This window comes from Sceloporus occidentalis, unplaced genomic scaffold, assembly GCF_023333645.1.
Source record: "Sceloporus occidentalis isolate IW3139 unplaced genomic scaffold, rSceOcc1.0.p SCAF_222, whole genome shotgun sequence".
In the NCBI taxonomy this organism is placed as follows: domain Eukaryota; kingdom Metazoa; phylum Chordata; class Lepidosauria; order Squamata; family Phrynosomatidae; genus Sceloporus; species Sceloporus occidentalis.
Window position 1 is genome coordinate 287,705 of NW_028317202.1, and position 144,179 is coordinate 431,883.

Sequence of the window (144,179 nt, forward strand, 5' to 3'; positions counted from 1 at the left end):
CATCGTGTAGCCTTCCCTTTATTAATATTATGAAATTTTGTTTATAAGGAGTATACAAATTAAAAATATAATTAAACTGAAAGTGACCCTGTTCATCTGATCTTATGATGTATTAAGGGGTTGAGGGGGGATAAGACAAGAGTTGAGGGGTATAAAGATCACCCAACTGATCTGCCACCCATTGCCTTGCTGACCTAAACCAGAATACACTAATGTATAGTGTGATAACAAGCATTATCGCAACATATAGGGAGTTTGTTATGCTGTAATGATTACTATCAGTTTTCGTTTTAGCTGACCAAGCCACGTTAAAAATAGCTAATTATATGCAAATAACAGACTTCAAAAGACAAAAAAGGCAAAACTGTTCTTAATCAGTCCTGATATGACAAAAGCATGATTCTTTCTTCCATAGCCTTCTCCTGTAGTGCAGGGGAGTTCCTTGATATGACTGAGCAGAAATGCACCCCCTGTTTAGAGGGAACTTACTCTTTGGGGACTGGTGTGCGTTTTGACGATTGGACCAAAATTCCCGATGGCTTCACTAGCGTTTCCAACAAACCATTTGGGGAAGAGGAGGGAGTGATGGGCAACTGCAGCTTGTGAGTAATGCTATACTATTAAGCTTGCTCACCTCTTTGCTTTCTTTTTTGTGGATATATGTCTAGTAGAATTATGTATCTACTTTACATCTTTACATTTACCTTTGCTTCCTGTTAAGGTCACAATGGAAACCCTCTGGCGAGTATGTGGCATCAAACACGGATGAATGTTCAGCCACCCTAATGTACTCTATCAACTTGAAGAAAGAGGGAGTAGTTAGATTTGATTATTTATACCCCGACCCCAACATTGGGTTTGAGTTCTTTGTAAGTATTCTGCTCCAGAGCCTCATATTTCTAACAATGATATACTCTCTCGTAACTGCCAGCATATTGTATGGAACTCACAGGGGTTTATTTACTAAACTGTAGAGTACATGTGAGGTGAAGCATCACTAAGTTTGTCCTGCAGGTAGGACTGAGTTTGCCCTACATGATACTTTGTGAAATTTATTAGAGGGCTTTTAACAATGTCAAACCAATTTAACTGGATGTTATACATAGCCTAAACTGCTCTTCTTGCAGAGTAGTAGGCTCGTCATAGTCTTAGAGTATTACGTTGGTGAAGTAAAGTTTTTCAGCTCACCGCAACTCACATGAACTATTCCAGTTTAGTGAACTGTAACCAATGTTCCTCCAGATTTGTTGAGGAACATTGAGGAGTAGAGTACTCAGTAAATGTATATTTACATTTAATAAGCATGATTTAATTTGAGGGTTACTGACTAGTGATTTAAATTGACCTGATTTAAATCAAATCCACCCTGGTGTCAAACCTTCAATGTACTGTATAAAAAAGAAAAATGGTGGAAAACTTTTCAACTGACAGATGAAGGGGCTTAATTGGTGTTCAGATCCCGTTTACATGGTGAGACGACATACATTTTTAAAACTAACACGTCTACTAATATCTGCAGGTTCATAATGATCAGTGCCAACCAAGCGAAGAAGAATCCAGATGGATGAGAGGCACAGAGAAAGGCTGGAGCTCTCATGAAGTTTGTAACATGACTTACTTTATTTGTTTCCATGTTTAATTGTGCTGTATATGAATGGAAAGAACAGGAATTACAATGAGAAAAGAATATACTAAGTATTGTATTTGTGGAACAATATATAGGATGCTGTATGGGGCAAAACATGTGGTATATACAAATAATACTATAAAAAACATTTTAAAAGTAATCATGTAATGTTTGACAATGTTTCAGTCTGCATCTGTGTGATATCCAAGGTGTCTGAATGGGTTATATGAATGAGAATAAAAATGATGTAGAGTTGCCTTTTGTTAAGTGTTTTAGTTGCACAGTGGAACATAGGCAGGGATCACGAAATTTGTGGTGGGGATTGTAGCACAATAAAGTAAACCAAAAAAAAATGCCATACATTTAAGATTTTTTATGTTTCCAGGGGAACGGAAGGTAGTATGTATAAAGTGTTAATACTATTCTTTGCATTAAACTCAGGTTAGATGCTAGGGATTTTAAGTGGTAGCAATGAAAAAAATTTTCTAGAACTAAACTGTCTACCCTCAATCACAGCTTCATTGACGACATAATTAATTGTATGTCATCCCAACTGGCAATGTTGCAGTTATATTATTTAATATAAATAATTTTGTATTGTATATTGTTGTTGCTTGGTAGACCAAACCGGCCAAGTGGGACACCAAGCAAATGCTTAGAGAGCTCTACATTCACTCGATCTGCTGCTCCAGCTGCGTGATGAATGAGCAAATCATATGTAACGTGCCAGGGCTGCCTCATCATTCCAAGTCCAGCCCTGGTCGTTTGTGTGTAACACAATAGACAGACAAACATGTTTACTTTGATTGTATTTCAAATATATTTTCTTTCCAGATGAAGCTTACTCAAGGTAATAATGTTCTCTACTGGAGGACTACGGGTTTCTACATAGGCGTTATTGTTCCTAAACCAGTGCTATTAAGAAACATACTAATTACAGGTATGTATTATAGCAAGAAATGTTTGCCATAATGTGCAGTATTTAAAGGGAAGCTACTATGATTTTTTTCTTATTACTATCATGGGATTAAAAATAAATTTTCCCTGTTTTTTGAATATTATAATGTCTTGATGCAACTACATAGTAGCCATTTGTGTGTGCATTAGCTCTGTTATCATAGTCCAATAATAAACACCCTGATTCTTTTCATATTGCCTTGTGGCAAACAATACAATGGCTCATTGTTAATTGCTCAGCAGGATACTCTGACTAATAAAAGATTATGGAGAAACAGACTTCAGTAGCTCTGCCAAAAAGAATCAGCTCAGTGTGGTGTTTGAGCAGTTTACAAAAATATAAATGACTGACAACATTGGCAAGCTCCACGCCTGGAGGTGTCAATGTTTGTTTACTGGGGAAAAATGAGATAAAATATGTTTTTTTTATATTGGCCTACTGTACACCACACTGCATTTAATGCTCAAGGAGAAAACTATTTTTTTCCCCTTTATAATATATAGGCATGACATCACTATTATATATGTGACATTGCTGGGGATTTTTGGTTTGTTAATCTGCATGTATGGTGGATTTGACAGCATAACTAGTCCATGAAATGAAACATTTACTAAACAATCTTGATCTAGAAAGGAGACCAGTTAATAATATTATCTACTATCTAACTGTCTGCCATCGATGTGTTCCTCTAGGCGTCGCTAGTATATCAAAATAATTGTGTATGCAGTAGAGTGCATAGTTATATACCAATATATATTTTTTTTACATCTTGCGTAACTCACCAATACAAACAATTGCACTTTACAATGCCGCGCTTGCATCGCCACTTAAAACACGCTTCATTTTTGTCAGCACAGTCATGCATATTAAAAATAACCAACGCATTGAACTGAATTCCCATAAGGCTCAGCCAGACATACTACTCCCATGATGCTGGCTGAACATCATGGGAAGTGCAGTTAACAGTAGATAAAGCTGCAGATGTTAGCTGTGAATTACAATTCCCATGAGGCTCAGCCAGCCAGGTTTCCACCATGACTAGGCATCATGGGAGATGTAATTCACAACTAACACCTGTCACATCATCTGCTGTTAACTACAGTTCACATGAGGCTCAGCCAGAGATACTGCTTCCATGATGCTGGCTGAGCATCATGGTAAGTACAGTCAACAGTAAAGCTGCAGATGCTAGCTGCGAACTCCAATTCCCATGATTCTCAGCCAGCCAGGTGTCGACCATAATGCTGGCTAAGTATCATCTCAGCAGCAGAGATTTTTTTTTTTAAAAAGGATAGGCGGGACAGAGTCCCAAACTCGGGACTGTCCCGCTCAAATCAGGACAGTTGGGGGGGATGATGTATTAAGGTGAAAAACTTTTAATTTATCCAACATATGCCTAGCCACCTTGTTCCAGATGATACATACAACTGAGACTCCACCACACACATATACAATACAATACAATATATAATATAAAAATGTCAACACTTAACAAATTAATAACAAAAATTATTTTACTGTGTTTATCATTTTGTTTTATTGTATCATATTTATTGCATATAAAATTGTAATTTTACAACCAGTCTATGACGCAGATACCTACTGTACCAATAGCTGTATTGTTATCTTGGGGGCATCTGGGAACAGCAGTGCTATACATGTTACCTCTTACCAATCATGTGACTATGTGAAAGAATGTTGTGTAGCATAGTGTAGGAGGACTTTCTTGCAAAGTTATCTGGCACTTTCATTCGGGACTCTATGTGTTGTGTTACAGGCAAGTGATGGTGAAGTCTGATAATGTACTCCCCCACCACTGGGTTATGATATTGATGGTAAATTGCACATTTTTTCTTTGTGTTTCACACAGGTGCTGCATACACCTCAGAATGTTTTCTCTGTAAGGCGGGCACATTCGCCGCAACCAAAGGGACAGCGTCCTGTCAGTTATGTCCCCAAAATACTTTCTCCAATCGGGGGGCAACTGCTTGTACTCCCTGTGATCCTGATAAGTATTCAGGTAAATTTGACATGAGTACCCTTCAATCTTAGTTATAAGCCAGTTGTATTTGATACAGGCTAAAGACCCTGAAGATTCTGTTGCTTTGAATGTCAGCTCCTAGTATGTGATACAAACTCTCTAGCAATGAAAGTGTAACTATATGGAAAATACACATTTACAATTAAATTTTTAACGGCTTTACCATGTCATAAACATGTGAATTATTTTTTTTAGATCCTGGATCTGCATCATGTATTCCTCGGCCTCCCTGCACAGACAAGGATTATTTCTACACACATACACCATGTGATTCAACTGGAGAGGTAGATAGAGATTTTCCACTAAATCATGAAGTATGAAATGTCTGGCAGCTTTTGTCACCTATAATTTATCTAAATGGACACTTTTTGTTTTTCTAAACAGGACAGCAGTTGGTAGATTAAGGTGCTATTAAATCTCCCTGCTGTGTTAGCAGGGCCGGCCCAAGGCAAAATGCCGCCTGGGGCGAATTTTAAAATGCCGCCCCCCCCCCATCTACCCTTCCTCTCCCTCCGTCCCTGCCGCCCCCCCATTATCTACCCTTCCTCTCCCTCCGCCCCCCCCCCCTTTTACTTAGCTTTCAGCAGTCCTGCGGCGAGTCTCCCTGTTCGGTCTCGGTGCCGGCTTGTAATGCTGAGCGCCGGAAATCTTCCGGCACTCAGCATTACAAGCCGGCACCGAGACCGAACAGGGAGACTTGCCGCAGAGGAGGGAGAGAGGGGCGCCGAGCGGGTACTGACAGCGTGGTAAGCGAAAACCACTCGGCGCCCCTTTCTCTCTCTTTCGCTTTTTTTAAAAAAAAAAAGGGGCTTGGGGCGGCGAAGTGCCGCCCCTTCAAAAGTGCCGCCTGGAGCGGTTGCCCCACTCGGCTCCATTGTCGGGCCGGCCCTGTGTGTTAGGTTCTGCCACCTGTATTAAGACATTATTGAATGTATGCACCAGTCTGTAAAAAAAACAAAAAAACACCAAGTAATAATGCTTGTTTCCAGTGAAAAATCTTAATTTTGTATCATCAGTAAAACAAAAACTATAGAAAATGTGAATCGTTCTGCTTGTTTCCCCTTTTTTAATAATAATGGATGTTTGAAATAACTCATACTTCACCTTTTATTCTTTTTATTTGACAAATGCATAAGTCTGCGTTTCTTGTCATTTCAGTTTTGAGTCTACATTGTTTCATATACCACTAATTTCTCATTATTTGCTTATTTTGTGATAAAGTACCCCTTAAACATTTTTCAAGGTTGCACTTTGAACTCAATTGAACCTATGTGATGTAGTGTATATGAGCAATCGCATCAGTTACTTGTATTGCTTAATTTTTTTTTATCTACACATGCTTTATTTCTCATGGCCATATGATTATAAATTTCAAAGGACTAGTTCTAGTAACAGAACAAGTTCCTGTAATTTATTTTAGAAGGTTTCATATGTAAGACAATGTGAACCATTTACTGGATGATAGATACGCCCCAACCACCATAACTTCTTTGGTAGAACAATAAAAAACACAGAACCACATTTGCTTGGCATATTTCATATTTTCTTTATCTTTGTATTAGCAAGGGTGCATGTCCTCCCTTCCTGTCAATACATTACAGTTTGAAGAGGTCCTTTTTCACTCTTTGTCTCTTAGACTCAGCTGATGTATAAATGGATTGAGCCCAAGATATGCAGTAACAATGTGAAGGGTGCTGTTCAGTTGCCCCCCTCGGGTGTGAAGACCAAGTGTTCTCCCTGTAACCCTGGCTTCTTCAAGACAAACTCAAGTTCATGTGAACCCTGTCCCAATAATACCTTCTCTAATGGCACTAGTAAGTCCACAAGCAGACAAATGTTGTTCAATGTTTGCTCGGTACTGCCTGGTGTTGCTCGTCCCTTACTTGTGTGCAGACAAATGTGTATTTGTAGCAACACGGAGTAGCAATAAAAACAAATGTTTAGTGGTCAGTGATTAACCATTACTTCCAAAAAGTAATTGCCCCACAGATGTTCCCAATCTTTAACGCTTGCCTGTTCTTTTCAGCTTGCAATCAATGCCCAGTGGGTACAGAGGCAGTTTTGGGCTTTGAGTACAAGTGGTGGAATTATTTTCCAACAAACATGCAGACGAGAGTGTTGAGCGGGTTCAGCTTTGAGTATCTTGGTGGTACAGGTACGTGAGATAGCTCTTAACAATGGAATGATTTAATTGCAAATACTTGGGTATGCACCATCAGGGCCGCCACCAGTGGGTACTACTATAAAAGTTTTAAGGGTCTCAGCAGTCATGGGGGGCCCCACGGAGGTAGACATGTTTTTTATGCTTGTGTGTGGTAATGACTGTACATATATTATAATATAAATATATTATTAAATCTGAAATCAACATGGTTCCCAAGGCATCCTGATAATGTGTATAATATAAAATGTAAACAGCTTGTCTGTGTCATCTGTGCCCCCAAATAGTTTGGCTGAGCCATTTGTGCCCCCAAAAAACTTGCCTATAGCATCTTTGTCCCCAACCAGCTTGCCAGTGCCCCCCAAAAGTCTGTGCCACCTTTACAGGGCCGGCCCAAGGCAAAATGCTGCCTGGGGCGAATTTTAAAATGCCGCCCCCACTTATCTACCCTTCCTCTCCCTCCGTCCCTATTATCTACCTTTACTCCCCCCCCTGTACTTACCTTTCAGCAGCGACTCTCCCTGTTCGGTCTCGGTGCCGGCTTGTAATGCTGAGCGCCGGAAATGAGGTAATCTTCCGGCACTCAGCATTACAAGCCGACGCCAAGCAGGTACTGACAGCTTGGTAAGCGAAAACCACTCGGCGCCACTTTCTCTCTCTTTCGCTTTAAAAAAAAAGGGCTTGGAGCGGCAAAGTGCCGCCCCTTCAAAAGTGCCACCTGGAGCAGTTGCCCCACTCGGCTCCATTGTCGGGCCGGCCCTGCACCTTTATCCCAAACAGCTTGTCAGTGTCTCCAAATATATTGTCCGTGCCATAGTTGCCACCAAACAGCTTGTCAATGCCCCAATCAGCTTGGCTGTGCCCTCTTTGCCACCAAAAGAGACGAGTAGACAAGTAGTAGAGAATATCAGAGGATGGGGGGGCAAACCATTTGTTCCAATTTTTTTGCTGGAGGCCCTGGGCACCCTAAGAGTGTATGGCCTCATGAGCAAAACGTAAAATATTTTGACATCATATAAGAGTCACATTATAATAAGCACAATTTACACTCTTTTTAAAGAAACAAGGTAATACTATACCCATGTACTTAACAGTAAAAAATAAAGCTTACCTTTAAACCATGGCTACAATGCTGCCTGCATCTGGTCTCCTCCCTCTCAGTCCTCACATGTTGCCTGCATCTGAATGTCAGTGGTCCCTCCTGGCACTCATACTCATACGGGAGGGACCACTGATGGAGAGGGCTTTGTTGGCTGCTGTGCTCACCACTATGTGAGTGAGTATATGTCAGGGTCCGCAGCCTAGAGCCCGATGGAGTGACTCACCTGAGTACCCGCTGACTGCGAGTACCAGCTCCTACGCCACTGCTGTCACTGCCATCTCCGCTCCTGCTTTGTCAGCTGTCCTCGCGGCAGTGTTCCCCACCTTCTCCATTCCTGAATGCAGAAGGCGGGGAACGCACGCCGATGATGCCACGCACGGGGGGCGGGTGACCTCTGGCGGTATCACTCAGTGCTCAGTTATTGTGCCTGACAGAGCGCTATATTGCGTTGCCTATTGCTACCACTTGATTCCTGTTACTGACCCTCGACTATTGATTATTGACTACGCTGCTCTCTCCGATCCTGACCCTTGACTATTGATTATTGACGACGCTGCTCTCTCCGATCCTGACCTTTGGCTATCGTCACCAGACATTGCTGTGTTTAGCTGATCTGCCCCTGCCTGTTGTGATTTATCCTGCATACCGGGTTTCTCATCCCGATCCCGACAGTATATGTAAATGTGTGTATGTGAACACACTTGTGAAGCTGGAATCATACTTTAGAAAGTACATTTTGTACAAACAAATACAACAGGAACGGGATACAGTGGCTAATGTTACAAGGTTGTATTTTAAGTCTCTGAAGTAATTTCTCACAATGATCATTGCTTTCTATGTGTGTGTTTTAGGATGGGAGGTGGCAGGGGATCACATTTACACTTCAGCAAGTACCGCAGATAATGACTTCATGCTTCTCAGCCTGATTATTCCGGGTTTCAGGTAAATATAGCATCTTGTTTACAACCAACCCTGATGTCTAACGCTCCTCTCTGACATTACTTTGACGCTTCCCCTTTTTTGCTTTTCTTGTATTCAGTGGTTCTGGGACAGCGTCAGATGATATTGAGAGTAAAGAGGCTTCCACAATTACATTTGTGTTTGAGACGAAATGTTCCGTGAAATGTCAGTTTTTCTTCATGAAGGTATGTAGCTGTGAGTTACATAGTTGTTCAGATGTCCGTAAGACACACAGGAGTTAAGTGGCTATCAATTATGCCTTCTATTTTGCAGGCTGTGAATTCTGAGTTAAGTTCAGTGGTTGAAAGCTGGACAAGCACAAATGAGAAGCAGTCATATACATACCATGTAGATAAGAATGTCAATACCACTTTTTCCTGGGCATTTCAGAGAACCACTGAAAATCAGGTGGTAGGTATTTTCCACATATTTCATGTCGTCTGGTCCGCAGTAAATAGTTAAGTTGCCCCATTTCTCATTTATGTTGGGCATTTCTCTTTTGTGGTAATATCCATTCTTGTTCTGCAGTCCAGTGGCTCCAATCAGTGTTCCCTCTAAGCTGTGCGCTTGTGCGCGCGCACATAACTTTTTTAGAGAGCGCACACGTCCAAAAATTGCGCGCACAACAGTTTTTCCCACAAAAAAGAAAAAAATAATAATTTTTTTGAAACTTAATGCGGCGCGGATATTGTGCGCACAAAATTTTTGCTCTTTAAAAATTTTTGCACAAGAGAAATGTTCTGCGCACGCCAACTAAGAAAAATTAGATGGAACATTGGCTCCAACCATCCTGTTTTTTTAAATCCTCCTGTCACTCATTTTTACTCTGAACATGTGTCATATGGAGCCGTAGAAAACTTATTTCTGTGTACCAGCTTCTAATTTTTTATAACTATTTTCTTATCTCTGTCCGTCAGCACACATATGCATTTCTCCTGTTCACCTTCTGTCATTTTTTTTGTTTCTCTTTTATTTCTTGTAATATTCAGGGCCGAAAATACACTTCTGATGTGGCTAAAATATACTCTATTAATGTTACTAACACGCAAGATGGTGTGGCATCTTGGTGCCGTCCTTGTGCCCTTGGCACATACTCCCTCTGTGTTTCCTGCCCTCCTGGGAACTACATTGACAAGAAGACTAGCAGCTGCAGTGCATGCCCACCTAACACTTACCTGATAGCACAACAACCCTATGGAGTGGAAAGTTGCATGACATGTGGTCCAGGCACACGGAACAATGATGTAAGCAATGTATCAAATGAAAATCATTTATAAATTATGGGAAATTATAACGTTGAACAACAGGTCATTTATAAGGTGAGAGCATGGGGCACTTTTGTAAGGTAATAACGTGTTCACTACACAATGTTTTCTAGTGAGTTGGACTGTAAATGTATTTTTTGCAGCATAAAATTTTATTTTATGTAACTGTTAATTGAAGTCTAGAGTGTACTGTATATCCTGATCCCCACTTTCTTTGCAAATTTTCCATAGGCCCACACCGTATGTTTTAGTGATTGCCAAGTCTCTGTCCCACTTGGATCAGGCAAGCTGCAATATGACTTTTCCTCGCTCCCAAATGTCACATCTTTTTCCACATCGCCAAGTTTTACTAACAAAGGCCTGAGATATCATCATCACTTTAGCATCAGCCTCTGTGGGAACCAGGTTTGTGAAGGCTTATTACAAATGGCTGTATGTTAATGTGTTTCCTGTTCAAGTGTGCATATGTGTGCAGACCCAGACTAAGGATCTAATGTACCTATAGCTAAAACTCTGTGATGGGCCTAGGCTGCTTACATCTAAGGTCCAGTCACTAGCTAGCTGTCTGTCTGTCTGTCTGTCTCTCTCTCTCTATCTATCTTAGAGAATCTTGATCATTGAACGCTCAACTGAAGGAGCTAAAGGCCCTGGTGCAGACCTAACTGAGTATTACAAAGCAAGAAAGAAAAGGAGCACTTGTAAAAAATGCTAACGATTAAAGATTTATTTCACAAATCAATGTTTCAGCCCCTTTACAAAAGTAAAAGTCTCCAGTGCATGGCTGAAAAGAGTGCTCTTAGAGTGCTAGAGTGCTCATTTTCTTTGTTTATATAATAAATGATATATGAATGACAAGTGACATACCTTAGTTCTTAAAGTGCATTGAAAATGTAGCACAATTTGAATATAAAGCAGTGATGTTTCACATATTGTAACTATGTGTACGTATAGGCTCTTTATATATATATATATATATATATATATATATACACATATACATATATATATACCGTATTTGCTCGATTATAAGACGACCCTGATTATAAGATCAATCTGAATATTAATTTAGGAAAAAAAGTAAAAGCCTGAATATAAGACGACCCTATAGGAAAAAAGTTTTGCCAGTAAATGTTAATTCATCTAAACTATTTTTTTTTAATAAAAGCTATGATTAAGAAAAATATTTTGGTTTTATTTCCTTCTATTTTCCAACCTGCCCCTCAGTTATGCACATCTGCCCCAGAAATGCCTTATACCCCCTATATGCCACTGTGCCCCATGATATGCCTTTTAACCCTCTAAATGCCACTGTGCCCCATGATATGCCTTTTAACCCTATATGCCACTGTGCCCCATGATATGCCTTTTGACCCCCTATGTGCCACTCTGCCTCCAGAAATGCCTTATACCCCTATATGCCACTCTGGCATTTAGAGGGTTAAAAGGCATATTATGGGGAAGAGTGGCATATAGGGAGGTTTAAGGCATTCAGGAGGCGTATTGAGGATTAAAGGCATTTCTGGAGGCAGAGTGGCATTAAGGGGGTTAAAAGGCATTTCACAGAGCACTCTGCCTCAGAAATGCCTTATGCCCCCCATTTAACACTCCCCCGCCCTCCACCCCAAATTTACCGGTGCTTCTGACTTCCCTGTCATGTAGCCGGGGCAGCGTGTAGATCCCACGCACTTACGCTGCAGCCGGAAGGAGGCGTGGCTAGCAGCGGGGGTTGTCTGCGTCCATCGCGCAGACCTTTCCCGACTGTCAGAGATCAGAGTTCCCCGCGCCGGTGCGGAACTCTGATCTCTGACAGCCGGGGAAGGTCTGCGCGATGGACGCAGACAACCCCCGCTGCTAGCCACGCCTCCTTCCTGCTGCAGCGGAAGTTGTCTACGCGAATCGCGTAGACATCTACACGCTGCCCCAGCTACACACCGGGGACTCAGAAGTACCGGTAAGTGGGGCCGGGGGGGGGGGGGACAGGAGGATCCAGGTCCCCTGCAGCTGCGGGGGATCTGGATCTTAGTCGTCTCATAGTCAGACCTATTTGAGGTCTGATTATAAGACGACCCCGATTATAAGACGAGGGGTATTTTTCAGAGCATTTGCTCTGAAAAAAACCTCGTCTTATAATCGAGCCAATACGGTAATATTTTTGAGGGCCATAATAGAGGCCGCACTTTTTCCCCCCACTTTAAGTCTTTAAAGTGGGGGTGCGGCCTATATTTGAGGTCTAGCGCCCGACGCCCGGGACATGCAGTCACGGGCGCCGGGCAGGCAGCAGGGTTAGGATGCAGATCCCCCGCAGCAGTGCAGGGGACCTGCATCCTACTCTCTGATGCGCTCTGACAGCCTCCCCTGCCAGCACTCCCCACGGGGGAAGTACCGGCACGGGAGGTTGTGCCCCCCCCTGGGATATGCTGCTACTCTACCCCCTGCTGAGATATGCTGCCACTCTGCCCCAAGAGGCCCCCCCCCTAGACTTACCGGTGCAGACTCCCCGGGGTCTTGCAGGGCCGGCGGGGGACAGCTACGCAGTACGCGTACTCAACTTCCGGTGCTGGCACTTCCGCCATGGCAAGTGCCGGCAAGGAAGATTGTTAGTGTACATCGCGCAGACGTTCACCGGCAGCGGCGATGCGAGCGTAAATAGCCTCCGCTGCCGGCACATCTGCACGATGTGCTTTAACAATCTCCCTTGCCGGGAATTCCCACAGGGGGAGTCCCGGCAAGGGAGATTGTTAAAGCACATCGTGCAGACGTGCCGGCAGCGGAGGTTGTTAACGCTTGCATCGCTTGCATCGTCTGCGCAATGTACACTAACAATCTTCCTTGCCGGCACTTGCCATGGCGGAAGTGCCAGCACCGGAAGTTGAGTACGCGTACTGCGTAGCTGTCCCCCGCCGGCCCTGCAAGACCCCGGGGAGTCTGCACCGGTAAGTCCAGGGGGGGGGCCTCTTGGGGCAGAGTGGCAGCATATCTCAGCAGGGGGTAGAGTAGCAGCATATCCCAGGGGGGGCACATCTCAGGGGCAGAGTGCATATCTCAGGGGGGGATAGAGTGGCAACATATCTCGGGGGGGCAGAGTGGCAGCATGTCTGGGAAGGGCAGAGAAGCAGCATATCTCGCGGGGGCAGAGTGGCAGCATATGTAAGTGGTTTTTTTTTTTACCAAGACATTTTTTTCTTTAAAAAAGCACCTAACTTTTAGGGTGCGGCCTATATTCGGGTGCGGCCTATATCCGAGCAAATACGGTGTGTATATATATATATATATATATATATGTATAGTGTGTGTGTGTATATACATGTACATACATACATATACAGTATATACTGTTTCAGTAATGGTTCTGAAGTAATTATAATCATATTACTTGTCCCAGGGTCGAAAACTGGCATCATGTGTGGACAATGTGACAGATCCGAGAGGGGCTGAGAGGGAGTCGTGGAATTCTGTTGCTTCCTATGCTTGTCAGTCCATTATTGTCCCATCAGACACAAGTGGTCGCAAGACATTACTGTCATCTCAGCCAATCAGTATTGCGGACCACTTAATTGGTGAGCAAAGAAAACACCCAGACACACATGTTAACACCATACACTTACACAATCTAACACCATACCATGTTAACGTTGTATGCTCACAAACGTTAACATATTACGGTAACACACACACATTGCTTCATGCAAACACCACACACTCATGTACAGGAATGCTAACCTCATACAGCTATCATACACACACACCAACACCATACACTTATATACATGCACATGTCAGACTCAAACAGCCCAACATACGTCTATGTCTATGTAATATCTTTGCTTGCAACAATGTACAAATCTGAAGGTACAAAAGTAAATTTATAGAAGTGGTTTGCAGAATATAAAAATTTCTAATGTTTTCTTCTCATTTCTGTAACAGGTGTGACAACAAAGACTTCTCTGGATGGCATATCTTCTCCTGTAGATCTGTTCCCTGGAGAACAGCCAGGGATACAGGACATCATATTCTATTATAGGTATAATCCAGGTTGTTTGTCTCTGTCTGTATAATTATTATTAACATTATTATTTTCTTCATAGTTAGCATAGAGTCTGTACTATGTGAATGATGAATGATCGGTTTTAATTGGTATCACAAACCCAAGATTGAGCAGTAAATTTAGATTGTAAAAGTCGCATTCCTGGGTCAAGTTTTAACCATGTGAGACACACTTATTCATACTGTGAATGACGGGGCTGGGTTGGGATGCAGGAGGCTGTTTACAGTGAAGGAAAAAATGTATTTCATCCCCTGCTGATTTTGTACATTTGACCACTGACAAGACGTAATCAGGCTATAATTTTAATAGTAGGTTTATTTGAACAATGAGAGACAGAATAACAACAAAAAACTCCAGAATAACGCATTATAAATTGATTTGCATTTTACTCAGTGAAACAAGTATTTGATCCCCTATCAATCAGCAAGATGCCTGGCTCCTAGGTGTCTTTTATACAGGTAATGAGCTGAGAATAGGAGCACTCTCTTAAAGGGAGTGCTCCTAATCTCAGTTTGTTACCTGTATCAAAGACACCTGTCCACAGAAGCAATCAATCAGATTCCAAACTTTCCACCATGGCCAAGACCAAAGAGCTGTCCAAGGATGACCTACACAAGGCTGGAATGGGCTACAAGACCATCACCAAGCAGCTTGGTAAGAAGGTGACAAATAGTTGGGGCGATTATTCACAAATGGAAGAAACACAAAATAACCGTCAATCTCCCTCGGTCTGGGGCTCCATGCAAGATCTCACCTCATGGAGTTTTAATGATCATGAGAACTATGAGGAATCAGCCCAGAACTACACGGCAGGATCTTGTCAATGATCTTAAGGCAGCTGGGACCGTAGTCACCAAGAAAACGATTGGTAACACACTATGCCGTGAAGGACTGAAATCCTGCAGCGCCTGCAAGGTCCCCCTGCTCAAGAAAGCACATGCACAGGCCCGTCTGAAGTTTGCCAATGAACATCTGAATGATTCAGAGGAGAACTGGGTGAAAGTGTTGTGGTCAGATGAGACCAAAATTGAGCTATTTGGCATCAACTCAACTTGCCGTGTTTGGAGGAGTAGGAATGCTGCCTATGACCCCAAGGACACCATCCCCACTGTCAAACATGGAGCAAAATTATGCTTTGGGGGTGTGCGAAGGGGACAGCACAACTTCACCGCATCAAAGGGACGATGGATGGCAAGAAAGGAGTGGCCAAGGCAAGAAAGGAGTGGCTCAAGAAGCACATTAAGGTCCTCGAGTGGCCTAGCCAGTTACCAGACCTTAATCCCATAGAAAATCTGTGGAGGGAGCTGAAGGTTCGATTTGTGTGTTACTTTTAATAAAAGTGTGGTTAACACACCAAAATTGGACCAAAAAAAATCAACAATAGCAATTATATATATATATATATATATATATATATATATATATATAATTGCTAACAGCAATCACACTCCTACCATGCCCAGGCAGCCAGTACATGCTAGAACCTGGGCAGGATAGGAGTTTGATTACAGGCTCCCTATGCCATGCTATCCCCCCCCACACTTACACATCCATGCTATCACACACTCATTCACAAACATTCATTCATATACTCATTCACTCCCTAAATCACGCATACTTGCTCATACACCCTCCCCTTACCTGAACTGCAGATCTCTCACTTGCAGACTCCTGTAGGGGCCCGGCTGTGCAAGCAACTTCTCTTGTCCCACCCCCAGGGGAAGAAGGAAGGGAGTAGAGTCACGTGACGTGCATTCACGCGACTCCGCTGGGTTTCTGCTTTTCCTGGCCGGTACAAGAGACGCTGCTTTCACACTGTGAGCACAAGTGAGCACAAGTAAGCAGCCTGGCCCCTGCAGACGATTATTTTGGCTGTTTATTTTATTATCGACATTTTGCCGATAATGCCCTTTTCGGCTGTTTGCTCATTCATCCAGTAGAGTATTTGTGAGGCAAATTTTCAATCAAGACAGATTTGAGAATAATTGTAGACAGTGGCAATAGCGTGCAATGTTGGTTGGAAGGGCCATGCATAAAGAGGTATGGTTAAAAGATCACTCAGTTAAACTACCGTAAATATATAGTCTGTTGAAGACAAGTACTGTTAATGCACTACGGAAAATTATGTTAAAGGTTTTTGTTTTTGTTACAGATCCAAAGAAGTCACTCAGTCGTGCAGCTCTGGCCGTGCCACCACTGTCCGTCTACGTTGTAATCCCCAGCTGAGAGGCGAAGGTGCTTTATCTGTGTCAAGGTAATAAAATCAATTTAAAAGAGTCTTTATAAAATTGCCTTTATTGTATACTTGAACCTATGTTAACAGCCCACCCTAATCAAATCAACCTGACATGTGTATATGTAATATATATATATATATATATATATATATATATATATATATATATATATATATATAGTGACATTCATGTAGGATTGGTGGTGGAAGGGAGGTATGTTTCTCCTAGATTCCTTTCCTATGTGAAGTAACACCAGAGTCTTCCACCTGCTAGGTGATTAATTTAGGTGAATGAGAGGGCGGATATAAAAGGGAAGCCAGGAGGGCAGGTAGCTCTCTTGCTGAGGACACAGAAAGCCTGTCTGTGGGAGATACATGTGGGTAAAGGTTGCTGGACATATTATGTTAAGTTGGCAGAGAGAAGCTCTTCAGCTGGTAGTGAGGGACATCCCTTGTATAATAAGTGCTGGACAGGCAAGGTATTTCTTTTGTTGCTGTATTGTTATATTTCTTTTGTCTTTGCAACCTTTCTAATAAACCTGACCCTGTGTCAGATTGCACAAACTTACTGCTGTTTGCCTGGTTTGAATGAAGACGGGCACTTGTCCCTTGACCTCAGCGAGGGGCGATCCCTGACCTATCTCACAATATATATATATATATATATATATATATATATTGTGACAGGCCTCCCCTTTCCTTGGGATTTTTGTCAAGGATCTTGGCTGTAACCACGGTCTTCTAGGATAAATGAAGTCCAGGACACATCCATCTCAGCTTCAATGTTTATTTTAAAGGAATAAACAGCAGCAGTTCTAAGTAGAATAACAGTCTTTGCTTTAGCACTTGCTTAGGACAAAACAAGTTACCATCAATATGGCTTTGCAGAGAGAAACCACCCCTCAGTTTATCAGCTCTCCTATCTGGCATAACAGTGGCCTCCTCCTCTGACTCAGGCTCAAACCCTTTAACCTTCTGCCTGCTAATTAATCAGCCACAGGTGAGCTGTTACTTAGTCCACACCTGTGGAGCTCCTGTCCAGAATGCAGGCTCTGGACTGGATCAAAACAGCAATTAGTGCTGTTGGAGCACTGTCCCACCGTGCTCTTCCAGATGCTCCGCCCCAGGGACCCTTACCATGTTTTGCAAACTGCCAGTAGTGCAGTTTGTAAACAAACATATTTCCCTGGGACATATTTTAACCCCTTCGTGACAAAGGCTGATTTTACTTTTTGTACCCTTCGTGACAATGGCCGTTTTAACATTTCTGCGCTGCTCGTGTTTAGCTGTAATTTTCTTCTTTCCCGTTTACTGAACCCACACACATTAGATATTTTTTTCAGGACAAGAAGGGCTTTCTTTAGATGACATTGTTTTGATTGTATCATATTATTTACTATTAAAAAAAAAAAAGTATAAAATATGGTGAAAAATTTAGAAAAAAGACTGTTTCTAACTTTTAGTTGAAAAATCTTTTACTCATCTATAAAAGGTAATAAAAAAACCTGCTAAATAGATTCTACTATTTGTCCTGAGTTTAGAAATACCCAATGTTTTTATGTTTTTTTGCTTTTTACGGCACGTTATGGAGCAATAAGTACAGGTAGTGTTTTGCTATTTCAAAGCCATTTTTTCCAAATCTGGTAATTCTTCCCCCCATGTGCCATTTCGGGTATCTTTGAAGCCGGCCAATGCAATTTACCCCATCAAATCATATATTTTTGAAAACTAGACAGCCCAGGGTATTCCAAATGCTGATATTTTAACCCTTTCCAAGCACTTATTCTACCATTAGCCTTTGTCAAACTTTATGGTATGAATGATTTTGCCTGGCTGTTTGGGGGCAAAAGGGCCACATTTGGGGCATGCACATTTTTCAATATTGAACTTTGGCATTTGGGGATCCACTGCCCATGCCCTATTTGGTACATCTTTGAGCCGGGCCATTTTAGTGTGCCCAATAAAGCTATATATTTTTGAAAACTAGACACCCCAGGGTATTTCAAATGCTAGTATTTTAACTCTTTCCATGCACCATATCTACCACCAGTCTTTGTCAAACTTTGTGGTAGTCATTTTTTTGCATTTGTTTTTTCACACACATTTTACTTAGGTATGGATAAACAGGTTCTCGTATATGTCACTATCACAAAACACCCCAATATGTGTTCAGCAACATCTCCTGAGCGCAGTGATACCCCACATGAATGATTTTGCCTGGCTGTTCGGGGGCAAAAGGGCCACATTTGGGGCATGCACATTTTTCAGTGTTGAACTTTGGCATTTGGGGATCAAATAGGCCCATGCCCTATTTGGTACATCTTTGAGCCTGGTCATTTCAGTGTGCCCAACAAAACCATATATTTTTGAAAACTAGACACCCCAGGGTATTTTAACTCTTTGCATGCACACATTTTACCACCAGCATTTTTTCAAAGTTTGCAGTAGTATTTTTGTGTGTGTATTTTTCCCACACACACCTACTTTATGTATGAATTTACAGCTCCTGGTATATGCCGCTGTCACACGACACCCCATTATGTGTTCAGCAACATCTCCTGAGTACAGTGATACCCCACATGCATGGGTTTGTCATTTTTGGGGGGAACTAAAAGGCCACATTTGGTACGTGTGCATTTTTCTAATTGGAAATTAGATGTGTGGCCATCCTTCCCCCCGTGTTAATTGGGACCTTGTTGAACCCGGCCAATTCAATTTACCCCATCAAATCATATATTTTTTAAAAGTAGACACCCCATGGGCATTTAATATGCCAGTATTTTAACTCTTTCCATGCGAGAATTGTTTTAAGCTAATATGCTAATTTTAGGACTTGCTCACAAAAATATATATTTTTTTATTTTTTTTTGCCTTTTTAATTTTTTTAACATTTTTTTTCAACTTGAAGGTTCCCCTGATAGTGACATCAGTGGGAAATTATTTTTACATTTTACTGTTTTTTTACTATTTTTTTCTAATTATTCATTTTATTTTATCTTTAATTTATTTTTTCTAATCACACTGTGATTAGAAAGCTGAGCTCCATTGACTTGCATGGTTGGATGCAGTACCTATATTCAACCTGCAAGTGGAGCCAGAGTTCTCTAGAGGGTCTGGAGACCATCTAGCAAACTTTTTAGACTTTATTGTTTTTCTTTATTGAATTTTCCCGGACCGCCGCCATCTTGCTGATGGCGAAGATCACCGGCAGCTGCGGCTGTGACCGCTCTCCGGAGCGGTCACAGTCCATCCCCAGGTAAGTGTTTGGTGTCGCTGGATGCCTCCTGATCGAGGCATTCCAGCGACACCATTTAAGTTTAGGAGGCGATCGTTGATCGCCTCCTAAACGCTTTTAAAACGGGCGTCCGCCGCCATACAAAGTATGGCGGATGTCGACGCCCCGGGGAGGGGCCAGAGATGGCCCCTTTGTGCCGATAATGGCGTTGCTGAATGCCTCGAGGTCGAGGCATTACAGCAACGCCGTTTCGGTGCAGAACGCGAAAATAGATCACTTTCTGCACCTGTTTAATGACGTGCCGGTCCTGGCACGTTATTTGTCGTTATCGACTTGAATTTCCGTGACGTGCCCGGACCGGCAATTGTCATCAAGGGGTTAAAGCAGGCTACTATTGACCAAGGCTGGTCTAAAATACCTGCCATCTATCACTTTACCACACCTTTTGTCACATATCCTCCCCCCCAGCTCAGACCTAAGGGGTTGAGCGACCATGGATATCAGAGCATGTACTCTGGAAAGGCCATCAGCATTTCCCTGTTTGAGGCCTGCCCTGTGTTCCACTGTGAAATTAAAGGATTGCAAACTCAAAAACCACCTGGTAATTCTGGAGTTTTTCTCTTTGTTTTGACACATCCAAGTCAAAGGTGCGTGATCTGTTATTAATCGGAATTTCCGACCTAGCAGGTAGTATTTAAGAGACTCTAATGCCCATTTAAGGCTAGGTTTCCACTTGGGTTTTTGTCCTGCGTTTTTTTTCTTGATGAAAAACGCCAAGAAAACTGCCACTGCATTTTTCTGCGTTTTGGCCTTTCTGTGGAAATTGCTTTTTTTGACCTTAGGCAGTTTTTCCAGCCTTTACAAGTTAGAAGTTTCACCCAGCTAAAAGGGATTAGGATAAATGGCAAGTATCTGCCCCCTGCTGTCATTTACTTGGTAGAGTTCTACTTAAACGCCCCGGCGGACCCTTTTGTCACTTTTCTGTGGTTTGTAAGGCGTGCTTTATTCCGAATGTCTGCTCCTCTAGGAAGATTGGCCCCAAATGATGGTGCAAATTGTTTGCTGTTGCTTTTGGCACGCAGGATCCAGTTGATGTGTCGCGTATGTTTGTTTGTAATGGCATGTTTGTTCCAAATGGTGTAGAATTCAATATGAACTTTGTTTTGTGTGAAACTGTTTGTTTCCAGCCTATTTCTCGTAGGACACACAGATACTGGGTCCATCCTCTGCATTGTAACTGTGGAAAAAACGCCATAAAAAACGCCAAGGCAATAAACCCACATGGCTTTTTCATGGCGTTTTTTCTCTCCCATAGACTTCTATTGGAGAAAATCGCCAAGATTTCCTTGCAAAAAACGCCAGAGTGTCAACATGCTGCGATTTTGAAAAACTGCCACAGAGCCCAAAAAAGCAGAAAAACGCCAAAGAGGACTGAAAAAACGCCAAACAAAAAAACGCCAAGTGGATATGGCATTCTGCGATTTCCTATTGAAGAACAGCTAACATCTGGCTGCTGCGTTTTTTCACTAAAAAAACGCCAGGTGGCGCTATTGGCGTTTTTATGGGCGTTTTTAGCTAAAAAAAACCAAGTGGAAACCTAGCATAATAGCGAGACACTCCTTTTCTACAATAGAGTAGTTTTTCTCTTGTGGGTTTAGTTTCCGGCTCAAAAAGAACACAGGATGTTCTTCACCCTGATATTCCTGGGAAAGGACAGCTCCTAAGCCCACATCAGAAGCATCCGTCTGAACTATGAAGCTTCTGGAGAAGTCCGGAGTTACTAAGACTGGTCGGGCACAGATAGCCTCCTTCACTCTTTTAAAAGCTTTGTCTGCTTCAGGGCTCCATTTAACCATAACTGGGTACCTTGCCTTAGTGAGGTCAGTTAGAGGAGCAGCAAATGGTAGCAAAATCTGGAATAAACCTCCTATAGCAGTGATGGCGAACCCGTGGCACGCGTGCCGCTGTTGGCACGCCGAGCCGTCTCTGTGGGCACGCCGTGACTACAGTAATATACTATAGTCACGGCGTCCCCCGGACTACATCTCCCACAGTTCTCAGTGCTGAGCGCCGGGCGACTGGATATGACGCTTATATCCAGCCCCGGCGCCCAGCATAAACAGCTGTGCGCGGCTGCACTGCACGGAAGAAGCAGAAAGGAAAAAGCAGAAAGGAGGAAAAGGAAGCAGAAAGGAGGAAAAGGAAGCAGAAAGGAGGAAGAAAAAGCAGAAAGGAGGAAGAAAAAGCAGAAAGGATTAAGAAAAGGTAAGATTTGTGGAGAACCAAGGTGGGTGGGTGGTTGATTATTGGGGGGGTCTGATGTGGAGAACGAAGGTGGGTTAGGGGGGTCTGATGTGGAGAATGAAGGTGGGTGGGGGCATCTGATGTGGAGAATGAAGGTGGGTTAGGGGGGTCTGATGTGGAGAATGAAGGTGGGTTAGGGGGGTCTGATGTGGAGAATGAAGGTGGGTGGGAGGGGGTCTGATGTGGAGAACAAAGGTTGTGGGGGGGTCTGATGTGGAGAACAAAGGTGGGTTGGGGGGGTCTGATGTGGAGAATGAAGGTGGGTGGGGGGGTCTGATGGTGGAGAATGATGTGTGTGCATATACATATGGTAAGGCATATGTATGGGCACTTGGGCAGGCATATGTGTGTGTGTATAGGGCAGCTGTGTATATGTGCGTGTATGTGCATACGTTTATGGGCAGTGTATATGTGCCCACAAAAGGTGTCTTTAAAAAAATACATGCACGTGTACAGTTGTTTTTTTTTGTTTTTTTTCAATACAAAAAATGTTTAATGGAAAGCTCTGTTATTGTGTTTTTCTTTTTAAACAAAAGCTGTTAATTAGTTTGAAAAACTGTACGAATTGTTTTTTCTAAACTAAAACCTCGTTATTCAGGTTTAATGGCAGTGTTGGCACTTTGAAAAAAATAAGTCGTTTTGGTTTGCAGTTTGGGCACTTGGGCTCAAAAAGGTTCGCCATCACTGTCCTATAGTAACCAGTCAAACCCAAAAATGCCCTTACTTGTTTTTTCGTAAGTGGCTGTGGCCATTTTTGTATGGCTTCCACTTTTGCAGTTTGTGGTTTAACCAATCCTCTCCCAATTGAATATCCTAAGTACTTAGCCTCTTCTAAGCCAATAGTACATTTGGAAGGATTGGCAGTTAAACCTGCCGAGCGGATAGAATCAAGCACTGCTTGAACTTTTGGAAGATGGGATTCCCAGTCTGTACTGTGAATGACAACATCATCCAAATAAGCAGCGGCATAGCGAGTATGGGGTTTAGGAATTCTGTCCATCATTCGTTGGAATGTGGCAGGTGCACCATGTAACCCAAATGGCAATACAGTGTACTGAAACAGTCCACTGGGTGTTGAAAAGGCTGTTATTTCCTTGGCCCGGTCTGTGAGAGGGACTTGCCAGTAACCTTTTGTCAGGTCTAGAGTTGTCAAATAGCGTGGTTTACCCAGTCTTTCTATTAACTCATCAACTCTTGGCATTGGGTACGCGTCAAATTTTGAGATGCCATTCAACTTCCGATAGTCATTACAGAATCTCCATGTGCCATCGGGTTTTGGCACCAATACAATAGGACTGCTCCAGTCACTCTGAGATTCCTCAATGACTCCAAGTTTTAGCATATTTTGTCGACCTCTACGTTTATAGCCTCCCGCCGGGCCTCAGGTATTCTATAGGGTTTGAGATTAACCCTTTTCCCTGGTTCCGTGACTATGTCATGTTTGATAACATTAGTCTTTCCTGGGACTACAGAGAAAACATCCTTATTTCTTCTGATAAAATCCCTGACCTCTTGCTTCTGATGTATAGCTAGTGTCTCGGCTATATTTACCTCTGGCTCGGCCTTAGGAGGTTCTGAAGGCTTTAAAGCCACCAAGACCTCTCTGTCTTTCCAAGGTTTCAGCAGATTTACATGATACAACTGCTCAGGCTTTCTTCTACCTGGTTGCCTAACTTTATAATTGACGTCACTCACTTTCTCGATTATCTCGTATGGTCCATGCCAAGTTGCCAGGAACTTATTCTCTACTGTAGGAACCAGCACCAACACCCTGTCTCCAGGCTGAAACACTCTGATTCGAGCATTACGATTATAACTGTTTTTCTGAGCCTGCTGAGCTTTCTGCATGTGTTCCCTGACAATAGGCAAAATAGTAGCCATTCTATCCTGCATTTGAGTTATGTGCTCAATTACACTCCGGTGGGGTGTGCTCTCCTGCTCCCAGGTCTCTTTAGCTATATCCAGCATTCCACGGGGATGCCTCCCATACAACAATTCAAAGGGAGAGAAGCCTGTGGAGGCCTGCGGAACCTCCCTAATGGAGAACATTAGATATGGCAATAAACAATCCCAGTTTTTCCCATCAGTGTCAATTACTTTACGTAACATACTCTTAAGGGTTTTATTAAACCTTTCTACTAAACCATCAGTCTGTGGGTGATATACTGAGGTCTTAAGGTGTTTAACCTGCAGGAGTCTGCATAGCTCTTTGGTGACCCTGGACATAAAAGGGGTCCCCTGGTCCGTCAGGATTTCCTTGGGGATACCCACTCTGCTAAACATCAGCATTAGCTCCTTTGCTATTGACTTTGCAGAGGAATTACGTAAGGGTATGGCTTCAGGGTATCGTGTTGCATAGTCCAGAACGACTAGTATATACTGATGCCCTCTAGCGGATTTTATCAGTGGCCCTACTAAGTCCATAGCGATCCTTTCAAAGGGTACATCTATGATAGGTAGGGGAACTAGCGGACTACGGAAAGCCTTGAACGGGGCCCTGTGCTGGCATTCAGGGCACGAAGAGCAATAGTTTGTTATAGCAGCAAGCACTCCAGGCCAGTAAAAACATTTAAGGACTCTCTCTCTGGTTTTATCAACTCCAAGGTGTCCTCCTAGTATGTGGCTGTGAGCCAACCTCAATACTATATTACGGAAAGCCTGTGGAACCAACAGCTGCTTAACAGTATCTGCAGCTTTCTTTTGTACACGGTAGATTAAGTCATTTAACGTTTCAAAATAAGGGAATGACAGTGCTTCTCTAGGCTGAGCAGCAACCCCATTTACAACCTTTATATTGTTTCGGGCTGCAATTAAAGTGGGATCTTCCCACTGGGCGCTTTTAAAGTTACCAGGACTGATCCCTATGTCCAATAAGTCATCATTCTCTGCAGTATTAGCTGGCTCCCCACTAGTTTGTTCTGGGTTATCCCCCACTAGTACTGGTTTAGGGTAGTAAGATTTTCCCGGGTGTCTCTCCCGATGGTCAAAATCCAATTCGGTATTGGCAAAAAGAAACACATAATCCTCATCAGCTTGGTTAATTTCTGACAAGCGTTGGCCTGTCTTTTCTGCAGAGGCCCATAATTCTATAAAATGGGGAAAATCTCTACCTATTACCACCTGCTGGGATAGTCTAGGTACTACACCCACTCTGTACTTTAGAGAACCATTATATATTGGGGTTCCAATATTTACTTCTGCTGTGGGATACTCTCTCTTATCCCCATGAACACAGATAATTCCCACTTTTTGTACATGATCAGACTTCACATAGGGTATTACAGATTCTGCTACTAATGTGACCATACTTCCTGAATCAAGTAATGCTTTAGACATTTTTCCATTCACATTAACATAGCACCAATAAGAGTTATTATCATAAGTCATTGTTAATAGACGCAACACAATTAAACAAAAATGAATGCATTCCCTCATTTTCACCCATATTGCACTCCATAGGTTCATCCTTCAAGGGGCATTCCTTAGCCATATGACCAGCCTCATTGCACCTAAAGCACTTCACAACATAGTCTGACCCCCAATTCCTCTCCCAGGCCTATTACGTCTGGTTAACCCTCTGAGTCCTGGAGTATTGTCCCTGGTGTCCTGAGAATATAGCTGCAGTTCTTCAGCCCCCCTTAAACCCAGAACAGTCTTACCAAGTCTTGCAGAATCCTTGACCTTAGAATTGCCGGGTTTATCTGGTGAAGCAGGGCTTAACAGTTCTCCTGCAGCCACATATCTTTCCACCAAGGCAATTAGCTGGTCTGCTGTGTGTGGATCACTCTGGCTGACCCATCGACGCAGGGTCACTGGTAAACCACGCAAAAATCGATCCATCACTAGGATTTCCACAATGTGGCTAGCTGAATTAACTTGGGGTTGTAACCATTTCCAGGCCAGATGTATGAGGTCAAACATTTGGGATCTTGCAGCTTTGTCCTGGGAAAATGCCCATGAGTGGAATCTTTGGGCACGTACCGCAGAGGTTACCCCTAGACGTGCCAGGATCTCAGCTTTCAATTTTCTGTAGTCGCTTGCTTCTGCAGGCTCTAGGTCATAGTACGCCTTCTGCGGCTCTCCGCTCAGGAACGGTGCCAGTATGCTTGCCCACTCGGTAGCCGGCCATTTCTCTCTCTCTGCTGTGCGTTCAAATGCCAGAAGGTAGGCTTCAACATCATCTGATGCAGTCATCTTTTGGAGGTAGTGGCTTGCCCGAATCATCTTTGGTCCTGGGGATCTCGCCTCAGGGTCCAAGTTCAGCTTTTCAGAAATAGCTTGGATCTCCTGCTGTAGCACACGGGTAGCATTTTGCTGCTCTTCGCGGGTTACTTTAAATGCCTCAACTTGTGCCACTGCAATCTGTTGCACTAGGGATTCAGTGCTTTCTATTTGTGCTTTGGCCAGGAGTTTAACATTCTCTGCCTGGGTCAGTACCAATTGCTGCAGAACTGCACTGTTTTCTGTAGCTCTCCTGTTGCACAGTGGTGGATTGGATCAAAGCCTTGATAATATCCTCCATGTTGAGCTCTAACTGACTTCTACCCACAGACTTACGTGGGTGCCCACATACTCCACCATATGTGACAGGCCTCCCTTTTCCTTGGGATTTTTGTCAAGGATCTTGGCTGTAACCACAGTCTTCTAGAGTAAATGAAGTCCAGGACACATCCAGCTCAGCTTCAATGTTTATTTTAAAGGAATAAACAGCAGCAGTTATAAGTAGAATAACAGTCTTTGCTTTAGCACTTGCTTAGGACAAAACAAGTCACAAGTTACCATCAATATGGCTTTGCAGAGAGAAACCACCCCTCAGTTTATCAGCTCTCCTAGCTGGCATAACAGTGGCCTCCTCCTCTGAATCAGGCTCAAACCCTTTAACCTTCTGCCTGCTAATTAATCAGCCACAGGTGAGCTGTTACTTAGTCCACACCTGTGGAGCTCCTGTCCAGAATGCAGGCTCTGGACTGGATCAAAACAGCAATTAGTGCTGTTAGAGCACTGGCCCACCCTGCTCTTCCAGATGCTCCGCCCCAGGGGCCCTTACCATGTTTTGCAAACTACCAGTAGTGCAGTTTGTAAACAAACAACATATTTCCCTGGGACATATTTAACCCCTTCAGTACAGGGACGTACCTGGTACTTCCGGGTTAACAGTCACCGGTAGACCGGGACGTACCAGGTACGTCTCCTCCAAAAAACGCCCCCACATCACCACATCGCGGTGATCGTGGGGGCGCTGCTGTCTGCCCAGGACTCCTGGGCAGACATCACAGCCTGTCTAAGCATGCCCCCAAGCCTGCGATCACTTCCACGGAGTGATTTTGTAGGCAGAAACAGCGATTGCAGAAAAATCTGCAATCGCAGTTTCAGCTGCCACAGGCAGCTTCAGGGAAGGGGGGGTGTTGAATGGGTCCCCACACAAGTGTGGGGACCTGATCCAACACCCCCCTGCTGCCTGATCGCTCCATGAGAGCGTCAGTGCAGCGTTAACCCCTTCAATGCCGCGATCGCGGTATTGAAGGGGTTAATTCCCGTTTTGTAGGGGGCTCTGCTGCTGGTGGTCTGCCTGGAAGCCCAGGCAGACCAGCAACAGCAAAAACGACCCCCCAGAAGTCCTCTGATCAGTCGTGTAGGACTGATCAGAGAGACTCCTCCCCTACAATCTCCAGTCTATTGGAGATTGTGTCCCAGCTGCCAGAGGCAGCTTCAGGGACAGGGAGACAGGGCTCTTTGGTCTCCACATGAGTGTGGAGACCAGACCCCCCCACCCTTCCTCAGTTAACCCCTACCCCCCCTCTTCCTCAATTAACCCCTTCAATGCTGCGATTGTGTATGACCCCCATTGCAGCATTGCAGGGGTTAATATTAGTCCCCACAAGCTTGTGAGGACTAAATATCAGTCAATGCTGTGCTTCAATGGAGCATCAGCATTGAAAGAGTTAAAAAAAATTGTAAAAAATAATAATAATAAAAAAAAAATCAAATAAATTTTAAAAAATTAATAAAATAATAATAATAATAATAAAAAAACAGCACTGACCTGAAAGTCCAGGGTGCTTCCAGGTCAAATGCTGGGCTGGGCTGATCAGATCGCTCCTGGCCAATAGGAGTGATCGGATCATTATGGCAGCCCACGGATGACCCTGCTCTACAAAGAGAGAGGGGTCATCTAGGGTAATTATGAAAAAACACAAATTATTAATAAATGAAATAATCATAATTATTACCTGATCACTTGTCGGTGACATTTTAAGTCGCTGATTATTGATCGGTCTCCCTGATTGATGTCAGCGGCCTAAACCTGTCACTTACAAGTAATCTGATGAAAAAAAATATTTTAAAAAAATGTAAATGCACATGTTCCAGTTTTGCCCTCATAGCTTCCTCAAAAAATGCATGAACCATGCATGTGAGGTCTTGTTGGAATCAGGGGATCTTGGTGAACAAAATGTGCTTTTCTTCCACTGTTGCACTTATGGTGTGCAAGAAATTCAGTGCAACATTGAAATGTATGCGTTAAAAAAGCAGTAAAAGAATTTCCCTGTGAAGTTTGGCAGACATCAGTGAAGAAATGGCTAGCTGAAAACTGTCAAAACTACCCTAGTTGAACACCTTGACTTGTCTACTGTTCATAAATATATACTTTTATGGGGTAATTTACAGCGGGGGGCTTCCAAAATGTCCCAAATGGGATATGGGCCCAGGAAACCAATTTCTGAAAATTCCAAATGTGAAAACGAAAATGCGCATGTTCCAGTTTTGCCCTCATAGCTTCCTCAAAAAATGCATGAACCATGCATGTGAGGCCTTGCTGGAACCGGGGGATGTTGGTGAACACAATTTGTTTCACATATTCTATACAAAATATAATATAAAATCTAAAGCAACATTGCAACATATGCAAAAAAAAACAAAAAAATATAAAAATACCTCAATTTGGCAGCAATTGGCGATAAAATCCCTGTTTGAAAAGTGTCAAAATGACCCTAGTTGTACACCTTGACTTATCTACTTTTCATAAACATATAATTTTGGGGGGATAATCAGTATCTGTGACAACTATTGCAGTTATTAGACTACCATGCCAAATTTTAAAAAAATTACATTTCAAAAACGTGATGCATGCCTTGCAATATTTGCCCTATACTGGTCAAAATAGATAAAAATCCTGGCCATGTTGGGTGGTTTCCAAATCAGGACAACTTAATGAATATATTTGGGATAATTTTTTCCCATTGGTTCAATGTGTGTACAATTTGTATGTATACAAAACTGTAAAAACAATGTACTACCCAGCTTAATATGGTTTTAAATGAAAGCCCTACTTGTGCTGAAAAAAACAATATATGATTTGTGTGGGTGCACCAATTGAAATTGAATAGAAATTACAGTTGAAGACAGACATGACAAAAACACATAAACGGCTCCGGTCCTTTAGCGACACGTTAGTATCAAAATCCCGGACCTGAAGGGGTTAAAGCAGGCTACTATTGACCAAGGCTGGTCTAATATACCTGCCATCTATCACTTTACCACACCTTTTGTCACAATATATATATATATATTGCTTAGGAAATGCAGCACACTCAACATACATACTGTACATATGCATGTAAATAAGTACATACATATATAAAGTCATATGCCACTGTGCACTTCAAAGATATCAGAGATTTAAATAATATTATTAAGAAATAGAAAGTGAACTATGAATGGTAACTAATGCTTCTTGTTTCATGTAGTAAATGCCCAGAAGGAACTTGTGATGGCTGTACCTTTCATTTCTTATGGGAGACAGAAGAGGCATGTCCCCTGTGCACTGTCCAGGACTACCACATTATCACTAGTGTGTGTCATCATGGGCTTCAGGTATTTTGAGGATCAAAAGTAATATTTGTTTTGGCCCCTTCTACATCAAAAATAAATCAGTGACATACTAATCTGCATGTAGATACATATGCCTCTTTATTTAGCAACACATTTTGCAAGTGCATCCCTGGAGTTATAATTATTAGATACAGGACTTTATAAGACACAAGATCTTATATATATATATATAGGAAATCTCAGTGACAGCTGCAGGAGGGCTTAGTAGTGATATGTTCTCCACAAGTTCAGCACCAGTGCAAGTGTCCACTAAATACACAAAACAAAGTTCATTACACCAAATACAGACTAAAATGTATCACAAGCGAAGGGCATATGTGTCAGTAAAGAATCACCAGAAAGAAGAAAAAATTAATGGAAGGAAGATAGTGTTGTTGTGTCATTGAATTAACATTGGTATATTATATCAAAGTACAGACTTTGTCCTTGTTGGATTAGCATTTCGAAGTGTCTTATTAGTAGAAATATAGTTTGGATTTTTGCATGGAAATGACAGATCTCCACAGGAAAAATTGGTTATGCATTTTCATCACTCTCTTCCAGAGGACAACCCCAGTGTGGAGGACACCCCGGATGTGTAAGGGTGGTGTAGATCTGCCAGCTCAAACAGTCACCATATGCAAGACCTCAGACTTTTGGCTGAAAGTTGGAATTTCTAGTGGAATTTGTTCTGCTTTGTTGCTCACTGCACTCACTGGTTACTTTTGGAGGAAAAATCGAAAGTAAGTAGTGACATTTTAAATTCTTATATATCTCCCCTTTGCCACTGATACTCTGTATGGAATCCTGAGTCAATGACACACAAAACCCCAATAAATATACTGTCTATATTTTTAATGTGTGATTTCTGATGTCTGTCATTTGTGACTTTAGTAACCACAAAATAGATATCTGCATACCATTTGCTTTGTTTCCCACCTTTTCTCTTTATAAATTTCTAGTCTGGAATACAAGTACTCACGCCTAATGATGAACGCCCCATCCAAAGAGAGTGAGCTTCCCGCTGCTGACAGCTGTGCCATCATGGAGGGAGAGGACGGAGAGGATGAGATGATTTTCCACAACCAGCACTCCCTATTGCGAAAGTTCATGTCTCTATCAGGAAAGGTGCTGTCATCCTCTCACATTTCTTCTATCAACCACACACCTCTATGATTGGTCCCATTTTCTTACAATTCAAATGCTGAACATTACTCATACTAAATGTATTTCTTTGTTCACAGAGGACTTCGGATGGATTTGACTCTGTGCCACTAAAGTCATCAGAAGGTGCAGATATGGAAATGTAACTAAACCTACCAACTTATATTGATGTGCGCCAGTTGTACATGGTCACCTGGACCATGGCGGCCACAAATTTATCATCATGAGCCCCAGTGGCCAGTTTATAGCACTACTAAAATAAAATCGTTATGGGAAGCGCTTTCTGCGAAATGCCAAATACATGCACTGCAACAGTCTTCAGCCAAACACTATTTTAGAAATAGTCGTAGAAATGAATCAGAAATTATGTCAGGCACGCCAAAAAATGCTAGTTCTTAGTTCTAAGAGCAATTGACAATTGCAGTGCACTGCCGGTTACAATGTGGATAACCAACACTGTGTTTGTACATGCAACCCTGAAATCCTTCTGCGAAAGGAGAATTTTGTTTCTGTTTTTTTTATTATATTTTTTTGGTTGAAGTGACCTTTTCTTTGTCAAATAACAAGTTCTCTTGAAACCTAAACACTTAACATATGTTTTCATTGTTGTTTATTTTTCATTAAATAAAAGGACATTTTCAAATGCTCAAAAATGTGTTTTCTCAAGCCAAACAAAATATAATACAACTCTCAACATTGACTATCCATTATTAAAGCCCAATCCAGATGACTTTCTCCCGGAAAGAAGGGCTGAGCCGTCATTTCATAAGGCATGGTTAATCTCGCCACAATTAACTTTTTGTTGAAAGAATACCTCTGACACATGGAACATGGAAATATTTACAAAGAACACACGGATACACAAACCTTTGAACCGAAATTAGTTCATTGTCTCTTTCCAAACAACATACCTCGTCACTAGTTGAAACTTGCTAAATATATTGTATTGGGCAGTAAAGTAGCTATTGCTCAAAAATGGAAAAATGAGGAGCCACAATGTCTTAAAGATGGTGTAATTTACACAATGGAATGAAGATGTAATTTGTTATGTATTCTTTTGACAAAATGTGGGTAAATTGTTCCCAGTGTGCTGCTGACAGACCAGCCTAAATAGAAATAGAAAGTGAATTGTAAAGACATATGAGAACTTGAGATAAGGATGTATATGGAAAGTGTCTGCAGCTATAGTAAAAAGCCAAAGTGGCACATTGTGTTGGCTCAAAGGGAGGTGTAGTCAATTGAGTGGGAATCCGATTCGTATGTCAGAACTGGGCAAATTATCTTTTCTTAGGACAAATCCTACAGACAGACAGCTGTAGAATCTGTGCCTAAGGCACTCAAATCCTAGATGCGAACCTTAAGAACAGGCAAATGAAGATATATGGGGGGACAAAGTAGCATATTAGGGGTTATAAAGCATATTAGGGGGGCAGAGTGGCATATCAGGGGTTATAAAGCATTTTAGGGGCAGAGTGGCATATCTGGGGCAGAGTGACATATCAGGGGTTGTAAAACATATCTGCAGCTCGCTTTCAGGGTCTTGGCCTAGGCCATCTTTATGTAGCGCAACAATTCTTTTTTCAGATCCTCAGAGAGTTCTTTGTCATGAGGTGCCATGTTGAACTTCCAGTGACCAGTATGAGAGAGTGTGAGAGCCATAACACCAAATTTAACACACCTGGTCCCCATTCACACCTGAGACCTTGTAACACTAACGAGTCACATGACACTGGGGAGGGGAAATGGCTAACTTTGGACATTTCCACTTAGGGGTGTATTCACTTTTGTTGCCAAGGTTTAGACATTAATGGCTGTGTGTTGAGTTATTTTGAGAAGACAGCAAATTTACACTGTTATACAGGCTGTACACTCACTACTTTACATTGTAGCAGAGTGTCATATATTCATGAAAAGATATAATAAAATCTTTACAAAATGTGAGGAGATGTATACTAGTACACATCACCACACTTACCACTAGGGTGAAAACATTTTATTTCTACCATTCAGGGACACACTATGAAGCGCATGAGATCACACACACAGGTGTATATATATAATTATATATATATATATATATATATATACCGTATTGGCTCGAATATAGGCCGCACCCTTAAAGTATTTTATCTAATGAACTGGAATACATGTATTTTAAAAAAATGTAAATATTTATTATACAGTTTGTCAGCATATGTTATATGTTACGGTTCCCCCCTCAATTCATAATGCACCTTACTTATAGATATGCCACTCGTCCCCCAGATATGCTACTCTGTGCCCCAGATATGCTTTATAACCACTGATATGCCACTCTGCCCCCCCCAGATATGCCACTCTGCCCCTAATATGCTTTATAACCCCTGATGTTTTATGCCCCCTAGATATGCCACTCTGACCCCCCAGATATGCTTTATGCCCCCTAGAAGTGCCACTCCGCTTCTTAGAAGTGCCCCCCCCCCCCGACTTACCAATGCACCACCAGACTCCCTGGTGTCTAGCGGGGCTGGCCGGTGGACGTCTGTGTGATGTGCGTAGAAAACAGTCTGTTGCTACCTGGGGATGGAGGTCTAGACGAAACCCCCCAAAAGTGGAAGTAGAAGGTTAGTAACCCAATTTATTTTTGTACAAGCTATATATTTTTTTTGTATTCGTTAAAAACAAAAAAATAGGTATGTGTGTGTGTGTATGTATGTAAGTGTGTCCCCAGTGTCACTTCTGTCCCCAATCAGCCCCCCCATGTCATTGCTGTCCCCATTCAGCTCCCCAGTGTCGCCTCTGTCCCCAATCAGCCCCTCCCAGTGTCACCTCTGTCCCCTTTCGACCCCCCATGTCATTGCTGTCCCCATTCAGCTCCCCAGTGTAATCTCTATTCCCAATCAGCCCCTCCCAGTGTCATCTCTGTCCCCAATCAGACCCTCCCAGTGTCACCTCTGTCCCCCTTCAGCCCCCGTGTCATTGCTGTCCCCATTCAGCTCTTCAGCGTCAGCTCTGTCCCCAGTCAGCCCACTTTAAGGTATGATCCTGGTAGGGTACTCATATTAGCCTTTACAATTTTCCTGCTGCTGTGTACTATACTTCCCATAATCCTCAGCCAGTATCATGGGGGGGCATTTAACTGGCTAAGCATCGGGGGGACATTAGCTTTTGCTTTTTTTTTTTTACCATCCTTTGTTGCTATTAAATTTACTTATGTTGAACCACATTTGAATCATATTTGTATTTTTCTAATGAATATGCGTTCAGGAAAAGATGGGCATGTATGGTGGGCTGATTCATGGCACAACGGGCCACTTCACTTGACTTGCCCCCCCAGGCCTTAGGCTGCCAGCCCTCCCCTGAATGCCGGCAACGCAAACGAGCTAGAGGACTCGTGGAGGAGACTGAGGGGTGCAAGCGTTTGCTGAAAACGTATTCATGAGCGACCGATTGGCGCCCCTCTCTCTCCTCCGCGTCCAAAAAAAAAAAAGGTGATTAACGGATATCTAATCCCCAAAATTATATATATTTTTAGGACTATTCCCCTTAGAGTACCTGCCTACAATCTATACCAATTTCAAAGGATCTTTACTCCCTATTTTGGGTTAATTTAAGACCAACTAAAAAACTATCTAAATCTAATTCTATGATTTACAATACTCTCATTACTTTAAATAAATGAAAACAAAAATTCAATAATAAATATTCATATATTATACCTTCCTCCCCTGCCATACAATATGCTATCAGAGACATCAACCTAAGTAGATGGCAGGATTGCGGAATTAGTTGCTGCGAAGATATTTCAGAATATAATAAACTGATGACTTTCCAGCAACTCAGAGATCGCTTTTCTCTTCCAACCATTGAGATCTTTTCAAAGAAAATTTAGACAAATTGTGAAAAACACAAATCTCAAGGTTACTTAAACTTCTAAAAACACTTAATAAAGATGAGAAAGATACTCCACTGTTAAAATCGGAACAAGATCTAACTATAGATTACACTATTGACGAATGGCATCGAGCCTTCCTCTTAACAAAACTTCATGTACATTCTATAAATTTATTAGAACTTTATTACAAAATTAAATCTCGTTGGTATCTGGTTCCAAGCATCCTTCATAAACGGGATCCATCAAATCCAGATACATGCTGGCGATGCCTACACGCGATTGGATCTATTGCCCATGTATGGTGGGAATGCCCAGCTCTGAAGATGATGAAGAACCATGTCCAGCAACTGTTAGAATTCCTTTTCCAGTGCCAGCTCTATCTACTTACAGAAATGTTTTTATTTCACCTAAATCTTGACATATCTGATGAGAATCAAAGACCTCTGGCTATTCATGTATTTTAGCAACAAAAATATGCATCACTAGACAGTGGAAACATAAAGAGCCAATTAACTGGAACGAAATTCTCAATCGGATAGAATGCCAGTCTTCAATGGAGAAAGGATTCTCTTAAAAAAAAAGGGAAAATTGAAAATCCCTGATGATATCCTCGAGAACTCCCCATAAGATGAATGAACGTAGAATGTATTTTTTTAGAATGCACTATATGATTTATTAAAATGTGACATACTCTTAGCCACCGAATTTGCAGCTGCAACCCAGCAGAATAGCTAGCATTGGGGCAACATGTCACCCAACATGCAGGGAATCCAGTCTCAGAGGAGGAGACAGGTAGCCCTCCGACAGCGAGGAAAGGGAACCCAACGGAAGAACTGGTAGCATGGCACCTTGGTGGCCTCTGGCTTCAGCTACAGCCTCTTAACATTTTCACCTTTATCATACGATTGCCTTAAACAAAAAAAAATTTCAAATGGTTAAACGGCTGATACAGGTACCCTACACCAATGACGAGCTGTTAAGCGAAATCAATCCACAGAAGGGGTCAGCTACCGAACATTGTCACTGCGCATGCGGGCTAGCAAGGGAGGGGGATATTCTACTGCGGCCTCTGCGCATGTGTGAGAACCTTAGTCACCGGCACCGCACAGCGTAAAGCCGGTCTTGCTGCGGGAAGGACCAGTCCGACCGATCTCATCGTAACTTGCTGCGCTCTCCTTTACCACCGGCAAGATGGTCCTGGACTTAGATTTATTTCGTGAGGATAAGGGAGGGAGCCCTGAACTGGTGAGAGAAACTCAAAGGAAGAGATTCAAGGACCCGGGGTTGGTGGAGGCCTTGCTGAAGTCGGACACAGCCTGGAGGAAATGTGAGTATGTGTACAGGGAGGCCAGACACAGCCTGGGTGTGTGGAACAGGCCTAGCAAATCATATATATATATATATATGTAGCGCCAACACATTCCGCGGCGCCGTCCATTGATGGTATTGTGGACTCTTTTAACGCATCTCTATGGTTGAGTGTTTGACGTCTGTAAATAGACATATTGCGGTTTAATCTGCTGCCTCTTTGTCTTTGCTTTAGGGCTGTGCGCGCACAAACCGCTCCACAAGTCAAAGATAAGGCTGGCCCCGAGGACCCTTACTAGCTGTGGGTCTTTGTGTTACTTTGTATACACAGAGGGGGGCTAATAGACCCTGCCTGTCATCTGTCACTCCACACCCAGCGTTGTGTGTGTGCATAGAGCTGCAGGGAGCTGGTGGCATGTCTAGGGGAGAGCCGGGTCTATATTTGGGTTAATTAAATAGAGAAATGGGTTCGGTTAGCCCCTGGTTACATGGCAGCGCGCGATCCATGTGCTGTCACAGCTGATGCAATACTGCAGCAAGCCTGGAGAGGAGGTGGAGTCGGTGCGCTTCATTCACAGGGACAGCTCATCTCTTATTGGCTTATGAGCTGTCCTATATACTTTTTAAATGAACTCAACCAAATACATATTTATATATTTTGACAGCTTTTTATTTATTGTTTTGTTTCCAAAGCGTTAAAATTGCTTAATACAATAATAAAAATGCTACAGAGGAATTTGCTTATACTGTTATTGTAATGTAACAATTCAGTGCATATTACACAAGGGGGGGGGGGTCCCCACCCAGCACTTAAAAATGTAGGCTATGCAAAATATCTCCTGGGCTTTTAACTTAAATGCAAACTTAAGGATAACTTGGTTAATAACAGCCTGCTATATAGCTGTCATTTGTGTCGTCATAGCTTGTATAGCTCTCAAATTTTCTGTTTTCTGATCTAATTACTGTTGTGCTTCTCTGAAATAACCAGGGCATAAGTTAAATGCTAGTTTACCTAGTCTTTTTTTAATGTACCACCAATATATCAAACACAATGAAAATCACAAAGTATTGCTCAATTTGCAGTATATATACACTTCGTTACTGATAAATTAGGCAAATTTGACAGCCCATGTAAATTAATAGTTATTTCAATAGCTTGCTTGAAATAAATTGTGAAATCTACATTCACCTTTTTTTTTTTTTTTTTTTACCATGGGCCATAAATGGGAAATGTAGTTTTTGTTACGTTATGCTAAGCCCATCTTTTGTAGAATATTTTTTCCTGGCACATTGGATGAATACGATAGTAGTTTGGATTAGTAATGTCTCCACAAAGCATGATGATATTGTTGTTGGTTATTCTCACTACTTTTATCTTCCCTGCATGTGATTACAGGCAGGTTTCAAGCAGATAACCTGAACAAACAGAAAAATTTATGCAGCAAGACAATTGGTGAGAAAATGAAGGTAAGAGAGATTTCTTTTGTTCCTGTCCTCCATTGCGCTTGGTCTTGTTTCTCCTTTCTGACCCATCCTGGAATTACCATTACCAAATTAAGTTATTTTTATATGCAATGTGATAGGCATGTATTACATGTAACTATACCCCTTGGTACACAATTAGTAGTTGGTGGTGTTCTGAATATGTAAATGACCTCATTAATGTTCTTATTACATTAGTTTATAGAGCTCCGGCAGATTCCACATCGCAATTACGATAGGGTGGGGGGCAGCAGCTTAAAAAAGAAACGGGGGGGGGGGGGGGGAAGTAACTTTTTCAAGTTTACTATAAGGCTTGCAAATGTTACAGTGTACAGAAGAAGGGCTCTACTCTTGTATGCGTACAGTCAATTAGAAGGTTGAAATATTAATATCTATTTACAAGAATAAGCACAAAACAATGTATAAATTACAATTTGTGCGTTTTGAAGAATTGTATTTTGTTTGACGTTGTCATGTGGCACACAAGTTATATGAAGGTGTATAGTAACACATACCAGGTACATCCTTTATAGATGTGAGCCTGATTCATCACTATTTTCTTTTCTTCTTCATTTATTTATTTTTTTCTTTAGCTTCTGTTAATTCTCACAATTCTTTGTTATTAAAAACATGAATTATTGTTGAAATTATCTTGTGTACAATTTTTTTTCTTTTGCCCTGATCTCACTGCTTCTGCTGTTACAGAAAAAAGAACCCGTGGGTGACAATGATGCCCTACCGGAAAATGCCCAGGATCTGGAACAACTGACAGCAGAAACCCTGAGTGTAAGCAATTTAGGGATGTCATTATTACTCATTTTTACAGCTTAACCTTTGTCCTGTGCAAATGAACGGTGGGATTAATTTTACAGGAACTGTGTCTTGAACATGCATGTAAACCCACTGCCAAACAGCTCTGGACTTGCAATGTTCTTTATAATTTTTTTAATTTATTTTTCTCTGGGTAAATAAGGTATACTATAGTATGTACAAATTACTTTAATTTGCATTCTTTGTTGGCCTGGCTTTAAGGAACATTATATTGTCCTTTTAATAACAGTGCATTGTCCATATATTGATGGTGATGATAATAAATCATATACAGAGGAGTTGGATATATATAATGTTTTTTTGTCTATTAATTTCTTAAAAAAATTGAAGCCTCCTTTTTGTTATAGAAACTGACAGTAACACAGATCAAACGACTTCGGGTCCTGATAGATGAGGCCATAGCTGCAACAGATGCCGAGCGAATTAGATTGGAGGCTGAACGCTTTGAGAGTTTAAGGGAGATTGGAAACTTGCTGCATCCATCCGTGCCTATTAGTAATGATGAGGTATTGTATCTTAAATATGTGTGGTTTATTTTCGACAGACATCGCTTGTTTGTATGTCTATATATCCAAACATGATAAATCAAGAAGGTGAGGTGCTTGCTTAAATATGATATACAGGATTTTAAGCTCTTAGTAAAATAAAACCACTGTCAGGCCCACTGCAAAACTCCATTTCTGGTTGTGAATAACTGTATGAAGGATTTTCACAGCATACATTAAGTATGAGTTCAATGAGATGCAAGCCGTTTTTCCCACCAGCATGGCACAATATAGTTCACACAGCATAAAATGCGATGAATATGGCATCTGATTCTGGATAATAGCGTAGAATGATTTATGGATATCTCCAGTATCTCTAAGCACTGATTCCGGCTCACTTAAAAACTAGTTTACCAGGTCGGCAAACCCAATACTGCTTAAATCTGCATGCATTTATCCTTCACAGAAGTTTAAATGTCCTGCGGAGTCCAATTTCGTATAGATGAATTATGAGTTAAAAAAGGTATAGGCCTTCCGTAATGCATACAAATCTCTGGTCTGGTGAACAGACTCTGCTGATAAGATGTTTAAAAAAAATCCATATACCGTCTATATATATATGTTTGTTTATGCAATATAAATGTGATCGGTCTTTCACAATAACAGGACAAAGATAACAAGGTGGAGCGCACATGGGGATTATGTGATGTCCGAAAGAAATACTCCCATGTGGATCTCGTCGTTATGGTTGATGGCTTCGAGGGAGAGAAGGGAGCTGTAGTTGCTGGAAGCAGAGGATATTTCCTAAAGGTAAGTATGTAGATCTTTTGATTTTTGTTCTGTTCCCAAAGGAAATTACAGTGATTTTGAAGGACTAATGTATAGAAATTTAATATTTCATTATTAAATGTGTTTTGGTAAATGGCAAATGAATGTTGCTATCCTTTAGAACCGCCAGGTTTGACTGATCTTCAAGTTTGTCCAGATTTACTTCTTAGGAAACATGCAAACATTTTTTACTGTATATGAACTAAATAAGTTTCTTTCTTTCAGGGCCCCCTAGTGTTTTTGGAGCAGGCCATTATCCAGTGTGCTCTGCAGACTCTGGCAGCAAAGGGCTACACACCAATGTATACGCCATTCTTTATGAGGAAAGAAGTGATGCAGGAGGTGGCCCAGCTCAGCCAGTTTGATGATGAGCTATATAAGGTTTGTCTACAAAGCCCCACTTCTCACCAGCACTTACTTTGTTACACTATATATATATATATATTATATATATATATGAGAGAGAGAATGGAAAGGGACTTTTTTGATTGTGTGTATTTAATTTAATCGTGGGCCACATTCACTGGTAACGTGTTAGTGAGGGGATTTCTGTTTGGTTAGTCTCCATGTGATGTTACAGCCTAGTGCTATGGAGATTCTGCAGAGGTCTGCACACAACTCCATAGTAGAGCAACCACATTCATTTTTCTTTCTTTCAGGACATATGTGTGTATATATATATATATATATATATATATATATTTCACATGTTGCTCACCTCCATATGTAAAGTGCGGTCCTGCATTATGTGGAATAAGTTAAAATTGATTTTTGCTGTTCTGTGAGTTTACACATTCTACATATTGCAGGCAGTGTTTTACATGTGCTGATCATCAACATTTGAAATGGACACATGTCCATGGTAGAGGTTAGTGGTGTTGTCCTACTCCATGGTCCACATGGCAAGTGGACTTGGTTCAAGGGAGATATCTCATCTCAACCTGGCCCACTTAGAGCTGGAGTGTACTAGAGAGGCTAGTTGCCAATAAGTTCCCTAGTAAAGCAGGCAAGGGTCTGCTGCCACCCTCGGCCTAGTCTGAAATAGCTTTTATTGACAATATTTTCGTATTAAACTGCCTGCCACCGCTTTGAGCCTCTGCATGTGTTTTGTGTGCCACATGCTTAATCTTTTATGTAGCTTTTGAAAGACACACACTGACCGAGCCATTTACCTTGTTTGACACTTACACCAACTCACTGACTTAAATGGTGTCAGACATCAGATACTGTAGTATACTCATTATTAGGGCTGCAACTAACGATTATTTTCATAATCGATTAGTTGGCCGATTATTTTTTCGATTAATCGGATAAAAAAAATGAATGTACATTTTTAATTTAAAATAATTTAATAAACAAATGCTGTTAAATACAAACAGCAGAATAAAAAAAAAACTGATAAAATGCATTTCTTGTCTTTATTTCCCAACTAGCCCCCCAATTTATGCACATTTGAGCCCAGGCTTGCCACGCTGCCTCCCACATATGCCACGCTGCCTCCCACATATGTCACTCCACTCTACCCCCACATATGCCACTGTGCCTGATACGCCTTATACCCTATACCTTATACCTCTAACTGCACCTTAAGTTAACTTTATTAAATTAACCCTAAACACCCCATTAACCATAACTGCCCCTAAATTAACACCCACCACCCCTAACTTTCAGCACCCCAAATATTAATTTTATACTTAGTTAGATGAGTGTCACAGCCATGTAGTGATGTCCGGATCATGAACGAATCGTTCATTTGATCCGATTCTTTTTAGTGATCCGGATGAATCGGTTCAGTAGACTGAACGATTCATTTGTAGCAGTTCAGTCTGTGAATCATGCAGCTGTAACCTGATCTTAGAGCTGTGAGTCATCTGCAGAGCACTCAGACACAGACTCTGGGGTCAGGTTACAGCTCATTAATTCACAGAGGAACGATGACTCAGAGTCAAGAGTCGTTCAAAGAGTCGAATGATCCGAAGATTCAAATGATTCGAATCTTACAGAGATTCGAATCATTCAGAGAATATTACTGATACCATACTTTTATAAATAAATACATTAATAATGTTCACACTGCCCCCAGGATTTAGATTCCCCTAAGTTTGCCCCCCTTTACCTATAAGTGCACCTACAGTTAACTTTATTAAATTAATTAAATTAACCCTCAGTCATCAGCATAAAATTAACCCTTATACCCCATCAACCATAACTGCCCCTGAAATTAACCGTAAAGATCCCATTAACCATAACGGCCCCTGAAATTAACCGTAAAGATCCCATTAACCATAACGGCCCCTGAAATTAACCCTAAATATTCCATTAACCATAACTGGCCCTAAATTAATTGCATGTACTCCAGATAAATTGTTAAATGTGTTAATTTAGGGGCAGTTATGCTTAATGGGGTGTTTAGGGTTAATTTAGGGGCAGTTATGCTTAATGGGGTCTTTAGTGTTAATTTAGGGGCAGTTATGCTTAATGAGGTGTTTAGGGTTAATTTGGGGGCAGTTATGCTTAATGGGGTGTTTAGGGTTAATTTGGGGGCAGTTATGCTTAATGGGGTCTTTAGTGTTTGGGGCAGTTATGCTTAATAGGGTCTTTAGTGTTAATTTGGGGGCAGTTATGCTTAATGGGGTGTTTAGGGTTAATTTGGGGCAGTTATGCTTAATGGGGTGTTAAGGGTTAATTTTAGGGGCAGTAATGGTTGATGGGGTGTTAAGGGTTAATTTTAGGGCCAGACATGGTTGATGGGGTGTTTCGGGTTAATTTAATGGTGAGGGTTAATTTAATTAATTTAATAAAGTTAGCTTAAGGTGCAGTTGCAGGTAAAGGGGAATGTAAATCCTGGGGGCAGTGATTATTAATGTATTTATTTATAACAGTATGGTGATATTCTCTGACTGATTCGAATCCCAATGAAGGCAGAGTCGTTCACTGTAAGATCCGGATCCCTGTAAGATCCGGATCCCTGTAAGATCCGGATCTTTGAACGACTCTCTGCCTTCATTGACATCACTGGAGGCAGGGGGGAGGATTCATAATGAAAGGGGCGGGGCCAATCGTTAGTGTGCCTGCACGGAGTTACTGGAAAACAGTAACCCCTGTGAGTCACACTGAGTGATCCGAAGATTCCGATCATGAATCGGATCATTTCAGTGAACGAATCGAAATGATCCGATTCACTTTAATGATCCGAACTTCCCATCACTACAGCCATGTGGTTCTGGCCTTCTGGGAGAAGGAAGAGGCGGGGCCAGTTGTCACAGTGATTACAGGGAGGGACTGGTAAGTAGGAGCTGCTGCTGTGAGTCAGACTAAACGGATTATATAATGAGGGGTATTTTTCAGAGTTTGCTCTGGAAAAAACCCTCATTTTATAATCGCTAAAAATCGATTCAACTAATGGATAATGAAATTTGTTGGCAACGATTTTCATTATCGATTTTTTTTTTATTTTTTTTTTTTTATTTTTTTCGATTAGTTGTTGCAGCCCTACTCATTATTGTTGTTTTATTAATAGCAGAGATGGACAGTGTACGCCATGGTGAGCTTAGCACAATGTTAGAACACAACAGATTTTGCACAGATTTCTTTCCTTGTATAGGAATTACTTTTTTGTCGTCTCGTTAAACCTTTTATGTGAACGTAATTCATTGTAGTCTACTGCTTTTATAGGTACATAATTGCTTTCTCTTGTAAAAATGTTGATATTAAAATAAGCAACTGCACCTTGTTTCATGGGCCAGGTAAAACAATTTTAATTCTATATAATGACTGTTGTGTGCAGATCTCTGCAGAATCTTGTGGGAAGAGGGATGCTCCAGAATTTGTCCCTTATAGATCTAGTTACACGTGCAATCTAGGGCTGCAACTAACAATTATTTTCATAATCGATTAGTTGGCCGATTATTTTTTCGATTAATTGATTAATCGGATAAAAAAAATGAATGTAAATTTTTCATTTATTTAAAATAATGTAATAAACAAATTATATTAAATACAAACAGCATAATAAAAAAACTTTGATAAAATGCATTTCTTGCCTTTATTTCGCAACCAGCCCCCCCCAATTTATGCACGTTTGAGCCCAGGCTTGCCACGCTGCCTCCCAGACATGCCACGCTGCCTCCCACATATACCACTCCACTCTGCCCCCCACATATACCATTCCACTCTGCCTCCCACATATGCCACTCCACGCTGCCCCCCACATATACCACTCCACTCTGCCCCCCACATATACCATTCCACTCTGCCCCCCACATATGCCACTCCACGCTGCCCCCCACATATGCCACTCCACGCTGCCTCCCACATATGCCACTCCACGCTGCCTCCCACATATGCCACTCCACCTCCCACATATGCCACTCCACGCTGCCCCCCACATATACCACTCCACGCTGCCTCCCACATATGTCACTCCACTCTACCCCCACATATGCCACTGTGCCTGATACACCTTATACCCCGATACACCACTCCATCCTCCCCAGACATGCCACACTGCCCTCCCCACATATGCCACTCCACTCTACCCCCAGATAAGCCACTCCACTCTACCCCCAGATAAGCCACTGTGGCCCCAGATCTGCCTTATACACCCTGATACACCACTCTGTCCTCCCCAGACATGCCACACTGCCCTCCCCACATATGCCTTATATACCCTATATGCCTTATACCCCCAGATATGTCACTCTGTCCTCCCCAGATATGCCTTATACCCCCCAGATATCTCATAGTCCCCTCATAGAGTCACAGACCATACTTTTATAAATAAGTACTGGGTTAATCTTCACTGCCCCCAGGATTTAGATTCCCCTTAGTTTGCCCCCCTTTACCTCTAACTGCACCTTAAGTAAACTTTAATAAATTAATAAAATTAACCCTCAGTCCTCATCATTAAATTAACCCTAAACACCCCATTAACCATAACTGCCCCTAAATTAACCCTAAAGACCCCATGAACCGCAACAGCCCCTAAATTAACCCTAAACATACCATTAACCAAAACTGCCTCAAATTAACCCCAAACACCCCATTAACCACAGCTGCTCCTAAATTAACCCTAAACACACCATTAACCATAGCTGTCCCTAAATTAACCCTAAACACCCCATTAACCATAACTGCCCCTAAATTAACCCTAAACACCCCATTAACCATAACTGCCCCTAAATTAACCCCCACCTCCCCTAACTTTCAGCAGCCCAAATATTAATTTTATACTTACAGTTAGATGAGTGTCACAGCCATGTGGTTCTGGCCTTCTGGGAGAAGGAAGGGGGCGGGGCCAGTTGTCACAGTGATTACAGGGAGGGACTGGTAAGTAGGAGCTGCTGCTGTGAGTCACTAAAACGGATTATATAATGAGGGGTATTTTTCAGAGCGTTTGCTCTGAAAAAACCCTCATTTAATAATCGATAAAAATCGATTCAACTAATCGATAATGAAATTCGTTGGCAACGATTTTCATTATCGATTATTATCGATTTTATCGATTAGTTGTTGCAGCCCTAGTGCAATCATTGTTCAGATAGGATGCCACTAAAACCTACTAGTCCGTTATCCCTACCGTGTTCTCCATACAGAAGATGTGAGTCTCAGATGTTCAATTTGCAATGTCGGTCTACTAAACAAATCCATCCTCTTCACTACTTTAATCTCTATATTGAATGTTCACATTCAGGTGATTGGAAAGGGCAGTGAGAAGTCAGACGACAGTTCAGTTGATGAAAAATACCTCATTGCCACCTCTGAACAGCCGATTGCTGCTCTCCATAGAGATGAATGGCTTAAACCAGAGGACTTGCCCATTCGCTATGCAGGGCTTTCAACCTGCTTTCGACAGGAGGTTGGATCCCATGGGAGAGATACCCGTGGTATCTTCAGGGTGCATCAGTTTGAGAAGGTAAGTACATTTATTTTTTTTATCCCACAGTCCTACTTTTAATTTCTCTTTCTGTTTTCCAGAAAAAGTTATTGGTTGTCTCCCAATAGTAGTAATATGGTAATATCGCTTATTTATCTTAACCCTTTCAGATTGAGCAATTTGTTTATGCCTCGCCTCATGACAACAAGTCCTGGGAAATGTTTGAGGAAATGATTAGCACAGCTGAAGAATTCTACCAAGGACTGGGTATCCCTTATCAAATTGTTAACATTGTCTCAGGTAACTTAATATATGTGGGATGTACAATCTTATGGATTTTGTTGATATATTAATGTGAAACCTGATCACAGTGGAGAACACAGTTCAGTAGACCGTGTCGTGAAAAATTGCTGAACTGAAGAAATTGAGTTTCTTTTACACGTCTGTGTTGAGGTCGTTGTTTTCTTCTTTTTTATTATTCAACTAGGAGTATGCTGTAATACAACATGTATTCATGCATAAAAAATGTATTGTAAGTGTAAAAAAAAAAACTGAACACTAAGCTTTTTCTCCCCTTTTCCCCCTGAAGGTTCTCTGAATCATGCAGCCAGTAAAAAGCTAGATTTAGAAGCCTGGTTCCCCGGCTCTGGTGCTTTCAGAGAGCTGGTTTCTTGTTCAAATTGCACGGACTACCAGGCCCGTAGGCTGCGTATCCGCTATGGGCAGACAAAGAAGATGATGGACAAGGTAAATAATTCTGCTCTTCAGGAACAATACTGCCTGATCTTAAACAAATATTTTAGGCTAACATTGTCCAAAACACACAAGGTAAACTAGAATTTGCAAGGGAATCGGTCAAAGAAACCATCACGTAACAAAATATTTTACTTTTCTTGTTTGTTGTACAAAGTGGCTCCTTTGCCCTGTAGACTGATCTCTGTGACATTTGCTCACATCTGTACTGCAACCAGGCTAGTATGTAGCAAGCAAATGTTGTGATGAAATTAAAACATAAGAGCACTTAAATGGTGTATGATTTTCAGAAATGACCTCCAGAGTGTTACTTTTGTCTGCTAAAACTACAACCCTGACTAGGTAGATGCTAATGCAGTCAACTTTCTCCCACTTCTCCCATGCCATAGGTTGAATTTGTGCACATGTTAAATGCAACCATGTGTGCCACAACCCGCACAATCTGCGCCATTCTAGAGAACTACCAGACTGATGAGGGAATCATCGTCCCGGAAAAGCTCAGGGACTTCATGCCGCCAGGTAAATATATCACCCTAACAGTAAAACCCCGAATAAAAGAAAACAAGCAAGGGAAAAAACTCTTTTAGGTCTCTCGTATTGTCATATGAAACACACAAGCTATTTTATTTTTTTTTGCTTGTGCTGACCCACCCTAGAGTAAACATTGAGTGCTGACATGTCATTTCATTAAACAAGCTTAGAAAGTGATCTACGATCATTTTCTTCTCTTAAACAGTGTTGCTGTAATCAGAGGCGTATCTACTGAAAATAGCGCCTATGGCAAGCACTGAAATTGCGCCCCTGTCCAAATATCTAAAACCCATTTACTAGCCCCTGCTGCCCATATATATATATAATATATATATTAGTCCCTGCTGCCGATAGCAGGTATAGATCAACACACAAACCCAGATCAATTGAAATTCACTTGTGATCTCAGCACTGAAGGAATATATACCCCCCCCCAGCCACTATATACCCTCTCCCCCCCCCCGTAGTTCTCTCACCTTGAAGTCCAGCGACGGGAGCACGATGCTGCTGTCATCCTGCACCGCTCACCGGTGCCCGCTGCTTCACTGCTGAGCGCCGTAATATGACGTCATATTTCGGCGCCCAGCAGTGAAGCAGCGGGCACCAGCGAGCGGCTTTTAAACGCTGTCTTCTTTTTCTGGGACCGGGACGGAGGTGGTAGAGGCCTCGTGGAGGAGAATGAGGGGCGCCGAGCGGTTGCTAGGCGCCCCTCTCTCTCCTCCGCATAAAAAAAAAAAAAAAAGACAGCGTTTGAAAGCCGCTCACTGGCGCCCCCTTCAAATGGCGCCTATGGCACGAGCCATAGGTGCCATACCCTAGATACGCCTCTGGCTGTAATGCCTCAATGTCTAGGCATTCAGCAACACCGAGATCAGCATCAGGGGACATGTCTGGCCCTTCCCCAGGGTGTCGCCTCCTAAACTTCAATGGTGTCGCTGAAATGCCTTGATGACAAGGCATTCATCAACACCGAACACTTATCCCAGGACGTGCTGTGGAGAGCGTTCACAACTGCCACTGCGAGTGATTTTGCCACTTGCAAGATGTGCGTCCTTCAAAAACCCGTCCAGACCCTCTAGAGAACTCTGGCTCCACTTGCAGGTTGAACACAGGTACTGCATTCAACCATGCAAGTTAGTGGATGGAGCACCGCTTTCTAATCACAATGCGATTAGTCAAATATTGAAAAAATAATAATAAAAAAGTGGTAACATTTAAAAATAATTATGCCTCAGAGGAACCATCCAGTTCCAGCAAAATGTAAAAAAAAAAAAAAAAAAAGTCCAAAAAAAAAAAAAATAAAAAAGTTTATTATAAGCAAGTGCTAAAATTAGCACTGTATCTTCCCAAACATCTTGACATGGAAAGTTAAAGTAAAAGCATTCAAATACCGAAGGGGTGTCTAATCGAAATAAAAAATTGTTTGATGGGGTACATTTGGAGTGGCCTGGTTCAAGGATAGGGCAAAAGCGCACTTCTCAAATGTGGCCTTTTAGCCCACAAACACCAGACAAACCCATGCATGAGTGTTACCGCTGTACGTGTTGCTGAACACGTATTGGGGTGTTGTTTGATAGTGACGTATACCTGGAGCTAAAAATGTATACATATTTGTGTGAAAAACTTTGGCAAAGGCTGGTGGTAGAATCTCATGCATGGAAAGGGTTAAAATACTAGCATGTGAAATACCTTGGGGTGTCTAGTTTTTAAAAATATATGGTTTTATGGGGTAAATTGAATTAGCCGGCTTCAAAGATGGCCCTATTAGGACATGGGGGCAGTAGGACAAGATGTAAAGGCCCCAAGTTTAAAAAAAAAAAAAGAAAAAAAAAAAAAGCGCACTTCCTGACAAATCCATGCATGGGGGGTATGACTGTACTCTGGAGATGTTGCTGAACACATATTGGGGTCTTGTTTGAAAGTGACGTATACCAGGAGCTGTAAATACATACCTGAAGCGTAATTTTTGTGATAAAAAAACACAATAAATTAGTACCACAAAGTTTGACAATGGGTGGTATTAGAATTAGTGCATAGAAAGGGTTAAAATACCAGCATTTGAAATACCTTGAGCTGTTTAGTTTTCAAAAATAGGGTAAATTGCATTGGCCATCTTCAAAGATACCCGAAATAGCACATGGGGCAGAATGACCAGATTTGGGGGGGGGGGGGGAATGGTTTTGAAATAGCCAAATGCCTTTTTGAACTCAGGACAAATATCCATTTAGCATGTTTTTTCATTAGTTTTTTTGGATGAGTAAAAGTTTTTTCAAATAAAAGTGAGAAAGTGTGGGGGGGTTTCTTTTTCTTTTATAGGAGATTAGATAATATGATTAAGAGCCCTTCATGTTCTGAAATAAACAATATATAACTTGTGTGGGTACATGAAACGAGTGAGCAGAAAATTACATCTAAACACGAGCACCGCAAAAAAAAAACAAAACAGCCTCGGTCCCAAAGGGTACAAAAAGTAAAAAAACAGCCTGGTCCTTAAGGGGTTAAAGTGCTATAAACCTAGCCTCAGAAAATTCAATAAGATAAACATTTTTTTTCCTGTTTGTACCGCAACAGCCTTTTAGCCTAGTGTAATCCGTTCCCCAAAAAATAATGAATGATGTCAGTCTCTATACATGGGGCCATAGTTAAAGAGGAGAGGAGGCTGGTAAACCAAAGTTGCAAGAATGTTGGCAGACTTGTGGAAATGTTTTGCTTTTTTAGCATAGTTATTGAATTAAACCCCTTAAATGTGCCTAATGGACTATCATCTAAATGGGTGTGTGCTATCTACATGTACATGGCGACTTCTAAGAAAATTAGACACTTTTTTTTTTCTCTATATCTCAAAGATATAAAAACCATAATAAAAAAAAATATAATAATAAGCAGACTCCAGTGATGCCACCATCATATTCCATCTAGTTTCCAGAGAGATCCACAAGTTCTTTAAAGAAATCTTATGCTTTAAACTTTAAAGAAGTGCAAAAAAGGGGGGGGGGTAAAATAGATGCCATTCCCTTTAAAGAAATAACCCAAAACAACAATCCAAAGTTCAAAAATAAGAAAAACAGTATGTAAGGGAGCATATGTTTCTGAGATAATATTCTAGTTGGGATATTGTTGGAAGATTCAAATCCTGATTTACCAGTGGTACCTAATTTGAGGAAGAAAAGTAAAATTGCAAAAAGATGGGTAAATTAGAGCCCTATCTGTCCTTATAAAAAAATATGTGTGTGTGTGTATATATATATACACAATCTCATTTGTGCGCGTACCCTAAACATGGAACAAGGGAATTATGATTGAACAAAGATAAATGGCAAAAAAGCCCTAGTTCACTAAACTTGGTAAAGCCCCCGGTCATAGAGCGGTTAAGGTAATGTGTATATATTGGTTAATTTGTTTTTTAACCCCTTGATGACAATTGCCGGTCCGGGCACGTCACGGAAAAACATGTCGTTAACGACAAATGACGTGCCAGGCCGTCATTTGTAAAAACGGGTAAAAAAAAATCGATCCGTGATCGATTCATTTTTTTTTTTTTTACCCAAACGGCGTTGCTGTAATGCCTCGACCTCGAGGCATTCAGCAACGCCATGATCGGAATCAGGGGCCACGTCTGGCCCCTCCCCGGGGCGTCAACATCCCCGCCCGTTTTAAAAGCGTTTAGGAGGCGATCAACGATCACCTCCTAAACTTAAATGGTGTCGCTGGAATGCCTCGATCAGGAGGCATCCAGCGACACCAAACACTTACCTCTTGATGGACTGTGACCGCTCCGGAGAGCGGTCACAGCCGCAGCTGCCGGTGATCTTCGCCATCAGCAAGATGGCGGTGGCCCGGGAAAAAAAATAATAAAGACGAAAAAGTTCGCTAGACGGTCTCCTGACCCTCTAGAGAACTCTGGCTCCACTTGCAGGTTGAATACAGGTACTGCATTCAACCATGCAAGTCAATGGAGCCCAGCTTTCTAATCACAGTGTGATTAGAAAAAAATAAATTAAAAATAAAATAAAATTAATAATCATTAGAAAAAAAATAGTAAAAAAACAGTAAAATGTAAATTTCCCTCTGATGTCACTATCAGGGGAACCTTCAAGTTGAAAAAAAATGTTAAAAATGTTTTAAAAAAGGCAAAACAAAATTAAAATATATATATAAAAAATATATTTTTGTGAGCAAGTCCTAAAATTAGCACATTAGCTTAAAACAATTCTCGCATGGAAAGAGTTAAAATACTGGCATATTAAATGCCCATGGGGTGTCTACTTTTAAAAAATGTATGATTTGATGGGGTAAATTGAATTGGCCGGATTCAACAATGTCCCAATTAACACGGGGGGGAAGGATGGCCACACATCTAATTTCCAATTAGAAAAATGCACACGTACCAAATGTGGCCTTTTAGTTCCCCCCCAAAAATGACAAACCCATGCATGTGGGGTATCACTGTACTCAGGAGATGTTGCTGAACACATATTGGGGTGTCGTGTGACAGCGGCATATACCAGGAGCTGTAAATTCATACATAAAGTAGGTGTGGGAAAAATACACACACAAAAATACTACTGCAAACTTTGAAAAAATGCTGGTGGTAACATGTGTGCATGCAAAGAGTTAAAATACTAGCATTTGAAATACCCTGGGGTGTCTAGTTTTCAAAAATATATGGTTTTGTTGGGCACACTGAAATGGCCCGGCTCAAAGATGTACCAAATAGGGCATGGGCAGTGGATCCCCAAATGCCAAAGTTCAACATTGAAAAATGTGAATGCCCCAAATGTGGCCCTTTTGCCCCCAAACAGCCAGGCAAAATAATTCATGTGGGGTATCACTGCGCTCATGAGATGTTGCTGAACACATATTGGGGTGTTTTGTGATAGTGACATATACGAAAACATTTTAATTCATACCTGAAGTAAAATGTGTGTGACAAAACAAATGCAAAAAAATGACTACCACAAAGTTTGACAAAGACTGGTGGTAGATATGGTGCATGGAAAGAGTTAAAATACTAGCATTTGAAATACCCTGGGGTGTCTAGTTTTCAAAAATATATGGTTTTGTTGGGCACACTGATGTACCAAATAGGGCATGGGCAGTGGATCCCCAAATGCCAAAGTTCAACATTGAAAATGCGCATGCCCCAAATGTGGCCCTTTTGCCCCCAAACAGCCAGGCACAATCATTCATGTGAGGTATCGCTGTACTCAGGAGATGTTGCTAAACACATATTGGGCTGGGCTGTCTAGTTTTCAAAAATATATGACTTGATGGGGTAAATTGCATTGGCCGGCTTCAAAGATACCCGAAATGGCACATGGGGGGAAGAATTACCAGATTTGGAAAAAAAAGGCTTTGAAATAGCAAAACGCTACCTGTACTTTTTGCCCCATAATGTGTAGAAAAAAGCAAAAAAAACATAAAAACATTGGGTATTTCTAAACTCAGGACAAATAGTAGAATCTATTTAGCAGGTTTTTTCATTACCTTTTTATAGATGAGTAAAAGATTTTTCAACAAAAAGTTAAACAGTCATTTTTTTCTAAATTTTTCACCATATTTTATACTTTTTTTAATAGTAAATAATATGATACAATCAAAACAATGTCATCTAAAGAAAGCCCTTCTTGTCCTGAAAACAACAATATCTAATGTGTGTGGGTTCAGTAAACGGGAAAGAAGAAAATTACAACTAAACACGAGCAGATCAGAAATGTTAAAACGGCCATTGTCACGAAGGGTACAAAAAGTAAAATCAGCCTTTGTCACGAAGGGGTTAAACGAATGTCTTTGTAACTTTTGAAGCAATTTTTTTTCAGGATAGGTGTAATCATTTGAACCAAACTTCCCTTTGTAACCTGGCTTATTTGGCAGCCTTTCCATGCTTCATTGGTTTGCCAGGCCTTCTACAAAGGTGTCTTGGTTCAGTGATCCTTGTTTCTATAGGACCAATGGAGTGTGATTTATTTTATTGGTGTATCGTGTAGTATAAAAAAAACTTTTTAAAAGCCGTTCTACTCACTTGTATTTTAACAGGTAAGCTTTATTATTTTACATTAAAATCAAAAAGCCCTTACGTCTTTTGTGCAGAAACATATCAGCGCTTGCTTTTGTGTCACATGACAAACTCCTGCCAAACTGGTATAAGATTAAAAAACAAATGTTCGAATATATTGTGATGTTCTTTGTTAAAGCAATTGTAGTTTTTACATAGTATGTATTATGACAGCTACGTATTAGTCACGTGTATGTGTTCTAGCTGTTATATGTGCTTTTGTCTACCAAACACACACTCTTGCCTCATTATCATATTGCATGTGGTAAACAATTGAGTGTCTCCATCTTAAGCACCTGCGCAGACGCTCTAATAACTTAATTAGCATTGCCATAAGGAACCAGCTAAGTATGGTGTTTTAACAGGGAAAATAGTCTACAGGTAAAGTTTACTTGGGGAAAAAGTTTTTGTCAGTACTAAACTACACTTCTGTGCTCCCACCTTCTATCCCCCTGGTGATTGGGGTGTTGAGTTGCGGATTCTCTTGAGTCCTGGACCCCGGAAAATGTAATCAGGACTGCGGGATTGTGGTCCGGAATCCGTCTGGTAACGAAGTAGAGCTTGGTGGGACAGCAGGGTAAAGTGGCAAAATCAGTCGGGATACATGACTTGGCATGATGTTTCCACTGGTAAAGCTATCCAAACTATACCTTGGTGACCTGTAGGTCAGCACATAAAAAACACTTATTGGAACATAATTAAAGTTAAAAGAAGAGTTTTGGGATTCAGCAGTACTGGGAATTCAGCATCAGTGTATCCATTATTAGACTTGTCATATATTTGCTGGTGTACTTATAATATGTAGCACTAAATTAAGATTGACATGTATTTTTTTTTCCTTCCTTCCACGGATCAATATTTGTGCCATTGTTATTAATCTACTTGCCATAACATATTTGTCTAGCCGTAGCAACTTATTTTAATAAGAACAACTATTCAAATGTGTATTTGTGGGGGATGGGTCTCTAAAGCCATTTCTAGGGCTAAGGTCCGGCATAAACTCTGAAGGCCTTTTTTAGTGAGTGGGAAAGTTAGCATGAATAAAATGCATACCCAAAGCTGAATAAGTAAACCTTTTTTTCTAAATGTATTACTTTATTTTTTTTCCTCATGTACTATAGTGCTATGGAATTTGATGGCGCTATAGCAGATCACGTGTAATGTAAATTGCTTCTTGTTCTGTAGGCTTAAAGGAAATCATCAAGTTTGTGAAGCCGGCTCCGATTGATCAGGAGCTTACCAAGAAACAGAAGAAGCAGCTAGACGGAGGCAAGAAAAGTGCAAACAGTGGCCTAGAGTCTCAGCTGCAGAACATGGAAGTGAACTGTGCTTAAGTTCATCTTTTCCTTATGTCATTCCTGTCCTGCAAGCTAGTTCTCCCAAACAACATCCTACTGAACAAATTGTTAAATTATTGGGCCGTTCCTGCAGTCTCCTCCCGCATACCTTTCCTCCCGTTTATTCAAACTGTTGCTGCTAATACAAAGACATAGGGGAATGTCCCTAGGGCAGTCAGGTCAACAAAGGTTTCACGAAGAGAAGCTCGGAAGGAATTGTAATAAAACATAAAAAGTGATTGATAAAATTGTCAACAGCTGATTTCCCAACATCTTGATGTTAATGGGTGCGAACAATATCCTGCAATACATGACATTCCAAGTTAAAGTCACGCTAAGCTTAATATGGAGGTTATAAAGTGAAAAAAGAAAGCAGAAACCTCCCATAAGGGATTGTGGTTTTTCACATGAACTTTAAGGGTTAAAAAAAGATTGCTGTTGGCATCATCTGATAATAAATACTGATAAAACCAAAGCAGAATCCACATAAAAAGTGCTTTTTACTGCTGAACACCATGAAGCATTATTTGTATTTATATAGCTTAAATTATTTCTTCCTTACATAGTGTGTGTGGGGGGTTATGACACATTAAAATTGACAGACAATGACTTTTAAAATGCTGTAAGTTATAAAAAGCTTGTCTAGACAACAATGAAAAAACTTTTTAACTTTAAAAACTATGTGAAAAGATATTATACACAAGATAAATTCTCAATCAGTATATTTTTATGACTCTGGTATCTAACACGTTTTCTTTATATATATATATATATATATATATATATATATATATATAAGAAAAAAAACTAAACAGTTATTTTCGACTGACAGCAGTACCCCTTAAAAAAAGAAAACAATTGTCTAATTATTAGAACAAAACATCTGATGAGTTTTAAAAGTGGTATATTTCTCCAAACAGGAGTTATATCTATAAAAATGAAGACTTGCACCAGAAGTAGCTTTTCACTGTTAAGCTGCTTATTAAGGGGGGGGGGTCTTTTGAATTTAATAGAAAGTATGGTTTCTTTCCCTGCCATCCCAGGTGACACTAGGATAGACTCCTCCTCCGTACCTGATAGGGCAGGACTCAAAAACTTTAAAAGGGCCCTCCCCTCCTACTAACACCAGTGTTTTTTTCCTGCCCTAGCAGGTAGGGGACTCGTCTACCTTTTATTATTTTCTAGGCTCTAGGTTGAGCCGTTTCCCCGGGCTAAGCCCCCATTCCTGGGGGATACCTTGCACCTCAGCCTGATGGCTGGTGCTGCGTCGCCCACGCTTGTCCCGGTCGCGGCGGTGTTCGCGGCTTCGGCAGCACCGTCTTCCCTGCGGTGATCGCGGCAGCACCGTCGTCCCGGCGGTGATCGGGCCGCGGTGGCGCCGGCGTCCCGGCGGTGTTCGGCTGCACCGGCGTCCCGGCGGTGATCGTGGCCGCCGTCCTGGCAGTTAGCGCGGCAACCCCTCCGGCCGTGTTTACAGTGATCCGGCGGGTTGCCGGCACCTCCTATAGCCGGGGACGCCTGCCGGTCTGGCTGTTCGGCCTACAGATGCCGCTGTTGCGGCTTACTGGCTTCGGCCAATATGGCGTCTGATGTCTTCCGGTTTTGGGCTTCTGCACTTTCGGTTGTGCGTTCCAAGCCTCATTTTTTTCTTTCGCTCAGGTGCTGTTGCATCTTTCATCATGTCGGCCCCTGATAATTCTGAGCCGCCCTCTGTTGAGGACAAGCCTAAGAAAGCTGTTATGAAGTCTAAACATGCCCAATGCTCTGGGTGTCACAAGGCTTTGCAGGATTCAAGGAAGAAACTCTGCTCCGCTTGCCTGAGGTCTGTAGCGGATTCTGAGCCCTCTGGGGGTAGGGAATTTTTGGTCTGGCTTAAAGAGGAGATGCAGTCTACCTTCTCTGCCTTCCGTCAGTCGGTTCCTGTTCCTGTTCCTGCCTATCATCACCTTCCCGCGGTACAAGACCCTGCTCTTCTGGGGCGTCAGCCCTTGTTCTCAGACTCTGAGTTTGATTATCCTGAGGTAGAGGAAGGAGAGATCCGGGAGGAAAGTTCTTTTTTATTCCCGGTGGAGGAAATTGGGACTTTAATTTCTGCTGTGAGATCAGCTATGCATTTGGAGGAGGCCTCCACCCAGAAAAATGACTCTCTTTGGTGCCAGCTTCTCCAAACAGTCTGCCTCGTTTCCTGTTCATCCTGCGCTTTCTGACATTATCAAGCAGGAATGGAACCACCCGGAAAGGAGGGTTAACCTGTCCAGACGGGTTAAACGCATGTTTCCCTTTGATGAGAACTTTGCTGATTTTTGTGCTACCCCGCTGGTGGATACTGCTGTTATGAAGGTCTCCAGGAAGACTACTCTGCCGCTTGAGGATGGCTCTCATTTTTCTGACCATATGGAAAAGAAAGCCGAAGCTGCAGTTAAGAAATCTTTCGAGGCTTCAGCTGCGACCTTTAAACCTGGAATTGCTTCTGCCTCAGTTTCCAGAGCTGTCAAAATTTGGCTCTCCCAGATCGAGGAGGATATTGCTGGCAAAACCTCCAGGGAGACTATCCTCAAGAATGTTGCTGCCGTGAGATTGGCTGTGGATTTTCTCTGTGATGCCTCCATTGAAAACATCAGAATGACGGCCAGAGCTTCGGCGCTTTCGGTGGCAGCCAGAAGGGCCTTGTGGCTTAAGGCCTGGGCAGCGGATAATGCCTCTAAGAACAAGCTTCTTAATATCCCTTTTAAGGGCAAGACTTTATTTGGGGAAGAGCTGGAGTCCCTTTTGGAGAAGACCACAGGGGACAAGCATTGGATGCCTCAACGAAAGCCTCCTTCAAAAAGACGCCAGTCCTTTCGGCCTTTTTTCCCGGGACAATCTAGAGGCCATAGTTCTAGGTTCATCCCCTCGTCTAGAGAACAAAACTTTCGAGGCAGATTCCCTCGCGGAAGGGGGAGATTTGACAGGATCGCCTTCCCCAAAGCGTTTCAAGACCCCAAGAACGCTGCATGACGCCTCCTCCATTCCGGTGGGAGGAAGGCTCCGTTTTTTCACCGACAATTGGTTCTCACTCACCCGAGATCCCTGGGTGAGAGCCATTGTATCGCACGGATATCAACTTCAATTCCGGACCAGACCTTCAGACCGTTTTTTGATCTCCCACCTTCCTCCAGACCAGGCAAGGCGGTCAGTCCTGTTATCCACCATTCAGCAGTTGTCAGACCTCAGAGTCCTGGTTCCTGTCCCCTGGCCAGAACTGGGCCAAGGGGTTTATTCTCCGGTTTTTCTGGTCCCCAAGAGACCGGGTGGTCTTCGCCTAATCATAGACTTGCGTTTTTTGAACAGTCACCTCCAGTTCATCAGGTTCAGGATGGAAACCATAAGATCCACCCTCGACACCTTATGCCTCAACGACTTCATGGCTTCATTAGACCTAAAGGATGCATATTTCCATGTTCCCATCCATCCGTCCCATCAACGTTTCCTGAGAGTGGCAATTCCTCGGGGTTCAACTGTCCAGCATTTCCAGTTTCAAGCCCTTCCATTCGGATTGTCGGCGGCACCAAGAGTTTTCACAAAACTTCTGGCAGTCGTGGCGGCCCATCTCCGTGTCCAGGGAATCTCAGTCATTCCTTATCTGGACGATTGGCTTATCCATGCCCGGTCAGCGCAGATTCTTCGGGTTCATCTTTCCACGGTGGTCAACACATTACAGGATCTCGGCTGGATTCTGAACTGGGACAAATCCTGCACCGTTCCCTCTCAACATCTAGTGTTCCTGGGTCTTCGTCTGGATTCCTGCTCCGGGAAAGCTTTCCTTCTGACTGCCAGAATAGAGGGGATTCGATTCCTAGTACGCAGGATTCGCTCTGCGCACCGCAGCTCCTTGCGGTTATGTATGTCCCTGCTGGGCAAGATGGTCTCCGCAACTTATGCAGTACCCTGGGCTCTGGCCCACATGAGAATTCTTCAGGGATTTGTCCTCAACCATCTGGAAGACAACCCATTGGCTCTGGACAGGCGTGTCTGTCTTCCTCCGCAGGTCAGAGCTTCCCTCTCCTGGTGGCTCCAACGGAACGTCCTTGCCGCAGGGAGAAGATGGTCTCTTGTCTCCAAGGTACTTCTCACCACCGACGCCAGCGTCAAGGGATGGGGAGCTACGTATCAGGACCTGTTTGTGCAGGGTCTCTGGTCTCCGGCTACGAAACTTCTTCCCTCGAACTGTCTGGAGTTGCTTGCAGTAGAAAAAGCTCTGCATCACTGGGAGCATCTGCTCGCCGGCAAAGACATTTTGCTTCGTTCCGACAATCAAGCAGTGGTAGCCTATATCAACAGACAAGGGGGCACAAGAAGTCCTCGGCTTCTTCATATATCGCTCAGGATTTCCTTTTGGGCAGAGTCCCATCACATGACTCTGTCTGCCATTCACCTCAGAGGAACTTTGAATTCTCAAGCAGATTTCCTGAGCAGAACTCCTGTGCTAAGCGGCGAATGGGCTCTGCATCCGATGGCCTTCAATCTACTCGTCCAACGGTGGGGCTTAACCGAGATCGACCTGATGGCATCCAGAGACAATGCTCAGATTCCGGTCTTCTTTTCCCTCAGGCCTCAGGATCATCCCTTGGCAATAGATGCCTTCTCACAAGAATGGAATTTCCGTCTCGCATACGTTTTCCCTCCGTTTGCCCTAATCTCCAGGGTCCTACAGAAGATCAAGAAGGACCACACCTCCGTGATCCTGATAGCACCAGACTGGCCGAAGCGGGTCTGGTATTCCGACTTGATCGCTCTAGGTCTCTCTCCCCCTCTGAAGCTCCCAGCTTGGAAAGACCTTCTACATCAGGGTCCATTCCTACACCCAAACCCTGCCGTGTTCCACCTGACGGCCTGGATATTGAACGCGGACTGCTGAGAGCTCAAGGATTTTCTTGTCATGTGGCTGAGACTCTTCTGCAGAGTAGAAAGAAGGTTACCTCTCTGCGATACATTAAGATCTGGAAGAGATTTCACAGTTGGTGTTGTTCCAAGGGGATTTTGCCAACTTCCTGTTCCTCTGCCTCTGTTCTGGATTTCCTCCAGGAAGGATTCGACTGTGGACTTCAGCCTTCTACGATCCGGGTGCAGATTTCTGCCATCAGTGCTCTCCTCGGGTTCGAGCTTATATCTCTGCCTGTGATCAGACGTTTTGCCAAGGCCATCGTCAGGATACGTCCTCGTTCGGTCACCAGGATGGTTCCGTGGGACCTGAATCTCGTCCTTCGAAGACTCACATTACCTCCTTTTGAGCCTCTTCAGTCGGTTTCTCTGTATCTATTATCGCTGAAGACAGCCTTCTTAGTAGCGATTACTTCCGCTCGTCGGATTTGTGAACTCCAGGCTTTGTCTATGAAGGAACCGTTTCTCAGTTTTTTTCCCGGATAAGGTGGTTCTCTCTCTGCCGCCAGAGTTCGCACCCAAGGTTCAGTCGGCTTTCCACAAGAACCAGGAGATCGTGTTACCTACCCTTTTTCCTGCTCCTGGCTCTGATGAAGAAGAAGTTCTTCACACTCTGGATCTGAAGAGATGCCTCACCATCTATTTGGAACGGACTCTACCCCTGCGTAAGTCCTCTCGTTTATTCGTGGCCTCTTCAGGGCCCAACAGGGGCATCAGTATCTCCAAGTCTTCCATCGCTAAGTGGATTGTTGCAACCATCACCTTGGCATATTCTGCAGCCGGCCAGCCTGCTCCTGTGGGGATCCGTGCCCACTCTACTAGGGCAGTCTCCACTTCCTGGGCTGAAAGATGTTGTCTTTCGCCCGACCAGATCTGCAAGGCAGCTACTTGGCGGACTCTCCACGCTTTTGTGCAGCATTACCGTCTCGACCAGATGGCTCAGGAGGACTCTCTTTTCGGTCGGAAGGTCCTTGAGGCTGTTTTGTCTCCTTAGTTTGCCCTCCCTTCTTCTTTGGTAAATCTATCCTAGTGTCACCTGGGATGGCAGGGAAACAGGAAGTTCTACTTACCGAGAGCTTCTTTTCCCTGTCAATCCCTGGTGACACGTTTTTGTTCCCTCCCTTCTTTTCAATAAATTTTGTTGCATCAGATTGCTTTGCCTGTGTGGTCTTTGGTATTCACTGGTGTTAGTAGGAGGGGAGGGCCCTTTTAAAGTTTTTGAGTCCTGCCCTATCAGGTACGGAGGAGGAGTCTATCCTAGTGTCACCAGGGATTGACAGGGAAAAGAAGCTCTCGGTAAGTAGAACTTCCTGTTTCTGTTGGTTCACTGTTTATTTTAGCTTAGTTTTTTTTTTGTTTTTTTTGGGTTTTTTTTTTTTTTACAAGGGAGCATGTTATCATAAAAATTAGCTATTCTCATACATACACAATCTCATACATTTTTTACAGGTCAGGTATGTACAATGTTTAAAGTGCACATGCTATGAAAATATAAAATGAATACACGGTAGGTCAGTGATTTAATACTAATAACATTCCTAGTTAAATAGGGGCCCGCTCCATTGTATTACTAAGGGGGAAAAAAAGTTTCTAAAAAGCATTGCGTTGTTTTTGTTTTTTTTTGTTTTGTTTTTTAACTAATTTTTAGACTATAATGCAATTTGTATTTGTTCTGGCTCTGTAGTCTTAGCCCAGTCTACTAGATAAGCACCTCCTTGTCATGGTGCCTGTGTAAAAAAACAAAAAACAAAATCCAATCTCAGCCTTTATCACCAAGCAAGACACTGAAAGACTGGCAGCCTCCAGATCTGCAGATAAAGGATGTTTATTTAAAATAAAAAAATGTGCATGCTTTACTGCATAGAGCACTGTATTTAACACAAATGGGAAAAAAGTACTTTTTCTTCCATAGGACTGCCCTTTTAAATAGAAATATTGTTTCCACTGCAGCATACTGGTGTACAAGCAGCTTGTACAGCTGATTGGGAAAGAATTTACTTCTTTGGTACAATTATCCAATCTTTATACTTTAAAGTGAAAAATGATATAATTTGATGATATTAAGTTCTAACTTATCTGAAGCAGAATAAAGTAACTAAACTCTTGGTGATGAATGACTAATATATATAAATCTGGTGTTTGACAGTCAGGGGAGGGCTGGCAGCCTAAGGCCTGGGGGGCAAGTCAAGTGAAGTGACTACTTTAATCCTTTTTTTTTTATTTATTTAATATGCCGGATCAGCTTGCCATATTAAAAATAAAGTATTAAAGTAGCGCCGGCTGGCAGCATCAGCACCCAGCGGCCGTTTAGATTTGATTTCCAACAATCTGATGGCCGCATAGTGATGGGAGCAGCGTGAGGGGTGAAAGGTGAGTGCGAGGGGGCGGAGCTTTCACCCCTCACGCTGCTCCCATCACTTGGCGGCCATCGCACACGGCCGCTGGGTGCTGGTGCCGGCGCAGCTTTAATACTATTTTTTTTTTCATTTAATAGCCGATCCGGCTTGCCATATTACATTTTAAAAAAAGTATTAAAGTAGCGCCGGCCGGCGGCATCAGCACCCAGCGGCTGTTTAGATTAGATTTCGGGCGGCCTGGGGGGCACTGACCGGCAAGCAAGCATATCATTCTGTAAAGCCGAGGGGCATCTGTGCTGCTGGGTGCCCAGAGACTAGAAAAAAACAGAAACAGCCAGTGGTTTGGTTAGTTATAAACCGAAAAAAAGGCGATTCCCTTACCTCTCCTCCTTGAGTTTGGTGGTACTGAATAGCCCCACCTCTCTTTGGGGATGAAGTTAACGGGCTACCTCCACCTAATGACCCTGATAATCGTGTGATCAAAAACTAGATTGAAGTGAGCTTTTTCCCTCTTAAAAATAAATGTAAAAATAATATATAAAATAATTACTTAAGGGTACCCCAGTTATGTTATCATGACAACATCAAGAGTTACAAGAGAACTTGAGACAACATCTCTAGTTACAAGAGAAATCACTCAGTTGTCTTGCACTGTTCTCTGGAAAGAAATGTCTTTAAGGGGTTAATTTAGATGTCCCTATTCCTTGCCTGTTCTTTTAAAAAACTGTTTTCAAATTAGCGCCATAATTTAAAATTAGTGATTTACTAAATCACTGTGTTAGCTAGCGAAGAAAGAAGCCCTGCATAGAAACAGTGGGCTTTGTGGTGGACACTCTATTTTATAGGCCCCAGTAATTTGCATAAGCTTTGTAATAGACACTGCAATCTGGGTATGGATTCTTTACCTATATCAAGTCTAATACAACGACAAGGATGAATGTATTGTTTGAGATATATTTACTCCAGCTCTACGTTGTGTCGTTATGTTTTGCAGTGCTTTCTTTTTGACTTTCAGTTCCGTATAAAACATAAGAAAATCAAAACCTATGAGTTTTTTTCTTAAATAACCATATTTTAATCAATTCATAACTTCTGATATGAGTGGATAAATACTTCTCTGAATATGTTCATTTCATCAAGCCAAACATCCTTGTGTCTGGGTCACCTCTTGAAATTGGGCACATTTGTTTCTGAATTTTGGAAAGAAAAAGCAACAAAAGCTATCCCCCATCCCCCTTCCTTTTTCCTTGTAGTGCAGCATTCGCCCCCTCCGCTCCGCAGGGCAGCAAGATTATAAAAGAAGACAGGATAATAGAACAATGGGGAGATATGTGCCCGCGCTGCCATTCTAAAGCCCATGGTGGAGGGAACCGTGGAGACCAAGTGAAAGAGAGGAGAAAGGATTTCCCAGTCCGTTGCGCAGCCCGGATGTGGGGATAGGACTAGGCCTCCAACACAGTAATATGTGTGCAGTATTTCTGATGGCATACATACATTTCAAAGCACTATCATCTGCCTTAGGTACATTTACAAACAGGGAAAAGAAAAAATGTCGGTGCGCTAAGCTAGTCTCAGGCTCAAATAATACAAATGTATAATATAAGGCCTACCAAACAGTGTGAGCATGCTGCAAATACAGTGTGTTGGCTGTACAATGTATACAAAAAACAAAATACTGTCTGCGCTTCTCACCCTAATAAAGTTGGCAACAAATATATAAACATAATATAAATGAGAGGTATTTATTATGTGCAAACAGGGAAAAGAAAAAATGTCGGTGCGCTAAGCTAGTCTCAGGCTCAAATAATACAAATGTATAATATAAGGCCTACCAAACAGTGTGAGCATCCTTTTTTCTTTTCCCTGTTTGCACATAATTGAGGTTGTTGGCTCCTCATCAGTCTGGTTGCAGCTTGCTGTCCAGGGGTTAAATGGGAGGAGGTTTAATTGCACCTCCCCCAACACATTAATAAGGTTTTGGTAGCAGTATAAACTGCTTTGTGTGCCCACTATGTAGGAGGTGAGAGTAGGATCTCACCCTATTGAGAGTGTGCCTTGACGTGGCGGGTGAGCTTAATTATGCTTTGGCCAATTCATATAACCAAAACCTCTCATTTATATTATGTTTATATATTTGTTGCCAACTTTATTAGGGTGAGAAGCGCAGACAGTATTTTGTTTTTTGTATACATTGTTTGTTAGGTACATTTACATACAGTTTGGAAATGTCAATATACTTAAATAGTAGGGAAAAAAAAACGTGCTTCAGCGCTGAAAGACAAATAAGCATTCTATTATGTAATGATTGATGCATGCTGACGTTGGTAACAATACCGTTTTGAATTGATAAGGTGTTAATCATCTTTCATGCTACCGAACCCATGCACATCATAAACTCAAACAGGTATGGTATTTTCCTGACACACCTGATATTATTAAAAACAAAAACACAATTCATAAATTTGCACATGAAATAAATGACAAATACAAAAACAATTTGCTTCCTAAAGATACAGTGCCCACGTTAAGGTAATAAATATCACTTTTCTGCACTTAGTAAGTATGATGTGTCATCAAATGACATTGTTAGCACTATTTTTAGAGTTATGTCGGGTTAAAATTGCATGTTGAAAAACATCTGTAGAGCTACTAGCTCAATTGCTTGTTAACACAAATAGCTAATGAGCCAATCACGTGGCAGCAACTCAATGCATTTAGGCATGTAGAAGTAGTCAAGGCACCTTGCTGAAGTTCAAACCAAGCATCAGAATGGGGAAGAAAGGGGATTTATGTGACTTTGAACGTGGCATGGTTGTTGGTGCCAGAAACTGCTTATCTACTGAGATTTTCACGCACAACCATCACTAGGGTTTACAGAGAATGGTCCAAAAAAAGGAGAAAATATCCGGTGAGAGACTTCTTGTTCACGTCAGAGGTCAGAGGAGAATGGGCCTACTGGTTCGAGGCAACACTCGTTACAACCAAGGTATGCAAAATACCATCTCTGAACGGACAACACGTCCAACCTTGAAGCAGATGGGCTACAGCAGCAGAAGACCACACCGGATGCCACTCCTGTCAGCTAAGAACAGGAAACTGAGGCTACAATTCGCACAGGCTCACCAAAATTGGATAATGGAAGACTGGAAAAACGTTGCATGGTCTGATGAGTCTCGATTCCAGCTGCAGTTCAGATGGCAGGGTCAGACTTTGGCGTAAACAACATGAAAGCATGGATCCATCCTGCCCTGTATCAAGGGTTTCGGCTGCTGGTGGTGTAATGGTGTGGGGGACAATTTTTGGCCCACTTTGGGCCCCTTAGTACCAATTAAGCATTGTTTAAACAGCAGCCTACCTGAGTGTTCTTGCTGACCATGCCCATCCCTTTATTACTACAGTGTATCCAGCAGGATAATGCACCATCAGGACCGGCCCAAGGCAAAATGCCGCCTGGGGCGAATTTTAAAATGCCGCCCCCCCCCTTATCTACCCTTCCTCTCCCTCCGTCCCTGCCACCCCCCCATTATCTACCCTTCCTCTCCCTCCCTCCCTATTATCTACCCTTACCCCCCCCTTGTACTTACCTTTCAGCAGTCCTGCAGCGAGTCTCCCTGTTCGGTCTCGGTGCCGGCTTGTAATGCTGAGCGCCGGAAATGAGGTAATCTTCCGGCACTCAGCATTACAAGCTGGCACCGAGACCAAACAGGGAGACTCGCCGCAGAGGAGAGAGAGAGGGGCGCCGAGCGGGTACTGACAGCTTGATAAGCGAAAACCACTCAGTGCCCTTCTCTCTCTCTTTCGCCTGGAGCGGTTGTCCCACTCGGCTCCATTGTTGGGCCGGCCCTGTGCACCATGCCACAATGCTCACATCATCTCAAACTGGTCTCCTGAACATGACAATGAGTTCACTGAACTACAATGGCCTCCACAGTCACCAGATCTCAAACCAATAGAGCACATTTGGGATGTGGTGGAACGAGAGATTTGCACCATGGGTCTGCACCAACTGCGTTATGCCATCGCAAAGAATGTGAACAAATAAAAAATAACCCCAACAATACATTGCCATATGAACCCTGGCCAAGTGCTTTTCATCCACATAAAGGCACTCAGTATAGAATGAAACATCAGATAGCATGTCCTACTGACCATGTAATTTATAAAATCGTGTCCATGTGCATTGTCTTATGTGGGGAAGACAGAGTTAGGGGGCACAGATCAGCTATTTGGATAGCATTTATGGATAAAAAACAAACAAACCGATAAACCAGTTGTCAATTTTGGCCATGGACATCGCCTTTCAATTCTCATTTATTGCAATAGATCATGTACCTACTTTCCTACGTGCCGGAGACCTTTCAAAGGGGCTTTTGCAGAAAGAGACTTTTTGGATTAAGACTCTTGATACTTGAAGCTAAATTAATATTTTTCTTTCAGCTGTTTGCCCCAACAACATTTTTTTTAATTTTCTTTCTTCTTCTGGAAAATGTTTATTTTTTGAGTCTGAAATACTATGTGAATACCTTTGTCTCATTCTATCTAGAATATACTATATAACAATTTTTTACTACATGGTTGCATTTTTTCCTGCCACAATTTAGCATCTGGTGTTAATGCATTACCAGTGGGTAATGCCAATTCAAAAAGCAGCTTTCAGTATATTTTTTGTTAAGATTATATGGCATTAATGTTCATTTACATAACATTTTTCATTTTTTATTAAAATGTCAATAGTTTGAAATGCAGACTTTTTTATTGCCCCTTGGCGCTGTATATTTGGGGTTAAATTTAGTTTTTACATTATTATATTTTGCAACATAGAGAACTTTTATTATTGCATCTGTTACTTAAGTTGCGTGTTCTTTTGTTCCCGATGCCCTATTTGCACTTTATTATTTTGAACTAATAATTCACAGAATGAGCACTAGTGAGTATGCTTTGTCTGTAACAAACATTACAAATCCAGCAAGTCATTTTACATATATATATATGTAAATAATCACAATACTATTCTCTAGAGTGTAAGGTTTTATTACCCTTACATGGATGGACAACTTTGGCCCACATAGAAAGATTAGTTCTAAATGCGGAGCAATCACCATTGAATTAGCACTTTGCCCTAGAATAGCCCATTGTTTCTATAGGCCATACTTATAAAGATCAATTGTAGTGCAAAGTACTAAACGCGGGGCAATCAACTTGAACATTCCCTTGATTTCCATGGTAACAGATCATAGCATTTTCCCCCAGAATTCATGGTAATAAATATGGCCTGTTTGCCTATCCACTTAACTTATTCATATCCAAAACACTTATAGCTATAACGTGTTCCACATTTCTTTTTTTACAAAGTAGTTATCAGACAAAACGGTCTGCTGCTTAAGTGTTAAAGTCATGCTGCAGCCACTGAAGAAAATGATCCAGCCCCCACATTAGTCACAGAATGAATCCCACACACACACAATACTAAACTGCAGCCACATGCTGGATTTCACACAACACACGGATGGTGCAGAAGTACTGATGACACATACCTGTCAACGGGCCAAGAGACAGGCTCATAATAACATATCAGGCATAGATCCCAAAAAACTGGGAGTACGCGGTTGTTTCTTGCCGAAGGGCGACGCCAGTCCATCCTGAAGCTCTTCGCATAGCATGTTATGCTCCTTGGTACCTATTTGTATGATTTGATGTCACCGACATTTCCTTCGTAGACACAATTATTATCATTATTATCTTTTATTTATATAGCGCCAACAGTTTACGCAGCGCTTAATACAATACATATATTCAAGGAATATGATGACAAGAAAATAATTGACAGACTAAGACAAACTGATACATTAGGTGGAGAGAGCCCTGCTCTAGAGGACTGCATTGGGAGGCAGGTCCCGCGGGACCCGCCAAAAAACCTGCGGGCGCGGGCGGTCTTTCTGGGGCTGCGGGCGGGAGCGGGCGGTCAGGCACTGTACCTGCGTGTCCCGGTAATCCCGCGCAGTCCCGCAAGGACGCCTTCTCGCTGCTCCATTACAGTGTCTCCTATCTTGCTCCGCCCATGAACAAGGCGGAGTCACGTGATGTGACGTCACTTCCCGTGACTTCGCTTTGTTCCTGGGCGGAGCCAGAGAAGAGACGCTGTGAGGGAACAACTCGAGGGCAGCCTTGCGGGACTGCGCGGGAAATCAGGTAAGGAGGAGGGCGTGATTGGCCACAAATGTGGCGTGAGTGGGTGGGATTGGCCACAAATGTGGCGGGAGTGGAAGGGAGCGGAACACCCACATTGCGGGAGCGGGATTCAAAACAGCGGGAGCGGGATTAAAAAGGCAGTCCCGTGCAGGGCTCTACCCTGCTCGCAAGTTTACAATCTAGAGAAACCATAAAACCATTCAATGGATACTTGTATGTGCCTGTTTATTGGTTTCGGGTTGTTTTTCCCAGCTCTTGAAAGTTTAGAGTGGATCTTTTGAAGACATTTTAATGTTGTTATCCTTGAAATGTTATAAAATGAAAGCATTTGGGTTAGAACGTTCGAGTCGTTGGTTAGGATTCAAGCAGAATTAGCCTAAAAAAAAGGCACTTGCTTGGAATAATGTTGATAACTGAAGTAAGACTAGCAACATGCACGTTTCAAATAATCCCAAATAATAAATACAGCAGAATCAAGAAGATACATTTTCTAGCGTATGTGAACATGTTGGTGTCTCAACAAGATATACATGCAGAGCGCAGCGATGGAAAAATAGACGTATCACTGTGGCTCTGCATTAAATAAGTTAAAAGCGTTCCACGCCCTTCAAAGAAATCCCCTGCATTAAACCCTAGCTTCACCCTTCTGGTTTCCAACTATTCAAATGCTAATATCCAGAAAACAAAAAGAGAGACATAAGCTGTGATCTAACCTCCCCCCCTGCATCCCCGGGGCAGGCCTTGCTGTGGGAAGGCTTTCCCAATAAGCGAGAAGCATTTCCCTTTTAACATCACACATGCCTCCCTTTCAAATGGTTCAATGGTGCCTGCAGGTTCATGGGACAGCAGCTCGACCAACAAAGCCTGGCTGCTCAAACAACATGCACCGAGTCGCACTCACATGCTAAGTTTGCCAGCAACGAGTGGAATTTCCTCAAATCGAGCACACGCTAAAACTCTACACCCGTGACAGGCTGTGCCATGTAACCTACTGCGTGGCAAGAAGTCGTCCAAGCCACCAGCGCTAGTATCTGGGGATGGCTTGTAGATTCTTCCCTGCTCTTCTATGCTCAATATACAGTTTAACATTTATCTAGGGCACCGTAACCTTGCCCCTTCAACCCTCCCGTTTCAGCAGGGCCCTCCTCACCTGTTGTTTCTGGAAGTCGAATGGTTATGTTATAGACTACTTGTTATGTCCTGTTTACTCCTTGTACAGCGCTCTGAATATGATGGCGCTATATAAAACAAATAATAACAAAAACTTATTCTGTCTATCTATACCACTCATACATGTGAACAGCATGCGTGCTTTAAACATCACCATGAAGGTCTTAACAACCTGACCTAGTCAGGTCTACCAATAATAATAATAAAAATATATATATAAACATTGCCTATAGGGCAGAACTATTTATATATATATATATATATATATATATATATATATATATATATTAGTTTACCCCTATTGGCACTGTTTAGAATGATCTCTCAGGGCAAAACTAGTTAATATATTTAAATATCCAGTCTCACTGTACCTTCCCCCTCCACTCCTCCTCTCACCCCTCCCCGTTACTGATTCCCATTCATTCTGCAGCTCAGACCCGCAGCCTGCACTGTTGCGAGCTCACGCTGAGGAGGGCATTATGGACACAATGACGAGACCGTAAATTCGATCTTATTCCGGGAAGCCACCTCAACCACCTACAACCGTATCAGAAGCGACGAGGAAAAAAAAAAAGAAATGCGGAGTTTTTGTTGCTGTGGACCCCACTTGTCAATACCGCTTTAAGGAGGAAAAAAAAAAGCTTTCTGGGATTGGAGCCTAAGCAGGTTGATTAAAAGCAAGAAGCAGAAGGCTGCGTTCGGAGAACATATGAGGAGAGCTGTTCTGTGTGAGCACACGTGAAAAATCCCAACGTAAACTGAGAAGAACACCCTGCGGGTTATGCCTTAGAAACGAAAACGTGCTTTACCGCTTGCAGGTAGACCTTTCTTGTCTCTAGATAAGGGAACGAGCCTCCATGCACTATTGGAAGGAGAAATAGCATTAATGTTGGACGCATAGGAAGATAAAAAGCAAGGGCTGGAGAGTCACCTCAGACCTGTACAGGATTCTGCAAGAGTGTTTATACAGAGCAGGAATGTTGGTTTTCTATGCAGACCTGTAGAGGAATACTGTGGGCCTTGGCACCTGGAGCTGGATAAAATATCTGTCAGCATTCCATCCCTGGATTTTGTGTCGGGCTGAGAAGTAATTGTTTAGTGTAAAGACTGGGGCCACACCAACTCTGTCCCTTGGCACTCCACCATGTGCAGAGGAGGACATTCTGCCCGCAAGAAACATGACAGCTGTCTCTGACACATGTTCAGTCCTACAAGAGCTGGTAGATCACAGACTTATGGCATGTTTGTGCCCTCAGAGTCAACCCAGGAGCTTTGCCTGGCTTCCCACGTTTGCTTTTCTTTTGCTGTTCTTGCCCATGGCACTGGGCCTTTCCAATTCTGTTCCTCGAGGGAACTGTTCCTCCCCGTTGGAGCATGAAGATTCCACTAATACCAGTTGTGGGAAAACACCGTCCCTTTTGCTGTCGTGGACGTGCAGTGATCCAGTTCTCCAGAAGATCCCTTCCATTGTTGCCATTTCTAGCCAAGTCAATGCCCATGTCCCATCATGTTTTAATGGACGCCTTCATATTGTCACCACGCTGCACCTTAAAACAGTACCTTCTGATGAATCAACAAAGTTCTGCCTCAGACCTGGGCTGAGGCTGCTGCCCATCCCCTACGTGCAGGCCGCACCTTGGGGTACTTGCCACCTTAAATGCCAGGCTGTGCGGAACCCTGGAGCAAAACTGTGGCACAATGTACTAATCACCTCACACCGTTTCTGCCTCACTTCTTGGCACCCTCTAGAATTGACGTTGAAATGCAAAGGGTGTGCTAGATCAGAAAATAGAGCTGTTGTAGTGAAGTGGAAGATAATATTGCCAAACAGTCATATGCAGAGAGTCCATGACCATGGCCACCCAAGGGGTAAAAGAAATGTAAATACCAGCCCACAATTCCAAACACCCACCTACCAAGTATCAGTGCCTGAGAATAAGCCCCTGGGAACTTTTGTTGTGCAGCTGAGGGCTAATGATCCTGATGAAGGGGAATCTGGAAGATTAGAGTACTCGATGGATGCCCTCTTTGACAGCCGCTCTGCCAGCCTATTCTCTCTGGACCCAAACACTGGGGAGGTAACCACAGCAGGGGAGTTAGATAGAGAAACCAAGAGCACCCATGTTTTCAGAGTGACTGTTAGTGATGCAGGCACCCCCCGCCGAACAGCAATGGCTACCCTCACTGTCTCTGTCAGTGATACAAATGATCATGACCCAACCTTTGAGCAACCAGAATACAGAGAAAGTGTACGAGAGAATATGGAGGTTGGCTATGAGGTGATGACCGTGCGTGCTACAGATGGAGACTCCCCAAATAATGCCAACATTGCTTACCGCTTAGTGTCTGGAGGTGGTAAAGCTTTTGAAATCGATCCTCGGTCAGGGGTTATCAGGACACGGGGCCCTGTTGACCGGGAGGAGATAGCCTCTTACCAGTTACTTATTGAAGCCGATGATCAAGGACGTGATCCTGGTCCTCGCAGTTCTACAGCCACAGTACATATATCGGTTGAAGATGAAAATGACAATGTGCCACAGTTCAGTGAGAAGCGCTACGTGGCATATGTGGCAGAAGATATTGCTACTGACTCGCAGCTTATTGTAGTGACTGCCACTGATCGTGACCATGGCCCAAATGCTGCAGTTCACTACAGCATCTTGAGTGGCAATGCCCGTGGACTATTTTCTATTGACCCACAGACTGGTGCAATATTTCTTTCTGGCACTCTTGACTATGAGACTGGACGGGAGCACACGCTGAGGGTACGGGCACAAGATGGAGGAAGGCCTCCATTATCCAATGTAACTGGCCTGGTCAGTATTCAGGTCCTAGATGTAAATGATAATGCACCAGCTTTCGTGAGTGGTCCATTCCAAGCTGCAGTGCTGGAGAATGCACCTCTAGGGTATTCTGTGCTACAGGCTCAAGCACTGGATGCAGACTCAGGTGAAAATTCCAGGCTTGAGTATCGTCTGCTGGGTGAAGCTGGACCGTTCTCTATAAACAATAGTACTGGATGGATCGTGGTACGGACAGAGTTGGACAGGGAAGAAGTGGAGTTTTACAGCTTTGGAGTAGAGGCACGGGATCGCGGTCAGCCCTCTCTTTCCTCTTCTGCTGCAGTAAGTGTGCAGGTTTTGGATGTCAACGACAATTCCCCAGAATTTACACAGGATGAATACCATGCCCGTCTTAATGAAGATGCAGCCGTGGGCACCAGTGTGTTGACGGTGCGGGCAGTGGACAGGGACGCTCATGCTACCATCACTTACCAGATTACTTCTGGCAATGCTCGCCATCGTTTCTCCATCTCAAGCTTATCTGGTGGTGGTGGTCTTTTAACGCTTGCACTGCCTCTTGACTACAAACTAGAGCGCCAGTTTCTGCTGACTATAACTGCATCGGATGGGATGCGAACAGATACTGCACGGGCTGTGGTGAATGTGACAGATGCAAACACACATCGTCCTGTCTTTCAAAGTTCCCACTACACTGTTAGTGTAAGAGAAGACCAGCCAGCAGGCACCACTGTGGTAGTCATCAGTGCCACAGATGAAGATACGGGAGAAAATGCCCGTATTACTTACTTAGCTGAAGAAGGTATGCCTCAGTTTGCCATAGATCCAGACACTGGTGCAGTAACCACTACCATGGAGCTAGATTACGAAGACCAGGTCAGTTATACATTAGCTGTGACGGCTCGTGATAATGGAATTCCTCAAAAATCAGATACTACCTACCTAGAAATCCTGGTGACGGATGTCAATGACAATCCTCCTGTGTTTCAGCGGGCATCTTACAAAGGCACTGTGCCTGAAGATGCACCCCCTTACACAAGTGTCCTACAAATTTCTGCAACTGATCGTGACTCTGGATTAAATGGAAGAGTGTTTTATACTTTTGCTGGAGGCGATGATGGTGATGGGGACTTTACCGTGGAGTATACATCTGGTATTGTGCGGACACTGAGGCAACTAGACAGAGAGAATATGGTCCAGTATCGACTTACTGCTTATGCTGTTGACAAGGGGATGCCAACCCCACATCGTACCCCTACCGAAGTAGTGGTCACAGTCTTGGATGTCAATGACAATGCACCTGTGTTTGCCAAAGATGAGCTGGAGGTAAAGGTTTTAGAAAACAGTCCCCTTGGGCCGCCACTGGCAAAAATCACTGCCACAGACCCAGACGAAGGCCCAAATGCACAAATAATGTATCAAATTGTGGAAGGAAACATTCCAGAAGTGTTCCAGTTGGATATTTTCTCCGGGGAGCTAACAGCACTAGTTGACCTAGACTATGAGGAGCGACCAGAATATGTAATTGTGGTGCAAGCCACATCGGCACCATTGGTCAGCAGAGCAACAGTTCGAGTGCGTTTGGTGGATGTCAATGATAATGCTCCAAATCTGAGTGACTTCAGAATTGTGTTTAATCACTATATTGGTGGTGGCGGCAGAAGCTTTCCAGCGGGGGTCATAGGGAAAGTGCCGGCACAAGACCCAGACATCAGTGACTCTTTGAGCTTCACCTTCTTGAGTGGAAATGAATTAGGGTTGCTTTTGCTCAACACCAGTAGTGGGGAATTAAGCCTGAGCCATGACCTCGACAGTAACCGGCCCCTGGAGGCAACCATGGAGGTGTCAGTCACAGGTAGGTGATCTAAAACTTATAAACGACTCTTATGATGCACATGCTTAATTTAGAATAAAACATAGACAAATACTTTAATGTACAGTTTTATTTTGTGCATATAATTCACTTACTGATTTCTAATATCTAATATTTCTAAGGTAATAAGTGTGTGAGCATTTACAGTTTTTTTCTTTTTCTTGTTAATATATGTCCTGAAGTGGGAAATGTTGTCTTGCTGAGAAAGTCATCGCTGAAAAAGGCTTATTTAGTGAGCACAGTGCTGCTTAGAGTCACGTAGGACTTGGAAGTGTTAGATTTGACATCACTGCGTGCTGATTTAGAATTCCGATGCAGTTTTCACTTCTAGCCACTGTTTTTCAATGACACAGCTGTTTCCCAGCGGCAGCTGAGACTGCTCCAGCCTGCTTCCTCTACTAAACATTTCGGCGGAGGGCATTAAACCTTTGTGGTCCATACTGTGTCTGTTCTGTAGTATTGATGTAGTCGCATTGGAAATAGGTGAAGGCTTTTTTGTGCTATATCTCCTTTTTTTTTATCTACCTTGTTCATAAAGTATTACTGCAAACTAATTCCCTGTGTAACTTGTTTTGTTGTAAGTTTGGGTTGATACTGCATTGTGTTGAGGCAGCACATTGCTGGTCCCTGTTAAATCGTCTGGCGCTGCATACATTGTAGTGCTTGGAATGGTGAGAGGTTGGCACGGCCTTCCTTCTTTGTAGATCCTGTGCTCAAGATGAGCCTGAAGGCAGCTGTGGCAGCTGTACTAAGGGACAATCTTTTCATATTGTCAGCATGAGGCTGCTTTGGGCACCTGCTTCACGCAGAAAGTGATAATTTCATTTATTCCCGGTCCCCAGAGGTTCTTGTGTTATCCTTTTTCTTTCTTCCGTCTTTACGTTTAGCCATATGGGGCACTTTGTTTGATGCAGCCTTGTCCCGGGGGGGGGGGTGGTTTTATAACACTGCCGATCCCTGGCGAGGAAAGGGTTCTTGTGTTGTACGCAGTCTCTGGCTCAGCTGTCTTGTTTTACACCCAGGTTTCAAATGAACATGCTGTGCTGGCCCCCATCCAGCTTTCTCATGACAGTGACACTGTTGGTCTCCTGCACTGCCTTTCACCACTCATTATTTCCCGCTGTAGCTACTCTCCCTCCCTTGTTCATGTTAGTCTTTCTCATCTGTTGACTGTACCATTAATCTACTTTTTTTTTTTCCTCCCTCCCTTTGCAAAGTTATGCTTATTTGGTGGACCACGGTCTTTGCTTTGAATGTTCTTTCAGTATTTCATCTCCTCTAGTTTACTTTACTTGGTAGCTGCGGCTAGTTTACCCTTCGTCCCGGCACGTCTGGTTAATACATGTAGCCATGTGTGATTTACATTGACTGAATATATATCTTGTTGTGTATATTATTTTTTAAAATGTGTTTATCTTTCTGCTACTGACGCTCTTTTCTCGCTCTGTTTCTGATCTCCAGCCGTCTGCTGAGCTGCCGCAGATCACTATTGATTACTATCGATCATTCAGTTGACAGGTTAAGAAAAAAACTATGCCAAGAATAGGGGAAGGCTTAGGGTTTTTTCCACCGCCAGATTAATCTTGTATGCCTCTGTCTCCTGCCTATTGTTTATGCATGCCTTCTATCTGTTTTGTTTGTAGGGAAGGATTATTATGATCTTTTATTTATATAATGCCAGCAGTTTACGTAGCGATCCATACAGTACATAAATTAAGAGCATGACAAATCTGGAATTGGCAGACCAAGATGACCAAATGCATGAGTGAATCCTGCTTTCAATCTGGAGGGGATGGGGTGCAGAAAAAACATAAGGTATAGAGAAAGAGGGGAAGATGGGACCATAGATCAAAGCTGGGAGTGTCTTCTAGCTGAAAAGATAGTATGCTGCTCTAAAGAAGTTGGTTTTTAGGGTTTATTTGCTTCTAGAAAGGGAAGGTGAAAGTGAGATCTGGAGGTATGATAAGGATGGAGGAGAGCATTAGCTCACATGGAGAATGTAAAGATTGAGTAGGGAGGTATATATACCGGTATATAAACTTTGTGTGTTTAGTATATAGTATTAAAATAAGAGTGTAGTGTAAGGAAGATATGCCTAGCCAGCAGTGTTTTTTAATATATTGCAATGGGGAGACTCAAGGCCAAGGAAAAGGAACTAGAAGGGTGTTACAATAGTTGAAACAAGAGGTAATAAGTAAATGAACTAAAGTTTTATGGCTTCTTGGGTGTGGAAAAGGTGGATGCGAGACATCATTTTTTAAGGTACAAGATCTGACAACGTGAAGGATGAAGGCAGGGGTTGATACCCCAATGCATTGGGCCTGGTTAGGAGAGGAAATAGTCACATTAATGGGGACTGAAAATATATGTACTGGAGTGAAGATGGAACATCATACGTTTGGTTTTGGGGAGATTCAGTTTCAGGTAGGACGTAGTCTGTATGCAATTATGGTTTAAAGTGGAAGTTATATAGAAAAAAAATGTTTTCTTTATGGCAATACTAATGAAGTCTAGTGTGTCCAGTCAGAGTGTCTGCCTCGATGATTAACACTGAGAAATTCGGTTGTGTACCTTAGGCAGTGTGATAAGGAATCAGTGTGTTTGTCAAGTAGACTGGGCCAAGATAACAGAACTGGAACACATAGAAATGGCCAATATGCAGGTGCCTGAAACATTGTTATGTTTTTTGTAAACGTTTTAAATCTAGTAGTAAAAATGTTATTAAAACTTGTGTAGTTCAAATTTTTTTTGGAGGACAGGTGGCTATTATTTGCAGAGCATCCCAAGAATGTAAGAGGCTGGTTTTTTTATTTTTTTATTTTTTTTTGGAATGATGTTTTTAGGTTCATATATTTGAAGTTTCGGTCATATCTCCCACTCCTTTCTAAGGTGATGCTCCACCATCGTATGTCCCCTTAATATAAAATATTATAGATAGCCCATTCTGAAGATAATAAAGATATTTCACAAAATATATGTAATAAATAATTGATATCTATTTAATACATGATATTATTAGTAAATCAAGTTATCTGATAAATATTAAATGACCGTGCTGAGCCACATCTCTCCGATCAGGACAGTCCGAGGCCCAGTCTGGAGAATTAGGATCTGTCCTGCGTCTTGACGTCTAGGACATTTCCATATAACAATTGTCCCTATGGAGATCGTAGTTAATTATCCTGAAGCTTGATTCTCTTTAGACACCTAAAAACAATATTTTATTGGCTTATGTCTGTGTAAAGGATGTTTTCCTTTGGTGGGGAATGAAAACAAAACAAATCTTCCAGCCACACTGTTTTCAGTATAGGGAGAGATGAGTGTAAAAATGTTTTTTGGTTTTTTTTCTTTCTTCTTTGGTTTTGCAAGCAATATTTATATAGAGCAGGTAACGTACAAGAGGCTAACTGTGGTGCAGTCTTAACGGTATTCAGTGAAATATTCTTCTGCGTCATGTTTAGTAGTTTATTAACAGAAATACTTTTTTTTTTTTTTATAAGATTTTTATAAATCCTTCAAATACACTACCACCAAATGTATATGTTTGTTCAAATGGCTAGTAGTTTGGGATAGGCCTTAAAGGCACAGTTTCCATCAAATGTATATTGAAGAAGCTACAGTACACCACCACCCCCATAGTCTGCATTTTGCTCCACTTAGACACAAACCCAAGCAGGCTGGTGGATGTGCAGTGGGAAGCAGGAGATGTGTTTGGCCAAAAAGCAGAGAAATAGTGCAGATGTGGACGTGGATCCTTTTATGTATGTGATCTCAGCTATCGGAGAACTCGGCTATCGCAGCTGTGTGATGTGATGTTTCTTTAAAAACAAGCTCTAATTGACCCGCCTGTTTGACGAGAGCCTGAAAATGGGTCCTGTTTGGGGTACTTGAGTGGCGACATTCAGAATATTTACTTTAGATTGGAACTCTCATCGGTATGCATCCCATTAACTTTGAATGAACAGTATATTCATTGTATTGTGAAATGTGTTGCTTCCAGAACTGTGGTCCTGTTGGCCCAGCTGTCCTGCCCATTGGCAATTTTTGATTTAGCCTCCAGATACCGAGTCAGCGATTTGCTCTGCAGGAGACCAACTCCATGAATCCATATGTTTCTGTAAAAAGCATGTTTTCATTTAATTTCGGGTATTAATGAATGTACTGGCACCCACTGTGCTAAGTAGAAAACTTTCATATTTGGTATTTGTTTAAAGGGCATGTGCACAGTGTCTGTTATTAGTGTATTTTTTTGATTATTTGTAGTCTTATTGAAAATTCTTGTTTGTAGCGTAGCTGTAGCACAAGCAGAGACATAATATTGGTGGCACTTGAGCTATTGTGTATAGATGACACCTGTTGGGCGGGGGGGTTTCAAATGTCCCAAGGGAACTGATGTCATGCGGCCAGGTAACCATACCTGCAAGAGTGGGGGATGGGTCGGAAGTACGGTATTACTATAGCAAAGTGTGTTGGGGCTTGTTTATGTCCACATACATTTTGTGTGTTTGTACCTATATAATATACATGTTTTAGCCTTCCTTATCCTTCAGAACATTTGCAGGGTATATTACTCTGTAACACAGTTTTCAAGGACTATATTTATAAATATACTTGTTTCTAAAACAAATTGTAAATAAATGCACCATTTAATGTGATTATCTTATTCAAATTCCTATAAATAAGTAAGATGTCATGATGAAGCTCAGCTTCTAATCACCCCGTCTCCCCAAAAGTATCCTCTTTGAAATGTTGCCATGGGCAACTCGCATAACAGTCAACCAGTTAAAGACCGGCTGAACATGCCTGCATGTGCTTGTGTCCTGGATAGACAAGCATATGCCTGCTTAATCCAGCAGAAGCAATATTATATTCACTGCTTGCGTGATAATCTAAAGTATACTTTTCATTGCAATAGCAGGAGGACAAAGTTGGCAGCTTGTCTTGATTTGCCGCTTTGTCGCGCTAATAAAACATGCAAATTCAGAATTTTCTTAAACAGCCGTGAAGTCCAGAATATAAGAAAAATTTGTGCAAGTGTCCAAGTTCGGGGGGAGGGGACGTTAAAATGGGTAACGCAATACAGGGGCAAGCATGAAATCATAAAATGGTTTATGTAATACATACTGCCGATAATCTACATTATTAGATGTCATATACCAGAACGTACAAGAATCGTTATAAAATCATACTTGTGTGTTTTACACTAATTTACCTTTTGTATTTGTCTCTTACTATTTCATCTGTTATCAGAAATGAAAAGTTGAGAAGCTGTTGTGTAGAGCAATTCAAACAATCAGCTCTCCAAAGCTACTGTAGCCATTATTCTCTGGCCATCCTTTTTACACACAAGACAAAAATATTAACAGGCCTTTTGCATATCTCTGTGGAAATGCGGAAAAGTGAGGCTTGGTCTTATTCGCTTACAGCAACCTAAGGAAAACTTGGCTCTAAACCTTCCCAACATCCAAGATTCTAGTTACACAGCACAATAGAGACATGCCATAGATTGGATTATGGGTTAGATACAGCTGCTGGGTTGGATGGGCAATTTTTCCCAACCTTCCACGGGACAGTCATCTTTTAATTACAACTATGTGGGCATAAAAAGTTGTTAGAATGTGACTGGGTGACATATACAGTATCTCATTGATCGTTTACTATGACTCGCAATCAGTGAAGGCATCTGGGGCCCCTAACATTTCCAATGTCTGCCTACATATAAGCTAAAAGTTAAATTTCTAGTGGGACAAGACACTACTCTGTTCTAGATTGGGTCGGTCCGTTGGACACCCCGTCACGTCACTCCACATCTAATTGCCAGCGAACTATCGAGTATATTCCCTTATCGGAAAATGTATCACATACTTGGATGGGGAATGGCAGAGCCCTGGGTGATCTAGTCTGTGAGGAATCTGCATTGGAATTGCGCAACATTTAGTTTACTGTTATGTATGAAGAAATGCATTACCAAACTCTTCTTAGGTCATGGATTTTACTTTTTTAATGGGCAAAAGTCGCTCAGACTGCTGTCCCAAGTATAGGGAGGCCCAGGCAGATCTTTCTCATTGTTTTAGGTCATGTTCAGATATACTGAAGCAAAAAAAAAAAAAAAGGACAGGAGCTCACCGGATGGCAGTAAAAAACTATTGTTTATCGGTTGTACAGAGACGTGTAATCATACGTTCATTGTTTTATCCCTTGTTTGTTTATATTTTTACCATGTATTATCCTCCTTGCTGCTTCGTGAACATGTGTCTGAAGGCTATTTGATTTATCTACTGCTGCCTCAAAGAATAAATTATCTCCTATACTTCTACTATAATTTATTCTGCCCTCTGCTTTAAATCAGTTTATCAACTTGATTCAATTTTATGGCCATTCTTTTCCTCAAGCTATTAAACATGTAGATCTTTTACTCTTCTAATAATTCCATTCTGTAGATTGCACTCCGTTTTTGCAGCCATAGAAAATCTGAACTTGAACGTCATAATGTTTTGTTGATGCTTCCAAACCCAACGTTGGACTGGGGTAGCAATTTCTAAAAGTAAAACTTCATTTTTAATTGGGTATTGCTGTTTTGTTTGGGGTAATGCCCTACAGTGGCTTATTATGGGTCGTAATGACTAGATCTTGTTAGTGCTTGCCTCCCTTCCTGGAGGACATGGACAAGATGAAAATCTGTGTTTCCTTGTTTTGTGCTTGTTTATGTGAGTTGGTGCTTTGTGGTGTTTTTTGTCACGGTGGCACATGCCTTTTAACCCCTTCGCGACCTTTGCCGGTTCAGGACCGTCATAACAAGAAGGTCACTAAATGACCTTTGACGGTCCTGAACCGTCAAAAAATTAAATAAGCTTAGAAAGTGATCAAGGATCACTTTCTTCGCTTAAACGGCCTTGCTGCAATGCCTCGATGTCGAGGCATTCAGCAAGGCCGAGATCGGCATCGGGGGCCATGTCTGGCCCCTCCCCGGGGCGTCAACAGCCGCCATACATTGTATGGCGGCGGACGCCCGTTTTAAAAGCGTTTAGGAGGCGATCAACGATCGCCTCCTAAACTTAAATGGTGTCGCTGGAATGCCTCGATCAGGAGGCATCCAGCGACACCAAACACTTACCTCTGGGTGGGCTGTGACCGCTCCGGAGAGCGGTCACAGCCGCCGCTGCCGGTGATCTTCGCCATCAAGCAAGATGGCGGCGGCCCGGGAAATAAAACAATAAAGACGAAAAAGTTCGCTAGAGGGTCTCCAGACCCTCTAGAGAACTGGCTCCACTTGCTGGTTGAATACAGGTACTGCATTCAACCATGCAAGTCAATGGAGCCCAGCTTTCTAATCACTATGTGATTAGTAAAATATTCAAAAAAAATAAAAATAAATAAAAAATGGAAAAAAAAATGTGCTAACATTTAAAAATAATTATGCAGTGATGTCACTAGATGAACCATCCAGTACCAGCAAAATGTGTAAAAAAAATATAAAAAAAGTATTAAAAAAATAAAATTAAATTAAAAAATAAAGTTTATTATTTTGAGCAAGTGCTAAAAATTCTCAAAAATCTCAACAAAGAGTTAAAATAAAAGCACTTCAAATACCCAAGGGGTGTCTAATATATAAAAAAAATGGCTGATGGGGTAAATTGGAGTGGCCTAGCTCAAATATAGGGCATAGGTACAGACTGACCAAAATGGAGAAAAAAAGCGCACTTCCCAAATGTGGCATTTTAAATCTGAAACAACCCGACAAACCCATGCATGTCGGGTATCACTGCACTCAGGAGATGTTCCTGAACACACATTGGCGTGTTGTTTGACAGTGGCATATACCAGGACCTGTATATCTATAACTAAAGTACAATTTGTGTGAAAAAATAAAATAAAAAATTACTATTACAAAGTTTGACAAAGTGTAGTTCTATAATTGGTGCATGGAAAGGGTTAAAATAACAGCATTTGGAATACCCTGGGGTGTCTAGTTTTCAAAAATATATGGTTTGAATGGGTTAAATTGAGTTAACCGGCTTCAAAGATATTCCAAAGAGGAGAGGGAGGCACAATGACCAAATGACCACCTGAATTACGCATGCCCCAAAAGTAGCCTTTTACCAGCCAAACAATCTGACAAACCCATGCATGTGGGGTATCGCTGTACTCAGGAGATGTTGCTGAACACACATTGGGGTGTTGTTTGACAGTGGCATATACCAGCACCTGTAGATCTATAACTAAAGTACAATTTGTGTGGAAAAAAAAATAAAAAAAATTACTATTACAAAGTTTGACAAAGTGTAGTTGTATAATTGGTGCATGGAAAGGGTTAAAATAACAGCATTTGGAATACCCTGGGGTGTCTAGTTTTCAAAAATATATGGTTTGAATGGGTTAAATTGAGTTAACCGGCTTCAAAGATGTTCCAAAGAGGAGATGGAGGCAGACTGACCAGATTTGTTAAAAAAGATTTGGAAATCATAAAACGCTGCTTGTACTTATTGCCCTATAACTTACAAAAAACAGCAAAAAAACATTAAAACATTGGGTATTTCTAAACTCAGGACAAGTAGTAGAATCTATTTAGCTAGTTTTTTTACTTGCTTTTTTAGGTGAGTAAAAGATTTTTCAAATAAAAGTCATAAAATGTGTTTTTTTTTCAATTTTTCACCATGTTTTTTTTATTTTTTTTATAGTAAATAAGATGATACGATCAAAATAATGGTATCTGAAGAAAGCCCATATTGTCCTGAAAAAAACAATATATAACTTATGTGGGTACACTAAATGGGTGAGGAGAAAATTACAGCTGAACACAAGCACCACAAAAGTGTCAAAACAGCCTCGGTCCCACAGGGTACAAAACGAAAAATGAGCCCGGTCCTTAAAGGGGTTAAAAGATAGATCAAAAATCCTGTCTTAATGCTAAACGCAGTGTTCAGTTCACCATATTCACTTGGTTCCTGGTGGTTTGAAGGCACTACAAAATGCTGATGCCCCCCAAGGCATTACCCTTTTTCTTTCTTACACTGAGAACGATAAGGCTTAATAAGTTCACAATGTTTTACACAGGGAGGTTTGGGGGTCTGTTGGCTTTTTCCAAACGGAGGCATCAGGTCTGGCTTGACTTCCTTTTAAGCTATCCCCTACTAATGATATTGGGTTAAATTCAGGCATTTCAACTCAACCTTTCCATTGATTTCTTTTTGGTGGACTACTGGTCCAAAGTTTCCAAACTCGTGCCCGCTATGTTTTTGTGAATTAGCACATTTGTGAACTTTAAGTTATTTGCAATGATTGATTGACTGATTTAGTAATTTCCTCAACTGTATGAGAAACGCTCATTAGCTGTTAACAATGTATTCAGCGTAGCAAGCAATGAATGGCTCAGCCAGGAATAGCTTTGAGCTCATGGCTATGGACATAATATCTCATGTATGTATGTATGTATATATACCGTATTTTTCGCTCCATAAGACGCAGTTTTTTTCCTCCCAAAGTAGGATGAAAAATCAGCCGCGTCTTATGGAGCGAAGATGCAGGCAGGGAGGGGGGGGGCAACGATATACCGTATTGGCTCGAATATAGGCCGCACTTTTTCCCCCCACTTTAAGACTTTAAAGTGGGGGTGCGGCCTATATTCGGGGTCTAGCGCCCGACGCCCGGGACATGCAGTCCCGGGCGCCGGGCAGGCAGCGGGGTTAGGATACAGATCCCCCGCAGCGGTGCAGGGGACCTGCATCCTACTCCCCGATACGCTCAGACAGCCTCCCCTGCCAGCACTTCCCACGGGGGGGGGTGCCGGCACGGGAGGTTGTCTAAGCGCATCGTGCGGATGCGTTTTACCTCTGCACCCCCCGCGGACTTACCGGAGCAGACTCCCGGGTGTCTTGCGGGGTCGGCGGGGGACGTCTACGCAATACAACTTCCGGTGCCGGATGTGCCGCACCGGAAGTTGTATTGCGTAGATGTCCCCCGCCGGCCCCGCAAGACACCCGGGAGTCTGCTCCGGTAAGTTGGGGAGGGGGGGGCAGAGGGGGACAGTGGCAGCGTATCTCGGGGAGGGAGGACAGTGGTAGCATATCTCGGGGAGGGAGGACAGTGGTAGCATATCTCGGGGAGGGAGGACAGTGGCAGCGTATCTCGGGGAGGGAGGACAGTGGCAGCGTATCTCGGGGAGGGAGGACAGTGGCAGCGTATCTCGGGGAGGGAGGACAGTGGTAGCATATCTCGGGGGGCGGGGGGGGCAGAGTGGCAGTATGTTTTTTGGTGCTTTTTTAAAGAAAAAAACTTTTTCTTTAAAAAAGCACCAAACTTTTAGGGTGCGGCCTATATACGGGGGCGGCCTATATCCGAGCCAATACGGTACTCACCAAAAGTGTCCCGGACAGTCTCTGTCTCGCTTCGCCGTCCAGGGGAGGTCTTCATCTGGAGACCGCCTCTGTCGCCGCCTCTCCTCTTCTCTGGTCCGTTGCGACGGCTAAGGGCGGACTGGATGGAGAGGACGGGGGGATTTGACGCAAGCGCCGTGTCACGTATGGCGCCGGCGCATGCGCAGTACGGCGCTTGTAGTCCAACTACACTTCCCATCATGTCTGACCAGCTTTTTTCTGTGCAGGCATGACGGGAGGATGATGTCCTTTTTTTATAGCCCATTTTTTAGGTCAAAATATTTTTTCCTTTTTTTTCTCCTCTAAAATCTAGGTGCGTCTTATCAGCAGGTGCGTCTTATAGAGCAAAAAATACGGTATATACCGCTTATCTTTTCCATAGCATCTGTCTAACTTTTAATATTTATGCCATTTTCTATTCCCTATTAGATGGTATTCACAGTGTTACAGCCCGATGTACCTTGCAAGTGGCCATCATTACAGATGAGATGCTGTCACACAGTATTACCCTGCGTCTGGGGGGCATCTCCCAACAACACTTCCTTTCCCCTCTCCTGCCCCTGTTCATTAGTGCAGTGGCCAACGTACTTTCTATACCACCACCTGGTGTTGTAGTCTTTAGTATCAAAGAGGATTCTGAGGTTTCAACACTGACTCTGGCTTCTGCTCCGGATATGCAAATTCTCAACGTCAGTCTCTTGGTAAGTAACAATAATGGATTTTTAGACTGTGATGGGGCGTCTTTTATTTTGGTGAATTTGTATTTCTGAAATGTGTGTGTATACCCTCTTGGTTTGTTGTATCATCATCAGAGGTGCCTTTTTACCTCCTCTGTTGAACATATGCTTAACATCATAGTGTTAGTTGTATTGGCAGCAGTTGACTCATAAAGAATGGTGAGAAAGAAATACTGGACTTGTTGTTTGCTGAATGTGTACTACAGCCAAGAACTGTGTAAAATGTAACATTTCTCCTCCATGCTTCAGGTCCAAGGTAGTGAAGGAGAGTTTCTTCCGTCAGAGATCCTACGTGAGCTGTTGTACCTAAACCGTACATTGTTGGCTGCTTTGGCACAGCAGCAAGTGTTGCCATTTGATGACAATGTTTGCCTTCGAGAACCCTGCCCAAACTACATGCTGTGTGTGTCTGCCCTGCGCTTCGACAGCTCTGCTCCCTTCTTGGCCTCCGACACTCTGCTCTTCCGCCCCATCCTTCCAGTAGGAGGCCTACGCTGCCGCTGCCCAAAAGGTTTTGCTGGTGACTACTGTGAAACCGAGGTAGACCTGTGCTACACAGGACCTTGCGGAGAGCATGGTGTCTGCCAGAGCCATGAAGGTGGCTACACTTGCAGGTGTCATGAAGGTTACACAGGTGAGATGGCTATTTTTTGCCCTGTGTATGAATATAAATATGTATATTTAACATGTAGTATCCACAATTCAAGTAGGGTTTTTGTACCAAAGAACTTGTACTCATCTTCTAGAAAAACTAAAATGCTAACTTATTGCAAAATTCTAAAAGTAGTGGCTAACACACATTCATTCACAAAAAAAAGTCATACCGCTGTTGTACATATTCATACCTATATCAGCAAACGTGCGCTGGGTAGTATACCTGCAATCTATTAGAATTAGAAATGTCTTAATGTGTATATGCAGGATACGTTGGTGAAGGGTTTTAGCGGTTCCCTTTTTGTTTATGCTAATTGGGGTTATCCCCTTTAGTGCTTAGCATTTCAGATTGGAACATATGCGGTGAATACTAATTTTGCGCTCTTTTGTTTTAACGTAAAAAACAGATTGAATTTCTATTTGTTCCAGGGTTCCACTGTGAGATTTCCTTGCGCTCTGCACGGTGCTCTGCAGGTCTTTGCAGAAATGGGGGAATATGTGTGAACTTGCTTGTGGGGGGTTTCCACTGTGACTGTCCTCCGGGGGCATACGAAGCCCCGTACTGCACAGTCACCACACGCGCCTTCAATGGAGAGTCATTCCTTACATTCCGTGGCCTGAGACAGAGGTTCCACTTCACACTGTCACTCAGGTAAATATATCACGTTTCAGGTGGCTACTTTAGATTTGAAGATTCTTGTATACCTCTTAAATAAGTTGCACTTTTAATATTACCCTCTTCAGAACATTGATAAGGTTCATGGCCCATATGACCCTTTGGAGTTTCCAGCAGCAGGGACATTTCCCCCATGGGTATTGTTAGGGATATTAATGAGACAAAATAGGCAAAACCAATATTTTATCACATACGCAAAATAACGACGCTACCAAATATTGTAGTACCACATCCACAATATTAATTTAAGGAGATACCCTATATTTTATCTCCGATCCTAAATTCTTTCAGATCGCCGAAAATTATAATTCAAATTAGATAGATATCACGAAGATAATCAATCAAAAATATTATTTATTGTGAATACAATTTATCAAATCTATATATGGGTCACACAGTGCATGATATAAAACACAAAATTCTTAAAACATGTCAAAATGAATCAATTCAAATACAGTATATTATCGATAGTTATCAATATAAGTTACTACTTTATAAGTAACACACAATTAATTTCCATCCCACTCAGCAACCAAAAATTGATAATAATCAGGGCAGTAATAAAGATATCACTATCTCTCTAATATTAGTTCAACTAATATAACAAATTAAAAATAATATAATTGTGTCTAAGAGTATTAGTGAAGTTCCTAATAGATGCAAATAATGTCAAACTTCATCTATAGGTAAAAATACCTTTTCATTATTGTTATTATCACGGGTTATAAGCTGCAGTCTCACAAGCCGTCATATACAATAATGCAATATAGTACTTCCCAGAAACAGGGAATTCTATACGAAGAAGACAAAATTCATCTCTATTCAGAATAATAAAACAATTATAATTACCACCACTTGTTGCTGTTATCCCACCGGTCCTTGTAGAAATTAATCCAGGTTCAGTGGCAAGAAATTAAGTGGAAAAAATATAACTGTCTACCAGTTATATAGGTTATAACTCAAAGTAACTCCAAGAGTGAAATATGGTGCCAGAATCTTAAGATTCCAAGTCTCTGGGGAAAATTTGGTGAATAAATCCGTCAGGGTCTGTCCGTTCCAGGGTGCGATCTCTTTTTTTTCTTTTTTAAAGGTCCCCCCTTTTTTTATTAAAGACATAAGCTTTTAAAGACAGGGCTTATTATCATAGCCTCCACCTTTTGATTGGAATTCTCCAATCATAACGGTGGGTTTTACCCATTATAATTAGAATTTCTACTCATATTTACACCGTTGTAATTTCTTACTTTACCTGTGAGAGACGCTCTGGTCTAAGAATTAACTTAAAACCATTACATATATGTTTGGAATTTATCCTTGGTCACCCTTATCGCTAGGTGTTACCGCCTAGATAGTAACTCAGGACTTGGTAGACTTACCATGTATCCCCCATACGAATTTACGTTCCCAAGGATATGCAGCGTCTACTCCTTAACTTTCTCATGGAAGATAACATTAATTGTATCATACTTACTGAAACATCTATATACATGAATACTTCTTTGTTCTCAATTATAGAGAGAACAAGGACAAAAAGAAATAATCACTATATGATTAAGTAAAATAAAATGGCTCTGACTCCATTTTGTTTTCATGTAAAATACAGAATATGTGGAATACATGTTTTCTATCATAAAATATCTGACATAATCCCCCCTTTAGATTATGACAAAGCAAAATCCAGTTTGCTTTAGAATGATCTAAACAAACGTCAGATGGTATATTAACGACTTCAAATCATGTTGTCCGACATGGGACGTGCAGGGGTATAATGCACGGATTGGAACACTTTTGCTCCTGAAAGAGAAGTCATTAATGAAAACTTTACAGTAAGAATAATTAGCCATATACAAACTGTTACAATCATCAAACCAAGAATGATGTCGTTGTAATATGCCCAATCCACATTGTGTATGATATTGGTATCTTGTTCTGTGTACTTATAAGCATCGACAGAAATATTATTCTTCCTGATAGACATCTGTATCGTATGGTTAGGCTTATGGTCAAGCAGATATTGGAGATCAGGATTAATGGGAATATCAAGATTTTGAAACGCATCAACCATTTAAACTTCCCCTTCCCAAACATCGGTACCAGCAGGATACAAAGTAACAGTGCCTACAGTAATACGCGAGTCTTGGGGTACCTTGATGAGTGACACTGGAGATGGCAAGGCTATCACCTTATTAGTCACCTGATCTCTCCGAAATATACTCATGTTTTTGTACAGAGTACTGACCAACCATCTATCTTTTACCAAGATAGCATGTACTGGGGCATTATCACCAGTTTTTGTCATAGTTACTTGACACTTTTCAGAACCGTGCTTAATATATTCAATTCCACATAAGGCATTGGTAGAATCGTATATAAAAGAATTCCCGTCACACTGAAAATTATTGTCCTTAAATTTGACACATTCTGTCAAAATAGGTATTGAATACCAATCTGGTACCCATGGTTGAAAAGCCAACACAGCAGGGGTTTGGATCTTGACATGTATCTCATCCTTCCATGTTCCAACATTATGTATGGTTTTCAACTGAAAAATGTTTCGTGGGGTAACATACGGGATTGATAATAAGAAACATATTTCCATTCTCTCTGGATCAATGTAAAGAGGAAGAGCACTTCCCATTTCATAGACCAGATTTAGTTGCATGGGTTCCACGGTATTGCCATCGACTTTTGTAATCATTTTACGAACGATATCATCTGCAACAAAATATAAAGGGATGTGTCCTCTGGTTAAATCAGTCATTCCAGATTGCACTTCGTCCAAAAATGAAGTCGTGTGGAATATTATCGGGTCGTGCACAAACAAAAGTTCACGTTTGAATTGTTCATGACTTTGGTGCAGATTAATGGAGTGAGAGATTAATTTGGAATGCATATTCGTGGTTACAATGGTATCATTTACCATAACCATTAAGTCGACTAGATACTCTCTTTGTCGTTCCATTTCCCGATGAATAGCATTGATTTCTCCTTTTAAGCCTCGAATTTCGTTCTCCAAAGTTTGAACAGAAACAGAGTTTGCGGCAGACATACCGGTTGCAACGACTGCACCTATGGCTGTACATACCAAGGCAACAATTAAAGCAACAAGGAATCTTTTAGCTCGATGATTCATTGTAATGGAGCTTGATACAAACGGCTTCCTGGCTTGTTCCAAAATTTCTTGAACGCGTCTTTGTGCTCTTTCAAGATGCATCTGGTACCAGGCCTTTAATTCAGGGAGCTGCATTGACGAAACATTGTACTGTTTTTCGATGGAGATCTTCGGGTCTAAGCTGACAAACACACGTTGTGTTAGGATCCTCTTTTCTGTAAGGATGAATCCAGGAGCTTCTTGGATCATGATGCCAGAGGATGGTCCAGGCTCTGCGATTGGTTCCATCCGTATCTCGTGACACAGGAGTAATACGATCCAGACGATCGCCACATCCTTCTTGGACATCTTTCAGAACTTGAATCCTTGCCTTAATATTCAAAAAGAAGAATAGTATGAGTATACATACTTGTAATATCACTTGACATTAAAACATAGCTATCCAATCTATCTATCAACCTTAAAATTGTTGCTGGATGGTATGGAAATCAATGATATGGATATACATTATCACATAACATAATCACATGTCAAGTTGTATACGATACCACATTGTTGACTTGGATCTTCTGATTTCACACCGATGTTCAGTCTTCTATCTCAGAATCATTATCTATAATTCTTAACTGAGATCTGGGATGACAAGAACGCAATTGGTTAATATGAACCCATTTTTCAACAAAATCACCATCTTTAGGAATCTTGATCTTATAGGCTACTGGTGAAATCTTGTCAATTATGACATATGGACCCTTCCAAGAAGGTAGAAACTTCTTTTCCTTCACTTGGTTTCGTGCAAAGTTATACAGATAAACTTGGTCGGAGATTTCATATTCTTTCTTGGTAGTCTTCAGATCATAGTAGGTTTTAGCACTGATTGCTGCTTTTCCTAGATTCTTTTGTGCGAAAGCAAATGCATGTTGAAGATGTTTACGTAGATTTTCAACATACTGATGGGTTGTTGCAGCGTTGATCAAATTATGATCAGATGTGCGATATAGCAAATGTTGTGGTAAAATCATCTTCCTGCCTGTCATCAATTCAAAAGGTGACATCTTAGTGGCGGTACTAGGTGTAGCTCTAATAGCCATCAGAACTAAGGGCAATTTAACATCCCAGTCCTTACCAGATTCTTTCACATACTTTTTGAGTATATATACTATGGACTGGTTATAACGCTCTACCCCTCCGCTAGAGGCTGCACGGTAGGCGATATGTAACTTGCGTTTCACACCTAGGATTTTCCACATTTTTGTCATCAATTCGCTTGTGAAATGACTTCCACGATCTGATTCGATTCTCTGAGGAAGGCCAAATCTGGAAAATACATGATTAATTAGTAATGCTGCACATACAGAACTAGTGTTCTCTCTGCATGGGATACATTCTACCCATTTGGTGAACATACATGTAACAGTTAACATATACTTGTTACCTCTTGAGGATCTAGTTACAGGTCCTATGAAATCGATTTGTATGTCAGACCAAGGTAGAGACATTCCTCGTTTCTGAAGTGGTGCACGATGAGTTGGAGCATGAGGTTGGAATTGCGGACAAATCAAACATCCTCGACAATAAGTTTGCACATCTCTTAGCATATGTGGCCAATAGGCATAATCACGCAGTATTTCGTAGGTGATCTTATCCCCACGATGACCAGAAGTAGGTGCATCATGTGCGTGTTGCAACATTAAACCTCTAAAGGCGGTAGGAACTACCCATTGTTGTATGCCATGTTTGGATGTTCTGATCAGCAATCCATCCATCAAGTTGAATTGGACTTTATATCTCATCAAGATTCGCAAGTCCTCATTATTCTTACAATCATCATCAGTGATAGGATTGGCAATGGGATCTTTTATATACTCATAAAATCGACCAATAACGGGATCGTTCTTTTGACTAGTGATCAGATCCTCATTGGGAAATTCTTGACTCCATTGTGCAACATTAAGGTCCACTTCATTTCTAGCTTGCTGTCTAGTTATGGCTTCAATCTGAATTGATCCAATAAGATCATCAATGTTAAAAAGTTCTCCATTGATGGCTGCCTGTTTTGCTAATGAATCAGCCAAATCATTACCTTCTTTATCAATACTTTGTATCTTAGAATGGCCTTTGGTTTTCTTCCAGTAAATGGTCAAATCATGTTTGATTACCAAATCATCAATCCTACAAAACAACTTACCATGCTTCACAGGTTTGTTGTTACTTCTCAGCATTTGGTTACGTTTCCAGCTAGGTAGATATTCGACAAAGCTATTGCGCACGTAGTTAGAATCAGTTATGATAACAAATTCTTTAACACCATACTCAATTGCCATTTGAATGGCCTTATATACGGCACAAAGTTCAGCTATCTGACTGCTTTTAGGACCAATGCTGTGTCCTACAGATATATTTGGATAATCACCTGTCCAGGTGATTCCAATACCTGCAACCAATTTCTGTTCATTATCAACAGTGATATGATATGAACAACCATCTATGTATACACATGATAGTGGTCGACAATATTCCTCGTCATAAACTTTATACGGAGAAAGTAATTGTTCCTCTAGGAAATCATTTCCGGTAGAGTTATCATCCAGAGGTAGAGCAGCACAATCATGTAGATCTGCTAGTCCTTGGGCAACTACATTCTTCTTGTTTTGATTATAACGGACTTCTAACGGCCATCCCTGTAAGAATAAAGTCCATGCAGTAATTCTACTGTTAGAAAGATTACCGTCTCGTATCCTGTCGCTCTGCAAATATTGTAGAGGTTGGTGAGCAGTTTCTACAATAATCTTCTCGCCGTGGATATAGCTCCGAAAATTCTGTAATGCCCATACCGTAGACAATAAAGCTTTCTCACAGTTGTTGAATTTCACTTCAACAGGTGACAATGTTTTGCTTGCATATGCGATGACCTTGTTCAGATTGTCCTGTTTTTGATACAAAACCGCACTTATGCTTAAATTAGTAAATCCTGTTTCCAGATAGAAAGGCTTACCTCCCTCCGGATATGCCAAACAGGGTGCCTGAGTGAGTTTTCTCCTCAGCTCGTCTATGGCTTTGTCCTGGGCTTCCCCCCAGTTCCAATTCACGTCTTTCTTAAGCAGCTGTAAAAGAGGTTTTGTTAGTTCTGCATAGTTATCAATAAACTTACGGGAATAATTAATCATTCCTAGAAATGATCTTAATTCTTTGACATTAGTAGGAGTTTTGGCATTCAGAACGGCTTCAACTTTCTTCTTCTGTGGACTTAACCCTTCAGAAGTTACCTCGTGTCCAAGGAAGTTGACTTTGGTGCGACACCATTGGGCTTTCTGTAATGAAAGTTTAACTCCTGCTTCTCTTAATTGATTAAGAACATGTCGGATCTCCAAAATATGTTTGTCAAAAGAAGTACTTTTGAGTAAAATATCATCCACATAGGCCAAGGTTCCCCTTTCAAATGCATCAGGCATAACTTTATGCATGAATACAGCAAATTCATGACCAGAATTTATGTAACCAAAAGGCATCCGGGTCCAAGTATACTGCTGTTTTCCAAATGTAAAGGCCAACTTGTATTGGTCTTCCTGGTGTACCGGAATAGTCCAGTATCCCTGGGCACAATCTAGGGCAGTAAATATTTTAGATCCTTGCATTTGTACCAAGTATTGGTCTATGTAGGGTACAGGCCATCCAGACATATACACACGTTTATTTAGCTGTCTTAAATCAGCACACAAACGCCATTGACCATTAGGCTTCAGAATTCCTAGGATGGGGTTATTATACGAACTGTGCACCGAACGGATAATGCCCCGGTCCTTTAAATTCCGAATGATATCCTGTAGCGCATCATAGGACGCTAAAGGTAGTCTATATTGCTTGATACATACGGGTGGTAGATCGGGATCAGTCTGGATCCTAGCGACATGAAGGTTAGTAAAACCACAATCATAAGAATCTTTGGCAAAGATCTCTTGGAACTCCATTAGGATTTCCCTTAGCTGTTGACGTTCATTATCGTTAGAGCAAGCGTCAGCCATGGATATCTGTTCCTCCACCCTTTCCTGAAATCCAGGAAAAACTTTAGGTTGACCTATTTCAAAGGATTCCTCAAGTTTAGAGGTTAGGTCCTCTCCAGGTGGATTAATTTTCTTTTGGTCATGATATTCTTGTTCATCAATTAGGTGGTCAAAGATGATGGAGGATTCTTCAATCCTGCACGAACCTTCACCTATATTGAAAGGATAAACAGATTGGATAGTGAATAAACCTTCTGGAATAGAATTAAACGTTTGTTCCACTATTTGTTCTTCTGTCAGGTATTCTTCAGGAATGAGACCTATAACATGATTTTGGAATCCAAAAGTATAATATTCTGAATCCAATGCCAAACCTACAACAGTACCTTTGGATAAGGTAATATTATGAGGTGCAATGTTGTTTATAACAACATAAATAGGGTTTCCATGGATATTTACCATTGGTGTAGGTGTTACCATGACACCTAGCGGCTGCATCCGGTTGGATAAACAGATAAATGCATTAGGATTTCTCAATCTCTGGCCTTTCTTAACCTGTATGGGTAGAAGAAAGTTACTGCTCCCTTGTGGAATGGTTACATCTTCAGGTACTTGAACACTGACTGCATATGGCAATAACTGTGCCGATTTCAGTGCTTCATCTTCATCCTGAAATTCACAAGGATCGCCTTTTAACCTGGTCCACAGATTAGAATTAATCAGATCCAGATGGATAGCAAAGCGATGTATGACATCATTTCCCACATAAATCTGGTAACGAGGTTCGTCCAACACCAGAAACAAATGTTTGGCTGTCTTATTTCCGATAGAAATGGATAACAAACATTTTGCAATAATATTATGGCTATCCGATTCGCCGTCCAGATTATGGATCCACCTGTCATGGGGAGAAAGATACCGGATCATTTTAGGATTAGCGATCTGTTTTAACAGACTTTTGCTGATATAGCTGTTTTCGATCTCTAAGTTTAGCTTGGCATTCTTACTTTTCCCTAGATCATTCACTTGGACAGAAAAAAATAAATTGTTATTAACCCTTTCAATTTTGTCAAGGAATTGAACATGACCTGCTGATTCCACAGATTCCACATAATTCCTGTGAAGAGAAATGGTTAAAACATCGCCTTCCAGAGAGACATTTCGGATCCTCTCTGGCTGAACTTTTATGGAATGATCATCTGCAGGGGAAATAAAATCATTAACCTGCAAAACAGTAACATCAGATGACTGACTATTCCTAAAATAAATTTCAATTGAGTCCGGCCTTTCCTCAATTACATGGCAATTACGCCTGGATTGCTGATGAGACTTATCATATGGAATGGGTACTTTGGTTTGTGACCATACAATCCCATTCACACAATCTATGATTACATTAAGTCTTCTGAGTATATCTATACCCAAAATCAATCGGTCATAGGGGAGATTTACCACTATTACCGGGTGTCTCAAGGTCTTATTACCTATGGTAAACTTTAACCAGGTTGAACCTATGACATGAAGGGAATTACCTCCAACACTCAGTAGAGTATTTGGAAAATCTCTTAGCTTCGGCTTTTCTGCTGCTAAGCCCATTACCTTCTGAAAGTACACATTTGACAATATAGTTGCCTGTGACCCAGTGTCAATTAACCCCATGAAGGGTTGTGGCAATGAATCCTGTACATTTACAGAAACATAATATCTTCCTTCATATTCTTCTAGTTCACATAAGAATTTAGAATGTGTCAGCATATCACTTGTCTTCCATACGTTACCTGTCACGGCAGTAGTTCCAACCTGTACTGATGTGTGCACACTCTTACCCACTAGTTCTTCCTTCTCAGGAATGTCTTGAGCATTCAAGCTCTTATTAGTGGTCGGCATCTCATCGGTTAACTCCTTCAGAGCCGGTTCCAGGGAACTAGGTGCTTTTAAAGACAAGTTAGCTTGCGGACTCATTTGGTCTGGCTGCAATATAGAAGACAAAGTTACAGACACGTCCCCCCTAGCCAAAAGTGGAGGGATCACATAGGTTTTACCATCATTATTAACACAATCATCTGATAGATGATGAGGATCTGGAAGTAAAACAGGGTTAGGAATTATATCATCTGACAACCATCCCTGCATTGCCACATCGGCTTTAACTTCGTTATGATCTATTGCGGGGGAGCTGGCATTGTAGCAGGACCTACCCCTAAAAAAGGATTGGTGGTCGCTGTAGCCATAGTTTGACTTAATTTAGTCATCTGCTCCGTTAACAATTTCATTTGGTCACTCATTTGATTGACATGATAACGAAAATTGTTTTTCCCATTCCTGTACTGCCTATTAGGTTTGGAGTTATTTGGCTGAGGCTGTTGGGAGTTATCAGACTCAGACTGACTGGATCTGTCCCTATTAGTCCTGTAAAATTTCCTCCTTGCCTGAGGGTTTTTCTTCCACTGGGAATTACCCTTCCTCCACTGTGGATTCTTTTTGGCCGTAGGACTTTTTCCTTTGTTATCCTGGGATTCCACATTAAGAGTTTTAGGCCTGACAACAGGTGAGGCTATTGCCGATTCCTGTTTCTGAGGTTTTGGGGATTTAACCACCTCAGCATAGCTTCTCTTTTTCTGTGATTCTAATCCCAGATGGGCTTGGGTCTCTGCCACCTCTTGTCCATGAAATTTCTGACTCTTTTTATCAGACAAATCATCATTGGCATGCAATACTGTATACAGTGTCATGCATTCATTAACAAGCCAGTCTAACGAGCAATCGCTATCATAATCTCTAGCAAGATTTGTCCGAATTGGGGAAGGCATTGCATAGAAGAAAAGATCACGAAATTCTCGAGAATCATATCTGGGTTTACGTTCTGTAAGAGAATAAGCGTTCTTTAGAACAGTTAAAAACTCTCTAGGACTTTGGTGAGGCCTACATTTGAGATTATACACAGCCTTCTTAGCGGCTGAGACAGTTTTATACTGTCCAAACTCAATCTTAATCTCATATTTCATTTTAGACCAAGAAAGGGTTCGCATACTTTGTAAACCTTCAAAGTAATGTCTGTGATGACTTGAGAAAGTCCACGACACATAGTGCTTCTTATTGGAATCATCATCCATTCCCAAAAACTGCATTGCCCTTTCAAATGATTCTAAATGGTCAGCAATATTAGCTGTGCCTTTTTTAGAAAATTCAGCAACAGTCTCCTTAAGGAATTTAATTACCTTAGGGGCATCATAGACAGGTACGGGTAATTTCTTAGTACCCTTTACTGCTCCTTTAAAGTTACGGGAGCGCCCGTCTGATCTGTGTGTTCTGGCTGTATTGGCACCTTGTAACATCACAGAGGGTTCACCTGAAACATGACCTTCTGAATAAACGGAAGATTCACTATCACTTTTATCACTCTCCTGATTTTCATCAGAATCAGAGGAATCGCGTGTATCAGACAATATAACCTTCTGATTCCGCTGTGATTGGACAGAAGCCACCTGATTAACCTGTTCTTGTAGAGTTTGTAATTGCTTACTTATACTCCGAACAGTAGACTCTGTTACGGTGGTGTGGGTTTTAACCCCTTCATCACCTTCACCATACAAAGATAGCTTAGGCATTTGCACACTATCCTGGTTAGACAATTTGGCTTGGAGTTCTCGTATCTCCCCACGACAATTAACAAGATCATACTGACAATCAGTTACCCTGCTCTTAGCATCAAAGTACTGGCCATGAAGTGCCAAATGCTTATCAGTTAAATCATCAAACTTTAGTCTCAACTGTTTGTACTCTGCCTGAGTATCATTTGACTGATCCAGGGCTGCTTTAGAAGCATTCACCTCTTTCTGGAGACTAGACACTTCTTTCTGGAGACTAGACACTTCTTTTTCTCTAGTTTCACGATCTCGCAACAACCGAGAAGCCAATACAAAGAAGTAGGGCCAGGATGAAAAGATTAACCCTTCTCGCTCCTTCAAATCTGATGTTTGAACAATAGCATTCAAATGTCCAACCAAAGGTGATCCTTCAGACCATTCATTTGTTAGGGTCATTTGTACTTCATCCTTAAGGGATTGGAGCCACTCTCCATAATTCTCTTTGGCTTTCATATTTTTATGATAACCTCTCATAATATCCTGTTTAATGTTATTAACATGTACCAGCATTTGTGCTTTAGACATCAAAACATCTTCATCAGAAGCAGCACTCGACTTGCTGGACACAGACATGTTTTATGCACTGATCAGTATGCAATACACCGTACCAGAAATATACTATGTGAAACAACCGAAAATAACAACAACTACCGTATATCAATAATTTGAATTATTATTTTACGTGAAATATCTCAGCGGTGCCTCCAATTATGTTAGGGATATTAATGAGACAAAATAGGCAAAACCAATATTTTATCACATACGCAAAATAACGACGCTACCAAATATTGTAGTACCACATCCACAATATTAATTTAAGGAGATACCCTATATTTTATCTCCGATCCTAAATTCTTTCAGATCGCCGAAAATTATAATTCAAATTAGATAGATATCACGAAGATAATCAATCAAAAATATTATTTATTGTGAATACAATTTATCAAATCTATATATGGGTCACACAGTGCATGATATAAAACACAAAATTCTTAAAACATGTCAAAATGAATCAATTCAAATACAGTATATTATCGATAGTTATCAATATAAGTTACTACTTTATAAGTAACACACAATTAATTTCCATCCCACTCAGCAACCAAAAATTGATAATAATCAGGGCAGTAATAAAGATATCACTATCTCTCTAATATTAGTTCAACTAATATAACAAATTAAAAATAATATAATTGTGTCTAAGAGTATTAGTGAAGTTCCTAATAGATGCAAATAATGTCAAACTTCATCTATAGGTAAAAATACCTTTTCATTATTGTTATTATCACGGGTTATAAGCTGCAGTCTCACAAGCCGTCATATACAATAATGCAATATAGTACTTCCCAGAAACAGGGAATTCTATACGAAGAAGACAAAATTCATCTCTATTCAGAATAATAAAACAATTATAATTACCACCACTTGTTGCTGTTATCCCACCGGTCCTTGTAGAAATTAATCCAGGTTCAGTGGCAAGAAATTAAGTGGAAAAAATATAACTGTCTACCAGTTATATAGGTTATAACTCAAAGTAACTCCAAGAGTGAAATATGGTGCCAGAATCTTAAGATTCCAAGTCTCTGGGGAAAATTTGGTGAATAAATCCGTCAGGGTCTGTCCGTTCCAGGGTGCGATCTCTTTTTTTTCTTTTTTAAAGGTCCCCCCTTTTTTTATTAAAGACATAAGCTTTTAAAGACAGGGCTTATTATCATAGCCTCCACCTTTTGATTGGAATTCTCCAATCATAACGGTGGGTTTTACCCATTATAATTAGAATTTCTACTCATATTTACACCGTTGTAATTTCTTACTTTACCTGTGAGAGACGCTCTGGTCTAAGAATTAACTTAAAACCATTACATATATGTTTGGAATTTATCCTTGGTCACCCTTATCGCTAGGTGTTACCGCCTAGATAGTAACTCAGGACTTGGTAGACTTACCATGTATCCCCCATACGAATTTACGTTCCCAAGGATATGCAGCGTCTACTCCTTAACTTTCTCATGGAAGATAACATTAATTGTATCATACTTACTGAAACATCTATATACATGAATACTTCTTTGTTCTCAATTATAGAGAGAACAAGGACAAAAAGAAATAATCACTATATGATTAAGTAAAATAAAATGGCTCTGACTCCATTTTGTTTTCATGTAAAATACAGAATATGTGGAATACATGTTTTCTATCATAAAATATCTGACAGTATCACCAAGAGATCAGACAACCTGCAGTCTCCCCTGGTAGCATTGCAAGGCTCCATGCTGATAGATGAAGTGTAATGGTTCTCAGTGCAAGTACCGCTTACACTTAAGTAACACCGAATGCTTAAAAGGAGGTTTGGGTATCCTCTACCGCTGTTGTCTTTACTGACACCACTGGAAGCACTCAACTACATGAGTCCCTAGAGGGTCTCCGCTGGTCTCTCTGATGACCCCCTCCTTTTCTCCCATGGCTCGTGATCAGCCGTCTATAGAGTCTATAGAGCCCTCCTTGCTGATCACTGGGATCAAACGTAGTGGTGATCAAACTAGGATGGTAAAATGCATTAATAAATAAACAAATCCCAGAGATTCAACCATAACACCAGAAGAAGTACCAACAGGTTACAATAGTCATTTCTAAAGTTTATAACCATCCCAAAGGGATTTGCTGTCAGAAAAGTGTTTAAACCGTGAAAAATATTTGTTTTTAATGTAAATTAAAAAAAACAAACCTTGCTGCTGTACTCAGGGGGTGTTGCTAAACATTTTTTCTCCAGCAGCGGCACTTAACCTGTGAATGAAATCCTCTGCACTTAAAGACATCTATATATTTTTATATTTTTTTATATTTTTATTCATACTTAATGATCTTTCTATACATATCAGAAATCATGCATAGTATGGTTCAAATAGGAAAAACTCCATTCTTTTATGTTGGGGGAATACCCCTGTCACAAACGGGTTGAAATTTATTTATTTAGTACAAGCAATGTCTTATGATGGACTGGAAACAGAGACAAAGAGACAAATAAGATTGAAGTTATAATAACAGGGAACCTGTTTGATAAATGCAGGGCACTAATAAGCTGATTCTTAGATGACTGCCATAATGTGTGTTTCTTTCTCCATGTGTCTCCCTTATTTTTTAACTTGTGTTCCACTTTCTCTCACTGTTGTATCCCCCCCCACCAGACTTTGTTTCCCCCTTTCTCTTTTTTTGCTGCCCCCATCCCCTTTTTGTTTAGCCTCATTAGTCATAGTGGGAGAGGGTGGAGTGGAATCACAGATGGCCCCAGGCCAGGGCAGTGACAGGTGCTAATTAGTCCGTGAGGTTGACAAAGGGTGAGGAGGTCAGAGGTCAGCATCCTTCAGGGTTTATATAGAATTCTTTCAGCTCTCATAAGATGAAAGTAAGAGGATGAACTAAATCACAACAATATCAATAACAATAGTTTGCATATTACGAGCATCCACCTATTGTGTATTTTTCTTTGTGCAGGTTGACACAGAACCACTCATACCTAAGCAATCTGCTATATACATATACATACATATATATATATATATATATATATATATATATATATATATATATATATATAATGGGGTTTGGGTTTCACAAATATATGGCAAGAATGCTGTAATATTCAGACAATGCTGCCTCTGGAATCCATTTGCTGCTAGCCTTCGTATTGTTTTTTTTTTTTTGTACTCAATTTTTGGTACGCAATTAAACAGGTAAAACATCAATTCCTATTAAATTCATTTATAAAGTGCCAACAGATTCGGCAGCACTGTTACAGGCAGAAGAACAATTTAGAAACAAACACATACAATAACACATACAGAAACAAACTGGTGCAAAGGAGAAGAGGGCCCTGCTCTTGCGAGCTTAACCAGATGTGACCCAACCCCTAACAGCATCACATTGTGAGAAACACGGCTATGTGGCATGCCATAACATTTACAAGACAAACTATTTCTTTGCAAAGTAACACTGTTGAATATTAATTTCCTTCTGTCAATTTAGCTTTGCCACTCGGGAACAGAACGGCCTCCTGCTGTACAATGGAAGGTTTAATGGGAAGCATGACTTCATTGTCCTAGAAGTGACAGATGAACAGGTCCAGCTGACTTTCTCTGCAGGTACCGTACCTCTCCCTCATCTAAATTATGAACTATTCAATGAATGAAAGTCGATCATTCAATCATCAAAAACAATAGCATATGCTGGTTTTATGTCTAAACATATGCATTAATTGTCTCCAAGAAAGACACTGCTTGTCTTAATTTTCCTAAAAATTATGTTGCACCTCCCGCATAAATAAATTGTCTTACACGGTTTTATTTATTTATATATATATATATATATATATATATATATATATCCACTTAAACTCAGATCTAATAGGAGTAATTATTTGGACTTGGTAAATAATAAAGTTCACAGTCCCTGTCATCGCCACCACTCCTCCTATGTGGTCAGACAATTATTACCACTGATTCGCTGTTTGAGGCAGGAATGGGCTTTTGTCATATGCATTAAATAACATATCCGTTTTAGTTGACAAGTAAAATTTAGTTACAAATTTGATATATTGACTTCTAAAGAAGATACAATAAAGAAGTTTGTGACACATTTTAGAGGAGCAGCGGTTATAAAGGAAAGTATTGTGTCACAACAGCTTTCAAGACTTCAGAGGTTTCTTTTTTTTTCTGTTGGGTATCTAAAAGTTATTTTGACTTTTTTTTCTAGGTATAAACTAATTTATAATTTACCAGAAAATACGCAGTCCCAACTTCTCCTATAATTAAGTTCATTAACTCTAGTGTAAAGAGTAAGATCTTTTACGCCCGATTCCTTCTTTTTTTCTTATAATGCTCCCTAACAAATTGGAAGCAAAAGGTGCTGGAAACCACCGAAAACAAATAGACAATAATGTTCACCTACAAGTGAATAATGCAACAGAGTCCTGCACTGCCGAGGAAGATGTGTCTGTCTCCACTGCTGGAAAGCTCCATAATATGTAGGACTGGAGCAGAAGGACATTTTATGACTTCCGGTTAATTAGAAAATTGCTTCTCGGGTAATCTGCTGAAACACATTATTGTGTGCAGCTTCCCACACCATACTGCATTCCTAATTAAAGTGGGACCCACAGAATGTAATCACAGCTAAGAGCCATTTGATCCTTTAAGTCTACATACAACTTAATTTAATGATTTTGTAATGTAATTCATCTCAGAGTTATGTACATATATATAATGGTTGTGTAATATAACCTGTAATATGATGCCCCTTACTTTTATGCTTAAATGCCTGTTCTCAAAACATCAATTTATTAATAAATGTAATACATTCCTTTCTTTTAGGTGAATATACCACCACAGTGTCACCATATGTTCCTGGTGGAGTGAGTGATGGACAATGGCACACTGTCCACCTGCACTACTATAATAAGGTAAGATTGTAAAGTTTAAAAAAAGTTAAGGTGAAGTTTGTAGCAACAGTGTGTGTGCTTGAGGAGCATTCAGTGATCTGCGTGCATGTACTCAATTAGCATGTGCATATTTGTGGGTTTTGATTGCATGTTGTTTCTTTCAGCCAATTGTGGGTAAATTTGGGGAGCTGCAAGGGCCCTCAGAACAAAAAGTGGCCGTGGTAGCAGTTGATGATTGTGATACAACAGTGTCACTACGATTTGGAGCCATCGTGGGAAACTACTCCTGCACAGCACAGGGAATGCAGTCTGGGACCAAGAAGTGAGTGTGCCAAAGAGTTAAAAAATAAAAAATAGAATAGTGGCAAGGCTGGAAGCGGGAGAAGATACAGTTTTTGGAATAGTGACATCAGTGGAATGAAGACATTACCAATGAAAGACACATGATGGGGAGGTGACAAGCAGGAGGAGAAATGTTCTCAGAAAAAGACAACATGCAAAACAGTGATGTATTTGGTAAGGTAAATACATCACTGCTTTGCTTTGTCGTGGTTGGTGTCCCAAGTACAATAAATGACATCATATCCCACCATACCGTGTCTTTAATGAAGTCTGTGTAAATAGGCCAGTCGGGGAAGATTAAAGATCTCCCTTGTAATCTGCCCATTGTACAGCAGGCCTTTTGCCCCCCCCCTCCTGGACCTGTCACCTTAAGTCAGGATACGTCCCTGATGCAAAGGCTAATAATAAAACAGGGTGGCAAAAAAAGTAAATTACTATGTTTGCAGCAGATTGAGAGATGGAGTAAAGACTAGGTACAATCCTATACCTTTATCCACATGTCACATAGAATGTAAAGGGGGAAAAAGCCAAAAAAGAAGACCTAGCTAAAAACTATGACTTTCTTGCTTTTTTTTAAAGTATCTTTTCAACATTTTGCTGTCTCAGGTCCTTGGATCTTACTGGTCCTCTGTTGTTGGGAGGCATTCCTAATCTCCCTGAAGGATTTCCGGTGACACACAGATACTTTGTGGGCTGTATGAAAGACCTGGTGATTGATAACAAGGCCATGGACCTTGAGGAATATATAGCAAACAATGGCACTATACCAGGTATATTATAAACACAGTGCAAATGCACAGTAGAGAAAACACAAGGAAAATGTCATGAAAACATTGGGAAACAGAAGTTTTTATTTTGCGTTTACCAGTTTAACATTTACATCACACCGACAGGTTGCCCTGCCAAGAAGAACCAGTGTGAAGGAGGGAAGTGCCAACATGGCGGAACATGTGTAAACCGCTGGGATGGCTATTCATGTGAGTGTGCTTTGGGCTATGGAGGCAAGGACTGTGAGCAAGGTAAGGCCATATTGTGAAGAGCCTGAAGTTTTGATTTAGTCAGGACTCCCAATTATCCTTTAAATTGCATCTTAAGCATTCCACCCACATCAAGCAACAAACATTACTTTTGTAATCGCAGCCCACACATTTTGTTACTGCACCCTTATCATGCACCTTTTGATATTTATGCGACAACCCACACACATATGTTTAATGTACCTGCAAATTGCGTTTTACACTCTGAAGGAGCACACTTGGCTCTGACACTATATGTATTATGGAATACATCCCATATATAATTGAGAAAATGTATTTATAGCAACATACGTTTTTGTTTATTGTTGGTTGGCTCACAGTCAATGTTCTAGTGCTACCAAGGATACAGGAGCCCCACATACAAACACTGTGGCTCTATTAATGTTTCTAAGAAAAGATTGCCTTACACTCTCTTACTGCAAGAGTGGTCTAGCAAAGTAAGGGAATTTAAATATGCATTGGATAGGCATTTGACCAAGTACTAAGGGTAAAAAAAAAAAAAGTTCACTTTGAAGTTCCTTGCCACTCCACCCCCCAGATATGCCATATACCTTCCTATATGCCACTCTGCCCCCTAATACACCACTCTGCCCCCCACATACTCCCTGGTGTCTAGTGGGTGCATCCGGTGAACCTCTGTTGCTGGCCGGCACTTTCGCTAGAGGTTCTATGACTGAGCACCGGAAGTTCATGTAACGCTGGTGCTCCATCATAGAAGCCCCAGCGGAAGTGAAGGGAAGTAGCTGAGGTTTTCTGCATGCATCCTCCGCAGCACTGAAGGGGACCTGGATCCTCCTCTCTGGCAGCCCGTGGGCGTCTGCGCAATGCGAACAGACAACCTCCGCTTCTGCCCTCCACTTCCGCCGGTGCTTCTAACCCCACTCCCCCCCACCCCCACCTGTTGCTATACACTATATCTTTTATGTATTTATTTTTTTACAGAGATGTGGTCTCCATTCCGTTTCCTGGGTGATGGTTTGGTATTTTGGGAAAGCCTCACATTGCCTATTTCTGTGCCATGGCATATAAGCCTCATGTTTCGTACTCGACAATCCAATGCCATTTTACTAACATCTGTAGACGAGCAAAGATATGTAGTGACGCTTCAGGTATGTCACACTATTCTTGTAACTGTATGCGCAGTAGTATATTTATGTCCTTAAGGAGATAAGTCTAATGTCCCTGACACCCCTACTATAGAAGAATGCATTTTAAAGTACTCTGTGAGTACTTTAATATGCATGCTTTCAAAACGAAAAAAAAATAAAAGGAACACTTATATTCTACAAAATCTTCTTTCCTTCTCCACTGATTAGCTGCTTGAGCTGTCAATCAGTAGCAGTACAGTACTTCTAATCAAATCAGCTGGAGTATCCTACTGATTGACAGTTTAAGCAGCCAGTCGCTGGCAGGCAAGTGCTCCCGTTGAAATCAATGGAAAGGATTTAGACAAATGCACTGGGGTCCAAACAGCCCAGTTCAGTGGAGCCATCACTTGCTCTGACAGGAGTACATCGCATGCAGGGAGCATTTGGCTAAAAGTATCTCCTGCGGGGCATTGATCTGAGGGTGGGGAAAATGCATTTGGGGGAAATTCTGCAATTTTAATGTGGATTTTTTAAATTTTTTTTGCAAATACATGTAAAGCATAAAACAAATAAACAATAATAGTGTAGTATATTTAACCCTTCAAATGAATGCAAATAAATGTTTCTTTATCCACAAAAATCCTGGATCACACAAGTTCATCACGATCAGTTCTTTAATTCCATGATTCTAGAATAGAAAATAATAAAAACATCCAATGACACAATATCACTGGACATATATTCGCATACTTACAACCAGCCGCCTCTGGCTTGCTGGAGAGTTCAAGTGGGGTCTAAGGAGAGAATGGAGAGAATATTTTTATGCTTTGATGTGCTTAATTTTACCACTTCTTTGTTCTTTGTTTCATAGATGAGTGAAGGTTCGCCTGTCCTTTCTATGCATGACTCTGCCAGGCTACTCTCCAGCTTACGTCTGGAACATCTGAAGCTGAATGATGGTGTTTGGCATCACATATCCGTAGAAGTTCAGAAGGACCCTGCTATCTCTGATAAGCATATCATTATCCTTAGCACAGACTATGGACAGGAACAGGTATGAGAAACAGTACACAATGTAGCACTGATCAATATTTTAAAATAGAAATTAGAATAGAAAATAAGTTGAATAGCTACCAAACATCAGTTTTGCTTGAACAGTCCCGACGGCAGTTAAACGTGAGTTTGCAGGGCAGTGACATTTTCAATATGAAGAGCCAACCCCGTTGAGTATGAAAAGCTTGTCTCGTATAGTTAGAGAGGAGATTTCTTCAAACTTGCCTCACTCCGTAAAGTATGATTTACCTAGGGCCGAGGAGTTGTTTTAATTGTAAAAAAATGGTTAAGAATGGCCCTTAACAACACAAATATTATTTATAGGAGGGTTATAGTCTTGTCCTGAAAAGAACACTTGTTTTAAGACTTCTGTCTGGGTGCAAGATTTTTCTAATATAGCACATATATTTGTTTTACAAGGTTCATTAATTTGAGTGTACAGAAGAACAGTCGTACAATAAATAACTAATATCTAATATCTCTTTTTCTAAGGTCAAAGGTTATTTTCCCAATGACCTAATAGGTGTCCTGTTGAGTAAACTAAGCGTTGGGGGTGAGGTTGGTGCTGAAGGCACAGTTTTTCAGGGATTCCGTGGCTGTATACAGGTGAGTATTGTAAAACAAAAAGTTTATAGATTTTTGTATGTTTTTACTTTGATTTTTTCCTGCTTTCTGAGGTTAAATATAGCCATGTGTTTTTGTCCTCTGTTAATTTTCTCTTTGTTTTTTGTTGTGGTTTTTTTCTTCTTTAGGGTGTGCAGGTGGGCGGTCCATCAGGCTCATCACTCTCCATAGCCTCTGCAGAGCGTATGAATGTAGACCCGGGCTGCAGCTTTCCGGATCCCTGTGACTCCAATCCATGTCCGGTGCACAGCTACTGCCGGGATGACTGGGACAGCTTCTCCTGTGCATGTCACCAAGGTAACGTTTCTATCCTTTTCTCTTTATTTGGGAAATGTGACATTAGTATTGATTTTCATGCATCTGCTCTATACTTTGTAGGGTTTTATGGTGACAACTGTACGGGTGTCTGTGAACTAAACCCGTGTCAGCATCAGTCTACGTGTGTTCGGGGTAGCAGTTTCCCTCGTGGATACCTTTGTGAGTGTTCTTCAGGCTACTATGGGCCATACTGTGAAAACAGGTAAATGAAAGTCATTTGCTGCTCCTCCAGTGCACACACCATTGTTCCATTATTTATATATATATAGCAACAAATTGGAATGTTTCTGTGATACATACTATGAACGTTATATGAAATAGAAAGACAATGAGGGCTTTGAGTGATTAACTCTTTTATCCCCTGTCCATGTAAATGTTGTCTTCCACATACATTGCCTCATAAAAGTAAGGGGGGGTGCATATTGAAATAACATTAAGTTGTCTGTTCATTCCTTGATTTTGTCACTGCATAAAGGCTTAATGAAAAGAATTAGTAATGTTTTTGGTAAAAAGGGTTGGCAAAGCCTAAATTACTTATCAGTCTAAAGGAGATATGATGCCGATGTAGTTCTAAGTTACCCTTTAATAGAAGGTCACAAGGAATAAAAACAAAGGCTATAAGAATGAGAACTGTATGTAGATGGAACCACTTTAAGCGTACTGTTTCACTTTAAATACTCCATCACGCAGGCTGGATCAGCCATGTGCCCGTGGATGGTGGGGTCACCCTGTCTGTGGACCATGCAATTGCGACGCTAGCAAGGGCTTTGATACGGACTGTAACAAAACTACAGGAGAGTGTCGTTGTAAGGTAAGAGAACAAGGAAAATGGCAAATGGGTATTTGGGACCACTTTACATTACATAGTTCAACCTTGCTGTTGATCTAAAACAAGAAGTAAAAAACAAACACTTGAAGTAATTGTGCCCCAAAAAGGGAAACATGCTTCTTGACTCCCAAATGGCAATCTGATGCCTCACTGGATCAACAAGCTATAACTAAACTTGTCCTTATGTTATAACAGTTATATCCCTTGTGAAAGTCCCTGGGTTGCCATCTTCTCAGTTTTTTGGAATGGCTTTGCTATCTACTAATGCTAAATTTGAAGAAAAAAAGTGATGTGCAACTTGTAATGTTTGCTTTACAACGGACAAAATAGATGAAAATGATTTTTTCAAATCAGGGCAATTTAATATAGTTCAGATATTTATTCTCATTGGCTCTAGCTGTATATAATTAATATACATGTAAAACTGTGATTTATTATTATTATTTTCATTTTTTTTGCATTTTTTTTTTAGATTTTATTTATATAAAACCATATCTTACATTTATGAATATGAATTTCAAAAGAAAGTTGTATTTGCCCTGAAAGAAATATATACTTTGTATGGGTACATTTATTCAGTAAGGGACATCACAGGTGTCCTGTAATGTAAAAGTCCTCTTTGAACGCGAAGGTCTGTTTTTAATCCAGGTGCTAAAAAAATATTGTCTAAGCCTGTCACTTTTTGTAATTTGTAAAATAACTTGAGGAACTTTATGAAATGCTTTAGCAAAATACAAATAAAACCACATTATTTTAAATCATTTCCCCACCACGGATGTCAGGCTCACAGGTCTGTAATTACCTGGCTGACATTTTGATGTGTATTTGGATATTGGTACCCTTCTGCTTTATGCACCAAACCATGCAAGAGAGAGTCCTTGAAGATCAAAAGATTTACAGAAAATTATGTGAACTAAAAAGTAGAGATAGTACAAAATTAGGAGGCTTGGCGATTAAAACCAATGGAAAATATTTTTTGTTGGGAGAGAGCTGAGAAAAAGACCTCCAAGGTGAGGCCAGAGCTCCTGAAATATATTAATGTATCTAAGTATTTGAGCTATGGAGGCTAGTATTTATATGTTCTTATTTAAAATTCTTATTGTTAATCTCCCTCTTTCTTTCAGGATAATCATTACCGTCCTCCTGCTGGTTTGTCTTGCTGGCTTTGTGATTGTTATTCCACTGGTTCCCTAAGTCGGACATGCGATCCTGTCACAGGAGAGTGCCCCTGTAAACCAGGGGTCATCGGACGACGCTGTGATCGTTGTGATAACCCGTTTGCCGAGGTCACGTCAAATGGATGTGAAGGTGCGATCAGATGAAGCAGGGGGGATCAGTCAAACTGTTTGCTGAGTGGTAGTGGTGGTTTTATAGCTGGTGCTAGGTTTTGATTGTCTTGTTTTTTTTTATCTTCTTTAACAGTGAACTACGATAGCTGCCCCCGAGCTGTAGAAGCTGAGATCTGGTGGCCTAGGACACGCTTTGGCCTACCAGCTGCTGTATCATGTCCTAGGGGATCAGTGGGTAAATGTCTCATGAAAATTACCCTGAAATTGAAGTGGGTGCATTTTAATTTGTTTATATTGACTCCTGGTTGCCTTTTTACTCAGGAACGGCTATCCGTCATTGTGATGAACACAGAGGGTGGTTACCTCCGAACCTGTCAAACTGTACTTCCCACCCTTTTCTACCATTGAAAGGCCTGGTATGTAATTACAGAGAATAACTTTGTGCTAAACAAATTCCTACTCAAACTCTATACCCTTTAATATAACTATATGTCGTTTTAAATCCTACTGCTCCATTTGTACCATTTATGTTTCTTTCCAGCTGGATTCACTAAGCAGAAACATTTCGTTAATGAGCCCTACAGTTGCGCAAAAAGGTGCGCAAGATCTTTTAAATGCTACCCAGGGAGCAGGAACTTTCTTGGGCAGCGACGTGCAGGTGTCTTACAAGTTGCTGAGTACTATTCTACAGAAACAGAGTCAAGAGAGCGGCTTCAGCTTGGCAGCAACTCAGGACATCCACTTCACAGAGGTGATAATCGCCATCTTTTATAGACTATAACCTTAATAGTGGGAGGATCTCTGACAGACTGCTAGTTACACTGCTTTGTGACGTGGTATTTTTGGGATTGGGGAGAGACCTCATGACTTCCCTTTTGTGTGTCCTTCCCTTATCTTTGCCTTCATAGTCTGCTACTGACTTTGGCTTTCTTTCCAGAATGTGGTAAAAGCTGGCAGCCATCTTCTTGATCTTGGCACAAAACAAGTATGGGAGAGTATCCAAATGTCAGAGGGTGGCACGGCCCTGCTGCTGCGACACTACGAAACATATGTGGGTACCCTGGCCCGCAATATGAAACATACCTACCTCAACCCTTTTACTATCATTACTCCTAACATCGGTGAGTGAAAAAAATATCCTTTTCATCTGCTGTAAAATCACCGATCTTCAGTTATAAACTTGCCTATTTCTGCTATTCTCCACCAGTTGTGTCCGTGACGAGATTAGATCAATTGAATTTTGCCGGTGCGGTGTTGCCACGCTATGAAACGTTGCGTGGTGTGAAGCCAAGTGACCAAGATACAGCAGTAATCCTTCCACAGCCACATTTCATGCTGGATGACACACATGGTAAGATGTGCAAGAAGATTTATGTTGTGCTGTCAAAGACCTGATTTAAATCAATAAATATCCTTCCAAATGAACGGAACTTGGGTACATTCTGCATGTATAGTGTAAGTGCTGCTGTGCTATAAACCTATAAATCAGCATTGTTTTAGCTGCACATGTACTATTTTACTGCTGGATATTGCAAAAGCCTTAGGGTGAGGCAGTCTTTTTAATACATATGGCTGTACAGCACAATGGCAGCTTTCATGTACAACTTGATTACAAAAAAAGATAAATGGATCTAAGAATTAAGATTTGGTATTGTCTGTAATTTAAGATACGTTATTTAAGCTATACAAAATGTTCTTTTTATTCTGTAGTGTTTTCTACCAGCTATTATTTTTTTTGCTAACTCTGGTCCGCCATGTATATCTAACAATAGAAACAATGGAGTTACTGATTATGTCACTTTTACAGCATCTCTTGCTAGTAAACCCTTGGAGTCCTCATCTGAACTCAGCAGAAAAAAGCGAGAGAATGAACCCCGGGGAGATGGGGTGCAAAGAGATGCCCAGGCTGTGGTGTCAGTCATAATCTACCACACCCTGGGGACACTGCTGCCTGAGCGATGGGATCCGGATAAGAGGAGCCTTAGGTACCTACGACATAAACAATCTTTCAGACTTCCCACTTTTTATATTTTTTCCTCCTTTTTGCTAATATTATTTATAACTTTATTTCCCACGAGGTCCCTCCCCTTTCATAGACCACAGCAATTTTAAAACCAAAATTTGCTATGCCCATCCCTACCAAAAAATCATTTAAGGTGCTGTCAGGCAAAGAAAAGTGTTTTTTTCCCCTTTCCTAATTTTTCTGCCGCTGAATATTTTTTTATAATTTATAAGGAATTATTTTTCATACTGGATGGACGTGGCATTTGTTTTTCATTTTGTGTCTTACAAGAGTGAGTCAATTTTCTTTGGCATTTCGCTTCTTTCTCAGGGTCCCTAAACGCCCTGTAATAAACTCTCCTGTAGTGAGTATTAACATCCACGAGGCAGATGGTGGGGCCCTCCATCAACCCATTACAGTGCAGTTCCGTCTGAGAGAAACCCAGGAACGATCTAAACCCATCTGTGTGCACTGGAACCACACTCTTCAGTAAGTTTCATTTATGTTGTCTGTATTTTATCTGATGACACATTCTTATAATCTTTAATTTTTATGAAGTGTCACTGCTTTTTCCTGTCTCAGAATTATTTTATTGATTGAGTTTTCCCTGATGTATCATGGATTCCTTTTGTCCTTCTCTCAACCCTTTAGATTACCCACACCAGGAGGCGGTTGGTCAGCCCGTGGCTGTGAATTGGTTTTTCGGAACGAAACTCATATCAGCTGCCAGTGCCATCACATGACCAGCTTTGCCGTTTTAATGGACATGTCTCGAAGAGAGGTGAAAAGGGGCAATAGAAATCCCAAATTTTTTGAAGGGGGGGGGGGTAAATATTAACACCAACAAGCACGGAGCTGCAGCTGCTTTCCAGAGAACTCTGTGTTCCTTTCAGCTCCTCTGACTTCTAGACTCATGGAAGTGATAAACATATGTTAGAAGATCGTTTAACCTGAATGACGCTGTCATTTTGCAGGAGCTGATTTTACTCTTCTAAGGCCATATTATTGGCCTGACTAAATTGGAAATTTCACATAGTTTTTGAAACCGACAGATTTTATACTTTTGTAAATATTGAGAGTGCCATGTTGTAGTGCATGAAAGAACATTGACTCTATCTCAGAGCTAAATACATGTCATTAATGAATTTGGGAGTCGAGACCAGGGCTCAAGCACTTATCAAAGTACATTTCTTTTTTTTCTTTTTTAAGTAGGAATATGTATGTATGTATGTATGTATGTGTGTGTGTGTGTATGTATATGTATATATATATATATGTATATATATATATATATATATATATATATATATATGTATGTATGTATGTATGTATATATATATATATATATATATATATATATATATATATATATATATATATATATATATAAGATCAGATAACCAATGGTGGGAGTATACTGTTCATCTGATGATCTCTGTGTTAGTGTGACCCTTGGTCTACATCCACATTTGTGTATGGTTGATATCAATGACTTTGGCTCTCTCTTACACCCATTCTCTTTCCTCTTTTGCCACCAAGAATGGAGAGATCCTACCTTTGCGTGTAATTACATACTCGTGCCTAGGAGTGACACTTGGCTTTCTGTTGCTTTCAATGCTCTTCCTGTGTATCCCACGCAGTCTACGTTGTAACCAGCACAGCATCCGCAGGAATCTTCTGCTTGCCCTTTTCCTTTCTCAGCTCAGTTTCCTGCTTGGGATCAACCAAGCAGATATGCAGGTATGTCTTGAGAATTTAAATATCTATTTAGTGTTTGCGAGGCAGCTATTTCTGGTAATGAGCAAGGTTATTAAATGCTGATACTACATATTTAGTAAATATTTCTATTGGATTTTGTCTACTGGCTTTTGTATTTATATATTATGCATGCATTTTATTATAACTTTGTGAAAACATTGTTGCACATGCACAGAATAACAAACTTCTTGTAAGACCTGCATAAAAACATTAGTGTGCCCATGTATCTATGGGGTGATTAGGATGATCCTTACTGACTACTTCACGAGGGCATTTGGGAAGCAACGCCGAAAAAAGTCAATGTGGAAAGGGGTTAGGGAAGCAACTCCAATAACTGAGCCAAGTGTCCCCCTGTCATAATCTGTATGATTAGCTAACACTGTACTTAGAATAGACCGTAGCCAAATGTTTTATTTTCTTAATGATTATTAATCCAGTTTTGTATTACCCTTTGATATTTCCCCCCGCTATTTACAATATCCAATGAGCTTGCAAGCTTCCACTGATGACCCCTGCCTCTTTCATTTGCTTGTCTCAGTTCACCTGCACGATCATCGCTATCCTCCTGCACTTCCTCTCTCTTTGCTGCTTTTCCTGGGTTTTCCTTGAGGTTCTGCACATTTACCGTAGGCTAAGTGAAGTGCGGGATGTCAACACTGGCCCCATGAGATTTTACTATGCACTGGGCTGGGGTGTCCCAGCCTTTATTACAGGTGAGTTATTTTTATTATATCCAATGCCACTAACTTTGATGAGACTATTTCTGTGTGATAGTAGATTTGATTTACGTTGGGGAAACAGAAGTGTAAGCCCACTGGAGAGAACGCTTGTGTATTTCACTTCCTTTTGACATTCCCAAATTGTCTTTTACTGTAGGCCCTCTTCTCATTTCATCATGTTGTCTTACTCTAGAAACCTAATTTAAACATATATTTTCTATATTTACTCAAAGTGGTAATATATGTTTGATTACATTAGTACAGGGAGTGTGTTTATATATTTAGAGATGATCCACTCACTGTCCAAATTTGACTATACATTGTCTATTTGATATCACTTTTCTGTAGGTTTGGCAGTTGGATTGGATCCTGAGGGCTATGGGAACCCAGATTTCTGCTGGCTGTCTGTATCGGACACCCTCATATGGAGCTTTGGAGGACCTGCTGCTTTTGTAATCTCGGTAATAAAGTAACATTGACCTACTAAGAACCACGTTCCTTTTTTAAGGAAGAAAACAATCTCTAATACTTTTGCTATCTTTCTTCAACCTTGATTTTCCCAGTATAATATATGTACTGTTATGATTAACAAAACTAAAATAACAGGGCAGAAAAAGAAAATCCACAGTCTTACCTACTATACTATAGGTGCAAATGGGGGATATAACCACGAACTATATTATAGTCATTTTCCTGATTTTGGAAACCTCTCCTATACCTGGGATTTATGCACCACTATTTCCAAACCGTGTGGTTGTCAAATGTAATGTGCTGAGACTTGTAGCCTTAATAACGTTCCCAGATTTCGGAGCCACCCCATATGTATTTGTTTTTACATAAATTGTTCATGCAGCCATTTCATTGTTAACCCATTCCAAGATTAGGTGCCACTACTGGAAAGCAGTAATGATGTTGGACAACACCCCACAGGCATTGATTTGTATGTGTTGGAACATAGTTAAGGGCCTTACATAGATTTATTTGCACAAAAAAAATAATATATATACCGCATTGGCTCGGATATAGGCTGCACCCGAATATAGGCCGCACCCTAAAAATTAGGTGCTTTTTTAAAGAAAAAAATGTCTTAGTAAAAAACTAAGCCCCCGAGATGTGCCCCCCCCCGAGATATGCTGCCACTCTATCCCCCCCCTGAGATATGCTGTCACTCTGCCCCCAAGAGGTTCACCCCCCTAGACTTACCGGTGCAGACTCCCCGGGGTCTTGCAGGGCCGGCGGGGGACAGCTACGCAATACGCGTATTCAACTTCCGGTGCTGGCACTTCCGCCGTGGGAAGTGCCGGCAAGGAAGATTGTTAGCGTACATCGCGCAGACGTTCACCGGCTGCGGCGATGCAAGCGTTGACAACCTCTCGCTGCTGGCACGTCTGCATGATGTGCTTTAACAATCTCCCTTGCCGGGACTCCCCCCGTGGGAAAGCACGTCGTGCAGATGTGCCGGCAGCGGGGGCTGTTTACACACATCGCCGTTGCCGGTGAACGTCTGCGCGATGCTCTTAGACAACCTCCCGTGCCGGCACTCCCCCCATTGAAAGTGCTGGCAGGGGAGGCTGTCTGAGCGTATCAGAGAGTAGGATACAGGTCCCCTTCACCGCTGCAGGGGATCTGTATCCTTACCCTGCTGCCCGGAACTGCATGTCCCGGGCGTCGGGCGCTAGACCCCGAATATAGGCCGCACCCCCACTTTAAAGACTTAAAGTGGGGGGGGAAAGTGCGGCCTATATTCGAGCCAATACGGTATGTTTGCTTTGGTGGCCAGAAAGCATAGGGTCGTTGGTTAGGAAGTTTATTAGATAAAAGTAAATGAGATGTACACAGCACTGTATTTTATGCTCAATTTGAAAAAATAATTTTTTCACAAGGTGGCTTAGTTATTCAGTGTGAGGAGACTATAACTATGCTAATCAAATAGATGACTAAATGAATGAATCTAAAATCTTGAAGGTGAATCAGATGTCCTTATTTTGTAATATAAATGCATTTAGCTTCTCACCATATCACATTACACACATAACCTACTATAATGTGACAAGTTCTCTTTAAGTGATATAAATCACATTTCGAGCTAAGAATCTATTATTACAAAAGGGAGACGTAATATCACTGCTTTCCCTTTGATGCAGCTCCCACTGCTTAATACAAACTTGCAGCATCTTATGGAAGGGTCTGAGGGTTCCTCTAGTACATGACTTGTTGATTTGTTTTAAGTTAAGCTTGATTAAACTGTATATCTGTTTCAGACTGGTCTGTTCCTGTGTATTCTCTCTGGCCGGGTTTTGTGTGCAGTAAAAAGGGAGGGATTCCACAAGAAGGGAATAGGGTAAGTATAGCTTATCGCATTAAATCCCTTGGAAAGTTCCAATGCAATGTCTTTGTTCCACTGTGATCTTACACCAACTCATTTAGTTTACCCCCCATTGTATATATTTTTATGATAATTAGAGGCTTCTTTTGGAATTTTATATAAATCGAAAAAGTGTAAAAACAAATGTCACATTATTCAGTTTCACAGATCAATAATCATTGACCTAAAGTTTCACTAATTAATAAAATGTGTGTGTGTGTGTGTGTGTGTGTGTGTTTTTTTTTACTCTATAACCGGGATGACAACTCTCTGCCTCTTTATGGTAGCTTTCACTAATGAAGGTCTGCAGAGCCAAACCGAGAGCAACTGACCCATTGTACAGCGCTACGGACGTGTGTTCCAATATTTTTGTCCATATAGTGTGTGTATGTATATGTATATATCATCTATCTCAAATGCCTTGTCATAATTTAGACTATTTTTATGTATCCAGGTTCTGTATATTGAGCTCTGAGGGCTTATCAAATCTATCTATGTGAAATGACTGATGGTCATATACTTTTTGTTTTTACTACACAGGTCTGGTCTCCGTAGTTCTATCTTCTTGCTGCTCCTGGTCAGTGTATGCTGGCTTCTTGCCCTCCTCTCTGTTAACAGTGACCTGCTGCTTCTGCACTATCTCTATGCGGGGGTTGTCTGTGCACAGGTAACGTAGGATGATTAATCAGCCTTATGCTTTGGATAGCAATAGTATCAGGGATTTGAGATGTAACTTTCATTTTAATTTTCATGCAACAGGGCCCCCTCATCTTCCTTATCAGCGTTATACTCAGTCGAGATGTGCACAAAGCCCTGAAGCAGACTGTGAGCAAGAAACACGAACCCAGTGTTACCACAAAATCCACACTGATTTCGGTGAGCAACACGCACTCGTGTCTATGCTTATGTGTATCACCCTCTTCAGATTGTTTTTTCTATATTGGAACTAGATGTAGTGTAGTGAAGTGTGTGTAGCTGCAATTAAATGTGTATACTGACATGGATGTCCCAAATAATGAGCTTGCATGTGTCGTGATCCCTGTGTATCTTCGGTAATATCAAAGGCAAGATCTGAGGCTCCCTGGTTTTTTTAGGATTCTAAGCTAAAAAGATTGATGGAGTCCTTCTTGGACAATAGCTTATGATTAATCAGTGATGGAGTGAAATGTGTGAAGCTTTTGTTGTTGGAGCCATTTCCATGTAACTGTTTCTGTTGGCACTTTTATTAAACGCTTTTGGAAGCCATTGCAAGTTGCGAGGTTTAATTGTTTTGATTTATGGTGTTGGCGGGAGCATTGTGCAGCTTTGGCACCTGGCTTCCTGAGGCTGATTTGAGGCACACACTGCCTGTTTGGGAGTTGGTTATCCCCTTAATGACAAAGCCTGTGTATGTACAGGCTCAAAATGCATTGTTTTCAATGGGTTTAGGGACCGCCCCTTAAGGGGTTAAATGCACCCTCAGCGTTGCAGCCCTTTGGAGTTTGTTTATGCCATCTTGTACAATATACTAAGAAACACATTATGGAAATCATTTCCCTTTATCTTCAGACTGGAGTCCTGTTGATTGATGGGGTAGGAAGTGGGCTTCTAATCTGCTGCATATCATGGTTTTTGTGATAGTGACACCAATACACAAGACCTTTTTTTTTTCGTTCTGGAATGAGCCTTTTATGTGTTGTTCTCTGCAGTCACATCCTGGAAACACTTACCTGGATGGCCGCCTCTATCATATGCCATTTGGTTCATCCACAGGCTCCCTGCACTCAGGGAGAAGTCACAGCTACCTACCATTTCTGCTCAGGTGAGAGATTCAGGACATGGACAACATAGGACGTTTTTGTGTCTATTTTCTATTGACACTCAAGTTAGTAGAACACATAAGATTAGTTTGTGAAATGGTTGGTTTGGAAATGGTATTTTTTTGTTCTTTAAAATATATCAATGAGGCAAGTGACACATAAGAATAAAGTCCTCTTTACCCTCCACATCACACAGTGCACCTTCACTGATTTGAAACAAACTTCTTAACATAATTGTTTGTTAACACTTAAAGCTCCCAAAAAGAGGCTCTCATTAACTTACTTTATTTCCCTTGCTCAGTATGTGTGTATATATATATATATATATATATATATATATATATATACTAGGTAAAGGTACTTTATTGGGATTATTTTTCCATCACATGACCGCTTTATGTATTTTTTTTATTTTTTTTTACCCCTAGAGATGAAGCTGGACTCAAGCCTGGTCAGTCCTTAGCAGAATTAGATGATCCCAATGGCATGTACCTAGAAGCAAAGGACCAGCATGAAGGTAACCTAATCAGCAGCATTTTACCCTTCATGCTTGGTTTAACTTCCTCCATCAGTTTCATGCCGTTCCATCCTGCTATAAATTGCAATTTCCTTTACTTAAATACTGTCAATAAACCCATAGCCAAGATTGTTTTTTGTTCCTTTACATCAATTGTGTCACTGCTATGGCACCAAAAATATGACAGAGGGAATTATGTCATTTTATGGGCACGTGCCTGCACAGCAACTGGTAAAAAAATAATCAGACTGATTTGAGTCTATAAAATAGCTCTATTAATAAATAATATTTCTGTATAAACCAGTATACTATACTATGTATACTCTACTAAATATACATTCAGCTGTGTTCAGAGACCTTATGCACCCTGAGTATTGGTGGCTTTTCCATCTAGCCATTCTCCTCTGACCGCTTTTATCAACAGAACTGCTATCCACTGTTTTTTGTTTTTGTTTGTACACTCTTCGCTGTAAGTTGCAGGGTCTGTTTTGTGTGTGAAAATAAAAGGAGATCAGAAACTTTCGTGGTGCTGGAGCCTTCCCCATGTTGAGTTGCAGCTGCACGATTCTCTGTGCTGCTATTTGTGTTATAAAAAGACATGTAGCTCATTAAAGAACAACTTAAGTGAGAAAAATCCCTTAAACGATATATATTTTAGAGGGGATATTCTAACATTTTATAAAGAGCTCTCCAGTGACAATGAACAAGAGGTCATCCTCTGAGACTGTAAGAGTGAGTAAAGGAAGGGATTGTTTACAAGTAAGGGCAATAAAGGTATGGAATTCACTGCCAAAATAAAGTGGTTCTATCAAATACAATAGATGCCTTCAAGAAGGGTCTGGACAGTAATTCTTTTTACAAAAGCAGGACATACAGGGCTATAAATCATGGAATAAACATTACTATTTTAGAGCTTCTTGATCCAAGGAGAAATAGCTTTATTAGGGTTCTGTTTGCCTTCTTTTGGATCAAAAGCAGGAAGGATAAGTAAAATGCTTGAACTTGATAAATGTCATTTTGCAGGAAAGGATATAGGAAAGGTATTTTTTTTAGGTATGGCAGCCATTTTTGTTACTGGCACAGGCATAACAATGAATAGTGGAATTTTTATAGAATTGTTTTTCTTTCACTACAGTTGTCCTTTAAGTAGCTACCGAATGTAGTGAAGTGCAAAAAAAAAACAAAAACCCCAGTGGTGGGTAAACCACAATTCTACTGCCCCCTCAAATATATAGAAGTGTCTTTATGAAACACCTGAACTGTGTAATTTCTCTTCTTAGTATTGTCGGTGGAGACCTTACTAGGACGACAAGGCATCTTATATGCATTACCACAGTCACTATTTAAGTCATGTACTGTCGCTTAAAGTCCTGTACTTCTTCCACAGACTCTGACTCGGATGACAGCGATCTGTCAATGGAGGATGATCACAGCTGCTCCTTTGCCTCCAGTCATTCCTCTGACAGCGAGGATGAAGTTGATGGTCCTGGGGTTCCCTGCTGGAATGGGCTTAGCAGCCTCAATAATGAGAAACCGCTACAAATCCCACCTAAAGGTACTGGTAAGAGGCATCTAGTGCTCAACATGTTATAGGAAAGCGCATTGATCTTTGCAGGTAATGAAATAGCTGTTCTGTGTTTCTTCACTCCAGTGGATAACGTTGCCTCTCAAGGGACATTAGCGAATGGAGATCTCCATGTAGTAGAGCCCACGGTTCCCTCACCTAAGAGGACAGGGGGCCCACCACAGAAAGGTGAGAATTTCTACTTGCAATGTATCTAAAATGGTAAAACACAAGAGAGCTCAAAATATAAGCACTGTCCTGTTTTTTTTTCTTATATAAAATCTAAATTATGATAGTATTATATCATTTTAACATTTTCATCAGGGCCTTTATAAATGTTAGCTATAAGCACACATAGAAATAGTTTTCTGAACATTTGATCTTATGGGTTGCCAAACAAAACCTAGTAATGGCTCATAAATCCTCCCCAATAATTGCCCAGATATCACAAATACAAACTAAATAAGACTTCTGACTTAAGTCACTTGAAGATAAAACAGTGCCACAATTTCACTTGTGTAAATACATGTTACCTACATATAAAAGATCACTATGCATGTTTAAGGTTACTGCTATCTGCTTATTTACTGTCTGAATGCATTGGATGTTCCTTTTTTTATTTATTACAGTATTTGCTCGATTATTAAACAAGGTTTTTTCCATAGCAAATGTCCTGAAAAATAACCATCGTCTTATATTCGCGGCCGTCTTCTGAGACCTTAAATAGAGGTCTGACTACAAGACTAAGACCCAGGGGGTCAAGAGGCATATCTGATGGCAAATTGGCATATTAGGGGGTGTAAGGCATATCTGGGGGGCAGATGTGCGTAACTGGGGGCAGGTTGGCAAATAGAAAGAAATAAAGTAAAAATGCAACTATGAAAAATGTTTACATGTGAATGAATATGTACTAGTAAAACTTTTCTTATAGGGTAGTCTTATATTCAGGCTTTTTCCCTAAATTACCGTATTTGCTCGATTATAAGACGACCCCCCCAAATCTGAATATTAATTTAGGAAAAAAAAGAAAAAGCCTGAATATAAGACGACCCTATAGGAAAAAAGTTTTACCAGTAAATGTTAATTCATCTAAACTATTTTTTTAATAAAAGCTATGATTGAGAAAAATATTTTGGTTTTATTTCCTTATATTTTCCAACCTGCCCCCCAGTTATGCACATCTGCCCCAGAAATGCCTTATACCCCCTATATGCCACTGTGCCCCATGATATGCCTTTTAACCCTATGCCACTGTGCCCCATGATATGCCTTTTAACCCTATATGCCACTCAGAGGGTTAAAAGGCATATTATGGGGAAGTGTGGCATATAGGGAGGTTTAAGGCATTTCAGGAGAGCAGAGTGGCGTATAGAGGGTTAAAAAGGCATTTCTGGAGGCAGAGTGGCATTAAGGGGGTTAAAAGGCATTTCACAGAGCACTCGGGGGATCTGGATCTTAGTCGTCTCATAGTCAGACTTTGAGGTCTGATTATAAGATGACCCCGATTATAAGACGAGGGGTATTTTTCAGAGCATTTGCTCTGAAAAAAACCTTGTCTTATAATCGAGCAAATACGGTAATATTCAAATCTTGGGGGGGGATTATAATCAAGCAAATACGGTATTGCACAGTTTTCTAGTGTATTTGGCTAAGAATTGTCTAACGTGCAGCCTTCTTTATGTCAGGGGTTGCAATAACCTCAACATTGTGCATATTAAGCTTGATAAAGAATATAGCGATGATTGACATGTTTAATCATTATGTATTACAAAAAAACCCACAATGTTCTGTGATTAGCCATAGTTACGCTTGATACTTAGGTCTTACTTATGTTTGTAGGAATCCTGAAAAAGAAACATCGTTCTGCCATTAACCGGATCCATAATGAACTGGGGCCTCCTCCTTTATCACAGGGACCCAGAGCCAAGCCTAGCCTCCAAGAGCAGCTTAATGGAGTCACTCCCATCCCTATGAGCATCAGGACAGGCACCACTGGCAGGGAGTCCTCTGAATCAGAGTAAGTGCCATCGACGTGGACTGCTAACTAAAGGGTTCTGTCATGTAGTGCTCTAACTTAAATATACCACAGGGGTTATGGGTAAACTAAAGCCATGGTGCAAAGAACATTACATTTATTGCTATGGTGACTGCACCAGAATTGTTCTCTTTCCATAGGCTCCAATGTGGTTTGTCTATTGAATGTATACATCTGACATGTCTAACAACTGTTATCTGAATGTGCATGTGTTTCCCATGATGTCTTATATTCTCACACTTCCTCCCTTCTCCCGCTCTGTACCTTTTTTCTTCTCTCCTCTACACTATATAATATATAAACATCCAGAATTTATTAGAATGTCAATTTTCCACCATATTTTATAGGAAATTATATATAATATGATCTAACTAGTGGTATCTAAACGAAGGCCTCCTTGTCCTGAAACCCAGATTTTTAGGGGAATGTGTGTGGGTACACTAAAAAACCAGATAAGAAAGTTACAGCTGAGCAACACAACAAAACAGATTAATATGTATTTTGGTTGTGGCAGCTCACTGGGACATCGGAGTGCTCCTTTTAAAACGTGAGCATGGCTGTCATATGCATATCAAGTACATACGACGGCTCGAGTGGCACCTTCAGGTTAGGCTTTGAAATTTTACAAAAAAAAATTTAGATGACAGCTTCCAACTGGAAAAAAAACAACAAAACCCCATGGCAAGCACTGGTAGATTGAAGTATTTGTACTTTTAATAGGGATTTCATAAGACGTATATATACCCAAATTGAAAAAGTCAAAATACACAGTGTATGTAATAAAATATGTACTTAAAGTAAAATAAAAATAGTATTGCTACATACATTCATTTGTATACTGTCCCCAGACATGGTAGAGGCTAATACAGCAAGGGAATGTAAACATGCATGGGATAGGCATAAAACTATCCTGAATCTAAGGTAAGATCAAAGACCAGCTTAAACCTGAGAGTTATATCAGGACGAATGGGTGGACTGGTTCTAATCTGCCATCAAATTCTTTGTACTGTTACACATGTTGAGGTTCGCCCAGTGGTTTTGTTCACAAACCAAAAGGCATGAAGTATCCATGTGTTGGTGCATGTTAATTTCATGTCATATAGAAATGTGAGGCCTCAAGAGGGCCAGTCTTAGAAGTCATGAAGCTGTTCTTTATCAAGAAGACATAGATATGAGCAGAAGTAGTAGCAGTGAATACAGTCAGGGAATTTAAACATGGGAGAGGCTTAACACCAATCAATCATGAACCAAGTAAACTAAAAATATACTACATAGAAAATATGTACAATAGCTGCAAAATGGATCCGTGTTGGATATTTGGTCAAAGTGAAAACCACAGTATTTTTTTACTCCTATCCCTCTCTCACTTTCAAATGTGTCCTTTATGATACACAACTAACTTTCTACAGGGCAAATATGACCCCACATGCTCTAACTAATTCCTTCTTCTCTCTTTCTGTTCAGGTTTCTTTTCTTTAATTTTCGTCATTAACCCTTTGTTTTCCCTTATGAACACTCATTATCATGAATGCTTTTTTTTTTTGGGTCTCTGCTACATTTACCTCACCATTCCCCACCACCTTCATCATACTAGGAGCGATGAGACGTCCATCTAAGCAAGATGATGTTCACTGCGTGCTTCTCTCCTCCAAGATGAAAGAAACCGATGCCAACGACTCAACAGCAAACGATTGTGACTTGATCACCGTTGTCCAGCCAGAGAATGGGTTTAATGCCAATCTGTACAGTTTTGTTTGCACCAGGCTGTAAATATGAACCTGCTTTTGTTTGTATGAAAATAAAATGTAGTTTTTTTTTTTTCTTTTGGTTGGTTGGCATGCTCTTATTTCACCAACATGGGTGGTAATTCTTACAATTCAAGTTATTCCACCGTGATGCCAAGCTGGTACGCTAAACCATCGGGGTAAAGCACAATGGTAGTGAAAACTTCCTTGAGGGAAAAGGCAACAAGGATTTCCAAGTATTTTGGTTCTTAGTTGTCTTTGAAAGACTACTGGTTGGATTTCCACACAGGTCAATAAACGCGGCCTTCAAGAAGGTAAGATGATGAGGGGAAGGTAAAATAGTTTCCCACAAGTTGCCTTAGCGTGGCGGTTTGAGGATTAATTTTGTATGCGCTGAAAAATGGGACGGTGGTCTCAGGAGAGATCCTGTGGGGTGGGGGGGACAAAAAATGTATTAATGCAAGTTGTGTGTTAACATACAGTATTTGTATAAGAAATATTATTACTCGCTCAAAATGGCAGGTACTCACCTCTCTGTGCAGAAGGTCTCACAGCCCCTGAAACCACTCTCTGGCCTGACTGTTTTGTATTACCATAGGCAAGAGTCCCTGAGGCTTTAGGAATCGGCAGATGAGTCTTAGCAGCCAAAGTGCCACAAGGGCGGTACGAGGCTCGCACATGTGAGGTTGAAGTTTTATCTGGCATAGGAAAAATAAAAGCACCTCATTATATTGCATTACTAAAGTGGTTACCTAAAGTAATTGTGCCAGTGGATCCTTCAATACTGTAGCAGTAACTTTGCCGTGTTTTCCAAAGAATGTAAGAATTTTAGAAAATACATGTTCGAATAGATTTAATGGTTTTATTAAATAGTTTTGTTTGCTATAGCCATACGTATATAAGTCATGAATACCAAAGAGTTCTCTGTACATACATTCGTAATGTCTAGATGATTGAAAAAAAAAAAAATATACACACACACACGTCAATGACACGCAGTAATCCACATTACCTGCTGAAAATCTGCCAACAGGGCACGGGTGTAGTTGAGGGGTCCTCACTTTAGACAGACCACCAGGATTCCGACTCTTAGGCCTGCCTTGTGACACACAGTCCCTTACAGCGCCGCTTCCTTTTTTCACTTTTTCTGGAGTGTTTTCATAGGAAAGTTCATGTTGCTCAACAATGGGTGGTGTGACAAGGTCCACATTGGGCAAAAAAGACCGGTTTGGACTATCTTTAATCACATAGGTCTCTCTGCGTGGACTCCGAAGACTAGTAGCGCTTTTTGAAAGAAATAGGGTTTGAAGCCCATGTGAAGCGATGCTCATTTCTGATGAGGAAATTTGATTAGGAGCTGGAGTGTCTTTTAGCAAGGCCACAGAGGTGGAGAAATGTTGCAGTTGCTCACCACGCAAAGAAACCTCTGTTTGGTTCTCCAAGTTGTAGATGGTGGCTATTTTATGCTGGAAGGAAATACTATTTGATTTATACTGTGAGGAATTTTTTCCCATGTTCTCCTTCTCCAGTGCAATAGCCAGCCTGTTGGCCTCTCTTGTAATTTCCTCCATATTTTGGGCACTCAGTGGGCTCCATTGCAATAATAGAGTTGACTCTCCTTTATTTTGTACATTCATATTAACAGGATGCCCAACAAGGCGAGATACAGGACTAGGACAATATAGGGAGACCTCTTCCTCATCACTGCTATAAAAAAATAAAAATAACTTGCTTAATAACTTAAATGTCTGCCACTCCATATTCCCACCCCACCAACACTTTTGTTTACTATATGTTAAACTGATTTGTAGCCTATTATGTGTTGCACTCAACACACTGACCCACCAGCAGCACTCACTACACACGAACAGAGCATTTACGTTTATATCATAAGTCTCATAGGGGAAACTGTACGGCAGTTCTGAGGACTGCCTTCTGTGTATTAGACAGTCCCTTGCACTGGGATCCATTGTTCATGGCGATGCAGCTGCGGGACTCTTACCAGTTTTCTTTCTTTCAACTTACTGATTGTGGCTAGCTTGTCACTTACCAATCCACAGCATTCAATATACATGAATGGATCCTTGCATTCATAGACTGGGAGAGTTAATGGTGGTGCCAGAGAACTGCCTCGGGTGGGAACAGTCCGCACAGGAGTGCACACTGCTACTTTCTTTATGCTGTCATGATAGGTTTTTGGGCTGAGTATTTTCTAGAGAGCCGTTACCGTTAAGCCTTATGAACAAGTTTAATGCAATGTCCTGCCGCCTTGCTCCTGGATGCCATTTAAAGATGTCTGGACCATCAAAAACTCATTCATATCTATCCAGTTTAAGCCCTTAAGGACAATAGGGGTTATTACTCGTAGTATATTGCGGGACAATGGCTTTTTTAACGTTTTACAGTGTTACTGTGATTTTCTTCTTTCTCATTTCATGCTCCCACACATTATATATTGTTTTTTTCATTCATTTTATCATATCTAATTTACTATATAAAAAAAAAAAAAAAAGATAAAATATGGGGATTTTTTGTTAAATTACTTTTTCTCACTTTTTAAACAAAAAACTTTTACTCATCTGCAAAAACTAATGAAAAAACCTGCTAAATAGATTCTACTATTTATCCCGAGTTTAGAAATACCCAATGTTTTTTTGCTTTTTTCTGCACGTTATGGGGCAATAAGTACAGGTAGCGTTTTGCCATTTCAAAACCTTTTTTCCTCATCTGGTAATTCTTCCCCCCCATGTGCCATTTCGGGTATCTTTAAAGCCGGCCAATCCAATTTACCCCATCGAATCATATATTTTTAAAAACTAGACACCCCAAGGTATTTCAAATGCTGGTATTTTAACCCTTTCCATGCACTAATTTTACCACCAGCCTTTGTGAAACTTTATGGTAGTACAATTTTTTTTCCCCCACACATGTTGTACTTCAGGTATAAATTTATCGCTCCTGGTATATGTCCATGTCAAACAACAGCCCAATATGTGTTCAGTAACATCTCCTGAGCGCAGTGATACCCTCCATGCATGGGTTTGTAGAGTTATTTGGGAGGTAAAAGGCTGCCTTTGTGAGGTGTGTATTTTTATGCCATTTAGACATCTGATCCCCTGCCCCATGTCCCATATTTGGGACATCTTTGAACCCGGCCAATTCAATTTGCCCCATCAACTCATATCTTTTAATACTAGACACCCTATGGGCATTTGTAATGCCAATATTTTAACTCTTTCCATGCTGGAATTTTTGTAAAGATAAAGAATTTTAGGACTTGCTTATTAAAAACTTTTTTTTTTGGTGACAGTGGGGATTTTTTACATGTTACCATATTTATTTGTTAACATTTTTGAACAATAATTTTATTTACATTTTTTTTTTTTACTAGTCACTCAGTGAGCTGGGCTCCATTGACCTTGCATGGTTGGATGCAGTACCTGCATTCAACCTGCAGGAGGAGCTCGAGAGTTCTCAAGAGGGTCTGGATAGACCCTCTGTGAACTCAGATCTATTGTTAATGCCATCCTGTGAATGACGGCAACATCAGTTACAGGATGGCACTTGTGGTTGCTCTTCGGAGCAATCACAAGGCGATCGGGGTAGGGGGGTAGTGTTACGGACATGCCTCGATATCGAGGCATGTCAGCAACACAGTTTATGCTTAGGAAGCGATTCCGATCGGGGTGAATCGCTGGATGTCGTATCTTGATTTTTCCAAAGCATTTGATACGGTGCCACATAAAAGGCTGGTACATAAAATGAGAATGCTTGGGCTGGGGGAGAATGTGTGTATGTGGGTAAGTAACTGGCTCAGTGATAGGAAACAGAGGGTGGTTATTAATGGTACATACTCTGAGTGGGTGACTGTTGCTAGTGGGGTACCACAGGGTTCAGTTTTGGGTCCTATTCTTTTTAATATATTTATTAATGACCTTGTAGAGGGATTGTATTGTAAAGTATCAATTTTTGCAGATGATACTAAGCTCTTTAACGTGGTTAACACAATAGAGGACAGTGCACGATTACAAATGGATCTCCATAGGTTGGAGGCTTGGGCTGCGATGTGGCAGATGAGGTTCAACACAGATAAATGTAAGGTTATGCACATGGGGAAGAAAAATCCAGGCTGGGAATATGTATTAAATGGGAAAACACTGGGGACGACTGACATGGAAAAGGACTTAGGAGTTTTAGTTAACAGTAAATTTACCTGTAGCGACCAGTGTCAGGCAGCTGCTGTTAACCCCTTCAGGACCGGGATTTTGATACTAACGTGTCGCTAAAGGACCGGAGCCGTTTTTGTGTTTTTGCCATGTCTTTCTGTAATTTCTCTCTTATCAATTGGTGCACCCACACAAATCATATATTGTTGTTTTCAGCACAAGTAGGGCTTTCATTTGAAACCATAGTAAGCTGGGTAGTACATTGTTTTGTTTGAAAAAAACTGGAAAAAGTGGGGGGAAAAAAACGCATTTTTTTAGTTTTGTATACATACAAATTGTACACACATTAAACCAATGGGAAAAAATTATCCCAAATATATTCATTAACTTGTCCTGATTTGGAAACCACCCAACATGGCCAGGATTTTTATCTATTTTGACCAGTATAGGGCAAATATTGCAAGGCATGCATCACGTTTTTGAAATGTAATTTTTTTCAAATTTGGCATGGTAGTCTAATAACTGCAATAGTTGTCACAGATACTGATTACCCCCCCAAAATTATATGTTTATGAACAGTAGATAAGTCAAGGTGTACAACTAGGGTCATTTTGACACTTTTCAAACAGGGATTTTATCGCCAATTGCTGCCAAATTTTGAGGTATTTTTATATTTTTGGGGTTTTTTTTTGCATATGTTGCTTTAGATTTTATATTATATTTTGTATAGAATATGTGCAACTGCAGAACAAAACACCAAATTGTGTTCACCAACATCCCCCGGTTCCAACAAGGCCTCACATGCATGGTTCATGCATTTTTTGAGGAAGCTATGAGGGCAAAACTGGAACATGCGCATTTTCGTTTTCACATTTGGAATTTTCAGAAATTGGTTTCCTGGGCCCATATCCCATTTGGGACATTTTGGAAGCCCCCTGCTGTAAATTACCCCATAAAAGTATATATTTATGAACAGTAGACAAGTCAAGGTGTTCAACTAGGGTAGTTTTGACAGTTTTCAGCTAGCCTTTTCTTCACTGATGTCTGCCAAACTTCACAGGGAAATTATTTTATTGCGTTTTTAACGCATACATTTCAATGTTGCAATTTATTTCTTGCACAGCATATGTGTAACACTGGAAAAAAAACACCACATTTTGTTCACCAACACCCCCCCGGTTCCAACAAGGCCTCACATGCATGGTTCATGTATTTTTTGAGGAAGCTATGAGGCCATAACTGGAACATGTGCATTTACATTTTTTTAAATATTTATTTTCATCAGATTACTTGTAAGTGACAGGTTTAGGCCGCTGACATCAATCAGGGAGACCGATCAATAATCAGCGACTTAAAATTTAACCGACAAGTGATCAGGTAATAATTATGATTTTTTCATTTATTAATAATTTGTGTTTTTTCATAATTACCCTAGATGACCCCTCTCTCTTTGTAGAGCAGGGTCATCCGTGGGCTGCCATAATGATCCGATCACTCCTATTGGCCAGGAGCGATCTGATCAGCCCAGCATTTGACCTGGAAGCACCCTGGACTTTCAGGTCAGTGCTGTTATTTTTTTTAAATTATTATTTTATTAATTTTTATTTATTTTTTTTTTAATTTTTTTTTATTATTATTATTATTTTTTAACTCTTTCAATGCTGATGCTCCATTGAAGCACAGCATTGATTGATATTTAGTCCCCACAAGCTTGTGGGGACTAATATTAACCCCTGCAATGCTGCGATTGGGGTCATACACAATCGCAGCATTGAAGGGGTTAATTGAGGAAGAGGGGGGTAGGGGTTAACTGAGGAAGGGTGGGGGTGGGGGTGGGTCTGGTCTCCACACTCATGTGGAGACCAAAGAACCCTGTCTCCCTGTCCCTGAAGCTGCCTCTGGCAGCTGGGACACAATCTCCAATAGACTGGAGATTGTAGGGGAGGAGTCTCTCTGATCAGTCCTACAGGACTGATCAGAGGACTTCTGGGGGCTCGTTTTTGCTGTTGCTGGTCTGCCTGGGCTTCCAGGCAGACCACCAGCAGCAGAACCCCCTTGGGGGCGGGCTTAGACAGGATGGGCTGTCTGCCCAGAACTCCTGGGCAGACAGCAGCACCCCCACGATCACCGCGATTGTGGTGATGTGGGGCGTTTTTTGGAGGAGACGTACATGGTACGTCCCGGTATACCGGTGACTGTTAACCAGGAAGTACCAGGTACGTCCCGGTACTGAAGGGGTTAAGGCAAATAAAATCATGGTGTGCATCAAAAGGGGCATAGATGCCCACGACAAGGAAATAATTCTACCACTGTACAAGTCACTAGTCAGACCACACATGGAATACTGTGTACAGTACTGGGCACCAGTGTACAAGAAAGATATAGTGGAGCTGGAGAGGGTTCAAAGACGGGCAACCAAAGTAATAAGGGGAATGGGAGGACTACAGTACCCAGAAAGATTATCAGAATTAGGGTTATTTAGTTTGGAAAAAAGACGGCTTAGGGGGGGACTTAATAACTATGTATAAATATATAAGGGGGCAGTACAGAGATCACTCCCAGGACCTATTTATACCCAGGACTGTATCTATAACAAGGGGACATCCTCTACGGCTGGAGGAAAGAAGTTTTCTACACCAGCACAGACGGGGGTTCTTTAACCCCTTAATGACAATTGCCGGTCCTGGCACGGCACGGAAAAGCATGTGCTTTACGACAATTGACGTGCCAGGACCGGCACGTCTTTAAACGGGTGCAGAAAGCGATCTACTATCGCTTTCTGCACCCAAAAAGCGTTGCTGAATGCCTCGACCTCGAGGCATTCAGCAACGCCGCGATCGGCACGAAGGGGCCATCTCTGGCCCCTCCACGGGGCGTCAACATCCGCCATACTTTGTATGGCGGCGGACGCCCGTTTTAAAAGCGTTTAGGAGGCGATCGACGATCGCCTCCTAAACTTAAATGGTGTCGCTGGAATGCCTCGATCAGGAGGCATCCAGCGACACCAAACACTAACCTTTTGATGGGCTGTGACCGCTCCGGAGAGCGGTCACAGCCGCAGCTGCCGGCAATCTTCGCCATCAAGGAAGATGGCCGCCGTCCTGTAACAGGAACCACAAATTTTAAAAGTTCGCTAGATGGTCCAGACCATCTAGAGAACTTTGGCTCCACTTGCAGGTTGAATACAGGTACTGCATTCGTGCCGAGGTCGAGGCATTCAGCAACGCTTTTTGGGTGCAGAAAGCGATAGTAGATCGCTTTCTGCACCCGTTTAAAGACGTGCCGGTCCTGGCACGTCAATTGTCGTAAAGCACATGCTTTTCCGTGCCGTGCCAGGACCGGCAATTGTCATTAAGGGGTTAAAGAACCCCCGTCTGTGCTGGTGTAGAAAACTTCTTTCCTCCAGCCGTAGAGGATGTCCCCGTCTGTGCTGGTGTAGAAAACTACCATAAAGTTTGACAAAGACTGGTGGTAGATATGGTGCATGGAAAGAGTTAAAATACTAGCATTTGGAATACCCTGGGCTGTCTAGTTTTCAAAAATATATGACTTGATGGGGTAAATTGCATTGGCCGGGTTCAAAGATACCCGAAATGGCACATGGGGGGAAGAATTACCAGATTTGGAAAAAATGGCTTTGAAATAGCAAAACGCTACCTGTACTTATTGCCCCATAATGGGTAGAAAAAAGCAAAAAAACATAAAAACATTGGGTATTTCTAAACTCAGGACAAATAGTAGAATCTATTTAGCAGGTTTTTTCATTACCTTTTATAGATGAGTAAAAGATTTTTCAACTAAAAGTTAGAAACAGTCATTTTTTTCTAAATTTTTCACCATATTTTATAATTTTTTTAATAGTAAATAATATGATACAATCAAAACAATGTCATCTAAAGAAAGCCCTTCTTGTCCTGAAAAAAACAATATCTAATGTGTGTGGGTTCAGTAAACGGGAAAGAAGAAAATTACAGCTAAACACAAGCAGCGCAGAAATGTTAAAAAGGCCATTGTCACAAAGGGTACAAAAAGTAAAATCAGCCTTTGTCTCGAAGGGGTTAAAGTAAGAGCGATGAGATTATGGAACTCTCTGCCAGAGGAAGTGGTAATGGTAAACTCAATAAAAGAGTTCAAAAGGAGCCTGGACGTGTTTCTTGAAAGCAATAATATTACAAGTTATGGATATTAGATTAATAGGGACAGAACGTTGATCCAGGGATTTATTCATATTTGGAGTCGGGAAGGAATTTTCCCCCTGGTATGGGGCAATTGGCATCTGCTTCATAAGGGTTTTTTGCCTTCCTCTGGATCAACACAGTAGGGACACAATATGTATATAGGTTGAACTTGATGGACTTTGGTCTTTTTTCAACCATGAACTATGTTACTAAGCGGTTTTAGCCGGGTGCCATTTTTCTTACGGGGAGGGCTCTCCTCCCCGGATCCACGGTCAGCCTCACTAGTGAGGCTTCCGCGGATGCTGCAAAGCCGCCGATCGCGGCGAAAACGCCGCAATGCAGCTATTTAACAGCAGCCCGTACATGTACGGGCATTGTCGTTAACACGTTGCACGGCAACCCCGTACATGTACGTGGATTGTCGTTAAGGGGTTAAAGAAAAAAAAAATAAGCCAAACAAAAAAATAATAATAAATCTTGTTTGAATGGGGTGCACCACAACCTCTGATGATGGAGCCCAAACACTCTCCTACAGCGACATTTGAAATCATGCCTGCATTTGCAAATACTATATCTAGTACAGGCTCCTCTGCCGAAAACACAATCCTTGTAAAGAATTTAAGATGACTACTGCTAGCTGACCCAGTCCAAAAAAAAAAAAAAAAAGTCCTAACAACCTGTGAATGTTGGCAAGAAGTTTGACGACACTGGTTCCACGAGTTGAATAAGCAAGAGCTTTATTCAAGTGTACGCAGGGGAGAGTCCAGTTCGCAGACTTCTCTACCCCCTCCTTAATTCTTTAACAATATATGGGCAAAACAAACGGAAGTCAGTCAGCATAAAAACTAGATCTGATGATCCAGACTACCAAAAGATAAACACAAATCCTACAGATACTTAAATTCTGTTTAACATAGAAACCAGATATATATAGTCAGACATATGGTGATAAGAGTTACTATAATAGTCATAAATCCTTTTATGAGTTGGCATGTAAGTTCTGCTATTTTCCTGCTACGTAATAATCCTACAGAGGTCAGGAAAGAGAACTTTAAGATGCAAAAACATACCACACACAAGACAAGCAAGACGAACTGGTTGCTGTTTATTGGTAGCTGCAAATCATGAAAATCTTCAACTACCACAAACCCATTGGGGGCATTAGTGTACTCAGGAGATGATGTTGAACAAATAGTGCATAGACAACCTTTGCTGCTGCTCGCCACTTCCGCTGGTGCTTCTATGCTGGAGCTCCGTCATAGAAGCCCTGGCGGAAGTGCCGGCAGCAGTGGAGGTTGTCTGCATGCATCACACAGACATTCGCCGGCTGCCAGAGAGGAGGATCCAGGTCCATCGCCTCGCTGCAGGGGATCCCCTTCTCTGGCAGCCCGTGAACATCTTCACAACGCGCTCAGACATCCTCTGCTGCTGGAGGCCGGTACTTCCACTGGGGCTCATAATTTTGCTCATTGTACCAGTTTCTGTAGTTACCGCTAAATCCACATTATCACTTGTTACCAATGCAGAAAGTACAGGATCATATTTCCTGAGCTACGGGGATTTGAAAACTCTCTGGCTACACATTTTCAATCTGTCACCATTTGCTGTTTACCATTTAGTCATTTCTGTAGCCATATGCTGATGTTACTATGCCTTTCACAACTTCCTAGGGCAGGGCTCGACAAAGCCCAGGCGCCAGGGCGACAGAGAATTTTGTCCTGGCGCCTAGGTTTTGTCAGCCTCTTACATCCATAAAAAAATGTGGATGTAAGAGGCTGAGTAACCACACGGGGGCGCTGCTGCTGTCTGCCCAGGAGTCTGGGCAGACAGCACAGCCACTCAGAGCCCACCCCCGAGCCTGAGATCACTCCCACGGAGTGATCCTGTAGGCTGAAACCGCGGTTGCTGCAAAACCAGCAATCGTGTTATCAGCTGCCACAGGCAGCTTCAGGGAAGGGGGTTGTGTGTTGATTGGTTCCCCACACGAGTGTGGGGACCTGACCCAACACCCCCCTGCTGCCTGATTGCTCCATGAGAGCGACAGTGCAGCGTTAACCCCTTCAATGCCGCGATGGCGGCATTTAGGGGTTAATTCCCGTTTTGTACGGGGGGCTCTGCTGCTGGTGGTCTGCCTGGAAGCCCAGGCGGACCAGCAACAGCAAAAACGAGCCCCCACAAGCCCTTTGATGATTCCTGTAGGCATGGAAGCCTACAGCAGTCATCAAAGACTACCCTCCCTGCAATGGCTGGTCTATAGACCAGCCATTGAGTCCCAGCTGCCAGAGGCAGCTTCAGGGACAGGGGAGAAGGTTCTTTGGTCTCCACATGAGTGTGGACACCAGCCCCAACACCCCCCTGCTGCCTGATCGCTCCATGAGAGCGACAGTGCAGCGTTAACCCCTTCAATGCCACACTTGTGGCATTGCAGGGGTTAACATTTTCCCCCACAAGCTTGTGGGGACTAAATATCAGTCAATGCTGTGCTCCAATGGAACATCAGCATCGAAAGAGTTAAAAAAAAATGTAATTAATAATAAAAAAAAAACAGCACTGACCTGAAAGTCCAGGGTGCTTCCAGGTCAAACGCTGTGAGTTTAGTAAGTGGGCTGATGATGATCCGATCACTCCTAACCAACTGTTAGTTTAAAAAAATCCTGGCTCCTAACTTTTTTACCTGGCGCCTAGATTCACAACAAATTTGTCAAGCCCTGTCCTAGGGCTAAGCCCTACTCCGAACCTACACTAGCTACCCCCTTTAATGCTACCGTCACCCCAACACTAGTTTAAAATCTCCCCTAATCATCTTCTCCTCCAGTACAGGAGCACCCTTAGCATTGAAGTGCAGCTCATCCCCATTAGAGTCTGTATTCAACCACAGACATGTTGGGTCAAGCAAATCCAGAGCTAGCTTCCCTAAACCTATTACCCCAACTTCCCCCATGCAGCACAATGTAAGGCACCTTGAGATATGTAAAGCATGACATTAAGGAAATGAGAGGCTGTTACCTGTCAGATGAGGAGCATGGGTCAAAATCAAATGTTTCATCAGTGATGAAAGTACAATCTGCAAGAGAATCGACCATAATAGTGTCTTTATATGTTGTAGCATTAACATAACCCGTCACTGGAACTAAGGGATATAGCCCAAACACTGAAAAACAGCCCCAAATTTTTATCCCTTCTCCACCAGTCTTTACAGTAGGCATCCACCTAACACAGATTCATTCATCAGGCTCCCAGACAGTGAAGTCTGATTTATCACGTTTCTACTGCTTCAAAGTTCAGTGGTGGTGTGCTTTACATCACTCCAGCATGCTATTTGGCATTGGCCATAGATGACCTTTGGCTTGCGTGCAGCTGCTTGACCACAGCACACAACCTCGCACCGTTATTTTGTTGATGCAGCTTCCAAAGGCAGTTTGGAACTCTGTTGCAAGCAACAGTGGCCATACTTAGTGAATGGTCTATCGCAGCGGTTACTGCTTGACACTTCCGTTTCACAATAACGCTTACGATAAACCGGGCAGATCTAGCATAGCAGAAAATTATCAAACAGACTTGGGGCAAAGGTGGCAGCCACGTTCAAAGTCACTGATCTCCTCAGTATGACCCATGTTATACTGCCAACGTTTGTCTATAGAGATTGCACGTGTGCTTGATTTTATAAACCTGTTAGCAATGGGTTTGGCTAAAAAAAACTAAACTCAATGAACAGGGGTGTCCACTTTTAACCATATAGTGTACTTGTGGTTATTTGCAAGCTTTCAAAAAACATTTGCCAGGTGTGCATCTTACCTCCAAGCATGCTATCCATCACCTGTTTCTGTCAATTCTACTTTTACCACTTTTCCATGTATGTTCCTGCAAAATAAATTAGGACTTTGACATTGATCAGTGAATCCAATCAGCACTGTAAGAGTAAAAATACTTTTGTGTTTTGTTTTCTCCTTATGACTTGAATTACACTTCCCCCGACTACACATGTACCAAAAGGTTGAGATTTAGGGCTGTAACAACTAATCGATAATGAAATTTGCTGCCACTGATTTTCATTATCGATTAGAGCGAATGCTCTGAAAAATACCCCTCGTGTTATAATCCGACCTCAAACAAAGGTTGGATAATAACACTAAGATCCAGATCCCCAGCAGCGCTGCAGTGGACCCGGATCCTCCTCTCTGGCAGCCAGTGGGCGTCTGTGCAATGCGTGCAGACATCCTCCGTTACTGTCCTCCACTTCCGCCGGGGCTTCTACGATGGAGCACCAGCGTGACATGACCTTCCGGTGCTCCGGAAGTACCGGCAAGCAGCGGCAGAGGTTGTCTGTGCGCATTGCGCAACGTTCGCCGGCTGCAGCTTGCTTTATTCTGCAGTTTGTTTTTAACATCCAGTTTGTTCATTAAATTATTTTAAATAAAGGAAAAATTTACATTTTTTCTTTTATCCGATTATTCGAAAAAATAAGTTTGTTGCAGCCCCATTGAGATTAGTTTGCCAAATGAGGTAGTGTACTGGAGAGGGAGACGAAGGTACAATCAGAAAGCTAGGATGTGAACCAAGAGTTTGAAGGTAGTCCACGGCCTCAAAAGCAGCAGAGAGGTCAAATAGCGTTAGCATTGAGTAGTGTCCCTTGGATTTAGCAGCAGGTAGGTCATTAGTAACTTTAGTAAGGACGGTATTTTCAAGAAGCTTGAAGGCGCGAGGAAGTAGACAGATGGGATGGTAGTTGGACAGCTCAGTCAGGTCCAAGCGGGGCTTTTGCAAGATAGGAGGGGTGGTAGCATGTTTGAAGGAGGATGGGACACATCCAATAGAGCGAGAATGGTTGAAGATATGAGCTAGTGTAGAGAGAAGAGCAAATGGGAGAGACTAAGTAAGGTGACAAGGGATCGGGTCAAGGGGAAATGTGGTTGGACAAGAAGAAAAGAAGAGCAGCATGAACCTCACCTTCAGTGACAAGAGAATTTGTAGAGGGGGAGTTCAACATATAGGAGGGTATGGAGTCAGAGGGACAGCAAGGGCAGGAGGGGGACTGAGCAGATAATTCACATCTAATTGCCACATACTTCAATAATAAAACTGAAAAAATCAAAACCAGTAAGGCTAGTGGAAGTGGTAGTTATAATAAGGTGAAGGGAATTGCAGGTTACGATACAGGGAGGTGAAGTAGGTTTCTTTAGCAAGGGCGAGAGCAGAGTAAAAGGAACAGCATGATTTTATGGTGCTGGAAGTCAGACATAGAATGAAACTTCCACCAACTACGTTTAGCAATGCGGGAACAACATCAAAGGTTCAGGGTTAATGACATGTACCAGGGTTGAATACGCATGCATTAAGAAGAGAGAGTAGTAGTAGTTGGGGCTTCATTGTCAAAAGCAGATCTGAGGGTGAAGTTATAGAGAGAAGTAGCAAGTTTAAGGAATGACATGTTTGAGATAAGGTAGAGGGGGTAAATCTGTTGAGAAGATCTGAAGACAGAGCTAAGGTCCGCTTGCAGTTTCTCCTTCAATATATGGGCCACAACTGAGGAGCATCATAGTGGTTTCCTCTGACTTTAATGCAATGTTCTGCTGCCTTTAGTAGATCTCAACTAATTAAATTTCTCCTGGACTCCATCTAAAGATGTCCAGACCATCAAAGATTCACCTACATATTCTTTCCATTCTAAAACATAAAACCTTTGTTTTAATGTGGTGTACCTACAGTGACACTAGATACTAGAACTAACAGTCTCCTTCTTTTTAGACTCTTCTACCAACTGCCAACCAAGAAACAATCACTGTGTAGGCGGGGCTTAGGGCTGGCTCCACCTATAGGCAAACTGAGTGCAGGGCAAAATGCTGGGGCAAAGTGCGAGTGCAGGGCAAAGTGCGAGTGCAGGGCAAAGTGCTGGGGCAGAGGGAGTGCAGGCAGGGCTGGTGCAAGGATTTTTGCCACCCTAGGCAAAACATAATTTTGCCGCCCCTGGCTCCACCCCCACAAGCCACTCCCCTTTTACCACAACCACTTATACCCCACTCCTGAGTGCTTGGGCAAAGTCTGGGTGCAGGGCAAAAAAAATCCTGGCTCCTAACTTTTTTAGCTGGCTCCTAGATTCAAAAGAAATTTGTTTTCAAATCAAGCCCTGGGCTGCAGGATGCACACAGACAACCTCCGACGGGGAGGTTCTATGGTGGAGCACCGGAAGGTCATTTGATGCCAGTACTCCGTCATAGAAGCCCCCAGAGGAAATGACGGCAGCAGCTGCCAGAGAGAAGGGTACGGGTCCCCTGCAGCCCCGCGGAGGATCTGGATCTTAGGCTTGTAGTCAGACCTCTAATTAACATCTGCTCTGAAAAAACCTTGTCTTATAATTGAGCAAATACGGTATAGTGTATCGTGTATGGGAGCATTATGGCCCTCAAAAATATTACCGTATTTGCTCGATTATAAGACGAGGTTTTATTCAGAGAAAATGCTCTGAAAAATACCCCTCGTCTTATAATCGGGGTCGTCTTATAATCAGACCTCAAATAGGTCTGACTATGAGGCAACTAAGATCCAGATCCCCCGCAGCTGCAGGGGACCTAGATCCTCCTGTCCCCCCCCCCCGCGCCACTTACCGGTGCTTCTGAGTCCCCGGTGTGCAGCCGGGGCAGTGTGTAGATGCAACTTACACTGCAGCCGGAAGGAGGTGTGGCTAGCAGCGGGGGTTGTCTGCGTCCATTGCGCAGACATCTACACGCTGCCCCGGCTGCATGACAGGGGAGTCAAAAGCACCGGTTAGTTGGGGGGGGGGGGGTGTTAAATGGGGGGCATAAATGCCTTTTAACCCCCTTAATGCCACTCTGCCTCCAGAAATGCCTTTTTAACGCTCTGTACACCACTCTGCCTCCTGAAATGCCTTAAACTTCCCTATATTCCACTCTGCCCCATAATATGCCTTTTAACCCCCTTAATGCCAGAGTGGCATATAGGGGTATAAGGCATTTCTGTAGGCAGAGTGGCACATAGGGGGTCATATAGGGTTAAAAGGCATATCATGGGGCACAGTGGCAAATAGGGGGGTATAAGGCATTTCTGGGGCAGATGTGCATAACTGGGGGGGGGGGGGCAGGTTGGAAAATAGATGGAAATAAAGCCAAAATATTTTTCTCAATCATAGCTTTTATTAAAAAAAAAAAGTTTACATGAATTAACATTTACTGGTAAAACTTTTTTCCTATAGGGTCGTCTTATATTAAAAGGTTTTTTCTTTTTTTCCCTAAATTAATATTCAGATTTGGGGGGGTCGTCTTATAATCGAGCAAATACGGTAATGGAAAAAACCCTGCTCACATGGGATTTTACTTCCAGACGTCGCTGAACATACAGCAGGGTTTGTAAAAAGTTATTTCTGTGCATTATTTTATATTGCAGTTTTAATACATATAGCACTGTATATGTGCAAATATGGTCTCACCACCATAACGCCAAAAAGTTTCAGTACAAACAGCCCGCAGCCATGCGGCTCGCAACGGAATGCGATTAAAAAAAGATGAATGCTACACGGCAGCAATTACATTCATGCAAAACCGGGAGTCATTACCCGTAGAAACCCGGCGAATGGTAAATTCGGTAAGATTATAGGTATACCGGAGTGCTCCTAACCCAATACATGACGTATAGAACAATCAACCCTCAGACATAAACACACTCCCCCAGCATTGGCACTGCAGCACAACGATGTGGCGCCAACAGATGCCCAAGACGGGAACATGTATACATCTGTGGTATCTCAAGCATGTTACACATATCTAGGGTCGCTTTTCAGGTACAAATGCCTCTCATAAATCGAGAACTTACCCCCCAACTGGCTGCTTACAGTCCGTCGTGCTTGGCCACGCCCCGACTTGATAACCGGGCTAAAATTCAAACCTCTTCCCGCCCATTTAATTAATTTACATTGTGTTCCGGCACACAATTTGTCGGCGGTAAATGGGCAAATTGGAACGCCGCTATCAAAAGTCTTTGCTTTGCTTTCACATCCGCTATTGGCCACTAGTGACCCCAGCAGGCCGTTGATTGGATGGAAGGAAACCGAGGCGTGGAACGCGGAAACAAGCTTATTCATGCGTACCAAGTTGGAGCGCATGTGAGTCTCCCTGGTATAGTGACAAAAAAGTGTCTGTGATCAGGGATGTCTGGAATACCCCCGGACACGTGGACTCCGTCCCATCTGATTCTTGAGACCAGGTATGGAAAAGCCCACCAATCCACTGGATTGTTTTGTTACTGTCGGATAATTGACTCACTTGGTTGCACGTGCTGAATTCTTGTGTTTCAGTATGGGCACTATCACTTTGGAGTTATACTGGCTTCACGCCCCTAAAACGTGCAAGAATTTTGCAGAGCTTGCCCGAAGAGGATATTATAACGGGACCAAGTTCCACAGGGTTATCAAAGACTTCATGGTTCAAGGAGGAGATCCAACAGGAACAGGTTTGGATCTAATTTTTTTCTTACGTTTTCCACTGTGCTCATGCATGCACCACAAATCCAGGCACTTTCCTATGTATACGCCATAATATATTATATTTTCTATTTAGTCAGTCATACTAAGGCAAGTCACAATATGAAGTTATACCTCCCAACAAATTGTATTTATTAAAAGCTTTAGACTAATCCTGAATCACAATGCCTACCTGTGCTAAACGGTACACCAAGAAGCATAGAATTAAAAATCCAAATGGCAATACAGCAGAACCGCTGATGTGTTTTGCTCTACAGCTAGCGTTTTATCATGGGCTATGGGGTCTTGTTAGGTCCCTGTCATTCCCACAGAAGGCAGTGCTCGAGACGCCTGGAAGTGTGGGCAAGCCAAAAGAATATTCTGCAAGGCTGGGAAACAGTGAATCTTTAAAAAAAAAAAAAAAAGTGCCTAGAAGTGATTTTCCATTTTAATGGAAATAAAGTTAATAACACGGTAACTCAGCCATCATATGAATTCAAGGTTTGGCATATACCTATTAAAACCACTCTACAGCCTTTGTTCTATAAGGGCAGGCTTGGTTGCATGACATTTTGGTGTCATACAGATACATGACAGGATCTAGCCTCTCGGTAAAGAGAATCTGGCATATAATTCTCTGGAATCCTGGCCAATCCACCTCATAGTAAAACCAACTTCCTAAGAAGTGCATCCATGCGGGATAGCGTCTAAGGGTGCCTGACATATTGGAAATGTGTTATTACTCAAACAGGCGATGTTAGTAGTAACACGGCATAACGATTAACCTAAATGTATTAAATGGACAGTCTAGTGTCTTATTTAGCCCCACTAATGAAGCATGCATATTAAAGTATGCTGTTAGTACTTTAGTAAGCATTTCTTAAACTGTATTGGAGAGGGGGGTACTCTGCTTTAGAAGAAACTGCAGCTTCTCCATGATCCCGTGCTGTGGTGCCATAAAAATGTTATAGCAAATGTTATAACAAGACAAAAGGTTTAACACTGCATTGTGCAGTGGCAGTCTGCAGCAGAATTGTATTAGGGATGGGGCTTTAACATGTGTAGTAAAGTCAAAGAATTGAAACCACAACTCAACTATAAACCACCGAGTCTGCTAGGGAACCTTTACATTTCTTTTTGACAAGGACTTTAATATTCGGAAATTGGCTATGATTGGGCCTCGACTGAATTTTCTTCCCCAGCTCTGCTCTGGCTATTGTGATAATTCTGTATATATAGGTTTTTGTGTCTTATACGTTTTTTGTAAACTGAGTCTTTGCATTACCAAATTGTACTCCTAATATTCCCAAAGCTTCCTTTGGTACGTAAAAGGCCCTAAATATAACTTGGTAGTGCATCAGGGAGTGGTTTAGGGACACCGAAGTAAACTCTTTGGATGTAGTGCGTCTGATCTGTGGGCTGCATGGAGAATGACCGAAAAGTCTGAGGGGCTTTAACCCTTTCACACCCACATCCCCATAATGGCCTAGCCTGCAGACAGACCGCTGCCAAGCTAGCGATCTTGTGTGGAAAGTGCAGCTTCTTCAAAATGACAGTATCTGAAAGTTCTCACATAACAAAAGCTCCGGTATAATGTGCCTAGTTAAAGTTAACCCCCGATAAACCTATTAATTGATGTCTTTGGAAATGTATATCCTGTGCTCATTGGCTTTGGTTTGTTGGGAGAGTGGGTTTAATGTAAAATGCATTTTTAATTGAATATCTTAATTGTTTATTTGTCTTGTCAGGACGTGGAGGAGCCTCTATTTACGGGAAGAATTTTGAGGACGAGTTTCATCCAGATCTGAAATTTACAGGTTTTTAAATCATTCATTTCATAACTTAATATTTACCTCCGTGCCATTTTTATAAATCGAGCCGTAGGAAGGACTGTTTGCATGCACACCGGTTCAGACTGCACCCATGATATTTTGTGGTGAAAACGTAAAGGCTTTTACACATTTAGGCGTGACTGTCCATCAGCTCATCCTTTCCATGAGACGCTTATAGTGGTGATGTCAGAGAGTTGAAAATAACCTCAATTAGTGAATAGAACCCTTTGTCGTGAAGCTTTTTATTTTTGTCTCTTTTTCCCCCCCCCCCCCCCCTCCACAGGTGCAGGTATTCTTGCCATGGCAAATGCTGGTCCTGATAGTAATGGTAGTCAGTTCTTTCTGACGCTGGCACCTTCTCAGTGGCTGGATGGCAAACATACCATTTTTGGCCGTGTGTCACAGGGACTTGGCACGCTTAACCGTCTGGGGATGGTTGAAACAGATGCTCAGGACCGACCGATTGATGATGTTAGAATTCTGCGTGCTTATCCATCCAGCTGAATGTCATCCTGTAGTGTATCTATTATTAAGTTTTGTCTATTTAGGATATTGTAAGAAGATGCTCTAAATGTGAGAGCCCCCTGAACCTCTGTAGAGAAATGTGAATACCTCCAATCATCAAATACTTGCAACTGTATTATGCAGGGAACCACATACCTTTTGTTTTTTTGTTATATTTTTTGTCTTCCCTTTGTGTCATTTGCATAATGCTTACATTAGCTGTAAGTTTCCCTGTTATTGATGTTAGGCTTTTTTTAAAGAAATAAAACTTCCCTTTTTATACATTTATTTATATTTTCATGCATTGCTCTGTGCAAACCTAAGAATCTCATCACCTTTGTCTGCAAACCTATGCCATCCTGTTGCTGTGTGATGACCCATAAGGCTTCTTAGCAGCCTGGCATGTTTGCTAGCTCCATCCTAAAACCTACAGCTAATTTCAAATGCATTGATGAGGTGAGTCTGTACTAGGGCTGCAACAACGAATCGATAATGAAAATTGTTGCCAACTGAAAATGTTTCACCCCTCCTTATGGGGACACCTCTCTTGAGCCTTGAGTACATCTGCAGAATCTTCAGAGTGGCAAGTGCAGATATCTGGGAGACCTAAATAATTCAGACACACACAAGGTGTTCGTTCTCAGTCACTTCTCAATTTATACATTGTTGGGAGCAGGTTTAAATACTGTTTTAGGGAGACTGCTACAAAACCATTCACAAAGAAAAATGTAACACTCACCATATAGTGGGTACAACTAATCCACATCAAATATAGACTAAGGTCAAAAGTTCTTATTTACACAAGAGTAAATATCGTCCTAGCATACGGGCAAGTAATCCCGTTACTTAAGGATGAGAAAGAAATCATTAACAAGACTTGTCTACGTTGGCAAAAGTGTCTATAAGAAGATGTATATTTAATACAAAATGGTGTTCATCTAAATTACATGTTTACACCAACAAATTTCATTATCGATTAGTTGAATTGATTTTATCGAATATAAAATGAGGGTTTTTTTCGGAGCGAATGCTCTGAAAAATACCCCTCTTTTTATAATCCGACCTCAAACAGGTCGGATAATAACACTAAGATCCAGATCCCCCGCAGCGCTGCAGGGGACCCGGATCCTACTTTCTGACAGCCGGCAGGTGTCTGCAGTGCATGCAGACATCCTCCACTTCTGCCGGGGCTTCTATGATGGAGCACCAGCGTGATGTGGCTTTCCGGTGCTCCACCATAGGAGTACCGGCCAGCAGTGGCGGAGGTTGTCTGTGCAACATTTGCCGGCTGCTAGAGAGGTGGATTCCCCACAGCGCCGCAGGGGACCTGGACCTGCAACACGCACAGACAACCTCTGCTACTTCCAGCACTTCCGCTGGGGCTTCTATGATAGATCACCGGCGTCGCATGATCTTCCGGTGCTCAGTCACAGAAGCTCCAGCAAAAGTGCCGGCCAGCAGCAGAGGTTTCTCTGTGCACGGGCGGTTGCAGAGTGGTATATCAGGGGTTATAAGGCATATCGGGGACAAGTGGCATATAGCGGGTATAAGGCATATTTGGGGGTGGGCAGAGTGGCTTATGGGAGGTTATAAGGCATATCGGGGGGCACAGTGGCTCTATCGGGATTATATAGCAAATCAGGGAGGCACTGGCATATAGGGGTATAAGGCATAT

General features: G+C 41.6%; 4 protein-coding genes across 5 annotated transcripts; all 4 read left to right on the plus strand.

Moving 5' to 3' along the window:
• The first annotated feature begins 432 nt into the window (after positions 1 to 432).
• LOC149276974 (endosome/lysosome-associated apoptosis and autophagy regulator 1-like) lies at positions 433 to 31,113 on the plus strand. The gene is made up of 20 exons (XM_089503183.1): positions 433 to 602; positions 722 to 869; positions 1,520 to 1,600; positions 2,462 to 2,567; positions 4,456 to 4,605; positions 4,822 to 4,910; positions 6,263 to 6,440; positions 6,653 to 6,781; positions 8,741 to 8,831; positions 8,929 to 9,034; positions 9,123 to 9,260; positions 9,839 to 10,093; positions 10,346 to 10,519; positions 13,497 to 13,671; positions 14,039 to 14,135; positions 16,312 to 16,413; positions 29,680 to 29,806; positions 30,368 to 30,546; positions 30,766 to 30,931; positions 31,048 to 31,113. Exons 1-20 carry the CDS (start codon positions 448 to 450, stop codon positions 31,111 to 31,113), a joined length of 2,712 nt encoding a protein of 903 aa, XP_089359309.1. The 5' UTR covers positions 433 to 447.
• Positions 31,114 to 36,032: 4,919 nt separating this feature from the next.
• Positions 36,033 to 54,323, plus strand: LOC149276975 (serine--tRNA ligase, cytoplasmic-like). 2 transcript variants are annotated; one of them, XM_089503186.1, is made up of 11 exons: positions 36,033 to 36,168; positions 37,546 to 37,616; positions 38,337 to 38,417; positions 38,810 to 38,968; positions 39,614 to 39,757; positions 40,001 to 40,156; positions 45,468 to 45,689; positions 45,821 to 45,950; positions 46,240 to 46,478; positions 46,793 to 46,922; positions 54,175 to 54,323. In XM_089503186.1, the coding sequence occupies exons 1-11, from the start codon at positions 36,033 to 36,035 to the stop codon at positions 54,321 to 54,323; spliced, it is 1,617 nt and encodes a 538-aa protein (XP_089359312.1). The 2 variants fall into 2 exon arrangements, with proteins under 2 accessions (XP_089359312.1, XP_089359313.1); XM_089503187.1 differs by having other exon boundaries at positions 46,240 to 46,397.
• Positions 54,324 to 70,278: 15,955 nt separating this feature from the next.
• Positions 70,279 to 121,595, plus strand: LOC149276976 (cadherin EGF LAG seven-pass G-type receptor 2-like). The gene is made up of 35 exons (XM_089503193.1): positions 70,279 to 73,618; positions 84,439 to 84,710; positions 84,996 to 85,380; positions 85,830 to 86,052; positions 100,860 to 100,975; positions 102,203 to 102,291; positions 102,435 to 102,592; positions 103,219 to 103,382; positions 103,506 to 103,631; positions 104,592 to 104,758; positions 105,609 to 105,791; positions 106,283 to 106,396; positions 106,543 to 106,711; positions 106,793 to 106,934; positions 107,423 to 107,543; positions 108,686 to 108,869; positions 108,984 to 109,085; positions 109,172 to 109,266; positions 109,392 to 109,601; positions 109,788 to 109,971; positions 110,058 to 110,210; positions 110,658 to 110,835; positions 111,183 to 111,341; positions 111,504 to 111,633; positions 112,392 to 112,592; positions 113,149 to 113,323; positions 113,678 to 113,790; positions 115,591 to 115,670; positions 116,235 to 116,361; positions 116,454 to 116,570; positions 117,359 to 117,495; positions 117,922 to 118,010; positions 119,398 to 119,571; positions 119,662 to 119,763; positions 121,414 to 121,595. Exons 1-35 carry the CDS (start codon positions 70,279 to 70,281, stop codon positions 121,593 to 121,595), a joined length of 8,661 nt encoding a protein of 2,886 aa, XP_089359319.1.
• Positions 121,596 to 139,856: 18,261 nt separating this feature from the next.
• On the plus strand, positions 139,857 to 142,504 carry LOC149276977 (peptidyl-prolyl cis-trans isomerase-like 1). The gene is made up of 4 exons (XM_089503194.1): positions 139,857 to 139,912; positions 140,004 to 140,158; positions 141,917 to 141,985; positions 142,284 to 142,504. The coding sequence occupies exons 1-4, from the start codon at positions 139,857 to 139,859 to the stop codon at positions 142,502 to 142,504; spliced, it is 501 nt and encodes a 166-aa protein (XP_089359320.1).
• Positions 142,505 to 144,179: the final 1,675 nt, after the last annotated feature.

Coding starts and splice junctions, on each gene's coding strand:
- LOC149276977 (XM_089503194.1), top strand. CDS start 139,857: ATGTCTGGAATACCCCCGGACACGTGGACTCCGTCCCATCTGATTCTT. Junction 139,913..140,003: donor CATCTGATTCTTGAGACCAG/GTATGGAAAAGC, acceptor CTTGTGTTTCAG/TATGGGCACTATCACTTTGG. Junction 140,159..141,916: donor AGGAGATCCAACAGGAACAG/GTTTGGATCTAA, acceptor TTGTCTTGTCAG/GACGTGGAGGAGCCTCTATT.
- LOC149276974 (XM_089503183.1), top strand. CDS start 448: ATGACTGAGCAGAAATGCACCCCCTGTTTAGAGGGAACTTACTCTTTG. Junction 1,601..2,461: donor AAGGCTGGAGCTCTCATGAA/GTTTGTAACATG, acceptor TTTTCTTTCCAG/ATGAAGCTTACTCAAGGTAA. Junction 6,441..6,652: donor TACCTTCTCTAATGGCACTA/GTAAGTCCACAA, acceptor TGTTCTTTTCAG/CTTGCAATCAATGCCCAGTG.
- LOC149276976 (XM_089503193.1), top strand. CDS start 70,279: ATGGCACTGGGCCTTTCCAATTCTGTTCCTCGAGGGAACTGTTCCTCC. Junction 109,972..110,057: donor TATCATTACTCCTAACATCG/GTGAGTGAAAAA, acceptor ATTCTCCACCAG/TTGTGTCCGTGACGAGATTA. Junction 116,571..117,358: donor CAAAATCCACACTGATTTCG/GTGAGCAACACG, acceptor TTCTGGAATGAG/CCTTTTATGTGTTGTTCTCT.
- LOC149276975 (XM_089503186.1), top strand. CDS start 36,033: ATGGTCCTGGACTTAGATTTATTTCGTGAGGATAAGGGAGGGAGCCCT. Junction 45,690..45,820: donor GGGTGCATCAGTTTGAGAAG/GTAAGTACATTT, acceptor TAACCCTTTCAG/ATTGAGCAATTTGTTTATGC. Junction 46,923..54,174: donor CAGGGACTTCATGCCGCCAG/GTAAATATATCA, acceptor CTTGTTCTGTAG/GCTTAAAGGAAATCATCAAG.